The sequence below is a fragment of the Perognathus longimembris genome, chromosome 16 (assembly GCF_023159225.1).
Source record: "Perognathus longimembris pacificus isolate PPM17 chromosome 16, ASM2315922v1, whole genome shotgun sequence".
NCBI classification, from domain to species: Eukaryota; Metazoa; Chordata; class Mammalia; order Rodentia; family Heteromyidae; genus Perognathus; species Perognathus longimembris.
The window spans coordinates 13,881,192-14,025,370 of NC_063176.1; the positions used below are offsets into that span (position 1 = coordinate 13,881,192).

The window sequence follows — 144,179 nt, forward strand, 5'->3', positions numbered from 1 at the left end:
GCATAAGATAATGTCATAAAGGTCCCTGTGTGACAAGATGGTGCAATTAGTGCCCTTTTGGACACTCTATGTCCTTAATCTGTTTGGATTATGGTATCATAAGGGGAAAGCAAAGATTCACAGAAATCCCTATAACTGTGGCAGCTTGAAGTTTCGACACCATGAAAATCCCTCTAGGCTACATCAATGTTTTAACTGGAGACACTGCCATTAACATCAGAAAGTGGGAACAGGTTCTCCATGAAAGGGCTTGATAGGATCACACACTTATGAAGGTATCAGAACTCTAACACCTTGGTGGAATGGCTGTGATCCCACATAATAGAACTCCAGAGATTCGTAGAGTAAAAACAGAATTGTGAGAGGGAAGGGTAATATACTGTAAAAATCAATGAAAAATGTAATATCATCATTAAAAATCTGATGACAATAGTTTGCTTTGTTGAGGTCAGTTTTTATGGAATCAGTAATTCTTCCATATGGACTAAGTTGGCAATTTGACCACCTGAGTTTATTTTTTATTATGTAGGCCTAAAGTCCTAACTTTGTAGCCAGAGATGTTAGAAATTGCCTATTGTTCCCAACACAGATGAAAAAGAAGCAAACCGATTCACCATCTAGGGATTTTTTAATGAAATATGGAAAAGATAATTTATGTACAACATTTTAATAATGGAAATTATCCTTAAGGACTTATACAACAGCCCGCCAAATCAAATAGTATTAAAAACTGAAGTCTAAATTGAGAAAGAAATTGCTTTCTAATAATAATCCTTAACATAAAAATAGAATAATAAATGAACATAATGCTTGGCTAAAACTGTGTTAATACCTGTAATAGTTTAGCCAAATTAAATTCCTCAGAGATTAAATTTTAATTTGTGTTACAATTTCATCCATTGAACAAATGGTCATTGAGTGTAACATTGGGTGGTAATAGACAAGAAGTAGAATAATCAAGGTTAACGTATTATTTTGCCTTTGAAGAGCTCATATCCTAGTGAGAAAGACAATTGTATTGAGAGTCGAAAGTGTTCAACAGGATTACTTCTAGTCCAAAGAGATTGGGCATGATACAAAGAAATCCTCTGTTTTACAGAATTATAAAAGGACAAAACCGAAAAGATTTCAAACTCAAGGTCTTTCCCAGTTCAGGCTACAAATGGATGACATTCAATATGGGAAATCTTATATTTAACAGAGATGTTGAAAGTCTAAAAATAAATCTGTAGTTAAACGATTTTATATATTATATATTATGTACGTATTATATATGTATGTGTTTCTTACATTTTTGTTTTACTTTGTCTTTTAAGGAAACATACCTTGGCACTTGGGAAACTGAGATGGGAAGTTGAGCCAGGAGTTGTAGATAAGCCTGAGGAGAAATCCCTATCTTTAAATAAATGTTTTTAAACTAACTAATAAATAAATGATTTTAAAAGGAGCCTTGAATTTATAGACAATGCCTTATACAAGAAAATACAGAAACAAAGAAATACTGAATAGCAAAAGAATGGAGATGTAAACTACTTATTTTAAAAATGAAAGTCTAGTATTCAATGTTGTGGGATTGAAACTATCCCGAGACCAAATGTTCAATGCAACTTTGTCATAGAGGTTGAAATTTTCTCCTGTACCTGAAGAGAAAACTGCTCCAAGAAGATTCAAAGCCAGGTCACACTCTATAGGAGGCATGTTTTCAAGAAGAGGAAATCACTCTTGGGCATATATCCAAAGAATTATAAGTCAATATACAAGAGAGTTATCTACACAGCTGTGTATATCACAGCACAGTTCACATCAGCCACACTAGAAAATCATGCTGGGAATATGGCCTAGTGGTTAAGTGCTAACTTCATATACATGAAGCCCTGGGTTCGATTCCTCAGCATCACATATATAGAAAAAGCCAGAAGTGGCGCTGTGGCTCAAGTGGTAGAGAGCTAGCCTTGAGCAAAAAGAAGCCAGGGACAGTGCTCAGGCCCTGAGTCCAACCCCCAGGACTGGCAAAAAAAAAAAATCAAAAAACCCAAAAATCAGCATAGGTGTCCAATACCATGAATGGATTAAAAAAAAAGTGTGTGTGTGTCTTTGTGTATATACACATATGTGTGTGCACATGGAGCGTAGTATTATAGTATTATTTGGCCAGAAAGAAAAACTGAAATTATATGCTTTATGGGAAAATGGGACTAAAAATCAGTACTTTAAAATGAAGTTTAGAAAAACAAATATTGTACGTGCTCACTCAAATGTGGGATATAGATCTAAAAATAGTAACAATATGATGCAATTGTAAAATAGGGACTGTAAGTAGATAGGGTAGGGAGAAAAAAAGAAAGCAATGGGGATTATGATCATAGAAATACAATAACATAGTGAAAGCTACCCAAAATTATTTTTAAAAGGGAGGGGAGAAGAGAGATTAAGAACAGTAACATAGATCCAGTGAATTGGATCACAGCATTTATACAATGTTTAAAATATCACAGTCAAGCCTTTTTGTACAATTCATTTATGCTAAATTTAGTTTAATATATTTTAATATTCTAATTGCATCTATATGAAACAGAAAGCAGTAACATTTTTCTTTCTGAATAAGAGTAGGTTGATTTCTAAGTTCATGAAGCTTTGGAAAATAACAACAGAAACCCTTCGAATAGTATGAACAGGAGCCTTCAAATAGTATGGACATATAAACATATTTTTCCTTCCTTCTTTCCTTTCTTTCTTCCTTCCTTGCTTCCTTCTTTCCTTCCTTCCTTCCTTTCTTCCCTCCATCCTTCCTTCCTTTCTTTCTCCTTCCTTTCTTCCTTCCCTCCTTCCTTCCTTTCTTCCTTCCCTCCTCCCTTTCTTCTTTTCCTTCTTCCATCCTCCCTTCCTTTCTCTCTCCCTTTCTCTGTTTCTGTCTGTCTGACTTCCTTGAAAAAATTTTAATGTAAACAGTAAAGTTAATTCTATGTTCATACCAACTCAATGGGTTTTTGTTTGTTTTGTTTTGAGTGGAAAGAACTTGTGTGCAATGTTCCAGACAGATGTCCTAAAGCTGATCCTGATTGGTTCATCTATGTCACATGCTTTTAGCCAGGGGAAAGAAATGAAATGATTGTATTTGGGCACTATCAATAAAACTAAAATTACCACAAAATCATGGAAGTTTTAAAACTGAGAGGGTAAAAACAATGATAAACTAGGAAACATTCAGTAGATAGACGTAGAGAAAAGTAATTCTAACAAGGGAAACATTCTATAACTATATACAGATACACAATCTCTATTTTTAGGCGAGTTTAAATAGCTAGAATCATCAATGTGCATTTGCTTTGAACATAGCATTTAACATTCCAATGTTATTCCTTGAGTATTGTGTAAACTCCAGTAAAACTGTGAACTCTCTTGGAATAGCATCATTTGCTTCTATGTATACAACTTGAGAGAATTTCAAAGCCATAAAAGTAGTTGAGGCTCAAATAAACATTCTACAGAATGCCTCCATTTATCCAGCATTTTTATGACATCATAAATATTTTTGTGACTGATACTGCTAATGAGTTCCATAAAAGAATGTTTTGTCCACAAACTTCATTGGCCAGCATTTTCCTTTTGGAAACAACAATTTGGAATTTTAGGTGGCAATACTATGGTATTTGATGGTTACACAGTCGTGTACAAAAATTTAAAAAATATATAGTAGAAGAGACAATGGGGTTTTGTTTCCATTAAACTATTGTTCTTTGTACATGTTTATTGTTTTTCAGTATTACAATAGTAGTATACTGACTGCTATACTTCTAACAACAGAAATCTGCCACCTTGTATCAAGTATGAGGAACGCTTTAATGTGACAACTGAAAGATATTTTTCACATGGTGACCTTCAAGCCAAAATTCCAGCTAAAGTACATTTTATTCATGTGTGCATCAAAAGCTATTTATTGTAATAAAGGGGAGGAGTTCAAATAAATCTCACTAATCTCCAATGGTTAGCTGAAGTTAATTATAAACGTGCAAAGCTTAGAGGTCATTATTAATTTTAGAAAAATATTCCTAAGGCTTAGCTAAAATACTTTCTTCTAAGGAATGATACAGAAAAATGGAATTCAAAATGCCATTAACATTCTTTTGCTAGGAATGCCTCACAAATCATACTTTGGTAATGAGAGGTCCTGGTACTACTAAGGGCAAGATCATTTGTAGGTATAAATAATTTATGTTTTGCTGTTTCTCTAATAAAAGGGGAACGAGAGTCATTTTCTTTCTGCTATGCACCCTCTTTGGAATGTTAGGTTTCATTCTGAGTTCTTGAGGCAAAGGAACTACCTTGCCCTAGGGTCAGATATAAGTGGCTTCAGTTTGAATTATTATAAAGGGAAAGAGTATAGATCTGGAGTTAAGGCTGAAGGAGTATAAACTTTAAGAAACTTTTTCTGATGTAAAGGAATGAAATGAGTGTTTTGCTTGACAGTGCTTCTGAATTTAGTGTCTGTGAGAGTTATGGGTGGCCTGTGGTAGCTGAGAGGGGTTGAAGCCCCTGAACAACCATGGCCTTGGTTCTTGGGCAAGAGGAGCCTATGCCTTTGCTTAGCAAGGAAGGATAGAGTATCTCACATCTGCCTAATCATATGGCTCAGAAAATGAATACCTTGTTGCATTGCAAAATATAGCTCTTTTTCTATTTTCCTAGGCATTACTAAGCTTTCCAATTTGTTAGCTGAGGGTGGGAAGGGAAAAATTTCCCTGATATGTGACTAAATTGAAATTTAAAATCATTAAAAGTAGCTTTGTTTTGTATTTTCTTTATTTAGTTAAACAAAGTGGTTTCAGGTTGACATATCCACTTAAAAGTATATTCACCCCTCTATCATTTCCCTTCCCACCTGTCCCAGAACCAACTATCCCCTCAAGTTACCTAGTTCCATTATACAGGAACTCAACCAGGAGAAAGCTGAGAAGCCACATTTTGAGAAGTCATATTGGGAATCTTTATAGAAGAATCTGGTATCTGCCGGTAGACTTCGGTCTCAAAGATCTGCAGCCTTGACCAGAACTTGAACAATGCTTTTAGAGACAAAAGCTACATGTTTGGGTGGGGCACTCAAGCCCAACAAAAGTGCTTTATTTAGGCAGAGCAAACTAGATGAGGCTACTTATACCTAATAAAATGTTATACATAGGCAAAATCAATTACCTAGGGGAACAAGCAGGGGCCATCGGGACCCCAATTATCTAGGGGAAACATGACTTTACTGGAGCATAACAACTCATGACACATCTGCGATCCAAAGAGTGTCCTCTATCACCTCTGAGCTCTCAGAAAGCCCCCATCTTCTATTAAGATGTCAAGATGGCATTATTTAGACCCACTATCCTTATTTCAGTTCCATTTTACATTTGTATATTGATTGGTATTAAAACTGTAATCACTCACCATTCCACTCCCTATTTGTCTGCTTTCTTTCCCTTAACCTCAACCCTTCAGACAGTACATGTTTCTGAAATAGGGAGTTCGGGTCTGGCCCCCACCATCTTGGCCACATGGTGGTTTGGCATCTTGTCTTCATGGTGGGGGAAGGTAAAGCCCCCACCATTCAGATGATGGGCATGCCTGAATCTCTGGAGGCAGGGGAAGGCACTTGGCTGATAGGTTACTAAACCTGTCAGTCCAGTACTGGGACTGGGAGTTTCCTGTGATCCTGCCCTCTGACCTGACCCTAGTTAGACCTGGACCAGCTCAGGCACTATTATGCCATGCCATGGCTCTTCATGTCCGTGTCCTGTCTCCTGGTTCTTCTCTGATCACCTGGCTCTCCATTGGAGCTGAATTGGTTTGTTGGTATTGTTTTTATTCTTTCTTTCCTCTCAGGCCTTCATGGCCCAGTCTCTCAACAGTGTTAAGTGCATTTGTGGGTTGCTGGTCTTTGAAACAGGAGTCCACCATGCAGTCCCTGGCCTTTTAATAGACTCCAAGATTCGACCTTTCAAAATGTGGCTTCTCCATTTTCTCACCTTATAACATTTCAACTTCTTGATAGTCAGATACAAAATTGAATTTCTTACCATCCTGAGAATTGAGAGTATTAATTTAATTTGGGGTAATATAAGGGTACTGTGGACCTTCCTTACAATTGTGAATGGAAATTCTTTCCACATGATCTTTTATTATACACTCACTCAATATTACTGTCCAAGTGACACTCGTAGTTCAAATGAAATTCAAGTTGTGATACATCTAAATAGTAAACTGTTTTCATTCTCTTTTGTATGTTTTGCCAGTACCAGTGTGTGAACTTACTGCTTTGTAATTGTTCCACGTGGCTATCTTTGCTAGTTCTCTACCAATTGAACCAAACCTCTAACCCAGCCCTTTTGCTGGCTATTTTGAGATTGAAGTCTCATGAACTTTTCTGCCCTGCTGGCTCAGAACCTTAATCCTCCAATTCTTAGACTCTGTAGTAGCAATTACAGCTTTGAACCACATGTATACAGCTGTTTTCACTCTTCGCATTTTGCAAGATCCACCCTGGGAAGGCTCCATGCAGATGCCTCCCCCCACCTGGTTAAGGCTCCACCCAGTTACCTGGGTAACTGGCATACTTGGAGGCAGTTACTTCTCTCTTCCCTGAGGTTACATCCTAATCCACCTGGCCACATCTCCCTGCCCTGGCCCTACATAAGGCAGGGCCTAGCAGGGGTCGCCCCTTCTGTCTCATCACCTTGCTCAGCAGTTCAGGAATAAACTTTCTCTCCTACTTGAATACCATGTGGCCTTCTCCTTTATCGACTACCTACTTTAATAAACCTTACACATTTGAAGTAGTAGAGAGAAAAAAATAAACAATTACTTCCCTAAATTGTTTCTGTAAATACACTAACATTTCTGTTACTATAGAATGAAGTAAGATGATATCCTACATTATTACATTAAGAAGGAAGTCTAAGACTCAGTTAGGTGACTTTAGAATACAACTTGTAGAATTGGTCAGAGAAGGAATAAGTAGAAAGTAGTAATTAGAGGAAAATAGCAACTTCTCAAATAGTGCTTCCAAATGCATGTAACCTAAAAGAAATGAGTGAAACTTCGGACTCCATGAACCATTTAAGGAAGAGATATACTCTTTCTTTGTTTAATTCTTGGTTCTGTGTGTAACTGCTATTCATGAATATCCATTTAACTTCTTTATTTACCTTAAGTCCATCTATCTCTGGAATGTCCTCTAAACTAAAACATGCAAAATGAGCAACAATGATGCCTGATCTTCCTCCTTCCTTTCTTTTGCAAGGGTCCAGCAGCTCTAGGTCAAGCTGCTTTCCGCTTACTTGGGAGGGCTTAGCCCCTTCAGAGAGGAGTAAAGGTGAATTTCTGTGTCTGGATGTCTCAGCTTCCATCACCGGCTTCAGAGACTTCTCTTCTTTCCAGTGCATTTTCCCATTTGGTAGCTGAAAATTGGGCCACGAAACTTTCAAGCTGATTTTCTCATCCAGAAATGTTTCAAAATTACAAGGAGTCACAGGAATATGAACAGAACATATTCATTAACAGTCTTAAAGTGATCTAGGAGAATAATGGAGGGGATGATTTCCAATTGTTTACCTCATATTAGAACCAAGATTTCACAATTCAGATAAAGTTCTGTGTTCACATCATGGGTGCAATTGAATTATATATAGGAATAATGTAGCTTATTTCATTGATTCGCATGATCCATAAAAAGAAAAACAGAATGCATAATAAACATCCTGAAATTGTTTCTTTTATTGAATATTAACTATGTCTCAGACCTCATTTTATCCTCAGAGCAAACGCAGGAATTATAAAAACTGTTTTATAGAATAACAAACCGAATTAAAAATTTCAGCAACTCTACTAAGAGATAGATACAAATGTAATTGAAAATCGTATCTCATTGCTCAAACCATCTGTGTTCCACTATTCACTATGTATTTAGCATGTAAACAAATGCACAATAAAATCATAGCAATGAGGAATAAAATATGATCCATGATATCTAAATCATTAATGCAATCTAAAATAGAGGCCAACCCTGCCTTATGCATACATTTTTACCTAAAATTCCATTCATTATTTTGTTCATCACAGTTGCTGAATTCCTCTCTGGGCAATGCAGTAGACCTTGGGAGACATGACAGTAGACAAGTCAAAGGCCCCTGTCCTTATACAAAATTTCTTACATTAAATAAGAGGTATCAAGAAAAGCAAGTTCATATAAAAATCAAAGAGTATTTACAGATTGTGGCAAGGGACAAAAAGAAGTAACCAGAGGCATTGTGATGAAAGCATAGTCTTTAAAAAGAATAAGTTATCAGGAAGCCAATTTGAAGTGCTATTTGAGAGAGAAGAAAAGAACTGCCATCTTTCAATATGTTTGCTTCCAAATTCAATTTAGATGCCCATAAAATTCAAATAAGGGAAGATTCACTCCAAATTAACTGAGGAATGTTCCAGGATACCCACTTGATGACCTATTTGATGAAACATATGCTTTTACTCTGATGACATTGCTACAGAATCTCTCTAGAAGTCCCTAAGGAAAAATAGTGGGGAAAATATTAGGGTGCACTTACTTTTAGGAAGTGGGCTCTGCTGCAGAGAAGTCAATATGAAGCATCCAATTAGCTATGACAGAGTGGTGAGATTAGGAGAGTAGTGATTACAATGGTATTGTTTTCAATCTGAAGTTAAAATGTTAAAACATAGGTGGATTATCTGTGGCCTGTTGGAGCCTGTTGTGGAGAGGAACTCTGAGGCTGAGTGTTAGTGCACCACAGAAAGGACCTGGTTAGTGCCATAGGTCACTTGCTAGTGAAAGGAAGTTAAGAAGACTGAGTTCAAAAATGCTACCTCTTCCCTATAATGTAAACTTTGTGGAAAATAATGGCTGGGATTGGAGATATTTAGCTAGGTATTTTTAGTCAAATCTTCCTGGGAGTCAAAATTGAGCCCAGGATTCAAATGCAAGATAGGAATAAGAAAGTCTGCATAAAGGTGTGGACCAGGCAAGGTTGCAATTTGAGTGAAAGTTACAGACAAAACCTGCTCTCTGCATGGTGAATTCCACCTGAGAGTGAAGGTTTGGGCTTTGTCTTCGCACATGGATAGCTTCCAGTATCCTTGAGCTAGGGGAAGAAGTGAAGTGTATGTAGGCAGCTGGCATTATTTTTCCCATTCTAGTGCTCTAGGCCTTCCAGTAGTGATTGCTTTGGGCAAATACTTCCCTTCTCCTCTTCCTACTTCTTTTTCTTTCATTCCTCCTCCTTCCTTCTACTTTTCCTGTACTGAGACTTTAACTCAGGGCCTGGGCACTGTCACTTAGCTTTTTCCCTCAAGGCTGGCACTCTACTACTTGGCTCACAGATCCATTCTCAGCTTTTTGGTGACTAATTAAAGGTAAGATGCTCGTGGTCCTTTTTGCCTGGGCTGGCTTCAAACTACAATCCTCACGGTAGCTAGTGTTATAAGGTAAATTATCAGAGAAGCCACTTATGGAATGATTGAATTTTGGAATTTTTATTAGAGCACTAGCAGTCTGCAAGCAGCCAATTGTTACAAAGGCCTGCAGCCCGTAAACATACTTAACACTGTTAGGAAACAGACCAGAGAGGAAAGAAGAACATAAACAATACCAACAAACCAAATCAACTCCAATGGAGAGTTCCAATGGTGACTGGAGATGAGCCAGTACACAGGACACAGGACTTGAACATGGAGACATGTGGCATGACATAATGGCACCTGAGCTGGTCTGCTCCTAAATAGGGTCAGGTCAGGGGGCTGGGTCATAGGAAGCTCCTATTCCCAGGCACTTGACTGACAGATTCAGTAACCTATAGGCCAAGTGCCCACCTCTGTCTTCAGGGATTCAGGAATGCCCATCGTCTGGGGGTGGGACTTCCCTTACTCTAGGAATTCAGGCACACTCATGAACACAAGATGCCAGACCCTACAATGCACATGTAGCCAAGATGGTGCCCACCAGATTCGACCTCCTTACCTCATTAGGATTAAAGGAGCCAGCTATAATAATGTACAAAATGTTGCAGTCAGAAGAGTGACTAGGAGGCAGCAGAGAAAGGAATTAACAGTAAAATACAGCATCTAGCTTGAGTTCTCAGCCGTGCTCAGGCCCAGCTTTGTTTCTGGGAGCAAACATGGTGCTCTGTGAAAAGTTCTAGGTGAGGAGAGAGCACAAGGAGAGAAGTAGAGGTGATTGAAAGAGAGTTTATTGGGGTACGCTTCCTGGCACCCCTCTGGACGGGATCAGAGAGTTCGCACCTGGGCCTGGCTCAGGCAGGGTTTATATGGCTGGGGCAAAAGGAGGTTCGGTCAGTGGGGGTAGGTAGCACATAGCGTGTTCTGCAATTCTGGGTGGTTTCAGTGGGTCTCAGACTCCTGCTTCTAGGAACGGCTGATGCAGATGATGCTTACAGATAGGAAGATGGTTTATTCCCAGCACCTGGGAGCCCTCCAGCGGCCTGACATCTGGTGGTCTATTCTTGGTACCCGTGAGCCCTCCAGGAGTCTGACACTCTGACGTCCTATGACTTCTTAGATAGCGAGGCTGTAAGGATGTTTAGAAAAAGAAACTCAGGTAGTGAAATGATGTAAATGCAGATAATTGACGGAAGGATGGATTCCTGCCTTATTACCCAAGATCAAGCAAGATAACAAGCTTGACCACATGCCTGTCCTGAGGCAGTTCCAATCTGGGCCGGGCCAAGGACACCACCTGTTAGAATATACTAGACATTGCACCAATGTTAGAATATCTTAGACATTGCCAAAAACCATGCAGACATCCAGATACAAAGAACAAAGGAAAAGTTTATTGCCAGCAAAGGGACCAGCAAGACCATTTCTCACCAAGGGGGAAGTGAGAAGAAGTGCTGGCTATCGTCTGCAGTGACATATATAAAGCTAGGACGTCTCAGAGGCGGGGACATCCGTATGGACATGCAGACCAGGGGCTTCATCATGGCGGGCTAGGATTTATGGCTGCTGCCCAAATGGTAGATAAGGGGTCCTGCAACTGCCCAGGCCTGAAGGTCACTCTGATGGGAACCTTGTTGCTTTATATGGTTGTAATTGCCCTAAAGGAATGCCATCTCAAAAAAAAGGGGGTGAAGGGTGATTATTTACTGCCCTTACTAGATGGGCTTAGTGCTACTTCAGAAAGGAACACACTAAGTGTTAAGGTCCGCCCCCGGGAGGGCTCCATGCAGATGCCCCCAAACTGTTTAAGTCTGGGCCCAGCACCTGAGTTGCTTAGGTAACTGGCACCCCTGGAGGCAGTTACCGCCTTCTTCTCTGAGGTCACATCCAATCCACCTGGCCAGATCTCCCACCTTTTCCTATATAATCCGGCTCAACTTAGTCCCTGCTGTCTTTCCTTTTCTCTCTTACTCTTTTCTCTCCTTTTCCCTTCTTCCTTCCCCTGTGTCTCCCCATGCCTCCACCTTGTGTGGGCTGGCAATTTGCTTTCCCCCCAATAAACTCCTTTCTCCTGAACCTGTGGTGGGTTTCCTTTCTGGCTAACCTTACACTAAGCTATGGAAGAAGAGGCTATTGGGCTTACACCACCATGGTCCCCAAGGGACCCTAGGTGGAGCATTCCACTGGGGGGGCTGGTCAAAGGACATCGCCCTGGAACCATAACCCATTTTCTGTTTTCTATTTCCTTGTTAAGCCCTATATAAGCCCACCCCCAAACCCAGTCAGCAGCACAACCTCCAGACCTTTCCACAGGTCTGAGTCCTTCACTGTTCCTCAAGAAATAGGCCCCACTGTTCATATAAGGCCTGGGTAAAATATCAGTACTATCTAAATAACTTAGGTAGCCAGAAGTCAGTGGAGCTAGGATACTTTGGGTCATTATTTAAAACATACCCACGGCCTTGCCTAAATAATTGAACTTGAATAAAAACTTTTACTTTCCCACACATAGGGAGTTAAAATCAGTCTCTGTCAGCCACAGCCAATATTAACAATGTTAATCCCTAGCAGCTATCCTAAGAAAATGCCAAGGACTTAGAATCTAGGAAACATATCTCTAACCCCCTTTTACGGTAAACTCCCCAGCTTCAGCCAATCAGCAGGTGGAGAAGAAGGCCTCAAGGTCCAGCTGCTTCTTCAGGCAGCAAGATAACAGCTAGACAGCCCTGCAGGATGGCACATGTGTCATGAGGGCCCAGACCATCGAGCTTACGTGACCACCCCCATGAGCCAGCCAACCACCTTTTCCAGACCTGTTCCCCCACCCGCTGCACCAACCAGCTTTTGAGATTGTTTTATGATTTCCTCGTGGTACGATGTACTTTGCTGTATGATACTATGATGCATGAAACACCCCTGACAACTCTTTTTTTAAAAAACTGCTAGATAGAAGGCCGGGGCTTTCAATCCACATCCACTGCGTTGGTGAAGGTTGTGAGTCCAGGCTCGAGCTTTCAATAAAGACTCCCATGTACTTGCATCGGAATCGGCTCCTTGGTGGTCTTTGGGGACTCCTGAAATCTGGGCTTATCATTGTCAGTCTCTGTTCTCCATTTTCCTAACATTGGCCATCTACTGAAACTAGCTCTTAACAACTATGATTGGTGTTGTTTAATGTAACCTGGCCTGAACTGAACTTACTGGATTTGTTTGCCTAGCCTTACCCATACCTGTAAGCCCCCTGGGAAAGTTTAATCCTGTTTTATCACCTGATGGTCAGATGGTTTCCATAATGGTCAAGACCCCTTGACCCACTTGTGGCTGGTTTCTGGATATGTTGGAAAACAATGAGTCACTATGGTTAGGCTAAAGGGGGATGAGGGTAAATGTAATGTTTATAAAATGTGCTCTGACTGTTCTATTGAGATTTTGAAACTAAACTGTAACCCTTGCCATAAGTGTTCTGCCTTTGCCCCTGGATAAGACTTGGTTACTGACTAATCAGCGGTTTAGCTTCTGTAACTGCTTCTGCTCTTTCCTGATTAACTTAAACAATGTGCACTCTAACCAGGCTGCCCTTATCCCTGTCCTCCGGTTTCCTGCCAGTTCTGATACAATCCCCCTCCTAGCCGGAAAACCTTTAGCGGGAAGTGGGAAGTTTAAATTTAATAGCGACTTCTGGCGTAGTTATTGGCTATAACCAACAAATAGCCGTACTGTGCATACTTGTATCCTCCCCTCTCCCTACCACAGCAAAGAATGCTTAAAAGCCAATGCAGACTGGCACCTGTGACTGCATCTAGAGATCCTCCGGTGCAGTCCTGGCATGTCAGTACCTTCTTGCACAATAAAAATTCTTTTGCCATCATTTACTGGTCTTGTTGATTGTCGATTTCCAGACCCCATAACAGTAGGAGTAAAGCTACAAAGTAGGCAATGTTGCCAGTGAGGTCACAGGTACTGCTGTATTAGGCAGGAGCAGCTGCTCAAATTATTTTAGAATTACATATCTGCAAACAACCGGAGTAGACTTGAACTAGATAGATACCTTTGCAAGTTTGAATAAGGCTACCTAGAAGAGACTTCTGAGGTTTTGCATCTGATAGCGGCCTACAATGGATGCTGGTTCTAGCCTACTTGAAAGAAAATTGTTGGTAGCTTGTTATTGCTTGTTAACCAAAACCTCAACAACCACAGATGGGGTCATATAAATCAAGGCAAGAAATTCCATGGATGATTTAGATATATTAAAAAACCATTGTCCTAACAAAAAACCAGCAAGGTGTGTCTCAGAAAACATAAGCACTGTGTTGAAGAGCAACAGTTGAATTTATGGTGCTAACCACAAGCAGGAGCAGATTGCTTCTCTGCTCATCCATCTTATGAATAGATTCTAGGGAATCTATTTGTTAGATTTTCCTTCTCAGTGCTGAAATATTTGACAGCAACAACTTAAGAGAAAAAGGTTTTATTTGATCCCATAGTTTCAGAAGTTTCAGCTCATCATGTTGGGAAGGGAAGCTTGGAACAGAGTAGTTTACATAATGGCAGCCAGGAAGTAGAGAAAGAGATAGAGGAAGGGGTAAAGGCAAGATTACAGCCCCAAGGAAACACCTCTAATGATCTACTTCTTCCAGCCAGACCATTTCCCCCTAAAGTTCTCAACACCCCTCAAAATTGTGCTACCAGCTGTAGTTCTGTCAACACCTGAGCCTCTGTGAAGCACTTCATATTCAAATCATGAATGACATTCTTTCCTTGGTCTCCAAGGGATCCTGACCATCTCAAAATCAACATACATTTAATGCACCACTAGGAGTCCTCAAAATCTTAAGTCCAGGTTCAAAGTTGGGTTCAAGGCAAACTCTTAATGTGAAGATCATGTAAAACTTAAAGTTATATGCCCAACAGGCAATGGTACAGAGTAAACATTTCCATGCCATCAAGGAGAAAGGGAGCCACAGATAGGAGGAATGGGGCCAAAGGAAGACATACACTCTGCAAACATTAAGTCCACGTTTTAGTATCCAGGATATATGCAATCATGATGTTTAGCTCTAAAAGGCTTAGGAGACTTGTGAGGGCTGGAGGGGCTTTGAATATGGGAAAACACTTTCCTACTAGCCTGTGAATATTGCGTTTTCTTCTTAAGGGAAGCCTTTCAAATAAATTTAGTGGTTCATACCCTTGAATTTGTGATGAGTGGGGTCTGACTAATTTCTGAGGTGCCTTTAAAGCATGGTCCTCATGTACTTGGCTGCTGTGGAATGACACCATCTCATCAGAAACTATGTCTTCATATTTTTAGCCTCAGCTTTACATAGATGTGTGTGTGTGTGTGTGTGTGTGTGTGTGTGTGTGTGTGTGTGATGAAACTTGAACTGAGCTCTTATGCTCAAGGCTGGTCCTCTACCACTCAAGCTACACTGCCACTTTGGGCTTTCTGGTGGTTAATGGGAGATAAGGGTCTCATGGGCTTTTCTGCCCAGGTTGCCTTTGAATTGTGATCCTCAGATCTCAGCCTCCTGAGTAGCTAAGATTACAATCACCAGTGTGCAGCTTTACATACTTTTTGACAAAACTACAAGTTTTTCAAGACTTCTTTAGCTTTTTGCTCTCAATTCTCACAGTAAACCTGGGTTTCCTTGAAATGTTCTCTAAAGATTCACTTATTTATTAAACACCCCCTTCAAAGTCTCAGGACACAGACAAAGTGTAAAGAAGTTCTTTGCCACAGTGTGAAATGAATAAACACTAATCCAAACATGATAGAATTCCTTTTCCCATCTGACACCTTATGAGCACAGTCTATACTGTCAGCATTTTTATACGCATTCTGCTTTCCTGAGCTCCCATCAGAATTTCCCAGTAAGCTGAGATTACAACATCGTATGCATTCTTTAGTTAGTTAGCCAAACATTTCCAAATTCTTCCCACAAATAAATTCCAAAGACATAAGGATCAGGTAGCTAATTTTAGTTACAGAAACCAGCCCACATTTCTTTTTTTTTTTTTTCAAATTTTTATTATCAAACTGATGTACAGAGAGGTTACAGTTTCATACATTAGGCATTGGATACATTTCTTGTACTGTTTGTTACCTTGTCCCTCATACCCCCCTCCCTCCCCCCCTTTCCCTTCCCTCCCCCCCCGGAGGTGTTCAGTTCACTTTCACCAAACAGTTTTGCAAGTATTGCTTTTGTAGTTGTTTCTCTTTTTTTACCCTGTGTCTCTCAAATTTGGTATTCCCTTTGAATTTCCTACTTCCAATACCAGTAAACACGGTTTCCAATATACTCAGATAAGATTACAGAGATAGTTTCTAGTATCAATTTTCTGTGCTAGTTAACTGTTTGTAGCTATGACCCAAAATACAAGATAAAGAGAGGAATTTTTTTTTGACTCATAGTTTTGTGGATTTCCATCCACAACTGTGTGGTTGTGCAGCTCATTATTTGGGGCTGATGGAAGGCTAAACATAATGGCTGGTGGAAGGGACATATGGAAGTCCTCTTTGATAACCAGGAACAGAGTTCCCAAGCATACATCCCCAATGACTTTTTCCTTCAGCCATGTGGAACTTCCCCAAATTTTCAGCACTTTCCAAAGTAGTACCATTGGCTGGAAACTGAGACTTACACATACAATCTTATGTGGGACAATTTCCTATCTAAAGCAGGTCAAGGATGCCTGACTTTCTTTGCTCTATAAGCAGAACCTCATTCAGCTAGGAAAATGTAGACTTCCTGCTCATGGGTGGGTTTCCAAAGATAAAGGTCACATTGCTCTAGGGAAATCAACCACAATACACCTTGCAGATGGTTGAATTTTGATAAAAGAAGGCAAGGACAACTTTACACAGGTGGCAGATATGAGATGTGTTTAATTAAAATGGAAAGAGGAATTATGCTCAGCCCCTCTGAGTGTTGGAATATTTATAGACTTGGCCTGTAGCCAAAGGTTTGCTATAGTCAGGCAGGGGGCTCTAGATGAGCATACAGAAAATATCCCCTCTAGAGAGGGTTTAGATGGGCCATTTGCTAAAGGACTTCAAAGGAAGAAATACACTGGCTCACTTAGAAGCCCCAAAATAAACACGAAATGTAGTCATTTTCTGAAAGATCTCTGTTCATCTGGCACTTGAGGAAATGACAAATTAGAAAAATAATTGTCCATAATGTCAACATAAAGAACATCAATAGCTGCAAAGCTGATTACACTGGGTTCAGTCAGCAGCCCCCAGAGTTCAAGATATTAGCAAGCCTTATACTATTACCAATAAGATTTTGGAGCCAGAAAAGACCATCATGATAGCAATTAATGGGAAAAAAGGAAATAAGAACAAATAGAGTTGGATCAAGTCCAAGAAACAGATGCCATCAGTCTCCACAAGACATTTCCATCAGAGTGTAAAAGAATAAGCAAACAATACTTTTACCAAATCTTCTTGTATCTAGTACCAGCTAGGGGCTGAAATTGTAAGCATGATCTTGAATTTCTTCTCTGTAGAAGTACCATTGGCATCATGCTGATAGATGAATTTTCCCTATGAGTTCTGCCTGTAAAAGATGGGAAGCATGATCTCACAACATCTAGATACCTCAAATTGTCAGTAGTCAAATCCAGCTGATATTCAATTTATTATCTTTTAGACTATAAAAGCTTGAGTGAGTGAAAAAAAATGCACAAATGAACTCCAAAACTGCCAAAAGTAATAGCAGAAGGTTGTCTGCTTACCCAGAAAAGACTTTTGGGTGTCTTAATAATTTGATGTATTTAATATATATCTCTTAAAGTGTTGGATCACTGAGGTAACAGGTACACTTATGGAAATACAATGGCAAGTCTAAGTTAGAGTGAGCTATCTTAGGGCCATCAGCGCTGGTACACTTTTCTGACAGCTCCAGCATATGAACATAAAAGGATACTATGATTTCCATGACATAAGTTGTTAGGGTTGAAGAAATGCAGGAACATTTCAAGGATAGATGAAAAATTTTACACCAGGTCCTTTGACATAGGCTTTGTAGAAACTTCCATTATAATAAATGAGACAGGGTCCTGTCCCAGGCTAGATAGAATTCACAATTTACTGCACAAAGGCCTCTAGTCACCACCCTAGTGTATGCACTTAATGAAATATGGTTTCTATTAAGAAAGAATGCAAAATGATACTATAATTATGCTGATGTATGTATGATGTGCCAAGTATTCCTTTTATCTGTATAGCTCTATGGGTAACAAAGGATTTGTAGGTCAATATGTAGAATAAAGTAAAAATCACACTTATTATAGATAATGACCTCCAGGATGAGAAAATATTTTGAGAGGCAAATTTGAAAATACAAATGATTTCAAACTATTTCTGTAAGAGATTTTCCAACAAAAGAAAGAACAAAATTTACCCTTAAACTATCATAAATGCCTCCACTAATGCGTATTTTTTTAGAAGTTCAAATAACTACAGATGCTGGAGTTAAAAGAGCTAGTAAAAAAAAAAATCAAACAACCATAAAAAGATATGGCAACAGTTCACATGCTCTGTTAAAGTAATTCTTTTTGCACATTTCACTGTTCAGATTGTGGTGGTCAAGACACAGGACTTTTGTTGTGTAATACAAAATAAAGTAAAGCACAAAAGATAAAATTCTGTGAGATGTGTCTATCAGGTACCCGTAGCATATATTAGAAGGTAGATTAGGAAGAACATTAGTAACAGCACACAGCTGATTCTCTAGTTTTACAATGAATAGGCAGGAACGAAAAAGAACACGCCCAGGGTTTATAATACTAGCTGTTCAGGAGGCTGAGATCTGAGGATTACAATTTAAAACCAACGTAAGCAGGAAAGTGTACAAGATTAATCTCCTGATTAACCACCAAAAAGCCTGAAGTAGAAATGTGTTTCAAGTGGGAGAGCATCAGCTCTAAGTGAAAAAGCTATGGGAGCATACCTGTAGTTCAATCCCCAGCTACCAGCATGATAGGAAAAAAGAGGGGGGGGGGGAAGGAAGGAGGGAGGGAGGGAGAGAGGGAGGGAGAGGAGAAGAAATAAAGGAGGGAAGGAAGAAAGAGAGAGAGAGAAAAGGAAAAGAAGAATGAAGGAAGAAAGAAAGCTTTGTCAACATTTTACTAACAAAACACCTGGAATACACACTAGTAGCAAATGTTCTTACGAGGACATATCTGGTCTATCTAGGAAGAAGTATGACTAACAGTTCTGAAGTACGTAGAGTCCATGACTTCCAAAATATAGTGTGACATTTGCTACTATTGCAATAAAAAGGAGAACTATTTGGTGACCAAATTGCTACTATTGCCATAAAAAGGAGAACTATTTGGTGACCAAATAAACTTTGTTTTATATATATGTTGTGAAACCAAATACTTGGTTGAGAGGCCTGTTGTATAAAGGCTAGTCCAGTGTGCACAGAATCAGGAAAGGCTATGGGCAGTTCTACTCTGTGTTTGAAGTGTGTGTGTGTGTGTGTGTGTGTGTGTGTGTGTGTGTGTGTGTGTGTGTTATTGAAAGTCTTGCTATTAGCCAGGCCTGTAATTCTAAGTACTCAGAAGGATGAAATTCTGAGGATCCTGATTATAAGCCAGCCCAAACAGAAAGTCAGTGACTTCTACTTTCAATCTCCAAATAGAGTCCTAACCTTGAGTGGAAAAGCTGAGAGTAGAAGGCCCTGATTCAAGCCCCAATACTGGCAAAAAGTAAAATAAAATGAAGTAAAATAAAAATATAAATCTACACGATCCAGTAATCCCACAGCCCATTATATATCCAAGTGAAATGAAATCAATATGTTGAAGAGACATTTGCATGTCAGTGTTCATTACAGAACTATTTGTAATAGATAAGGCTATGGAATCAACCTGTGTTCATGAACAGATAACGGCTGATTTATGCATCCACAAAAAAAATGTACTCATCACCTGACTTAGGAGATGGTATACTCTCTGTGCTTCACTTTTATGTTAACAATAGAAAGGGGCAAAAGAAAAAAACATTCTACTAGTTTGCAACAACATGGAGGACACAGTGTTATGAGTAACAGAAAACAACCATTTTATTTATATTTGGGATCAGTAAAAGAAATGTTTTGGAAGTGGAGGCGTGTTTCAAATGGCAGATTTTCGACCTTGAGGGAAAAAGCTAAGGGAGAATGGAAGATCCTGAGTTCAAGCCCCAGTTTTGGCACAATATAAATAAACAAATCAAATAACATTTAAACATTTTTAAATTATTATTTTAAAAGTGATATACAGAGGGGTTACAATTACATAGGCCAGGTAATGAATACATTTCTTTTTGAACAATATCACCTCTTCCCTCATTTTCTTCCAGTTTTTCAATCCCAACCCTCTTCCCCTACAAGCTGTATAGTTCATTTTCAATATAGTGTCTACTAAGTATCACTGCTGCTTTTGTTAATCCTTTTACCTACTTTTTCTCTGCTTTCCCTTCCCCTCTCCAAGACAGATAAATACAAGAAAAAAATTGCAGAAATCAAAAACAGCAACAAAGGAGAAAAAAATCCCCAAAAGCAAAACAAAGAAAAAAAGCTTTTGTTTCTACTTCTTGGAGCTCATTTTGATAAACATCATTTTATGTGATCATGTACTCATGGTTATTGAACCTTTGTGATTCTCTCCTAAGAATATCTTCCTTTTCTCTTTGTAAATATCTAGAGTCCTGTATAATTTATCATGTCCAAGTGTATTTTTTTTTGTCTTACCATCCAGTGTGTTTACTTGTAGATTGGTAGGCATATTCTAGCTACAACAAATGATGGAAACCATGTAACCTATGTTTCACTGGGCCTGGCTTACATCACTTATACTCCCCCCCCCATAAAAAAGTCCCTAGAATATCAAAAACAATCCTTAGTAGTAGGAACAGCTTTGGAGGAATATCAATAGCAAACTGCAAACTCTGTCCCAAAGCCATAGTAATGGAATAGTCCTGAGGACCAATGCAACAGAATAGAAGACCCAGAAATCAACCCACAGACCTATAGCCACCTAATATTTGATAAGGGAGCCAAAAAAATATAAAACACTAGAAGAAAGACAACCTCTTCAACAAATGCTGCTTGCAAAATTGGCTATACACCTGCAAAACATGGAAGCTAGGCCTTCATAGATTGACCTGCATTTGGCATCAATTCTAAATGGATCAAAGACCTCAATGTAAGGCCAGATACCTTGAGAACATTACAGGAAGAGGCAAGGGAAATGTGAGTGTCAACAATTTTACAGAAAAAAAGTAATATATGGATTTCTACCTGACTGAGAGCAAACAGAATCAGGGACATAATAAAAGAAACAAGAGGAGGGGGGAGAGACATGGCAGAATATGTTCATCATACCAGTAATAGCAAAAAATTTGAGTTAAACACAATTGAAGCTTTAAAAGTTAATAGAAGTACAAACTTTGGGGCTGGGGATATGGCCCAGTGGCAAGAGTGCTTGCCTCATATACATGAAGCCTTAGGTTCAATTCCCTAGCACCACATATGCAGAAAATGGCCAGAAGTGGTGCTGTGGCTCAAGTGGCAGAGTGCTAGCAAAAAGAAGCCAGGGACAGTACTCAGGCCCTGAGTCCAAGCCTCAGGACTGGCTAAAAAAATAAAAATAAATAGAAGTACAAATTTTTCAATTTTTTTTATTTTGAAAATGCTTTTGAGTTATAGTTGCAGAGAAATACAGAATATTCTTCACTCCGATATATCAAAATGATCACATAAGCACACCATTCTTTTTTTTTTTTTCAATTTTTTATTATCAAACTGATGTACAGAGAGGTTACAGTTTCATACTTTAGGCATTGGATACATTTCTTGTAGTGTTTGTTACCTCATCCCTCATACCCCCCCTCCCCATTTCCCTTCCCCCTATGAGTTGTTCAGTTCACTTACACCAAACAGTTTTGCAAGTATTGCTTTTATAGTTGTTTGTCTTTTTTTACCCTGTGTCTCTCAATTTTGGTATTCCCTTTCAATTTCCTAGTTCTAATACCAGTATACATGGTTTCCAATATACTCAGATAAGATTACAGAGATAGTGTAGGTACAACCACAGGAAGGTGATACAAGAACATCAACAATAATAGAAGCTACAGATACACATAGGACGTTGAAAGTAGTTACAACTGTGATATCACAATCGTTTCCTTAACATGGAGTTCATTTCACTTAGCATCATCTTATGTGTTCATAAGGGCATAGCTATTGGGCTCTTGTGATGCTCTGCTGAAGCACACCATTCTTAAATGAACTGAAGACTTCATTCTGAATTCTTCAGTCTTTTCATTAATATCCTTATTAAAGTTGCAATACACTTTATTGGCTATCACATCTTTTGAGTGTCAGTAACAGTTTCCTTGTTTTTCATGAAGGTCAACCTTTCTGATTGCTGGCCATGCGATCGGTGGAATGTCACTCCAGTTCATATCTCTTGATTTATTGTGATTCAGCAAGAGCTCAAGTCATATTTACAATGCTTCATATAACAGTCCTGAGAAACTCTGGTGGATGTTCCTAATTTAAACATCAGAAAGGTGCAAGTATTAGCAATAAGTAAGTTTTTATATAATGATATTATCATATAGTGTAGAAAATATAGAATATAAAAGGGAAATACAGAACAAAAGTGAAAGGAATGAAACTGTACAAAACAGTCATATTCATATGAACATATGTATAATAATTTATCAGAGGTTAATCATGACCTCTTATATATTTTGACACTTTAAGCAAAAAGTATAAACTAACAAAAATGTGAAAGGCAGATGACGGAGTCAAAGGGCACAGGGCTTTGAACTCAGGGCTTTCCCTTCTTGATGGGCTTTTTTAGTCATAGATGGGACTCTACCCTCTACACTCTACCACTTGAGCCACAACTTCATATCCAAGTTTCTTTTTGTTGTTGTTGTTGTTGTTAATTGGTGATAAGCTTTCTCAAATTTGTCTACCTGAGTTGCCTTTAAACTATAATTCTCTGATCTCAGCCTCCAGAGTTGTTAGTAGTATAGGTAGCTGGCCAAAGTCATAGATATTTTTTTTCAAGATTTAGTGCTCTTTTTACTCAGTTGGTACCTTATCACTCAAGCCATGACATTAGCTGTGTGTGTGTGTGTGTGTGTGTGTGTGCAAGTCCTGGGACTTTTGTATTCAAGGTTAGTACTCAACCACTTGAGCCACAGTTTGATTTCTGGCTTTTTTGGGTGGTTATTGAAAATAAGAATCTCACGGGGCTTTCTTGCATGGACTGGTTTCAAATCATGATCCTCACATCTCAGCCTCCTAAGTAGCTACGTCTATAGGCATGATCTACCAATGCCTGATGCTAGCTTATTTTTTAAATTTTTACTATTTTCCCCTGGATATTTTGGGGATCCAACTTAAAAGATTTTTCTTCCCAGATTGGCTTCTATGTGAAACAATGTTTGAAAGGATAACAAGGATCCATTTCAGACAAAATCGGGCTCGTTCAGGGTGGTATGGCCGTAGAAGGATCCATTTTCAAAAGAAAAGGGTTTAACGTAGGTAGACTCTATGGGAACTCTATTAGGAACCAAAACAAAATGGTATTTCAAATCCCATAGGCCATATAGAATGGAAGAAACTAAACGTGGGATTTCTTAGTTAGGTACATTTTCACTGGTATGTTTCTCACCACTTTATATCTAATTTAAACAGTTCTTGAAGAGTTCTCAGTGAAGGCAAGTAGGGCAGGGAATGAGTAACACAAAAGTCAGGTGTGTAGGGCTTTACACAGGTATAGGCATACCAGAGAAATAAGGACAACATAGGGAAGGAGATAACTAGAGTACTTCGAAATGGGGAAAAATGGAATGAGAGAATGTAATAAGCATGACAGACATTAAGAATAAATGCCAAGATAGAATGAATGAGCTAACCAAATTTCTGATTTCCCCAAACTCTTGGAGAACAGGAACGATGCGATCCATATGGAAAGAGATACCATTGGACTGGAATTTGGTGTACGTTTAAAGGATCTAGACTAGGTGAACGGAAAGGCAGCTGGGTACATTTCTTCCCTCCACCATTTAGGCCAGAGGAAACACGGGCTGTTCTTGATGTATGGAACGAGGTGGGGTGCCCAGGGGAGGGATCGTTTTATGAGGTGGGGAAGAATGAGTCTGGGCTGTACTCAAGAATGGGAGTATTTTTAAATGAATAAACATAGGAATAAATAAATGGAACAATCTGTTGAGACTAAGCTTTTCTTTGTGAGCCATCTGGTTCATATCAATTAGCACACACTCATTTTATTTGATCTTTAAATAGGCATTCTGGCAAAAAGCTCTTAATGTAACCTTAATGTAAAACTGTTCCATATATACATAATACAGATATGCTACAGGGCTTCAAAAAGGGAAACATTTGTAATATCTTAGTTTGCAAACAGAACACCAATGAATGTTATCATACTATGTATATTATATATACACCTATATATATGTACATATATACACAAAGCACAAATATTTTTATATGTAAATATATGTGTATGCACTACCCTAAAATCAACTTGTTTTGTAGATAGGATAAAAAGTAAATCAGGGCTGGTGCTGATGCTCAGGTCTGTAATCCTAACTACTCTGAGATCTAAATAGTACAATTCAAAGCCAGTCTGGGCAGGAAAGTCTGCAACTCTTAGATTCTTACCTTCAATTAACTACCTAAAATAGCTGGAGATGGAACTGTGGTTGAAGTATAAGAGCATTTGCCTTGAGTGATAAAGATCAAGGACAGTGCTCAGGCCCTGAGTTCAAGAAATAAACCAATCAAAATACTCTATGCCTAAAAATATATAGTGACGTATCTGCATGTTTTAAAGAAGTTAATACACATTAGATTCAAATTTTAAGGATATTTCCTATAGTACAGGAAAAAGCATCTATTTTTGTTGTGTTTTATTCTTTACCTGAAGTAACTGGAATATTCTACAAAAATATATATATATATATATATGTGTGTGTGTAACAAAATGTCTCATTACTATTTCTCCCACAGTTTTGGAGGTAGTCCTATTCTTTGTTGTTTTATGCCATGCAATTTCAAACATGAATTTTCATTCAGGGTGAAAAAGGGCTTTCAAAGGCCTTTAAAAATAAATGATAATGTTAAAGTGCAGTTATCTTTTCACACTTCTCTTTTTCTGCCCATCAGTTTGTGGTATCTATGCCTTTGTCACTGGAGGATGGATGAAGCTTCCTCTGTTTTCCGGTTTCCATGACAATTCTCAGGTCCTTCACATGCAGTGCAGCAGGTCCCACAAAAAAGAAGAGTCTCCCAAGGTGAAAGGTGTACTAAGGAGTTACTCTAGCAAATTGGCTTTAAGTAGGGAGAAATGGAGAGCTGAGGAAAATATTTCCTGCTCCGTGTGTAGAGAATGGGAGATAAAGATTCCAAATGATAGTTCATCTGTAGCTTTTATACTTTCGGAGAAGGATTGATACACAAGGTCACCTCAGTCTACAGCTCCTCCTAACCTTTAAATGATGCTTTGGGAGGTAAGGTGGATGTGGCCAGCTCAAAACACAGGAGGCCTTCTGGATCTCTTTTTGTCAGATTTTCAGTCATCACCCAGCCAAGGCAGAGATTTTTACCCTTCCAAACCTGAACACATAGGTTTGAATAGCTTATCTGGTTTCTCCTAATCTTGTAATTTAATATTAAAAGAAGGTGTAGTGGGAGGAGAGTTTATCTGCTTTTTTCCTGATTTTAACATCTGAGTCATGCCCTTTTGATATTTGTTCCAAATAAGATAATCCCCAACTTATTACCTGTCTATCCTGCCTCATTTTTCTCAAGTCTCCCCTGTCTCTGGTTGTAATTCAGTAGTGCAGTGCCAAATATATTACCTTGATGTCTGATCAGTACTAAAGTTGCCATCTGTCAAGTATTTAAGGGTTTAACAAAATTTTTTTTCAGTAAATACCAAGGCATTGTGGCAAAATACATCCTCAAGGTTAGTTAACATAATTCTACTAGTTGGAAGTGAAACATTTTAAGTCATACATCTTAAAACTAACTTCCAAACACATTGTCATTAGATTCATTGGATATTCTGATTGAGAATTACCATTATATTTAGTGATTGGACTTTCAAACTTCAAAGCATTAGATTAGAATGAAATACATTAACACTACAAGTCCATTGAGCATCAATTGATACTCTGTTTCACAAAGTTGAAACCTTAGACTATTCTAGGATAATCGTTACAAGCATTAATTATCTTTTATCATCAGACATACCTAAATGATGATAAACTGAGCACAGTATGTATGCCATGTTTAAGGTATCTAGGAAATTCTTCTTTCAAAGATCTAGATATGTTCTTACATATTGAAATATATTTGTAAATGTAGCATATATGTGGCCTTTAAATATATGAACTATGCAGTTGTGCCACTAAGTTGTGCTGCATTACTTACTGGGAGCAACTCTCACTTGTTCGAGCTCAAAGAATGGGATTGGAGGCAGGAAGTACAGTGAAAGGAAGACTTTACTATTTACTTGCTATCTTGCAGGTGTCTGGTGAGAAGATACCTCCAGAGCAGCCACAGCAAGCATTTTATCTTCCTAGGGTTCTGGCTTCTCCCCTGAGATCTCAGTGCCTAAGGACCACGAGGTATACACGCTTCCTTAATGTCTCCTAAGTTCCATCATTTTCCACTGGGTAATTAAGACACATGTCTTGGGATATATTGAATTACAGAAGTTGATTTTTGATGTACCCACACCCATTTGTTCTCTTGCAGCAGGAAGATTTCCAAATCTGTGCTTTTTGGCATACACACAGAGTTTATTTATTTTCTCACTTCATCATGGCCTGTCTTTTCCTATTAGTTGGCTCCTTTCTAACATCTTGTGTATTTAGGAATTTTCTAAACATATGAATCTGACACTTGCCACTGTAAACTCATGACATGCTGAAACACCTAGAGTTGGAAATAAACACCAACAATCATCTCTTACACCTGTACCCTCACATTTTAGTATAGACTCCAAACCCTGCTATACTCATTAATTAATGTTATTTATAGTGCCTTGCTGTAGATACCCTTGAATTTTTGTATATTGTCCATTGATATCAATAACTTGGATGTTAAGATAGTTAAAGATACAAAGTTCTAAGCATCTTTGTTAAAAATGTCCAGTTGTTTTCTTTTTAAAAACCTATCACCAGTTGTTTTGATACTGCCTATAGGTGTGGATTCACTTTTTTCTCTACCAGTTAAAGAATGAAAAGGTAGGAATGTGATTAAAGTACACAGACTAAGTTTATTTAAAAGGAAAAAGCAAAAAAGGGAAAGAAAAATAGCAAATGGATTTTACGAAGAGAATGGAATCCCTAGCTAGGTGTGGTCTGTCTGGGCTCACCTTCTGTTCTACCTTCTTCCCCTCCCTCTGTCGAGTGCATCTTTGGTTTGCTCAGCTAAGCGATGGCTACCTATCACCAAGACCTTTCGAAGTGGATCCTCTGCCTCGGGCAACAGCATGGAAGAAGGTTGCCCCTGCCTTACTTTTACTAAAGCATGTGTCAGAGTCTTGGTTTCACAGGAACAGAGCAGTGTGGAGCCATAAGGGGTCAGAAAGCTAGAGCAGGGAGAGACAGAGTCCTGTCTTAGAGCATCCCGAGAAACTCTACCTGCCCAGGAGTCGAGTGAAACATCTTTCTCTCCTCCTTAGCCTTCACAGACCAATGGGGATGGGCCACATATTTACTGTGTTTACCACATACCCACTGGCTTGTCCCTGATCCTTGTCTCTATCCAAGCCCTGATCTTTATAGCCACACTTTTCAGCAAACAGATGAGTGGTGAGCCCAAAAGCTTTTTAGAATATCTGGATCCCATCTGGAAAGTGAAAGGCAGGTGGTGAGAGGTAACCCTCGCCTCATTTGCTGCTCAATCCAGAGTTTAGCTCTGGCCTAGTGGGAGGCAATTGATACAGACTCATTGCCTTCCCTGTGGGCTCCACATTCGGGTAGTGGGATTTGTCAGTGCTTACCTACAGCCAAGTCCCATGCCCCAATACTTTCTCTTGTAAAACAACAGTCGATAGCAAAGAACTATCAATTATTATGCATTTATGTGCTTCAAATTCTGCTGTACACTTTATATAAAAGAATACATTCAGGGCTGGGAATATGGCCTAGTGGCAAGAGTGCTTGCCTCGTATACATGAAGCCCTGGGTTCGATTCCCCAACACCACACATATAGCAAAACGGCCAGAAGTGGTACTGTGGCTCAAGTGGCAGAGTGAGCAAAAGGAAGCCCAGGACAATGCTCAGGCCCTGAGTTCAAGGTCCAGGACTGGCAAAAAAAATAGAAAGAAAGTCAATAAAAGAATACATTCAACTCTCAGGATAATATTGAGTCATCATTATTATCAAAGAAGGAAACTGAGGTTTTGCTATTAAACAATTCACCAAAATTTAAAAATGTATAAGTGGGACTCCAGACTAGACTCTTTCTGAAGCTTTGCTTTTTTTTTCTTTACTGAGATCAAGGAACTACTAAATTTCACAGTACATTTTATCCTTCACAATGTTGAACATCGTCATTCTAATCTGCAAATCTTATGAACTCTATGAGCATTAACAATAATGTGCTATGTACATTTCTTTCCTTTTGCTGACTATCATCTGGTCCCTCTTTCTCATTTTCTTCCTCCTATCACTGCCCATGAGTTGCTTAGTTTACTTTTATTAATGTCCATTGAAGCTATTGTGCCCCTCTGCTGTATTTTTTCACCCACTTTCCACTCATTCTCTGTCCTCTTTCCAGCTTCCTTCAGATGTGCGCATGTATACACCATATGTGAGGTAAAGAATGTAGTCATTTAAAAACAGTAAGACAATTAAGAAGAGGTCCTTTGTTTTCTTATCTTTGGAGTTCTTTTCAGTCTGTGTATTATTTTATGTACATATGAAGAGTTGCTTGGGTTATACTATTTGGTGCTTTTTCCCCAAGACTCTTTTGGTCTCACTTTATTTTGGTATCTTTGTATTGGTCCTGTTAACTTCGTCATATCTTGTTGCATTTTTAAATCTAATATCCACGTATCAGAGAGACCATGTGCCATTTGCCTCTCTGATCTTGGCTTATCTCGCTCAACACGATTTGTTCCAGTTCCATCTGTTTCCCTACATAGGATATTATTTTATCCTTTCTAAAGGCTGTATAAAATTTCATTGTATATAGGTACCACTTTTTTTTTTTAATCCATTCATCTGTAGTGGGGCATCTGGGTTGTTTCCATATCTTGGCTATTGTGACAGTGAAGCAATGAACATGGAGGTGCAGGTGTCCTTGTCGTAACCTGGATCCTCTTGCTCAGGGCAGATGCCCAGGAGCTGTATGGCTGGATCATAGAGTATGTCTATGTTTAGTTTTTTTGAGGAATCTCTGGACTGCTTTCCAGAGTGGTTGTACTAGTTTACATTCCCACCATCAGTGCAGTAGGGTTCCTCTTTCCCCGCATCCCCTCCAGCATTTGTTGTTGCCTGAGTTCAGAGTATAGGCCATTCTGACTGGGGTAAGGTGGTATCTCAGGGTTGTTTTTATTTGCATTTCCTTTACTGCCAGGGATGCTGAACATTTCCGCATGTGTTTGCCATTTTTATTTCATTTTCTGTGAAATCTCTCTTTAGCTCCCTTGATCATTTAGTGATTGGTTTACTAGCTTTGGGAGGGATTAGTTTCTTGAGCTCCCAGTATATGATGGATATTAGGCCTTTGTCTGTTGCATTGTTGGTGAAGATCTTTTCCCAATTGGTTGTCTGTCTAGTTTAGTGGCTATGTTGTTAGCTATGCAGAAACTTTTTATTTTGATGTAGTCCATTTGTCAAGTCTCTCTCCTATCTGCTGTGGCCCTGGGACTTTGTTCATGAAGTTTCTGCCTGTGCCTGTAAGTTCTAGCATCTCTCCTACTCTGTCCTGCAGTACTTTCGGACTTTGGGGTTGTATGCTGAGGTATTTAATCCATTTTGAGTTGAAGTTAGCTCATGGTGACAGGCTGGAATCCACTCTTAGCTTTCTCCATGTGGCTGCCCAGTTTTTCCAGCACCAGTAGTTGAAGAGGCTATGTTTTCTTCATTATATGTTTTTGGCTCCTTTGTCAAATATCAGCTGACTGTAAGTATGTGGTTTTACTTCTGGGTCTTTTGATCTATTCCACTGATCTTCGGGTCTATTTTTTGTGTCAATACCGAGCTGGTTTTTTGCTATTAGAGTTCTGTAATAGAGCTTGAAAATCTGTTGCTTCTTTTGTTTAGAATTGCTTTGGCGATTCCAGGTCTTTTGTTGTTCCATATGGATTTTTGGATTGTTTTCTCTATTTCAGTAAAGAGTGTCATGGGGATTTTGATGGTGGTTACATTGAATTGGTATATCCAATTCATATTGGTATGGCCATTTTCACAGTATTGATTCTCCTTATCCATGAGCACGCAAGGTCTTGAGGCTTTGCTTTTAATCACTATTCACGAAAGACCTAGACATTGTCACAGGCAATTCTTATATTATGGTTTATCACACTTTTTAAAGTATCGTGAGTAAAGAAAAATTCCGGGGCTAGGCCAGCAAGAGAAAAACAGAAATCCAGAACAATAGCCCAGGAAAAATATTTTCAATTGTACATCCTTTCTTCCATCTACTCCTGCATCTGTAAGAGGACAGCTGCACAGATGAGGAGACAGGGAATTTATATTATTTGTACCAAATATCAAAAGGACCACCAGAATCAGAAGTGAAAACCATGAAGTAAACTGGAAAATAATACTAAATAAACTCCCCTTCCTCGAGAGCCCATTTTATATTTAATATTATATTTCAAGAGTCAGAGAGTTACAGAGGAACTGTCTAAGTCTTCTTTCTCCTTTGAAGTAGTTAACAAAAAATAAGAGTAGTCTTTCTGAATATGAAAAGACAGGAAATACGAAAGGCATTTCTTACTAAACAAGTCCTGAATGTCAGGTAGGCCTCACTCACCTTACCCCCCAAAAACTTTTGCCTAAAGTCTAGGACTGGGTTTACCTAGCTCAGAAAGTATCAGAACTAAACATTAGAGCCACCATTTTTAGCCTTTAATTCCCTCTCCCAGTCCTATAAGCAGAAAATAGACCTCTTTTTTTCTCCCTTTCTCCTTACGTTACCTGACTCTATATATAGGAGTTAGTGGAAAAGCAGGTACTTGGGGAACTCAGTTTTCATACAATTTGTAGGCAGCAGGTTAAGTTAGTAATTTCAAACCACAGAGCAATGAAACTGAAACAGGACAGACAAGGGGAAAATGTGGTATGGTCAATGTACCGCAAATACAGGAAATACTCATGCATGAATAAGGGAGCAAAGTCGTTTAGGAGAAAGAGGATAATTTGAGGAAACTGAGGCTTGGTGAAAGCAACTCAGAAATATAGTATGTAGAAACACAGGAGTGCCATATTTGCTTCAAAGAGAGACAACAGGATGTATTTCTTCCTGAGGGATGCTTTTCTCACCCCAAGAATTAACAATTGTCTGAAAGGATGTATCCCCTCGTGAGAAAAATGCTTCCCCCAAAGTAAGCAACCTCCTACCAAAATGCAGAAAACTGGGATCCTTCCTTGTCTCGAAGATAAAGATCTGTTTTATGGAAGAATGCATTCTCACCTGGAAAGAGTGCCTGAAACATCCAGTCAAGGGCCCTAAGTGAGGAGTCTACATTTAAATGGAAACGCCACTAACCTTCACCTGTGTCCCGTGACAGAATGAGGACAGAGGGCTCAAGGGAAACCCAGAAATAGAAAAATATGCTGGAATAATATGTAAAAAACCTTAGACAATGTCATCACCATGGTTCAGTCTTCCTGAGTATCTCTGGTGGGATAATTCTGTCTTTCAATAAAATTTTCTGCTTACTGCTCACCTGCTGTCCAAGGCTTTCATTATCTCAGGGTCTGCAGACACAAATTCCAGTTCACACCACTCCGTATCAATATTAAAATAAACATATGCTAAACCTTTTGCTTTGTGGGACTCTCCCCCCATAATTGTGACACGCCTTGAAACATGAATCTTAAGGACCTGTGATGTCACCTAATGGCTGAGGGCCTCCTTTGCCCATCCTTTGGCGACACCCCTGTGTTTGGATGTGATATTGGACATTAAAAGTAATGGTCATAAAAATAAACAGGAAAAGTGCAGCTATGTTTAGAAAGAGGCTGCATAATAGACTAAATCAGAACTTAGTAGTTATTCCCTCTTAATGAGTTCCATATTATATGCTCTAGGTTAATAAGCTAATGAGCATCTTTGTAGCTGAAAAGTGGGCAGGTTATAACTAAAGAAAAATGCCCGCAGACTGAATGCTGCTGCAGCATGCGAGACTCTGTTGAGGAACTTCCCCAAGCTCTGTGGTAGGAGGCTGGAGAGTGAAAGGAGATCCAACTGACATGGACTAATACTGAATGTCATTTTCAACCATTTACAACTCCAGGACTTGAAGGACTGACCCATGACAACAGGTAATAAACTGAGCTGGGCTTTTCAAAATAAAAAATGATTTGCCTCTTTGTTGTCTTTACCACTTCATAGGCAAGTGTTTCTGTTCCAGTCATCAGTGGCATAGGGTGAAGCAGTGCTAATTGACTAATAAAATCTCCACCCTGTGCAAGTCATTGGCAAAAGACCTATAGCTCCACAATTCCCGCTAAACTGCGGGAGAACGAAGAGAGGGAGATCTGCTTTCCTTCAGCCACCTTTTAGTCAATGATTTTATTTTGATCTGCAGTTGCCTCAGGCTCCAACTAGTGCTTTACTGAAAAAAAAAAGAAAGGCATTTCAAGTTACAGGATTAAGATCACATGCAGGCTTTAGTTAAGAAACATATAGTTGCTAGCATCATATCATTACCTGCTCCTTAGTTCCTCAATCAAGTCAACTAGAAAGATTTTCAACTAGCACTTGGAGATTTTGTTGTTGTTGCTATGTTTTTAAATTTTGCAATTCTGCAATTACTTTTAATAAATTTTAGTGTCAAACATTGACACATTGTAGTATTGTGGTTAAGATAAAAATGTCTTGTGTTCAGGAAATATCCTATTCTATTTTATTATAAAATGAACTTTACTGAGCTAGATTAAATTATTTTTCTTCACGACAGCTCTTATTTTAATTTTAAACAAGCAACTATGTTCCTTCTTTATGCTTTAAAAATATCCTCTACATTTTGATTTGTAGCATAGTAATTTGTATACTGACATAGTTTTCCTCCTTACATTATTGACTATATATTATTTAATATTGGTAGCTATATTTTATTTATCTTTACAATTTAAAAAATTGTGTACTGGGCCTTGAACTCAAGGCCTCACACTTATTTAGCTTGCTTGATAGACTAGCACTCTACAACTTGAACCGTGCCTCCAGATGTAGTTTTTGCTGGTTCTTACCGACTTCTGTGGCTGGCTAGCCTCCAGATCTCAGCCTTCTGAGAGGCTAGGAACAACCATGAGAAATAGATGCCCAGTAATATAGAGTTTTTGATTAACATGATTCTTAACATATCACATACCTAATGTATTATTCTAATCTGGGAGGGTGATAAATGATTATTTTGAGGTAGGATGTAATGGAAGTTTAATAGTATTTATAGAAGTAAACTGTCATTATTATTTGAAGTACAGAAAATCTAAGTAGAACAGAATTAACAAACTTTCCTGCTTTTGTTGTTTGTTTACCCAATATATATGTATGATATCTGTAGAGAAAATGTTAAATATGCTTTAATACAAAATCCAGTTTTAACACACAGCATGACTAACCTTAAAAATTTTCTATTAATATTAATCCCATTAAAGTCTGTGATCTCTCTGGTGATACATTTAAAAAATGACAAATCCTTAGAAGGCTAAGTCTAGCTTTTTTTAAAAAAGAAAGCAACAGCATGACTAACCTTAAATATTTTCTATTAATATTAATCCCATTAAAGTCTGTGATCTCTCTGGTGATACATTTAAAAAATGACAAATCCTTAGAAGGCTAAGTCTAGCTTTCTTTTAAAAAAGAAAACAAATGAATGTTAAATTGTTGTTATGTTGAATTACTATCCAATAATTTCAAATTACTATGTTGAATTAGTATCCAATAATTTCAGAATGTAATTTGAATTTGAAAAATTAAAAACTTTTTTCCTTGTGTCAGTACTGAGGCTTGAACTCAGAAACTCATGCTATTTTTTTTTGTTTTTTTTTTTTTTTTACTCAAGGCTGGTGATCTCTCATTTGAGCCATAGTTCTGGTTCCACCTTTTTTTTTTTTTTTTCAAATTTTTATTATCAAACTGATGTACAGAGAGGTTACAGTTTCATATGTTAGGCATTGGATACATTTCTTGTGCTGTTTGTTGTTTGTTACCTTGTCCTTCATAGCCCCTCCCTTCTCCCCTTTTCCCTCCCCCCCCCCCCCAGGTGTTCAGTTCACTTACACCAAACAGTTTTGCAAGTATTGCTTTTGTAGTTGTTTGTCTTTTTTTACCCTGTGTCTCTCAAATTTGGTATTCCCTTTCAATTTCCAACTTCCAATACCAGTATACACGGTTTCCAATATACTCAGATAAGATTACAGAGATAGTGTAGGTACAACCACAGGAAGGTAATACAAGAACATCATCAATAATAGAAGCTACAGATACAGATGGGACGTTGAAAGTAGTTACAACTGTGATATAACAATTGTTTCCATAACATGGAGTTCATTTCACTTAGCATCATCTTATATGTTCATAAGGGTATAGCTATTGGGCCTTGTGATGCTCTGCTATGACTTGCCTAAACCTTTACTAATTATTCCCAATAAGGGAGACCATAGAGTCCATGTTTCTTTGGGTCTGGCTCACTTCACTTAGTATAATTTTTTCCAAGTCCTTCCATTTCCTTACAAATGGGACAATGTCATTCTTTCTGATAGAGGCATAAAATTCCATTGTGTATATGTACCACATTTTCCTGATCCATTCGTCTACTGAGGGGCATCTGGGTTGGTTCCAGATTCTAGCTATGACAAATTGTGCTGCGATGAACATTGTTGTGCTGGTGGCATTACTGTGATTTTGTTTGTGGTCTTTTGGACAGATACCCAAAAGTGGGGCTGCTGGGTCATAGGGGAGTTCTATATTTAGCCTTCTGAGGAATCTCCATACTGCCTGCCAGAGTGGCTGGACCAGTTTACATTCCCACCAACAAACTGCAGAGCTTCTGCATGGCAAAGGACATAGCTTGCAAGATAAACAGAAAGCCCACAGACTGGGAGAAGATCTTTACCAGACATTCAACAGACAAAGGCCTTATCTCTAAAATATATGCAGAACTAAAAAAATTACCTTCTTCCAAAACAAAACCGCAAAGAACCAATAGCCCCCTCATCAAGTGGGCTAAAGACTTACAAAGAGACTTCTCTGATGAGGAAACGAGAATGGCCAAGAGACATATGAAAAAATGCTCTACATCACTGGCCATAAAAGAAATGCAAATCAAAACAACATCGAGATTCCATCTCACCCCAGTAAGAATGTCATATATCAAGAAAACTAACAATAACAATTGCTGGAGGGGATGTGGCCAAAAGGGAACCCTACTTCATTGTTGGTGGGAATGTAAACTGGTTCCACCTTTTTTTGCTGGGAGCCTCACAGACTTTTCTGCCTAGAAGATGGCTTTGAATTGTGATCCTCATTTCTGTTTTCTGAGTAGCTTGAACAAGTGTGAACTACCAGCACTCGATAAGTCTATTCTTCCAAAGCAGAATAATGATACTTATGAAATTATCAAGTAAAAAACAACAAAAGGTTTTTTTAAAAAAACTATTTATCTTTTATGCATCTAAACTCAAATTGTCCTCATATAAATGATAAATTTGGTGTGTTTAGAGCAGCTTAATTTCAGTACTTCACATGTAATGGAAAATATTTTAACTTCATTGCTCACTGGAGATGAACGCATATGACTAAAGCACTTAATAGTGAATAAAATATGTATTACTTAAAAGAAGTACTTGCAAACTTGACATTCAATATCATTCCACTGAAAATAAATGAAATATTAATCACTTAATGGAATGGAAAAGGAACATTCCATCGTTCTGATCACTGTTCAACATGGTAGAGGACAATGGAAGGGGTGATATTGATAATATTGATCAAGATGCATTAAATTGAACAATTGAATTGTTAAATTGAAACCTTTTCACAACTAATTTTTTAAAAGAAATTAGAAACAAAACAAGAACATGGTAGTAGGAAATTGAAAGGGAATACCAAAATTGAGAGACACAGGGTAAAAAAAGACAAACAACTACAAAAGCAATACTTGCAAAACTGTTTGGTGAAAGTGAACTGAACACCTCAGGGGGGGAAAGGGAAAGGAGGAGGAGGGAGGGGAGTATGAGGGACAAGGTAACAAACAGTACAAGAAATGTATCCAAAGCCTAACTTATGAAACTGTAACCTCTCTGTACATCAGTTTGATAATAAAAATTTGAAGAAAAAAAAAAAAGAAAATGTATGGTCAAAATCAATTCAGTTAAAGTTTAGAATGAGCAGAGAATTGGTATATGAAATGATTGCAAAGATAATATAAAGATTTATAGCAATAATTTTATAGAAATTTTACTTGACAAGTTTTTTTTAGATTATTGGGTAATGCAACAGTAAAGATAGCTGAGCAGAATGTCATAATTATAGCTCTCTTTTAAAGAAATTAATGTCACAATTAAATTTAGTATATGTCCATGGAATGTATCCTGAATAACAACAGAACATAGAGAAGTAATAGCCTAATTTGATTTAAATCATTAGATCGTGAAATTTTATCAATGTTAACCTCTTGTTGGTACATTTTACTATAGTAGTTATGGGAGGAAATGTCTTGTGTTAGAGAGGAACAATGAAGTTGTACATGCAAAAGGTCATCGTATCTGTCATTTACCATAAAAGATTCAGAAATTTTTTTCCTGTACACATAGTGGAAACCAAGTAAAACTAATATGAGAAAATATGAAAATTTACAGAGCTTGGATGAAAAGTAATTCTTTGTGATAGGAACAGGAATTGTTTGTAATATTTTCTTCAACTATTTTGGAGGTCTGAGCAATGTTAAAATATTTTCTTTTCCTTTTTTTGTAAATAGAAGAGTAATTTGCCTACAATATAAAATGGAGCAAGAGAAGTGATTAGGAAAAAAAACATGAGTGTTTTTTGTTGGAGGGAAATTTGAGAGAATTTACTACATTTTAAATGTTGACATCTTTCAATCCAGCACCTCCACTGTGACATCTGTCTTCTGTAAATATTCACATTCATGCACAAAGGTACTTATTGTGATTTGGGGGGGAGTTGTTGTTTGTTTTGGGGTGCTGGAGATGGACCCCATGGACCTTACTCCAGCTAGGCAAACACTCTATTACCATCTGTTGCCAGTTCTTGTCACACAGTTGGCTTTGTATTAGAAATAAAACCCTTCAAAAAACCAAAACCAAAAAAGACCCTATTGTTTCCATTTGAAAAGAAGTCAAATCAGGCAAAAGTTAGTTCTTCCCTTTTGGAAGAACTCCAATACACAACAAATGGTTAAAAAGTAAGAATTTAGCGTAAGACTCAGCAAAGGGAGGTGCCACGTGATTGAGGCAAAAAAAAAAAAAAAAGAGTTTACTGGTGGAGAGAGCATACTTCCAGACTGCATAAGGTAGGGGTACAGGGGGATCAAGAGATGCAGGGGAAGGGGAGAAGGAAAAGGGGCAAAGGAAAAGTAGGGAAGGCTGCAAGGCAGAAGTAATGATGGAGATGGACCATCTAGGGAGCTTGCAGAAAGGAGGGATGGCGACAGAGAAGGACTGGAAGGCCTCAGCCAAAGTGAGGACGTCAGAGCCTGGGGGACCTCCCACTGGGGCCTTCCCACTGCCCTCGGGTACCTGGTAGGGGGTGAGGCCTTCTAGGGAAGCAGCCACCTGTGCACCAAGGGAGAATGGGGACCAGCCATTTTCCCCCAGTAGACCTAACACTCAGAAAAGCCTACATGAGTCACCTCACTCACTAAATTATCTCCTGTGTTTAAGAATTAGCTAGAGGTTGGGAATGTAAGGTATTGATACAGGTTAGATTCCCTTGAAGTTACTAACTCTTGGAGAGAAGGGTTATGAACCATCAGCAAGATGGGGAAGAATGAGGGAAAGGGTGACATTGATTGAGAGGCATTGGACTCATAAACTGACATGTTGAATGAAAACTCCTTGTACAACTAAAGATAATTTAAAAATAAAATTAATTAATAAATCATTAGCAGACAGGAATAATAATCTTCCATATATACTTGGTCATGGAATAGCTATTTATATCTATTCGAGTATGAGAATCAATCGTTACAGGCTGTCAGTATATTACAGAAAAGAAATCATTCACATGATTTACAGCAAATATATTCCTATGTAGTGAGAACTGTCTTCAGTATGGTATATTTTCTACCTAAAACTCTAGAATGTGAATGCAATTTGCAATAAATTAAGGAAACGTACTACAAGCAAATATCACAATAAAATATAAATTATTAAATCATATATATATTATTTATATTTATTTGTGTTATATATATATATATACATTAATATACTATTGTCCTGGGTCATGTTGGAATGTTGAAGTTCAACAGGGTTACCTGTTTCATTTCAAAATTATTCAGATATGTATAGAATATGTTTTTGCAACTAAGAGTACTGTAAGAAACTTAATGAGTGGTGAGAACCTTGAAAGTTAAAATCTTCAATGAAATGCCTAGCATTGAATTATATGTGGTATTTTGCATAAGCAATATATGTAAGTATTATACTAATTAATTGGTCATTTGACCTATTGGCTATTTCCAGTTTTGCTCAAAACTCTCTAAATAATGAGATTATATACTACTTTGGTCTATGTTTTTATGTAAATTAATGAAATCTCTAATTTTAGTAGTGGCAGCAATAAAGAGTTATTTTAGATATGATATTGGTAGGAAATGAGGGGCCTCAAAAATAAAACTTTCATGTTGGAACAACATCAAAGTAAGTAATCTCAGTCATCTACACTTTTTGCAGATAATAGAAAGCAACAAGTAGAAGTGAAATCTAAAGTAAGAAAAGACACTATTTACTCAGTCCTCAACTGTTTTGTAACATTTCACAAAATATTCATATAAGCAAAAGAAGTTAACTCATAATACATTTTAAATTTTACTTAAAATATATCAGCATTTAAATAAAATAAAGGTGTTAAATACTTCAAATCCTTATATATTTTTTCTAACTCAAGTTGCTCCTATAAGTAGGGTATTTATTTCATCTTAGATTCCTAAAAATGACACGAAATCACATATTTATTACTGCATGCCAATTCAAAATACATGATGCTGCTATTAAGGCACAATGCTCTTTTGTACTCTGTATCAACATATGAAATGCATGAAAATAAATTTGTTTTAAGGTGCATTAAATACAGTGCTTTTATCCTAAGTATATAATTGAGGCGTTTATCCTTTATTTGCTTTTATTTTATCAGAAGCCAGAATCCTTTAAGACATTATGTAAGCCCAGATTTCCTTTTCTTTCAAAAATACTTACTGTGTTTTATATATGGCATCTTGAAAACACAGGCACAACTGAAATGGAATTGATTTTACACATTAATAGTTTCTGAACTTTATTTTTTTCCACAGAACCTGCATAAGTATAATAGATATACTCCTACTTACAAAAATTAAACAATACATAATATAACTTTGCTTCATCTGCAGTAATACCATTTAAAATCATACAAGGATAAGATGGCTCTTTTTGAAACCTACCAGGAAGGGAATTGGAAATGCTGTATATATCAGAATGGTGACACTGATGGGGTTAACGTGCAGACTAGTGTGTCCCAGGATTATCAGAATTATTTGCAGGTTGTATGAACGTAAGGTTATTATTTGAGTTTATACTATATAGTAGGCAGATTTGTTATTCATTAGTAAAGCAGCAGGTTTGCTATACATATATACATCACCATTAGAGCACAGACATCACAGAATCATGCTGCCATTCAAAAGTAAGGTGCTGCATTTGATTGCAATCAAATGGCATTCAAAGTGCAATATTTTTTGCTATGAAAATGCAAAAGTTTTCACAGATCAGCATTTATGAATTGAGTTGGTCACAATGAAATGGGCTTTCATTTTATACAAGTGGAAAAGATTTATCATAAATATATAGACCAATAGATAACATTGAAGAACAAGAAGCAGAAAGGAAATAGTGCTCTTGCATACAGATCGATTCGCTTTGCTGCTGTTGGGATCACGGGCTTGGCAGGGGGAGGCTTCTTATTGTTCTTTGCCTGGGATTTCCCAAGTCCATTGTTGACTTCAATAGGTTTTCCATAGCAGTCATAATTGGATAATTCAAAATCTCTTGGTAAGCTTCCCACTATGCTGAAGTCATTAGATCTCAAATCAGACTTAGAAGTACAAACCTTTTTGCATCTTGTCTCACCAACCTGAGGATTAAAATTAAAAACAGAACAAACTTAGAATCTTTTTATTCCTAACACACATCTCTACAAATAAATACTTTTAAATCTCTAACTTCACAAGAGAGCATTTATGTTTTTCCCAGAAAGAACTAACAAGATAACAGTCATGTATTTAAACTATCAGAGTGCCTAGTCATTTAGGGCTTTAAAATACTGCCTACATAAGCTTTATGCAATAGAATAAACTTTGGATTGCTTATTTCATGTTGAAGATTCAAAATACAAAGCGACATTTACTTTAGATATTACCATGCTTGTGATGTTTTCAGAATGTCTTTTCTTTTGTGCATGTACTGGGGCTTGAACTCAGGACACCCCTCTGCTCCTTGCTTGGCTTTTTTCCATCAAGGCTATTGCTCTCTCACTTGTACCACAGTTCCACTTCTGGTTTTTTGCTGGTTAATTGGAACTAAGGGTTTACAAATTTGGCTTTCTAGGCTTGCTTCAAACCTCAGTCTTCAGAACTGAGCCTCCTGAGTAGTTAGGAATACAGGCATGAGCCACAGACATCCAGCTGTCTTTTCTGCTTCAACACCAACAAAATGAGAGTCCATTCTTCTTCTAGTATGGAACAATGACACATACAATATTTATAGAATGTATGTATTGCAGAAATCTTGAACAGTGAAGTTTTGATTTCCCTCTTGATCCTATTACAAAATGGAATTGCTTATAAACAACTGAGATACGTAACCCTCCAATAAGATAGAATGTATTTCTTAACAAGACCCACAAAGAAAACCTAAAGAATGATCACAGAAGCAGGCACTGGCTAGGGTCAGGCATTTCTAACTTGCTCAATTAAACAACCACACTCAAAAAGCACAAAGAAATTATGTTCACTACTTCAGCTAGACTATATGGTACAGAGATCTGTCAGTTCCTAATCTCTAATTTGTTAATTGAATCAATTCCTTACCTAGTCAATACCTCCTATGGAACTCTCACAAGAAATAAAAGGTGCTCAGAAAGAATCAGATGTGTATAGCTTAACCTGCAATGCCTTAGAATGGCATTGTAACAAAAGGACATAGAGACATAATACAGATTCTTATTCTTTTGCCAGTCTTGGGTCTTGAACTCAGGGCCTGGGCACTGTCCCTGAGCCTCTTTGTGCTCAACGATAGTGTTCTACCATTTGAGGCATAGTGCCACTTTCAGTTTTCTGAGTAGTTTATTGGAGATAGAGTCTCATAGACTTTCCTGCCCAGGCTGGCTTTGAACTGCAATCCTTAGATCTCAGCCTCCTGAGTACCTAGGATTAAGAAATAATCTTTCTTACCAAAAAAAAAAAAAAAGAAGATGAAAGAAAAAACAGAAATAATTTTTCTTGAATTGAAGACGTAGGCATGGCTTAATGGGAATAAGGTTCTTGTATATGAAAAAAATGTTCAGAGGTAATAATCTGATATATTTTTACCAAATTTAAATCAATGCTTACTTTTAAAAACATAATTACCATGAAGAAACAAGCAACAATCTTATTTGTAGATGAACAGCAACTTATTTTTAATGCATTCAAAATGGTAGGCATGGCTATTGTTTTCTTTGTTTTTGGTTTAACAAACCACTATATGTAGTGTGCATTCAGTGTTGAAAATAGGTTGATGGGCTGGGCGCTGGTGGCTCATGCCTGTAATCCTAGCTACTCAGGGGGATGAGACTCGAGGATTGTGATTCAAAACTTGCCTGGGCAGGAAAGTCCGTGAAACTCCTACCTCTGACTAACCACCAGAAAACAAGGAGTGGAGCTGTGGGTCAAAGTGGTGTAGCACTAGCTTTGAGCAAAAGAATTCGGGGACAGAGCCCAGGCCTGTGTTCAAGCCCCATGACCAACATAAAAAAACAAAACAATAACAAAAAATAGCATTATAGTAACAACTCAGAATCCTAAACATTTTTATTGAATGAAAAGAGAAATATTTGGGAGAATAAACTAGTGACCACAGTAATGACATGGCTAAGAAAGTACCACCTTTTGAGTAGGGAATAACTCAAGGCAATTATACATATATGATATATTTTTGTATTACAAGCACAGTTATCAAAATTTTCATACCAAAGCTAGATTTTTAAGTCTTCTTTTGTTTATTACTATTTCTTAGTAAGTACAATCTTAATTTTAAATTAGCTCCTAATGTTTTCTGCATTTTAAATTCCATTATGCTTTCATGAATTTCTATTGTTTTTCTGTCTAAAGAAGGAATATCATCTTATTAAAAAATTGTGTTTTGTAAATCAAAATCCACTAGAACAAATACATATTGAACCCTAAATGATAATTATATTTATCATTGCAAAACAATTTAAAAACTAGATCATAACTAAAGGATTTCGATTTTTATGTTTTTTTCATTTACAGATATGTAATAAGCTTATAATTCTATCAAGTTATGGATTTAATGTACAAAAACTCATTTGGAGGCTCATAATTTTGAGTCCAATTTCAAGATATAGAATGTCTCTGTAAAGAAAAGCAAACTCCCAGCAAAATACACACACACACACACACACACACACACACACCCGGATGGAAAGTAGAATTGAATAATACAATAATTCAATTATAAACTTGTTTTGGGATCAAAAGGAAAATGGTGTTGCAAAGCAACAACCAGGCAAATGAGAGATACAACAGAAAGTGATACTCAACCTTAGTGAGAAAGAGAAAATTGAGTAGGAAAAGTGAACAGAGCCCCAGGAGTTTTGGGAAGAGAGAAAGAGAGCAAGTCTGAGAAAGAACTCAAAGAAAAAATAAGTGCAAATTTCCATATTTACAGCAAGATATAAATCTACATTTCATACTAGTTGAACAAATTTCTAACAAAACTAATCCAAAGAGATCCACACAAAGATTCCTTAAAATTAAACTTCTAATACTTAAAATTTGAGATCAATCTTGTCAGAATTCAGAGATAAGTGACACTCTTCTTAGAGGGAACAGACATTTAGAATGTGTAGTTGTCCTGAGAAGCCAAGGAGACCAGAAGGTAGAAGCACAAGTTAGGTGTTTGAACTGCCATCCCACAATCTTATACCCAAGGAAAATATTTTCCAGGAATGAGGGAGAAATCAAACCAAATCAAACCTCCTCAGATGGAGGAAAACAGAGTTAGTACCAGAGTTTACTGCCCCCCAATATATATATATATATATATATATTTATTTATTTATTTATATTTATATTTATATATTTATATATTTAATATTATATATATAATATTTATATATATATTTATATATTGGGGGGGCAGTCCTGGGGCTTGAACTCAGGGCCTGGTCACTGTCCTTGAGCTTTTTTTTTTGTTCTCAAGGCTAACACTCTACCACTTGAGCCACAGCACCTCTTCTGGCTTTTTCTGTGTATGGGGTACTGAATAATCAAACCTGGGACTTTGTGCATGCTAGGCAAGCACTCTACAACTAGGCCACTCTCCCAGCCCGACAAAGGAATTCTTTAGACAGAAGTAAAACAATGAAACATAACCTTGGAATATCAGGATTTATTTTCTAAACTGTTTTTGATAAGAAAATAAAACCCACAACACTCTCCAGTGTGATCCTAAATATTTGTAGGAGAAATATTTAAGACAATTATAAGTAGAAGCAAATAAAAAGAAACAATGGGAGGCACTGTCATCTTACACAAAACTAGTAAAATGGTGATAGATGATGGCTATGATAATTACATACGCATAACAATATCTAGAGGAACCATTTAAGCACTAATATGAGAAGAGGTCCTTAAAACAACACACAGAGCTCAAACTGGAATTCTAACAAACTTCAAGCTCCCTCAAAGTTAGGAAAAAGAAAACAAACAAACAAAATTAGAAAAAAAAATCAGATCAAAGCCTCCATGTACCAATAACTATACTAAATTTAAATGATCTAAATATAAGAATTAAAACCTAATACCAGGTGCTGGGGACTCAGGCTTGTAATCCTAGCTACTCAGAAGGCTGAGATTTGAGGACAGAAGTGAGAGATCAGATAGGACAGAAAAGTCAGTGAGATTCTGATCTCCAAATAAACAAAACAAAACAAAAAGCTGGAAATGGAGCTGCGGCTCCAGTGCTAGAGTGCTCGCCTTGAGCACTAAAGTTCAGGAACAGCACCCAGGCCTTGAGTTCAAGTCCCAGGATGAGCGTCAAAAATAAAATAAAAAGTCTACGAGAGTGCTAGAGTAAAAGCAGCAATCAATATGCATTGTCGTTAAGAAACTAAATCAAATAAATGACATAGATAAGCTGAGTGAAAAAGAGGATAAGTGATACATCGAAGTCATGACTTCTGGAAATTAGGGTAGTTCTACCCAATGAAAAGTGTTTTCCCCTGTGCTTCCTGAGGAGTATTTGGCATTAAAAAAGCTACATGACCCTTAACACCGTGGCTAATGATTTGCAGAAGGCTTGGTTGTGAGGCACAGAAAATGAGCGTCACGACTTAAGAAGGAGAACCCTTCTCACCTGCAAGGTGCTGATGTGGACGGGCGTCCCCGTGCCATTGACAGTGTTCTTCTTCACCGCATTTCCACCCTTCCCCTCGGCCTGCTCCGCCTTAGCGATCCTGGCCTTTTCGGCCTCCACTCTTTTGGGGTTGTTCAGCATCACTTGGACCACGGCATACTCCACCAGGGAGGCAAAGCCGAAGAGAAGGCAGGCGATGAGCCACACGTCGAGAGCCTTGACGTAGGACACTTTGGGAAGCTCCGCAGCCAGCGTGGTGCACTCGGAGGCCAAGCTGAGCACGGAGAAGATGCCTGGAGGCAGACAAAGAAGCAGAGCTGCTTTGAGCCTGGAGACTTGAGCCGTGTTGTTCTTCAGCAGAGTCCTTTCTAGTCACTTTACCTGGACCCCAAGCGATTCACTCCTTTCCTGCCAAACTCAGAGACTACAAGAAATACAGTAATAGGAACAGGCTATCTATGCAAGGATTATTGACTGTGATTCGGGAATATAATAATACACGTAAAGAATCTTTATTTCTAAAATAAATAGGAATTACAAAAAAACTTATTGCCCATACTGAGGCTTGATCTCAGGGTTCATGCTCCCCTTTTTACTCAAGGCCTCTCATGCTCTATTTGAGCTAGGCCTCCACTTGGGGCTTTTTTTCTGGCTAGTTGGAGATCAGTGTCTTTCAGATGTTTCTGCCTGGGCTGGTTTTGAATCAGGATCCTCAGATCTCAGCCTCCTGAGTAGCTAAGATTAAAGTTTGAGCTACGCACAGTGCCCTATTTAAAAAGAAATAGAAATTGAGCCAGGCACTGGTGGCTCATACCTATAATCCTAGTCACTCAGAAAGCTGAGACCTAAGGATCAAGACTCAAAGCTAACCCAGGCAGGAAACTCTGAGACACTTACCTTCAATTAATCACCACAAATCTGGAAGTGGAACTGTGCCTTGAGCAAAAGAACTCAGGAATAACATCCAGGCCCTGAGTTCAAGCCCCATGACCAATAATTTAAAAAAAAGAAGAAGAAATTAAGAGCAAAACTTAAAAACACAACATGTATGAGGTTTAAATGGTAAAAATATCTAAAAGTATCTCTCAGCATCTCTGAGGAGGGAGTGTTACTTCCCTATTCTCTGATTAGTTTTCTACTTTGTTTTAGGGAGATTTCAGTTGTATGGACAACCAAAACAGAGCAAGAATAGAGCCTACAAGGCAATGTTCTGAGACAATTTTTTTCCACAATAAATAACACAGCAGAGAAAACAAGAATATTCCTTCTTGTTTCTAATAAAATCTAGATGATTTAAATGATTCAAAGAAAGGGATAAAATTCTTTTCTAAAAAATATTAACTATATATGGAAAGCAAACATGATACACATCAATTTAGGTAAGATAATTAAGGGTAAAATAATAAAACACCAAATAACTGTAATAATGCAATGTTTTCCGTTCTTCCCATTTGCTACCCTCCTCCCTTCCTCTTCTCCCTCCCTTCTTCTCTCCCTCCCACTATGCTTTCTCTCTTTCCCTCTTCTTTCACAGTTTCAGGAGGGGCATGAGGAGACATGACCTTTTGGCACTGGCTACCCCGAACACACTGGGAGCCTTGGGCAGGGTCAGAGGAGACTCACCTTAAGTCAAGAAGGTAAAAAGTTTAACTTGGCTTCATGAGTCCCTCTCACTTACTGGGATCTGTAGTTTTCTCTGCCTAAATCTGAATATCTCTCAGAATTACTGAATATAGTATTCTAATAATTAAGGGCTTCCTGAGTAGGTTTACTTTTTCTTTCATTTGTTATGGTAGACATCACACTGGTAGTAACCAGATAAAACACTAAAGATAATATTTTTTAATTATAATATTTCAATAGCTTCTGACAGATGTATAGTTTTAAGGAAAATTACTTAAGAGACTAAGGTTACTAATAAAAAGAATTTCAGAAAAATGTAATCTTATCACAAGTGGAATCAATATTAGGTATATAAAGATTTGGCAAGCATTTAAGTTACTATCATCCTCAGCCCTGAGGATGAACTAGCAATAGATTAATATAAGTATATTTTAAAAGTTTGCAGGGGCAGTGGCTCACATCTGCAGTCTGACCTATTCAGGAGTCTGAGATTAGGAGAACTGCAGTTCAAGGATCAACAGGGCAGGAAGTTAGAGAGAAACTATCTCACTGGAAAGGCGAGATATGCTGGTGTGTGTGTTCTCAGCTACCTGACAGGCACAGTCCAGGGTAGCCTAGGAAATAAAGCAAGACCTTAACCCCCCAAAATAACTAAAACAAACATACTGGGAGCATGACTCAAGAGATAGAGAATCTGACTAGATTCTGAGTTCTAGCCCAGTGTTGCCAAACTCACTCCGGCTAATATGATAAATCTCAAGATTTCCTAACCTGGAACTGGAAAGGAAGACAAAATTCCATGATACCCATAGATCTTTACTTCTGAGTTAATTTTTCTATTATTTTTCAAATTTCATGAATCAATCTATCAGTCAAAATCAAGTCTTACTTAATTCCTTGAGATAGACTACAAAGATGGCTTTGGCTCTGTTCCTATAATACTTTTCCCTTTTTCTTTTCCCTCCTCCTCCCTTCTCACCCTCCCTCCTTCCCTCCCTCCCTTCCCCCTCTCCTTCATTCTCCTCCGTTTTCCCCCTCCCATATCTACACTCAAGATAAATAGTTCATTTTATATATATTATACATTGAATATAATGACTGCATTTGTTGGCCCTCCCTCTATTCCTGTGCCCCCCCCCCACAACCTTTGCTGAAAACATGTTTCCACTTCCTGGTGTTTGTTTTGATAAGCACAACTTCAGATGTTCAGAGGCATTGGCCTTTGGATTCCTCCCTGAAATACACCCTCCTTTAGTTAGTTTGGTTTTGTGTAAATCTATTGGATCTTTTTTTTTTTTTTTTTTTGGCCAGTCCTGGGCCTTGGACTCAGGGCCTGAGCACTGTCCCTGGCTTCTTTTTGCTCAAGGCTAGGACTCTGCCACTTGAGCCACAGCACCACTTCTGGCCGTTTTCTATATATGTGGTGCTGGGGAATCAAACCCAGGGCTTCATGTATACAAGGCGAGCACTCTTGCCACTAGGCCATATCCCCAGCCCAATATATTGGATCTTGTATATGTTATCATGAATAGTTGTATTTTCAGCTTACCAATAAAACTAAAATTGGTAGGCTTGAATATTTATCGTAACATATTAGGGAATTTATTATAGAGAACAGAGGCCAGAAGGTTTTAAAAGCGTTATAATGGATTTTATATCACAATTGATAGAGAATACTAAAAATTATATTAATTTGGGAGATCAATTATATCAAAGCAAGTAGAAAGAAAATAAATATGAGTGAACAATCAATGAAAAAGAAAGCAAACAGAAAATTAATGAAATCAAAGTTAGAGTGTTGAAACTATCAATAGAATTAATCAGCTTAGCTAGAGTAATTAAGATAAAAGAAAATTGGTCATTTTGCAGTATTGGGAATGAAAGCTGAGCATTGCTGTAGTAAGACATTAAAAGGTAAACAGAGGGGCTGGGGATATAGCCTAGTGGCAAGAGTGCCTGCCTCGGATACACGAGGCCCTAGGTTCGATTCCCCAGCACCACATATACAGAAAACGGCCAGAAGCAGCGCTGTGGCTCAAATGGCGGAGTGCTAGCCTTGAGCAAAAAGAAGCCAGGGACAGTGCTCAGGCCCTGAGTCCAAGGCCCAGGACTGGCAAAAAAAAAAAAAAAAAAAAAAAAAGGTAAACAGAATATTATGAAGGTACCTGTGCTAAGCATTGCATCTCAGAGCATCCAGAAATCAGTTGGGGTATGCTTCATCATCAATCGAAGGTCACTACTACAGGAACGCTAATTAAAAGATCAACTATTCATTGTGAAAACCAAGGAGGAATACATAAGAAAAGCCTGCAGTGAACTACCTTATTAAGGCATCACAGAAAGAAAATTCCCACCCACCCTCAAAGTAACCTAAATGTATCAAATCAATAGTGTGTGGTTCAAGTCTTTCTAGATTCAGAATCAGGCATCATTCCGTCATTCTATTAATAATTGCACCGGAGGCTATGGTAGTCTCTAGTAGGCTCTGTAGTAAGGCAAGAAAATTAAGCGTTGTGAGGATGGGAGACTAGTGTCACGAGGAAACCCCCAAATTTCATGATCACGTATTCATCCAGGAGAAATGAAAGCCCAGAGGCTTCTAGAAAACAATCAACAGTACAACTGGTCATAATCCCAAACTAGAAACAACTCAAATGTCCATGGCTTGTTGAGTGGGAGGACAAAGCGTGATACAGTCTACTGGGGAACATCACTTAGAAATGAGTGGCTAAACTGGCAACACTGATGTCGCTTGAGATGGCCAGCTTCTGTTCCTACCCTAACTTAGCCTTACAAAGTCTGAAATCTGGACACACAATTAAACAGCCACAACCTGCCGCACCAACTCCATGGGCTTCAACAGGACATTGCCAGACCCGACTCCTTGTGTTTCCAGCATCTCATCCTGGTTTCCTCACACTTTCTCTTCATTTTTTTCCTTCATTCACCACTAAAAAGCATTCTTTTATTTTGTCTACCTTAATGTGTAGACAAGTGAAATGAAAATACTTGTTACTCATAAACATGTACAAATTGTATGTATCAAGTGAAAACATTCTTATTCCCATTATTTTTCCCTCTTTGTTTGATCAATCACAAATAATTTGTTTTCAGGCTGCCTTGGCGCCTGTCTCCTGCGCTCTTCAGGCTCTTCCAAAGAGACTGTCCTCTGTACTCTCCTCAAACCAGGGAAGATGTATGCATCTTGTTTAATCCACTGGCAACGCTGAGCTCTAAGGTTACTTGATCTACAACCTTCACACACCCCATCACCATGTTCCTCCACCCTCTTCTTCCCTCTCTACCTTCATTCTCTGTGACTTCACTCAGTCCCATCACCTGGAAAACCACCTGCCTGCTGGCAAATTGAAAACACTTGTTCAAGCTCTCGCATCTCCCAGGAGCAGAAGACCAGGGGATACCTCCACCTCGCAGCCATCTGAAGTGCTAATTGTAGGGAAGGAAACGACAGGTCTGCGCTTGAGCCCACAGGCACTGTGCTTGTAGCTTTCCCCACCTCCACAAGTGGTTAATATTATCTTTCAGCTTTTAAGCAAAAAATCTCAAGAAACCTTTAAGTTAGTTTGACTCTTTTTTCCCACACACCTAGACATAGTGGTCATCACAACCTTAGTTGTCACCTGCCCTAGTGCATCACATCATTATTTACCTGGATTACTGCCCCAAGCCCCTTTCTTCCTTCTTTGCCCTGCAGCTTGTTTTCAACAAGTACACAAGGATTACAATTAAACGTGGCCCAATTTGGTGGCTGCTCACACTTTAAAGCCTTTTGGGGTCTCATCTTCTGCATCAGGTCACTTGGTACAGTCTTAACTCCAACTTGTGCCCACCGGCTGGCTCCACGGGCCATGCTAAGCTCCTTGCTGAGGATCCCAGGCAAGAGCTCCTGCCTCAGAACCATTCCCTGAGGCTTCCTGTCCCAGCCACACCCCTCTCCCAACTAGCCTGGCTTCTGCTTCACTCTGCCATTTCTGCATCCGAGATCCCCTCTCCTGAGACTTTTCCACTATCTTACCTGTTACCTTCTATACCTATTTTTAAAAAGGTAAGGAGGATTTTTAAAACCTATTTTATTAACTATTAGCTAATTATTTTCTCAACTGTACTCCACCATCTTGATTAGCACCTAGCAGGTAGTCCCAAATAAATGTTTTCTGAATGAATAAAAACATGTTAACATGCTTGTAAATTATAAAGCACTATATAAATGTAGTATATTTTTAAGTCCTGTGTACATAATATGGGATTCATGGTAGTTTTCTTAATCTTCTCAGTCGTTTTTTGTAGACTTTCCCAACTCACATTAAGGGTGATGGTATCTTCCCATGTTTTCATCTGTAAAAAGAATTTTGAAGTCATCCTTCATTCCAACTCATTCTCCTCCTCTTCCTCTTCCTCCTGCTCCTGCTCCTGCTCTTCCCCCCTCCTCCCCCTCCTCCTCCTCTTTCTCTTCTTCCTTCTCTATTTTGGTGGTACTGGAGTTTTACACTCAGGGCCTCCTGCTTCAGAGTAATTATCCCACCTATGCCTCCCTGAGATTATAGGCCTGCATTTCCAGATCCGGCATGTTTTGGAGTTGGAGTCTCAGTAAAGTTTTGGAAGGACTAACTTCGAATTATGTCCTCCTGTCTCTGTGATTCCATTTTCTTAAACTTTACACACTCCATATTTTTCATCATCCCTGCACTAAAATTCAGGAACTGAACTGAAATATATATATATATATTCAATTATATATAATTATATAATATATTATAGTAGGAATATAGTTATATTATATATTATAGTAGGGATATGTATGTACATACACACACACACACACACACACACACGCAGTAGGGCTTAAACTCAGGGCCTGAATGCTATCCCTCAGCTCAATGCTAGCAGTCTACCACTTTGAGCCACAGTTCTATTTCTGTGGTAGTTAACTGGAGATAAGGATCATGGATTTTCCTGCCTGGGTTGGCTTTGAATTGCAATCATCAGATCTCAGCCTCCTGAGAGGAAAAGTTATATTTAAAGAGGTAGATCTGCTGATAGAAATATAATAGTAAGTATAGAGCTGAAATTAAAAGTCAGAAAATTTGCACCTTGTATGACAGATCTCCTGGATTAACATATCAGCCAGAGACTGTTTATCAGATTTTTTTCTGTGAGCCTTTTCAGAGAAAAACCTTCTAAGGTGACAGGAGAGTGACTTTTGGATTTACAACACTGTACCATCATGAGACTTTTGTTGTTGTTGTTTTTAATCAGTCATGGGGCTTGAACTCAGGGCCTAGGCTCTGTCCCTGAGCTTTTTTGCTCAAGGCTAGTGCCTATATAACTTTGAGCCACAGCTCCACTTTTGTTTTTTTATTGGTTAACTGGAGATAGGAGTTGCAGGCAGACTCTTCCGCCTGGGCTGGCTTTGAACCTCGAGGGTCTCAGCACTGTCAATAGCTAGGATTACAGGCATGAGCCACCAGCGCCTGGCCCATCATGAGATATTTTTAATAGAAAAATAATTAGTTGGGAGAAATACATATTTTTGACAAGCCAAGGAATTCAAGTATAATTTTTTTGGATTATTGCCAATACAGTGTATTATATAGGTAATATTTGTCACCTCAAGGAAGTAATTAGTCATTTTTCAGTATCTTCATTATAGATACATATCCTGTAGGAGAAAATTTTCCATGCATTTGATCATCCACTTGGTCTTGATGGTTCTTATCAAGTATAAATCAACATATTTCAGTATTTTTCTGGACTCTCTCCTCCCCCTCATGGTTTTCATAACAGATAATGGGATTTTTTTCTCTCTCTCTTTCTCTCTCTCTCCCCTATCTCCCTCTCTGTCTCTCTTTTGTTTTGAGACAGGGTCTTGCTCTATAGTTTAGGCTGTCTTTTTTTTTTTTTTTGTTTGTTTTTTTTTTGGCCAGTCCTGGGCCTTGGACTCAGGGCCTGAGCACTGTCCCTGGCTTCTTCCCACTCAAGGCTAGCACTCTGCCACTTGAGCCACAGCGCCGCTTCTGGCCATTTTCTGTATATGTGGTGCTGGGGAATCGAACCTAGGGCCTCATGTATCCGAGGCAGGCACTCTTGCCACTAGGCTATATCCCCAGCCCAGTTTAGGCTGTCTTGAACTTTTGATTCTCCTGTCTTACCCTCTGGAGTATTAGAATTATAGGCGTATGACATCCAACTCCCAGTACCACCAACTTTATCTTATATCCTTTTCACTGCTACTTTCCTGGTTTCTTACTTTTCATAGCCTGCATTTCATTTAATTCCTCCAATAGGTCAGGAGTAAGAGGTGCACAGGCCTTTCTGGTAGAAGAATTAAATGCAATTTAGCAACCAAACACTGAGAGGTTAATGTGTCCCATACGAGGCCAGAGGACATGCAGGAAGTACACAGTGAAACAGACATTTAAACCACTCCAAAGCAGTGATGATGTAGTGCTGCAACATCTTTGACATTCACGCACTGTATGCACAGGAAGGGCTCCCGCTTAAGCCAAGTAAAGATACACAGACACACAGACACATACACAGACAGATAGACAGACACACACACAGACAGACAGACAGACAGACAGACACACACACACACACACACACACACACACACACCACCAGGGGCTGAGAAAGCAAACCCAAGGCTTCACAAAGGCTAGGCAAGTGCTCTAACACAGCTCCATCTGCAGCCTGAGCAAAGACTTTTGAATTCCATACAGACATAATCTTAAGACTAGTTACTTGTGCTTCACAGAAAGTTACAAACATAAAAGTGAGAAGTGTCATTAGAAAAAGCAACAACCTTGTTACCCCCTCGCTCATTTTTCTCCCACTTTCCCTCCCCTCCCCAATTCTCCTTCCCAAGTTGTACCACTTTGACAATAAAAATAAATTTAAAAAATCAACGTCCATTCATATGAAGCTTTCAGCAAAATAGGAATGAATGGGAAGTCCCTAAATAATAAAGAACATCTACAAAATTCTATAGCTCACATCGCAGAATGAATGGTAATAAAACTAAATTCTTTTTCTTTTTTTAAAAAAAATTCTTTTTCTTTAAAGAAAAAAAAAGAGAATTAACCAACCCTCAAATGATTATAAAATAATGTTTTAAAAAGTAAATGTTGTAACTCTAGTCATGTGACTTATTAATGGATTTGTTAATGAGACGTTCATTGTTGTATGGCTTCATTATTATGTACATATTGCAGAGTTAAGCTTACACAAATGTCTGACAAATATCTACCTAAGCTCTATGATACATATCTTCTCAAGTGAACACTACCACTGGTGGAAATATGTATGACTACCTTCCTTCTGAGTATTGGAGGCATAAAACACTAGAAAGATTTCTATCCTAATAGTTATTTGCTTTTTTTTTTCAAATTTTTATTATCAAACTGATGTACAGAGAGGTTACAGTTTCATACGTTAGGCATTGGATACATTTCTTGTACTGTTCGTTACCTTGTCCCTCATACCCCCTCCCACCTCCCCCTTACCCTTTCCCCCCCCCCCCCCGAGGTGTTCAGTTCACTTACACCAAACAGTTTTGCAAGTATTGCTTTTGTAGTTGTTTGTCTTTTTTTACCCGGTGTCTCTCAATTTTGGTATTCGCTTTCAATTTCCTAGTTCCCAAACCAGTATACACGGTTTCCAATATACTCAGATAAGATTACAGAGATACTGTAGGTACAACCACAGGAAGGTGGTACTATTAGAGCTTTTAGACTTCATTAATCCGTTTCAGTGATTTTACTTAATGATAGTTATTTAATGATAGAAAAAGTATAAGTGATTAACTGTGGGCAATACCCTGAATACATGAAAATGAAAAGACAAACTTGGCTGAATAATTAAGCTTATAAACACTGGGAAAATCCAGTGTAGAATAAAGTATTGAAGGAAGCACCACCTCCAAATGATAGCCTACCATCAACTCCAAAACTTGTTATTTCAGAATACCAGATCACATTTTCCGTTGTGTAAAGATTCAGCTAGAATACCCCTTATCTGAAATGCTGATGATCAGAAGCATTCCTGATTGCAGAATTTTTGCATGCATATTATATGTATATTATTATATAACCTAGAGAAGGAACTAAAGACTAAATCCAAAATTTATTTCTATTTCATATGGTATGGCCTGATGGATGTTGTACACATCTTTTACACCTTTGGACTGTGACTTGTTATATAAGGCCAGTGATGGGATTTTCCACTGTGACTGAAGATGTTTTTGGATTTTGGGTTTCAAGAGGTGAAAGAAAGGTAGAGACACTCTTACCCAGGGGCACTCTGGCAGCACTGGCATCTGGATTGATCCAGAAGGACAGCCAGGACAGAACCACGATCAGCAAAGTTGGGGCATAGACACCCATCATGTAGAAGCCGACCTGTCTTCTCAGGGTGAAGATGACCTCTACGCATGTGTAGTAGCCTTGTAGAAACACACAGAGTATAGGAGTGAATTCTGAGACACGTTCAACTGCCGAAGTCATTCCTATATTTGGAAACCATAAGGTATTCCTACCAGGAGCTTCAACATGTCAACACCACTAAAGAGTTTCTTTTTATTTAAGTGTACATAATTGATGTGCTCCAAAAGTGTGATATTCTAGAACTTTCTCCACCTGATTGTTTGTAATGTCTTTACAATTGAAAAATAAATCACACATACTGAGCCCCCACAGGCTGTGCTGTCTGTGCAGAGAATTCAAAACTAAGCCATCCTCTGACCAGACTGTGTCCTCTAGGCCAAATGCTTTATGAGAATCACACAGGGAGCAAGGAATGAAAACAGAGCAAATCTAAAAGAGAAGTCTTTGAATACACAATACACTTTCAGTCACATGTGAAATTTCTTGTGAGGGTACAGTCTACAACATCTTCCCCATATAGTTTAATCTAAAAGAAACCTCAGGGAGTATTGGAAGGAAACATTAGCAAAGGCCAGGGTTGGCACTATCAGTTGATGTACACAAGAGTGCAATGTGTTAACTCGGCATATTCTTGCTCAGACTTCACTCCTGCACACCTGGCCTCTGATGTTCGCTAGTGGAGGAAAGAACTTGGATTTCCACAAGCTGAGACAGATGCAGAAACTTCATTGCAACTCTTATGATATCGAGTGGCTCCCAAATCATGAATCACTGGCAGCCTTGTGAGAGCCTTTGCTGCCCTAAGAAAGTAAACAAGCAATAAGGATATCCTAGGAGCTATGCACCTTACACAAGAGTTACTTCCAGATGTTCTAGATTATTTTAACTAAGCATTAAACTAGACATAAGAATAGCATTTACCATTTAACAACAGTAAAATTATATATATGCACATATATATCCTAAAGTTAAAATAGCTTCAATTGTTTTTAGTTTAAACTGTGTATAATTATTTTTTTAAATGCAACAAAGAAATAAGCAGAAAGTAAACAAAGCAGTTATGCCAGAAAAGATAAAGCTACTTTCTTATAATAATAAAGAGGAGTATTTGCTTAGTGTTTGTAATTAGAAAAAATATCTATAAGTGTGGCATGGAAATCACCTTCATATTTATTTATTACAGCAGCATTTGTACTCAATAGGCCCTTAACAAATGTTAGCTAAAAGAAAGGCTACTTGTATCCTGATACCAGGAAAGCTAGATGGGAAAACTCTCCTTTTCCCAGGTTGCATTATAACTATTGCTGCCTCTGAGAAAGTAGAAAGCAAATAAAGCTAAAAGCACACAAAAATAATTAGTTGATTGGAACAGAAGTAAATCCTAATTATGCCTAATGCATTCATATTGTATCAAAAACAAAGAGAAATGACTTTTGATTAAATTTTAATTTCATGAAAACTAGGTAATATATCAAATCTTTCATAGATTTTGCAAGATAGAAAAACAAAACAATAAAAAAACTTTTCTCTATTCTCTTGATGCCCCAAAACAAGACCATATGCTTCAAACTAACCATCACCTGCAATATTCAGAAACATAATCTTCAATATGCTTCAATTAAGGATCACCGTATTTCTTAAAATGTGACTCCCAGTCATCTTGCTTTATAAGAGTATCACTTTTCATGTATATTTTATATATACCTAATGCTTACATACCTACTGAATGTGAACTGGAGAGGGATACATTTGTGTTCATATATACATATTTATATTTATATATGTACACACATATATATTTTTTCAGTGTTGTTTCAGTTGTGACAAAGATCCTATCAATTTACTGTAAAGTAGCATGCTTTAACATTTTCCATTCCACTCCACCATATTGAAACAACAGCCTAGGTGACATCCCTCCTATGCTGTATAACAAGTTTCCACCATATTCCTTTTTCCCAGGTACCACTTGGGGAGTTTCAGGAGACATGGATGTATTCATCATGAAAATATGTTCTATATTATGGTGATTTGCTCCATAAACTTTTATGAGAAACATTTGATCTTTTTTGATCTTTCCCTAGTACTGTTACATTTATGAGAGGCAGGTGGGCAGCTAATTGACATAAATGTTTGCTGGGAAAATTCAATTTACTTTCTATTTCCTGTGAGATTTTATTTCATTATTCACTCAGGATTCTAATTTCAGTCTTTTTTGTGTACTTTCTTCCCATATTTCACCCCCACCTTTGATTTTTAGCTACTAGAAAGCTGTAATTGTAAAGTTAACTGAGTCATTACTTCTATACAGATTACATATTAGTATTTTACATATATATTGCTCTATTATAAGTATCTACTAACGATCTTACTTAATTTTCTACACACTTTCAATGATACATTTTAAATTAGGTTCTAAATATTATCCAAATATAAGCACATTTTACTTATAGTCAGATAATGGTTTATATCAATGTTAATAAAACCCAAAATAGGAAGCACTGAGAATTATAATTGTTAGAGTTTCTCTCTCTCTCTCTCTTTCTCTAGCACACTCTTTTCTGTAGCTAATGAGATTTTGAGGTGGCTTATTTATTATGAATCAAAAATGCCATACAATTTTTTTTCTCTTATAATTCTTGAGCCATCATTAAAGTTCTTTCTACTATGGCACACCCTTTAATTTCTTCCTAAGAACTAAAATATATATAGTTTGTTTACTTATTTATTTTATTAGAATGTGGATCTGTAAAGAGCAAGGTGCTTAAATGTGAAGAAACCAGTTTGAAACCAAACAAGGCAGGCAAAACAACAAGACTCTTACTTCCAATTAGTCAGCAAAAAGCTGGACATGGACACATGGCTGGAGCAGTGGACTTGCAGCCGTTAGTGAAAATGCTGAGAGGGCAGACCTTGAGTTCAAGCTCCAGTATAGGCAAAAAGATTCCCCAAACAGCATAGCCTGTATTCACTTTGAAATGTTAAATTCATGATCTGGATAAGGATAAGTATTTTCAGACTATAACAGGACCCCACAGGTGGCGTGACACTGTCAAGTTCAGTATTCTAGTAATTCACTTAAAAACAGTATCACCTTTCTCAAGTGACCTTGCTTAATTAACCTAATGTGTCAGAGAAGAAATAATGAAATATTTAAATCAGAGGATTTATTGTCTTTGTAAACAAGAATTCAACAAACCATCTACTTAACTATGTATTCCTGTGGGGAAAAAACCCCACAAAATCTTCCAGAAGATGTAAGTCCCTAACAAGTATAATCCCCACTTGCAGTTACTTGGCTGGCTTGCTCATGGCTGGCACTGTTTGACTTAAGCCAAATCTCCAGTCTGGCATTTTACTACTTAATTGGAAATGGAATCTGGGAGATGTTTTGACCTGAGCTGGCCTTGAACCCTGTTCCTCTTGGTCTGAGCTTCTTGAATAAGCAGAATTACAGATATGAGTTACCAGGTCCTGTATTAAAACTTGACAATTATTTAATAGCATAGTTAGTTGATTGCTATTTCTCTTGTCCTGGTGAATATAAACTCTATAAGAGGAAGGATTGCTTATATAAATTGTCATATAATCTGTCAATGCATTTGAAAGTCAACAACAAATACTAACATAAGTTCCCTAGTGCTTGCAATGTTGCATAAATACAAGTATAAATTGTACTCAATAATGTAATGATATAGCCTTTATACTACATAATAAGAAGTTACAGTATTGCAAATCAATATAAACATTGTCATAAAGGTAACTTCTTTACTCATGATTTCATTCTTGATATAGACTTACTATTGAGTGGCAACTGAAGAGACAAACTGATTACTTTACTATTAAATAACACTATAAACAACATCTAACATCCTCAATGACTAATAAACACTCATACATATTCTAGGTTAAACAGTAATCATATTATGATAGCAGTGAATACTGTATTTCCTGCAAAACACAAGGCAATGTAATGAAGGAGATTAGTCTCTTATGCTTTTCATGATCAGCTGTTCTAGGAGCTGGTCAAAATACCGCAAGGGGGGCTGGGGATATAGCCTAGTGGCAAGAGTGCCTGCCTCGAATACACGAGGCCCTAGGTTCGATTCCCCAGCACCGCATATACAGAAAACGGCCAGAAGCGGCGCTGTGGCTCAAGTGGCAGAGTGCTAGCCTTGAGCAGGAAGAAGCCAGGGACAGTGCTCAGGCCCTGAGTCCAAGGCCCAGGACTGGCCAAAAAAAAAAAAAAAAAAAAAAAAAAAAACCGCAAGGGCAATAGTCACTGGCGTCCAGTTATCTCACACTCTCATTGATTTCAGCAGAGCATGAAGATCAATACTTTGTATAGCTGACAAAATGGGCCCCACACTGTTTACAAAGACAATAAATAAACACAGATGGATTACATGGTTCATATCCAAAATGTTTAGCCTGGAATAAAATTTTCCTAGAAGCAGAATTTATTGGTTACATCTGAGAAACCACTGCTTGGGGGAGTTTGCATGGCAAGGATTAAAAATTAAAAACCTCTCACTAGTAGACTTAGATACAGAAAATCACATCTATCTTGTAATTAAAGTATCAAAATGGCTCCGTGAATGTAATTCTTTGAAAGATTTAACATACAATTTTGAGGATAATAGGGTTAGAGGAAACTTTACCAAGCTTCCAATCATTCCTCTTAGCTTATATGAATATTTAAATGCATCTTCAGAATATATCCCAGTTTTGTTTGATTAAAAGAAATCACTTACCAGTTCCTTTGTAGTACTTAGTACAGTTGCCATATTCAATATCCTCCTTTTTGATATCAAATTGAGGCAAGGCAATTTTTTCTAACTGAACAGGATCTCCGGACTGCCAGATAAATCGTAAATCATCAGTTGTATAACCAACTATAAACAAAAATAAGTAAATAAAAATATTAGATATAAAATTAGTTATTAATACTTGTTATTAATTGTCTTAAGAAAATAGAGCATTGTTATATGACATTTTAATTTAATATTTTCAGAAGTAAAATTCATGCTACTCATAAGAATATTATCTCGAGTTACAAATAATCACCTTAAAGACAGAATAAGTTTAAGTATCAGTGTCTACTGAATGTTAAATTCTTAGAGCATTCTATCAATACATAATTTACCTCTCTCTGTCAGAATTCTTAACACCTATCAGTAAAACTTGTAGTACACCTTTTCTGAAAGTATATGTTTACAATCATGCGTTATGTGATCTAGGACTTCTTAGAGGAATTAAAGCATCTTGTATTGTGAGGAAATTACTGCACCGTTTCTTTTAGGAAGCACAGTGAGCAATACAAAGACATTCTTCATATGGGAATCATGATACCACCATTCAGTCTCCTGCATCATAGGTTCTGGCCTTAGGTACTATGCCTATGAGTCTACTACTGGGTCATCTAGATAATCTGTTCTTAAAAAATATTATCACAGCCAGACAGCAGTGGTTTATTATGCCTGTAATCCACACTTCTCAGGAGGCTGACATCAGAGGACAGTGATTCAAAGCCAAACTGGGCAGGAAAGTCTGTGAATCCCTTAGTTCCAATAAACTATTTAGAAAGTCAGAAGTGGAGCTGTGGGCCAAGTGGTAGAGAGCTAGCTTTGAGCACAACATAGCTCAAGGACAGTCCCCAGGCTCAGGACCAGAACCAAATAATGATAATGATAACGATATTTCATTACATCTAGTAAATGTGCCTGTAGTAAACACACATTTCTTAAATAAAAAGTACACATTGGTGCCTGTAAAACATACAGCATTAAATATATATACAAATCTTGTACTTTAGTTAGAAAACAATAAACGTTGTTAAAAGTATAGTATAATTCAGCATAATTTTAAAAACCAATAGATAACTCAAAATAAGCAATCATATAGTTCATGAACTAAATGCAGACTAGAAAGGATTTGCCTATCTCAGCATGGCTTGATAAAGTAAAAGAATAATTAGAATTCTCTGAAGTGATTGAGTGGCTCTAATGACTATTTATGATAAAAAGTTTTAGGTTTTGTGTCATAGTTAAGTAAAATATTAATAGACTATCTTATCTAGACATAAGCATTGTGTTCCCACAACCACTATAGAGTCATTTACATACAGCTCTCCAGTTGCATCTTACAACGCTGTGTATCCATGGGGAACAAAGTCAAGTCCAGAGGGCACGAAAGAGTGATGGACAGCCTGAAAGCAGGAACAGGGAGATTAGAAATGCTGTCCACACAGCTCTGTGATCTGCTCATTTGAAAAGAACTAGAAATGTAGACACTGGAAATATCAAATCCCACCTCATGCTGACAAGGACATCTCCATCCCGAAAAATAAAGAGAAGGATATTTTCCTGGGTTACATCATGAAAATTGGCACTTTTTTCATTTGCAAAGAATAAATCGGGTTTCCATAAGCACTTGTACATGGTGGGATCAACGGTCAGCGCGTCGGAGCCTCTGAAATCACTAGGGAGCTTCAGCCTGGGGTCATTCCATTTTTGTCTCAAGAAGATGTTAACTCTGTAGTCCTAGGAAAAAGAAAGAGTGGGTGCATGTGTCTACTTATGGTTATTTTAAGTTACTTAAAAATAATGTGGCCATGTTTTATGGTTTGTTGCTAATTTTGAGAACAGGTTAACACACTAGAATGAAAAGTGTTTTATGATTAGCAACAAAAAATTTTTTCTCGGGGCTGGGGATATGGCCTAGTGGCAAGAGAGCTTGCCTCCTATACATGAAGCCCTGGGTTCAATTCCCCAGCACCACATATACAGGAAATGGCCAGAAGTGGCGCTGCGGCTCAAGTGGCAGAGTGCTAGCCTTGAGCAAAGAGAAGCCAGGGACAGTGCTCAGACCCATCTCCATTCCTCTGTCCTACTCTCTTTCACCCACCCCTGCCCTGGTATTTGTGTTTTTAAATTGTCTTTAAGTAGTTGTACAAAGAAATTAAAAATGATTTATGAATGCTATATATCTTGATCAATGTCACCCCTTTCCACATTCTCACCCCTCCCTCCCCTATCCCTCATTCTTCTTAATTTTGTAGGATATATGTTGGATTTTGATGCATTCTCCCTATCACTTCTGGCCTTTCAGTGGTTAGAGTCTCACAGACTTTCCTGCCCAGGCTACCTTCCAACTATCATCTTCAGGTCTCAGGCTGCTGAGTAGCTAGGATTACAGGTGTAAACCACTGGCACCTGGCTTATTATTACTGTACTCTTCAAATCATTTCAAGAAATAAGGATAACTAAAGAATAAATGAATTGACATTTTAGAGATTGTTGTATTCTTTAGGATAAAGACGACCTAATTTAGCCTAATAGGTTTTCTTATTTTAACAGGATGTTATATTCATGTAGAGAGATAGAAATATTAGACCTCGTTAGTGTGCTGGCTTCTGCAGCATATGCACTAACATTGGAAAAATAGACTAGCATGACCCCTCTGTAGGAAGCGGAAATCCTTCTTCTCATTAGTGTGAAGGGGAAGACAAACGGCGAAGAGGGAAAAAAGTGAATATGGAGAAAATATATACAGGTATGAACACTTTAAAAAGGCAACATGACGAGACTGGCTTGAGTTGGGGAGTGTTGAGAAGGAGGAATGGTAAAGGAGTAATTGTTATGATCAAGAACATATAAATGGACTTATTAAAATGAAGCCTCTTAGCCAGGTGCTAATGGCTCCCATGTGTAATCCCAGCAGCTCAGGAGGCTGAGGTGTGCAGATGATGGTTTGAAGCCAGCTTGAGCAGGAACGTCCGTGAAACTCTTATCTCCAATTAACCACCCAAAAGCCAGAAATAGAGCTGTGGCTCAGTTGGTAGAGTAAAAAAACGTGAGAGACAGCACCAGGCCCTGAGTTCAAGCCCTATTAACAGCACACGAAAGAAAATGCCTTTGCATAACTACTAAAGTCAACTAATTTTTTTCTTTTTTCTTTTTTTTTTTTTTTGCCAGTCCTGGGCCTTGGACTCAGGGCCTGAGCACTGTGCCTGGCTTCTTTTTTCTCAAGGCTAGCACTCTGCCACTTGCGCCACAGCGCCATTTTAGGCCGTTTTCTATATATGTGGTGCTAGGGAATCGAACCCAGGGCTTCATGTATATGAGGCAAGCACTCTTGCCACTAGGCCATATTCCCAGCAACTAAAATTTTGTTTTAAATAGAAGAAAGCAAAAAAACTAACATTCTTGAAACAAAACAATTTGTAGAATATATGGTGATTTGTTATCAGCAGTGAAATTTTTAAGGACATATCAGTATTTTATATGAATATCAAAGACCTCCTCCACAACAGTTAATGTGAACCTTTAATTAACTCCAGTATATTTTGCATAATTAAAAATAATTCATCTATAGCATCTGAGTTGAAGTAAAGAAATTGAGTCTTTGTTATACTGAAGACTCCTTGAACAATCTATACACGCACATCGACTTTGGTAACACACTTCTATGTTCCCCCAGTTTCTAAGATTGTATGTTGCTTCATCTAAAAATGATATAGCAAAATTAGTTTTCTTTTCAAAGAATCATTAGAGTATTTTGCCTCACAGCAGTGCTGAGGTTTGAAGTCAGGCCTCCCGACTATGTGTGGTTTTAGTCATTTTTCAGATAGGGTCTCATGCTTTGGCTGGGGCCAGCTTCAGAGCCTCAACCTGCTTGGTTCATAGATGGGATTAAAGATATAAACCTTAAACATTTAATTTATTGCGATGGGATCTTGTTAACTTTTTGTCCCACTGACCTCAAACATGAATCCTCTGCTTTCAAATAGCTTAGATTGCAAGTGTGAACCACAGCATGCAGCTAATTATAGCCATTTTGATAGTGCTTTATTTCCTCAAATCTTCCCAGAAGTCTAATTAAAGTTCTTACGCAACTCAAAACTATGTTTATGTCATTTATTAGCCTACTAAGTTCACAGTGTTTTCATGGACAGGAGACTCTGCAGTACAGAGAAAAGCCCTGTCGTGCATCATGTGTTGTGACCAAGGAAGCCCATTGATGGGAAAGTCAGGGTGGATATCACACTTTGACGCATGGGCAACCCTCCTTTTTATTTCACATATCAATACAAATGACTCTCTAAAACTTACATTTGTCTAATTTCGAAATCCAAGCACTCGGGAATGAGCACCGGATTAGAAACCTAAGGTTCTGATCCAAATCTTCACATGGCAGCTTTCACTCTGAGCTACTTGCTTAACCCTTCTAAGCTGTTTCTTGATGTAAAGTCAATCAGAAGCCAAACACAAACAAAACCAGAACATTCTAATGTGAATATCTGTAGACATTTCAAATGTTTAACATAAAACTTACTATACAAATAATCTCGTTTTATTCCCATTTTTCAACATGGGAAACTAGTCACAGACTGCATCTATGCATTTAGAAAAGCATTTGTTTAAATTGTTCCTCATTCCCAGGTGACTGACTGCTTAGCCATTCATTCATTCAAAACTGATTCATTAGCCATATGTTCCTTTTCATGCTCTGAGCACTAAGAGTACATCTGTCAGTACTTCCGTATTTACAGAAATAACTAGAAGGACACTGATCATCAGTAAAAAAGGTCCATCTAAAAGGCAGTGTAAAGAAAAGAGTTTGCTATGAGATATAGAATGTAGACTTGCTATTGGTTAAAAAATAACCAAATGAATTGATACCCACATTCAGACCTAAGGTTAGACAAGTGTGAGTCTGAAATAGAGACTAAGCAATTTTTATGTTGGGAAAGGCAAGTTCTTTAGCATCTCTGAACCTTAAGTTATTTATTGCTAAAATCAGTCCTCAGATACCCATAGCATCAAATGAGACACTACCTAAACCTTGAAAGGTGAAAGGAGGTAAACACTCAGAGAATCTAATTTTATTATATTTGATATTAATGTTGTTATAATATTTGTTTTCCTTCTTAAATGTTGATAATCACTGTTGAAAATATTCCATTCCAATCACTATGCAGAAACTTGCATTTTTTATGAAATACTCTCAAAATTATAATTAATATTGTTACATCCAAAAACTTTTTAAAAATACATTTTTATGTGCACTAGACATCAGGCACTAACTATATAGAGCTGAATAAAATACAGTATGAGAAAAACACATCTGACATTTCTGGAAAGATACATCAATATAAACCTTTCTGTGGACTAACAGAACAAAATATTGCCTATGTTCCAAACTAAATTTATTGATTGAAGAAATTCAGCTAGTAGCTGGTTCTGCTGTGCTAAGTTGAGCAATCCTTCCTTCTTCATTGGAGAATCACTCTCTGGAACAAAGAAAATCAATGATAAAGCCTACTAGGATGTAAGAACAAACTCCTTTTATGAGAAGATTGTACAATTACTTCCATGGCCTGGAAGCAGAAAGGCTCCGTGAGTCTCAGGAGCTCTTCTTGGAACAAGAGGTGGAATTTTGGCAGATAGTGACTTGGGGGAACAGCAGGATTGAAAGGGGAAGCAGAGTTGATGCTGCTTAATCTGTTTTGACAACACAAGGGAATCACTGAAAACAGTGTGGAGGATGCTACTGCGATGTGAGCAAAACCATTTGGTACACTGGTACACCAAAGCAAGGTAAGGCAGGAATGACAACAAAGTACTTAGAACCTAGGGCTTTAAGAAGGAGTGAATGAGGCGATCTGTGTAAAGTACCTGAAATGAGCTGGGACACTTGTTATTTTGTGTGGTGGTTATTCCTTTAAGCCACCCGTGGCAGTGCTAATATGCTGCTTTCATTTGAGTCAGTACTGCAGAGTGTAACTAATTTAGTTTGTGCTACACAGTGCTCACTGACCTACAATCATTACAGTGGTTTACTTCCAAAAAACAAAGATCAGCACAGGACACCCAGTTTTCAGCATCTCTTAATGCTCTACATTTTGCTTCAAGATGCACCATTGTAAGCTCAATATATCATGCAAACTTTAAATCTCTTCTCTAATCCTTTAAAACTTTATTTTTACTGGATATTCATTACTCATATTCTTATTACCATCACCTGGCAATTCTTACCTTACCATCTTATGCAATTAATTATTCTTGGTTATTATATTTTATTATTTTATTTTGAAATACCTTCAGGTGTGTTTCTATTATTTATGTAGCTACTTACTATTGTATTTCAATACAAGTTTCAGCAAGCTTATGCAACTTTAAGGATGTTTTAAAATTTTGAGTTGAATTAATAATTGGAGTTTGACACTAATTAAAAGATAAGGGGCTCATTAGTTAGTAAGCTTTGCTTAATGTTTAATGAGAATTTACAAAGGATTGCTAGTTATTGGCCTTTCAAATGGGCTATATTAAGATAACTTTCTTTGAAACCTATTTATTTTCATTTTCAATTATTCTATCACAATAATTGTAGCACTCTCATTTATTTTGCAATGAACAAATTCCCATTAGAAACAGACTGCTTTGATCAGTGGGAAATTACTTAATTGTTTTTAAAGTACTGGTGACAAGTATTACTCATTGTTAATTCCAAATAGCATGCTATTACTCATTATCTGGATAATGGATGTTCTCCAAAATTTTCAAGATCAATTAACAACCAAATTAAGCTGCTTCTTTAAGGCAATAAAACATTTTGTAACAAGGCATTAAAGTGGTTAGGTTTCATTAATGATATTTTGCTACTAAGAACTATTTATCTACATTTTGTAATGCTAGGCTAGCTCTGTTGAGTGTCATTTTTACTTCTCACAAATTCAATATGTAACTCATCTATTACTTTAATATATTCAAGAAAAGTGATCACTCTTATAGCACATGGCAGAATTATAACTAAAGTACTACGAAGCTGCTAGAATCCCAATCTGAATGGAAGTTAGGAAGTTAGGAGTTACACATAAGAATTTATAAATTAACAAAATGTCAACAAATGTGCTTAGTTTATATTCTAGTGCTTTTTTCAAAAAGAATTAATTTAAAAAGTTTTAGTTAAATGTTATTTAGTATCACCTATGGATATTTAGTTTTCCAAATCTACTATAGCCTATTTTAATAGCAGTGCCTTTTCAGTAGGGTCTTAATAATTCCATGTGATAATAATCCAATATGCTGGGTAATTTTTGAACAATATAAGTTTGTTGATGACAGTTCTAGAGGCTGAGAAGCTCAAGATCAAGTTTGCCCTGGGCAGGGTCCTCAGACACCCACCATCCATATGTACTATCTTCACCTGGCAAAAGATGAAAACAGGCCACCTTTTTCTTTTTGATCAGTCATGGGGCTTGAACTAAGGGCCTGGACATGGTCCCTGAGCTCTTTTGCTCAAGGCTAGTGCTCTACCACTTTGAGCCACAGCACCACTTCCAGTTTTTGAGTGGTTAATTGCAGATAAGTGTCTCATAGGGACTTTTCTGTCCCAGTTGGCTTTGAACCTCACTCCTCAGATCTCAGCTTCCCAAGTAGCTAGGATTACAAGCATGAGCCATTGGTACCTGGCTGAAAATAAGCAGTCTTTACTAGGGCATTAATCTGACTCAAGAGGGCTCCATCCACACTTTATCATCCCACAACACCATTGCATTGTTAAGTAGGTTTTTCAGATGAGTTTTGGAAAGACACAGTCAGAACACATCTAGTAGCCACCTGCAACGGATGGTGTGCATAGAAAATGACCACTACCTTTCTATTATCAAGAAGGAAAGAATAGCTGGTGTTATGTTATGAAGCCTAGGCAGTTGAAGATTCTTTATGTTGCTGGTTTATTTTTTGCATCCACTGATAACAATGGTCATGTTGCTGGAATGAGAAAATAATACTTGAATATTTTCCTTGTTGGTTAACATAACACTCTAACTTATAAATTTTAAACACCAATGCTGAATAATACTGGTAGCAAGCACAAAGCAACGTGCTTTGTGTAAACATAGCTTCTATTATTGATGATCTTCTTGTATCCCCTTCCTGTGGTATACCTGTACTATCTCTGTATCTTATCTGAGTACATTGGAAACCGTGTATACTGGTATTAGAACTAGGAAACTGAAAGGGAATACCAAAATCAAGAGACACAGGGTTAAAAATGACAAATGACTCCAAAAGCAATACTTGCAAAACTGTTTGGTGTAAGTGAACTGAACAACTCATGGGGGGGGGGGGGAGGGGAAGGGGGAGGGGGGAGCGGGGAATGAAGGAGGAGGTAACAAACAGTACAAGAAATGTAATCCAATGCCTAATGTATGAAACTGTAACCTCTCTGTACATCAATTTGACAATAAAAATTAAAAAAAAAGAACTGGAACACAATTTTCTTTTTCTGAATGGTTGTAAGCAAACAGATTCTAAGTTGTGGGACAATCACTTACTGTCTATAATTTACTGTATCAATCAATCAAAAAATAAAAACAATGATAAAGCATGAAAAAAGAAGAAATTTATCAGTGAAAATTGTATTGTTTTCTCTTCCAGGTACAGTATTTTCTAACTACTAAATAGATCCCTTTTCAAAACTTTAGTAGAATTTAGTAAGTTTTATTAATTACTCAATAATAAAAACAAACAAAAATACCTTGGTAAAGTTGTCATTTCTGTATATGGTAACTGCTATAATGAAATAACAATCCAGTAAATCCAGGAATAATATATATGTACATATATATACACATACATACATACATACATACATACATACATACATACATACATACATTACTCCAGCAGGAATTAGAAGAAAAAGATCTGATCATATAGTTTAGTGTCCTACTGTTACTGTAAGAAAATTGCCAAACGTTTAGTAATCTACAACACCACAATTTTTTCTTCAGGTCTATATTTCAGAAGCCCCCAATCAGTTTTATTAGGCTGAATTCAAAGTGTCTATCCCTGGGGCTGATTCCTTATTAGGCTTTGGAGGAGACAGCCATTTTCTTATGTTTTGCAGCTTCTCTTAGTCGCTTGCATTTTTTATCCCATGATCCTTCCTTTCACCATTACCATTGTGTATTTCCTTCACTAGAACTGTTCCCATTGCCTAAGACCTTCCTGTCTGTCTTGTAAGACTCTTGTGATTACAACTAAGGCACTTGAAAAATTTCCCTTAATTATACATAGAAAGTTGTTTTGTCATGAAAACCAACAAATCCATGACTGGTGAAAAGAACATATATGGGGACCATTATTCAACCTACAAAATGAATGTCAGTTACATTAAGGTGTATGATTTTACATTTAAGACGTAGAACAAAACTTACTGAGATGAAAAATAGAAAAAAGGAACAATTTTGTCTAGTAATATTCTCTAACAAATGAAATCATGTAGGAAAAACTATCACAATTTAAAAAAAACAAGGAAACATAAAAAGATGAGTTGAAAAGAAAGGACTTTAAGTCTACATATACAATGAAACAGAAAATAAAACTGCTCTCAAACAACAAAGAAGATCAACTGCAAGAAACTCAAAATAAGTGCCCAAAACTGATTGGAAATATTATTTTCTTTCTCATACCAGGTACAGCTGTTGTTTAGTCCATTACTAACACATATAAACATACATGCAGTAGAAAGTTTTGGAAGTATAACAGCATTATGGTGATATTTCAACATAATTATAAAGCATGCCTAAACTAAAGAAATAAAATGGACTGCATAAAAATGTTCTAGTTCCATGAAAGAACTTCTGTATTTTCAAGAAGACAAAGTATTTATGTCCTGATTATTACAATAAACCATCATGCCTATCCTTTCCCCCATGAGTGCAATAGTTCACATTTTCATCCCTGAAAATCCCACTGCTTAATCCAAAGGTAGGAAATGAGTGGAGAAATCAACAAATATTATCAGTGAAACTGGACCAGATGCCACCTAGACAGGAACAAATCTTTTCTCAATGCCCTAATGCGCTTATTTCAGTTATCAGGAATACAAGCACAAAAGATGATAAAATTAGAAGTGACCTTCTAAGGAATGATTTTGGTGATGCCACTGTTAGTATACAGTACTGATAATAGTTCCTTACAAAAATATAAATTAATCCAATGTAAATGAACATACACAGGAGTAACAGAAACTATCAGGATATAGAGTAAGACCACGAAACTACCTCAAGGCCTATATAACAGGTGAGGAAAAGGAGGAATATTAGGATGCTGTCATTTTTTTGCACTACAATTATGTGAATTATGAGAGATTATTTCTAGTTTGACCAACAACACTGAAAATCCAAATCAGAAAAGAAAAGGTAAAGAAGCATAGCAGGTACTGTTGGCTCGTGCTTATCCTAGCTACTCAAGAAGGCTGAGATCTGAGAGTCCCGGTTTAAACTCAGACTGGTCAAGAAAGTCTACAAGATTCTTATCTCCAATCAACCATTCAGAAACCATAAGTGGAGCTGTGGCTCAAAGTGGTAGAGCAACAGCCTTGAGCACAAAATCTCAGGAACAGCACCCATGCCCTGAGTTCAAGTCCTATTACCAACATTAAAAAAAAAAAAAGTAAAGAATCAGGAAGGAAATTTTCCCACGTAAAGTGTCAGGGGTTAATAGTCCTTAACAAAGATCTTGATGCTAATTACCTTGATTACCTCAATGTCAGATAATCTATGTTGTCATACACTGGATAAATGAGTTACCTCTTTCCCCTCAGAAATTGTAATCTGATTAGCAGCTATGCATATCAGGTTCTTCTTTCTGCTTTTTTGAAAGAATAACTGCTTTTTTGAGGAAGAGAAGTCTAAGCTGGGGGAAAAATGTGGAGCTGTTAAAGTTACCAAAACGTTAGGACTTAACTTCATTTTTTTTTTTAATTTTTTACTTTCTTTGCTGGTCCTGGGGCTTGAACACAAGGCCTGAGCACTGTCCCTGAGCCTCTCTGTGCCCAAGGCTAGGACTCTACCATTTAAGCCATGCCCCACTTCTGGCTTTTTCTGTTTATGTGGTACTGAAGAATTGAACCCAGGGTTCTATGCATGCTACTCAAGCACTCTACCACTAAGCCACATTCCAAGTTCAGGACTTAACTTTATTTCAGCAGATCCTTGTAGAAAGGATTTCCATATAAATAAAGCCACAATTGCACAAGGAGAATATTGTATGTGTGTGTATGCATGTTTTGTTTTACTTTTGCCAGACCTTGAACTTGGACTCAGGGTCTGAGCACTGTCCCTGGCTTCTTTTTACTCAAAGCTAGCACTCTACCACTTGAGCCACAGCACCACTTCTGGCTTTTTCTATATATGTGGTGCTGAGGAATTGAACCCAGGGCTTTCTGTATGGGAGGCAAGCACTCTACTACTAGACCATATTCCCAGCCCACAAGGGGACTATTGTTAATGTATTCTTTTCTTCGGCACTTCCTTTAGGATGATATTTTGTTGTGAAATCTCTCATTTGTTTTCAAATGTCTAGAAAGCAAAAAGTTACCTTCACTGGACAGTTGCTTTAGATCTGCAGCTTTTTGTCCATTTGAGTGTAGCACAGCCAGTGTATAATCCCTCTGACAACTCTGCACTGTGTAGTATGCAGAGCTAACCTGTGTTTAGAGAAATCCAATCTCTCTGCTTTTCCCAACTTCCTGCTTGGGGAGGCTTTTGTTTGTGAGTGTCTTCTCATAATACACATTCCTATTCACACATACAAATGCTTTTAAGTTTCTCCCTAGTCTTTATTTCTGTTCCGTGTGTAACAAGAAATGGAGAAAAAAAAGTATCTAGAATTTTTTTTCTTAGAAGACATTCTATTGTTATTTCTATAATTTGAGCCCTCATTGAAAAAATCAGGCTGAACCAATCAATGTATAGAGCGATCTATAATGTATGACATCCTCAAAAGACATATCTATAAGGATTCATAGGGACATATGAAATAAATATTGATGAAAGCAAAAACTATGACAAAGCAGAATATTTAAATCTATTTGGTGAGTATGGTTTTGATTTTGAACATTTAGGCTATGTCAATCCAGTTCAAGATGAAGAATAGTCTGGTTTTCATCCAGGTTATCTGATCAAAAGAAACAACAAATATAAATAACTTGACACCTCTGGATAAAAGCCTCCAAAATTTCCAAGTTGGCACTCTACAATAATGGCATTATTCATTTTGTTACTTAACCAAACAAATGTTCAGCTTTAATCTAGAGTTTAAGTTTGTTCTGCCAATCCTTTCATGTAAGCAAGCAAAAAATGAAATTTATTCATTTATTCATTCAATATTAGGTAATAAAAGAAATTATTGATGTGTTCACTCTTGTGTGTTATTATTTTTGGTATCTTAGGAAAATGAAAAAGTAGAATGAATATGTTATTCCTAGCTTTAAGAAGTTTATAATCCACTGGAGAATAAAAAGAATACATATACCAACAATTCAACATAGGATAGAAGCTGTACGATTTAAGAAACAAATGATAGAGATGAGAAGATTAAGGGCTCAAACAGACTGAAGACCCATGAATGAGGTCTTAGAAGATAAGAAATGTTGCAACATGGGAACATAGTAGGGGCAAAGACTACAAGGAGGTTCAGGAGTAGTTTGTCATCTAGTTACTGTGATGAATTCACAGATAAAGAGATAATGATCAAATGATAAAAGCTCTTCCATTTTTAATATCCCATTACCCACATATTTTCAACTAAACACACGCAAGTGATTACTGGTGGGGCCTAGAAAAGTTCAGGTATCTCATGTTTGGAATTAATTTTCATAAATAATGCAACTGGATTCCCTTGAGAAAAATATGTATGAATGAATAATGGGCAGCCTGGGGTCTTCCAAAGCCCTCTGTGTAGATTTCCTGAGTGGCATGTCCTCACTTCATTATAAAACACTCAAAGCAACTGGGTGTTGGTGGCTTTTGCCTCATGCTAGCTACTCAGGAGGCTGAGATCTGAGGATCATAATTTGAAGTCAACCCATGTAGGAAAGTCCTTGAGATTCTTATCTCCAAATAATCACAAAAAAGCCAGAAATAGAGGTATGGCAGAGCACTAGCTTTGAACACAAAAGCTTTGGTTCAATGCCCAGGCCCTGAGTTCAAGCTCCTCCAACAGTAGCACAAAACAAAAACAACAACACAAGTCATTAAAGTCGATTTTCATGGTTTTACTATATTAGACGTGTTCCCTTTTGACAAACCACATACAAATGATGCTTCTCTTTAGAGAAAAATGATTTATGAGCAGGTAATATAAGTTTGTTTGCCTCTTTTTTTAGTAGTACTAGGACTGATATTGGGGCCTAGGACTTGTTAGATAGGCACTTTACCACTTGGGCCAGCCCTCCAGGCCTGTGTTGCTAGCTAGCTTGAGCACACTACTGAGAATGATCCACCTACTTTTTTTGTTTTTTAGTTTTTATTTTATTGTCAAATTGATGTACAGAGAGGTTATAGTTTCATACATTTAGGCCTTGGTTACATTTCTTATACTGTTTGAACGATCCACCTACTTTTAAGCTTCCAAAGTTGCTGGTGACAGGAGCCTACCACCACACGCAGCTACCTTCTGTGGAGTCTCAGACTGTTCTGCCCTAACTGGCTTCAAACTGTGATCCGCTATCTCTCAACCTTCTGAGTAACTAACGCGTGGGCCAACGGTTCCCAGCTGCACATGCAGTGGTTTTTACATCCAAAGTCATTCAGGAAATAAGTCAGGCTGTGGTTATGTTCAGAGTCTCCTGCTTTGACCCAGTCCCCAGACTGGCTGTAGCCCCTCCCAGTTTTTCATCTTTTCCTTTCTCTTCTTTTACTATTTTCTCAAAGAATCTGGTTGCTTCATTCATAAAAATCAGTTCTTCTCTTTGCGGCTTCCAATACTCTGCTCCACAAATTACAAGATTAGCATAATAGAGAAAACAAAGTTTCCCTTCAGAAAATTGGAAAAACTGAACATTGCAAATACTTTTAAAAGTTTCATTTATTTGGTGGTACTGAAGTTTGAAGTTAGGCTTTTACACTTGCTAGGTAAGCACTCTACAACTAGAGCCATACCTTTAGCTCCCTGAGCCAGTTGATTGTGTTTTGTAAACCAAAATCCATTTAATAAGCTCTCTTCCAAATTCCAGGTAAAATTCAGCACCAAGAAAACAAGTTGCAAGCAAAAATCCTGAAGTCCCCTTATGGACAAATAACTGGGCCCAATAGATAAAGAAATAAGTATCACAGAATAACAACTCAGACAGAACACGTGTTTGTCATAATGTATATATAAATCTGAGATATGAGCATCTGGGAAGGTATAAAATAGCTGGTAACAGTAGCTTAATAAATACAGCATTAGTACCACCACCACCATCAACAACAACCACCCCCACCCCGTCATCGCCACCATCATCACCACTTCCTGAAGTCGATTTTTCACACATATATCTCACTCCTTTTTGCCTGGGCTGGCTTTGGATCATGACTCTTTCAAGTTTACCTCTTCTTCAGCTGTGACTACAGGGCTGTACCACAATGTCCAACTTGTGTTTTGAATTAGGGTCTTGCTAACTCTAGCTTTGGCTGGCCTCAAACTATGGCCCTCCCATTTCTGCCACCTGCAGAGTACAAACATTCCTGAAAGCTCAGACATACATACAATGGGGTAGGGGGTGGATGGGGGGATTCACAAGAGTTTTTATTGCATGAATCCTTTTCCCAGGAGGTAGCCAGTTATTTCTCAGGAGAACATGTATATATTTTTTTCCAAGCCTGAAAACGTCCATGAAGAATTAAAGCATTAAACTTAAATTGCAGAGTTAAATAGGTACCAAAATCAATGGTACAACACAATCTAGGATTTGGGATATTTTATGCTAGTAGAGAACATATACTTTATTTAGAATCATTCCTTATTCTTCAGTTTTAATGATATTGATACTATTCTGTAGCGGAAACATTGACAAATAAGAACATTAAGCCACCATCTTACCATTGTTGTCTCTTGAATGGATCCAAAACTGTTAATAAAAATGTTGACTACAACATCAACAGGAATGCCTATGATATAAACAAAGGATATATTCAGTAAATGTAAAAATCTTGGTCAGGTTTTGCATAATCCAGTTTATATATTCAATATTTATCCCTTTTCAGAAATTCACAATGAGGCAAGAAATCTTTGGTCTTAATGTAATATATTTATAATCTTTCTAGGTAGGAATCATAATAAAAAGCAAAAGCAAGTTAAATTATATTTCATGTGTTTAGTATTCAAAAATAACTTTCCTCTTAAATTGCAGACACTTGAGAAAATAGGTTTTCATTTCAAAAATGTTATAATTGGCCTATTAAAGAGTCGTCAAGAAAGTGTAAATGGTTTCTTAATTAATCACTAAACAACTATAGCTTTCTTATATTTTTTAAATCATTTCTAGCTCTTAAACTAATTGGTTTAACTGTAAAAGAAGATTGACTTGTAATTACTATATTTTCATTTTTAATCAGATATAGTGGGGACATTAAAAGGATTTCTGTCTGACTTGCTGGAAAATAATTTTAAAGTTCATGGACTGTACGCTAAGGTATGTTCAAATGTTACAAATATCTTTCTTTTTAACTCCTTGTGGCTTCTGGTTGGGCTATGAAAGGGAAAATGTGACTGTAGCCTTTAAGCCATCTAGCCTCTGACTGATGGAAAACAGGTGGCCAATCATTCCAAGGAAGGCATGTGACAGGCCAGACTAGGGCTGCTGTTGAAAGTAACTGAATAGGCCTGGTCATGAACAGAAATCCTGTTTTTACAACATACTTGTATAGTCATTTGACTGGAAGCAGCTGCAGACCTTTTCTTTGCAAAGGAGAGACAAAAAAAATTAAGCCTTAAAATGTTAATCTGATCTACATCAAAACCTGTCCTCAACCATCAATACACATTACAGCTTTCCCTTATGTGAAAAATTTTTATACAATCTTTCCTAACTCATCAAGAAGATTTAAACAACAACAACCAGAAAGATGAGAACAGAACAAAAACTGTGGTTTATACAAATATGCAATCTGCTCATGATTTTTAAGTACTGTTTTCATTCTTGAAAGGTGTAATAAATGGCAATATTTTGTTGGGATAAAAATCACCTCTGTTGTAGACCACATAGTCACTTTTGTTCATACAGTTCACATTTTTTAAAAACCACATGGCCATTCTCTATTTCAGCAAAAGAGTAGAAGGAATGCATTTTCAAAGTGAATAGCAACAAAAGTAGAATTTAAGTACATGTCACAACTGCTCTCCCAAAAAAGTACTTTTACAATCACAATGGTGATTGTACAAATTCTAAAGTCTTTGTTTATAAATGAATGCAGGTGTGTCAGAGTCTAAGTTTTAAATCACTATATAGAACACAGCACTGGGGAAACCTATTACAGAGCTTAGCCTATTTGTTACAGTGTGTGTACACTCTTGTTTTTATTCTCTACTTGTAGCCATATAAAATTATTAGGATCAATATTTTGCTTATTAATAAATATTTGGGCACTAAATTGTTCTGAACTGAAGCAGACTTGAGAACAGTAACATGCCAATTTGAAATCGTATTGTTTTGACTCTCACAAAGATTTTATACAGATAAAATTACTTTCTAAAGTGTAAAGAATGAACAGGGTTGGGGGGTGTGGGGTAGAGCAACAAACCTTTGAAATTTGGTCTTATCCGGGGGTCATAACTGACTAACAGCCTGTTCAGGATGTTGCTGGTGGAGTTAGCAGGGACTCTCGCGAGGTCTTCTGGTGACTGCTGACTATGAGAAAGAAGAAAAAACTGGTAAGGATTAAGAAAGAGTAAAAAGATATTTTTAACAAATCCATAACTATTATATGGATTTTCTAAGAAGAATTCAAGAGTAGAAAACACTGTCAGAAGCACAAGAGATATTTGAATGAGAAATAACAACAAAAAATATTTTAACATTTAGTTTTACTAAATCCTTAAAAAAGTGTTCTAAACTCTAGGTTACTTTCTATTAAGTGTACCTAAGGACATATCTTACTGTTCTGAGAGAAGCTGTGATCAAAGTCTAAGCAAGCACAAAATGAGACATACTAACAAAATGCTTTTGTATGTGTGTGGGTTCAACTCGGAGCCCTGAATCTTCTTCACTCAGCCTTTTCTCTCACTGCTGACCCCCTAACACTTGAGACAAATAACTAGGTTTTTTTTGCCAGTTAATTGGAGATAAAAGTCTCAAAGGTTTGTTTTCTAGGGCTGGCTTTAAAATTTAATTCTCCATTCTCAGCCTCTACAGTTGTTAGGATTACAAATATGAGCTACCAGCACCCAAGTCAAAGAATGTTTTAAAATGATGCTTATTGCTCACTCTCTATTTAAGTAAAGGTTTGTGTAAATAATATAATGTGGCCAGAGAGGCACTCCAAAATGTCATTAAAAAAAATCACACAGATACTAGAAAAATGGTATTTTCCCAAGAAGCCCAGTGGATGACCTTCCCATTGAATTAAACATTAAAGTTTATAAAAAAAACATTTGATAAAACTGAATTGATACATATAATTCTCTGAAATAGAAAGCATTGGGGGTAGGAACCATTAAAATAGAAAATGAAAAAATCAACTAAATTTCCCAAAGGTAAAAGCGCTTATATAGTTTGTTTAAAAAAAAAAAACAATTTCTTCTTATGGTGGTATCAAATCAAATATCACACCTTCAGAAATTTGAGCTTGGGTAATGAGATTTTCTATTTCATTGCAGGTGAAATTGTAACCTCTTTAGAGTGGGTTGTTGTCTAGTCAAACACCCAGAACGCTGGAAAAGAAATGAAGGGCCAGGGGAAAATTGGGTATTAACATGCAAATTAGTGTTCAAACCCATCTCCAAGTCTTCTAATTCAATGGAGGAAAATTGAATTATGAAATACACTTATATTGGATGAGTTAAGGACAGCTATTACTATATTTCTTGATATAAATTCTTTCAAAGTGCATTTCCTCTGAGCAATGAAAAGACAACACTACTTTCTGCAGTTTAAAACTCTCAGGCCTCTTTTTTTGTCTTTCATCTGTAACCTGGGTCGATTCCACTCAAATTCTAGCTATCTATCTACAGCTATCTATCTATATCTGTCTAAATCTGTACAGAATCAGTACCTCTTTCTACACATATGGATTTCCCTAAACCCAGACTTCAAACTCATATTTTCTCTAAACTTTTATCGACATCATGTCACCAGAGTACAAAAACACAGAAATTGAAATAATACATTATTTGGCAATTATTTCATAGCTCTTTCCCCTGTATCTCTGTGCAGATACCAACTAAACAAATCAAGTTATTTCAGACTATCCTATTTTTGTGAGAGATTAAGGTAGAGAGGAATTCTTATCATGTGAATTAGAACTGGCACATTCAGGAAATTGTCAGTGACTCCTTAATCCTGACTGCTTGGGTGCAAAAGCAAGCACTTTAGTTTCAGTTGGGCAGTGTGATTCTATTTTAATGTTTACTCTAGTCTCTCCATTTCCCAGTGAAGCAGCTTGTCCCACATCAAGAGCCTCCTCTAATTTCTTTTTGTAAGAGCAACACTGCAGTTTGAACTTGGAGCCTCATGCTTGGCTGTGAGTGCTTTACCACTTGAATCACACCTTCAGCCTTGCTTTTTGTTACTTTGGAGAAAGTGTCTCTAAGCCTTTCTGCATAAGCTGGTTTGAAATCCTCCAGATCACAGCCTCCTCAGGAGCTGTGACAATAGAAATGAGCCACTAGCACTTCTGCAGCTCATATATAACATATATCATATAGGTGTGTATATTATATATGTACATGTATGTATATATCACATATATGTATATACATATATGTATACATGTATATATGTATATGTATAAGTATGTATATATCAATGTATATATTGTATACTAGTATAGTATATGTACTAACATATTATATATAATATTATATATTACACCTTGGGTTCTGCGATAACTAAAATAATGAAATCAGTACTGATAGTAGTTGGCTTGTAATACAATTTATTTCTTGGTTATCCATCTTCTATTTCTCCTCATAGTTTCATGCTTAGCTACAGAAACTCAATGTAAATTGATAAAATCATTTGAAACATTAAACTAAACCTAAGCTTACCAGGGAATTTTTCAAATATCAGACAGTCCCTTTTCTTTTTATTCGTTTTAATATGTATTTTCACAACTGTCACAGAAAACCAACCCGATACAAATATTGTAATTATCGGTTCACCTTTCTTTATAGTAGTAACTCAAGGATACGTTAAAATTTAAGTAAAGCCCCATGTAATTTATATTCATATGCATGAATTCAGGTTTTTTTCTCACCTAAAAGTATTATTTTTGTCTAGTTTACAAATAATAGAACCACATTAAAATAATCTCCACTGATAAAAACACACAATACTTAAAATTGTGGAAGCTAGTAATATATTTTCAAAATAAACAGATCAAAAAGAATTAAATGATTTTAACTACACTATAGATTTCAGGCCTGCTTCAGTATTTAAGTTTCCATCTCCTGAATTTCAATCCAATGTTTTATTCATTTGACTACACTATTTGTTTTATTTCAACAAATCTATCAACAATTCCAATATATTTCAAAGCAGGATATTTCATTTCTTGGAAATATGATATTAATTTAAAAAAATAACTAAACCTACTCAGTCAAAGTTATCAAATGACTAGAGAAAATGTTTTATATCAAAACCTTTCTCCAACCAGTTCTCTCTTTTGTTCCCTTGCCTAAACTTGAACCAAAGTCATTACTAATATGTAAAGTTATGCAAGGAATGTGTCAGGATACAGAGTTATATGATGTCATGTCTCCTAGCACTGAAAGAAAAATCCACAACTGCTTTCTAAATGGAGAACCTCAATTTTCCACTAGCAGTAGAATGTTCTTATTTATACATGATCCCACAGTGAGCAGTTCAAAACAAGTTTGTTTGAGCATACTGTCTTAAATCTTCTCCCTCAACCCAATATTCTGAGCCTAAAAGAATTATTACCTTATTATTTTATAGGGTTACAAGTTCGATATGGTCAAAAGGCCTCTCAGATCTGAACCATGGTATCTGTCACTGTATGTAACTGGTATGGGAGTTTTGGGGGATATGACCTAGAGTAAGTTCAAGGCCACAGACATAAGGGGAGAATGAGGTGTGTAGAACTTAGAGGCCACGGTAGTTCTTGTCACAGTGATCCTGTAGCCCTTCAAGTTGAATACACCACAGGGAATCCAGTGAGAGATATGTTCTTTCCCAAAAACTGTACACAAAATTTTCAGTTCTGTGAACCACAGAGTAAGAAAGCCTCCTTCACAGAAACAAATATAATCATTCATCCTTACACAGAAGGAGTTCTGACTCTGAGGGATGCTAATTTTCTTCCTGAGACAGGAAAAGATACAAGAAAAATAAACAAAGGATCCTTGTTGGGTTACATATTAGGTAACAGATGCCTTTCTTTCTGAATGCCACTCTAAGAGGACTTACCAAAGAAAACAATACAACTACAAATGGTGGCCCCATTGTTTTATTGGCCATTATATTTTAAAAGCCAGTATCTTCCTGCAGAAGAGGAGAAAACATGTTAAAATAGGGACAGGCAGTTAACAGACAGGAATCTCACTGGTCAATACTAGAAAATTGCAGCAACAAAGTAAATTAGAGCTGTCTTACAATCCAAAACATGAGATAAAAACTCTTGAGTCCATACACAAATAAATAAGAACTTGAGTAAGCCAATATACAGGCGAAACAGATGCAGCTCCTTTTCCCGATTCCCATAATGGGTGCAGATCCTCTGTTTTCAAGTTGATGGATATACATCCCCTACATGTGAGCTGGGCATGGTGATTGCCTTCCCAACAGTTGGACAGTGCATCTGAGGGAAAGGGTAATCTTACAGTGGAGAGGCTTGACAACTCCCTCAGCAAAAGCCGGAAGTCACCCTCAGCTGTGATGAGTTATGTTCATTATATGGTCCCCTGAACATGAAATGTTCCTAAGGTTTTCCTCCCCTAAACTGAATCAGGGCTATTGATAAAAACACCATCAGACAAACCTAAATTGGGAGATAATCTGTAAAATGAGCAAGTAGTAATCTCCAAACTGTGAAACAGATTAAAACATGTGAAGTGAGCAATTAGCACAAGGAAACATTCAGACTAATGTAACATAGATTCTGACAGCACCCAGGGATAGGTAAAGGACATCAAACAGAAAGTGGGGATATCTAAATAAAATACAGACATAAGTTAGGAACAGGCTGTCAATATTGGTTCCTAAATGAAGCTGTCATGAAAAACTAACAGCAGAAAAATTAGATACAAGGTACTGGGAACACTGTGGACTAGCTTGACAATTTTCTTTGAATCCCAAACTGTTTCAAAACAAAATGTTAATTTTAAGGGAATAAAAAAGGAGCTGAAATTTTCAGAGTGGCTAGTTATATTCAATTATATTCAATTATATTCAATTCCAAATCCCAGTACGTTCCAATTCTAAATCTTAGATGGAAGCAGCAGAATCTGTTAGGGGATTGGACACACGTCCAAACCAAGACAATAGTCACAGGTCTGATCAATAGCACCTGCTAGTGTAACATAGTTACAGGGCCTGGCCACCGGCTTCGTGCATAAGGTTTGCTAATCTTGGACTTTCCACCTCCAAAGCTAGAAACGTAAATAAATATCTTTTATAAAGTACCTAGGTTTCAGGTATATTTTATAGCAGCAGAAATAGACTAATATACTAAGATTCTTTGAAGAATTAACAAAAAAAAACCCTTCATCAATAATGCAGTTGCTAACATGCTGATGTTTTTCTTTTACTTTAGTTTTTCCTTATTTTGCTAAATTCTGTCAGTTTTTGCTATGTACCATTCATACTTCAGTCTTTTATTCTGAAATAATAATAGTATTTAAGGTAAGAATCAAGCTTTTAATCTTAGATACTCAGGAAGCCAAGACTCAGAAGATGTTGGTTTGAAGCCAGCCCAGCAGGAAAGTCAAGGAGCCTCCACCTCCAATTAACAAGCAAAATCTGAGCTTAAGAGGCATGGCTCAGTGGTAGAGTGTCAGCCAGGAGCAAGAAATCCAAGTTATGTGAAAGACCCTGAGTTCAAATCCCAGTATAGCAACAACCAAAAGCATCACAGTATTTAAAAACATGAGTTTACACAACAGAACAAGTGATCCTCAATCTGGAATGTACAAAAAGATTCAGGTGAGGATTTCCACAAGTTACCAATGCCTGTACTCTGCCTACTGTCCCAAGAAATCCCAGCTGACAGAGACAGGTCAGACCAGGATGGACAGAGAAGCACTAAAGAAACAGAATGAGTAGGATATAACAAATACATAAGGAAAGATATATGAGCAAACTGACTCAGGCAACTTAAGATTTAACTGTGTGCTGCCCACAAGCTAGAAGCCAAAAAAAGTAGCATTATAGTTCCAGTTCAAACCTGTAGTCGATGAACAGAAGTACCAATGATATGTTTGGTACCTAGTCTCATCTGTGAGAACCAACAGCACCAATAATAGTATCTTCATAAGACAAAAGCACCATAATACCTCTTCTAAATATATTTGCTATTTTTTGTATATTTGAATAAGTTACTTTTAAATGCTTATTTTTTCAAATACTTAATTTAGAATAAAGAGCGTTCATGATTTTATAAAAAGAAACAAAATGAGGCAGATATCTGTCTCCAGTGCAATATCATATCATATCTCACCAATATAGTGAGATAAGATTTTGTTTGGTTTTCTGTTGTTTTTGAGGCAGGGTCTTGCTAAGTAGCCAAGGCTGTTCTTGAACTCACAATCCTCTGGCCTCAGCCTCCCAAGTTAATGAGTTAACAGGGAAGCACCACCTGCTAAAATGGTGAACTAGGAAAACCTAGACTCTCCATCCAAACATGCATATTCAAAATCATTGGCAGCGCATGGATCAGTTTCGTTCATGAAAACTCTGAAAAAGTAGTTGAATATCCTCTACCCTCCTAAGTAAGCGAAAGATCAGCCATTATTGCAAACCAGTAGGACAAACAGGGAACTGTCAGTGAAATCTGCACCCCATCATACCCCAACATGATGGGGAGGAAATCCCCCGAAAACAATTTCTCCCTGAAAAGCAAAGTTCTGATTTCCATGGACAGGAGGAGAATGCCACAGCTGTAATGAGAGATGGAGACAGAGATAGAGAGAATGAGTGATCCTTTTCCCTGCTTTTCTGCTCGCTATGCACTCACCTCCCACACACAGAGTGCCAAACTTCCCTTCAGATGCAACTTTCTCACAGACATAATCAGAAACAATGCTTTACAACCCACTAAGGATTCCTGAGCCCAGCCATGCTGACACCTAAAATTAAAGTCTGATGGTCAAAAGTCAAGGCAAAGGGAGAACAGTGGAAGCAATGATTAAAGCAGCCCGTTACGGAGAAATGATCATGCAAAGGGCCATTAGTTAGACCTTCAATAGAAACCCTGAAGGCAGGAAGGTGATGGAAAAATAAATAGAAAGTACTGAAAAAATAAAATGATGAACAACATTGTCCATCCCACATAAAGGAGATAAACGCTTTTCCAGACAAAGAAAAGTAAGAGGGTTGTCACACTAAACATGACTTTAAAAATACACAAAAAAAAATCACTTCAAGTAGAAGTGAAAGGTTACTGGATATCTCCACAATGGGCCAGTGTGAAATTGTTATTGAGGACAGATAACAGACTAACACATATGCTGCATCACTGCTGGTGCTGGCAAGTTTTCATTTTAATGTAACAGTTGAGAGAAAAGTATCATAACAACTAATTGCTTAAAATAGAGTACAATAGACTGGGAATATGGCCTACTGGTAGAGTGCTTGCCTTCTACACATGAAGCCCAGGGTTCAATTCCTCAGCACCACATAATAGAAAAAGCCAGAAGTGGCGCTGTGGCTCAAATGGTAGAGTGCTAGCTTTGAGCAAAAAGAATCTAGGGACAGTGTTCAGACCCTGAGTTCAAGCCCCAGGACTGATAAAAGCAAAAACCAAAACAAAAAAAAGTACAGTACAATAATTGCCATAAATAATGTGAGGTAGAAGGGGAAAATGTCAATGATTTATTTGGTAAACATGAAGCTGTAATTAGCTTCAGATAGGCTATGATAATTATAAAATATTTTGTAAGCCTCATAAAACCCAAAAAGAAAATACCTTTCTAAGTCATACAAAAAAGAAAAAGCAAACAATGCACATAAATGGACATATAACTCATGAACAAAGAAAAACAAATAGCATGAAAGGAAGTGACGAGAAGAAAGACAATGCAATAGCAATGGTGACTTCTGCGCTGTTTAGGATTTCCTTACCTTTACATATACTTATTAAATTTCTTGGTGGAAAAAGTAGAAGCTAAATGAATTTAAAAAATTATATTACACTACATTTAACCAAACTTCATTCTAAGTACATTTTATTCAAGAAGACTTTCATAGTTAAGAACACACATAGACTGAAGGTGGTAAGATAGAAAAGGTTAAATGGCAAGCAAACTAGAGTGGTAGAGAGGAGTGACCATATTGATAAGACAAAATAGACTTGGAGTAAAAAATGTCACCTGACAGGACTGGCTCATACACATGCACATGTGCGCATGCACGCACACACATACACACACACACACACACACATTGTCACAAGAGTTTCAGAAGGGCATTATACAATGAGAAAAGGGCCAATCCTCTATAAAGATATTACAGTAAGTATGTACTCACTCAATTTAGAAATGTAGACATACAGTGAAAATAATTACAGAGGGTAATTGCAATAGTTATAGTAATAGAAGTGTTTAAAACTCTACCAACAAAGAAACTGGGAGCTTAATCTCTAGACTAGACCAAATGTACTCAATATATACAGAAGAGGTCATCCAAGGGCAACAGAGTACCTTCCAAAGCACATACAAACATTCTACAGGTTGATCACAAGTCAAGGCAAAACCTTTCAACAAACTTAAGATGGACCAAGTGTTTTTTCTAATGGTATCAGACCAAATGTCTGTTCTAATGCCCATGGAATAAAATTAGAATTCAAGAGCCAAAGGAAAACTGGTAATCTCACAAATATGTGAGTTTTCAACACAGTTTTAAATGATCAAAATGACGAAAAAAAAACAAAATTAAAATTAGACAATATCTTGAGACAAAAACATAATACACCCAGATGTAGGCTAAAGATATAAAAGCACTATATAAAATAAATTTATAGTGTTAAATGGCTACATTAAAATGTCAAATATACAGTCCATATTTGGAAAGTACTATAATAAGAATAAAACAAACCTCAGAAAGCAGAATGTAGGAAATAAAAAGATATGCAGACACCATAAGATAGAAAATAGAAAAAATCAATAGTAAACTTCATATCTTGAGTTTGAAAAACATAAGTGAGATAGAAAACTTCTAGCAAGAAAAACAAAGGAAAATGAGAGAATGTTCAAAATTAAAATCAACAATGAAACTGTGCCCCAAAGTGCAAAGCATTATAAGAGAATAACATAAGTTACTTTATGCCAACAAGCTAGAAAATTCAGAAGTAATGGTAAAATTCCAAATATAAGTATCACATTAAGTCTCAATCATGAAGAATAAAATATCTGAATTTTTTATGGGTGGTAAGGAAAATGACTCAGTAGCCAAATTTCCCAATAAAGAAGAGCTCAGAAAGCGATCATTTCATTGGAAAATTATACCAAGTATTGAAAGATGAAGTAATGCTTATCTTTCTCAAAATCTTCCAAAATATTGAGAATAATGGAATGCTTTGAATATGTTTATGAGGACACAATGATTCTGATTCCAAAGCCAAAGACATCACAAGAAACAAATGAAAAAAAAAAAGCTACAGAATGATATTCCCAGAAACACAAACAAAAAGACTTAGTGAAATACTTGGAAGCTAAATTCAATACAACATTGAAGGATCTTATGCCATGACTGGTCAAGAAGCATCCCTGGGATGATTAAAATGACACGATTAACATGGCCCTACGATGAGTAAAATAACAAGATCATACCAATGGACACATGGATGGCATCTGGTAAGAGTTAATATACTTACATGATTAACAAAAAAGCTCAACAAATTAGGAATGGGAAATGACTTCAATTTTACAGGAAAGGCCACTTTTTACAATAGCATAACTAATATCATACTCAACAGGGAAAGACTGAAAGCTGTTTATGACCAAGCACTGTCATCAAGTCCCAGCAAGAATAATCAGATAAGGAGGCTGGAGCAAACAGAAGCACATCCACATTAGAAAAGAAGTAAATGTCTCTGTTGCAGACATGATCTTGTCTATAAACTACCTGAGACAGCAGATGCTCATGCTACGCAGCGTGTGGGCATGAACACAATCTCACACACACAGTGCACATACTCGAGATTGACAGTAAATTCCACAAAGTTAAGAGATACAATATCAAAAGGTTTATTTTTATACACCTATTAGGAACTCTATGAAATTGAAATTTGATAAGAAACCTATTTATAAAACCAACAAAAAGAAAAATATTTAACAGTAAACTTAACTAGGGTTATGAAAAATTTGTGCACACAAAATATAAACATTTGATGAAAGAAAAGAAACAGAAGACTGGAGATGTGGCCCAAGTGACATACTTGAAGCTCTAAGTTAAATCCCCAGTTCTGCAAAGAAGAAGGATGCGGAAAAGAAATAAGAAGAAGAGAGGGAGAAGGAGGAGGAAGAGGAGGAGAAAAATGTAAAGACACTACAAGTCGGAAAACATTCCATATTTGTAGGCTGGAACATTTAATATTATTTAATATTGTCAAATATGCTACCCAGAGGAACTTTAAGATGCAATGCAATGTAACATCTATCAAAGTGCCAATGGAAATCAACAGAGAAATGAAAAGAATTCTAGAAGTGATATGACCCTGTGTTGGACTTTTTGACACTGTAACAAGTACCTGAGAGAATCAGTGAAGGGTCAGATTGACTTTGGCTCACAGCTTCAGAAGGTCGGGTCCGTCATGGAGAGAGCGGGGAAGGGGATAGCATAGCAGAGGACTTCACGTGACAGCAGCCAGAAATAGAAAGACTTAGTGGACTTTCTCATTTTTTCACTCTTTAAGATTAGTTTTTCACAAACAATGCAGGGGGAACTGGACGTTTGCTTCAACGACATACAGAAATAAACATGAAATGGATAAAAGGCTTAAAAGCAAAGTCCTGAAAATTTCTAGGAGAAAAAACCTTTATGACATTGAGCTTGGCAATGAATCCACTGAAACAACAGAAGTCAGCGCAGACACATAGGTCTGTACTAACCAGAACAGCTTCCAGACAGTGAGGGAAACAATCAATGCATTAAAAGGGAATCTGTGGAATGGAAGTAAGCACTTCTAAAATGTACATCTAATAAGAGATTAATTTGAAAATACCTAAGAAACTCCTGCAAGTTAAGAGCTAACAATTAACAACCTATTTTTGGTGAGTGAAAGATCAGCATAGCTATTCTCCAAAGAGATGAGGACACACATCTGTGAAAGGGCCCTCAGGACTGTTTGAAGCAAGAAAATGCAAGTCAAACCACAATGTGATGTCTGTCCTAGCTATTAAGGTGGCTGTTGTTAAAAACAATTTTTAGAAGATAGCTTTGTGCATGAATATGGAGAAATAAGGTCTCATGAATAGCAAATGGTGCAGCCATTATGGAAAACAGTACAGGGCTTTGTTGAGGAATTAAAAATCCAGCTGAGTGCCAGCAGCTTAAGCTTGTCACTTGGAAGGCTGAGATTGGGAGAACTGATGCTTGAGGCCAGCCCAGGAAGAAAAAGTTCCCAGACTTTCTCTTAGTAGAAGAATCTGGGCATAGTGACATACACCTGTCATCTCAGCGAAAACAGAAAGCTTAACAGTAGTGAGAACCACACTTCAGTGGCTCACATATGTAATCCTAGCTACTCAGTAGGCTAAGAGTCAATGATCACGTTTGAAGCCAGCCAGAGTAGGAGTCTATGAGACTCATATCTCCAATAAACGCAGAGATTACAGTCCAGGCACAAAACCAGACAGAAATGGATTCCTTATCACAAAAATAAGCAATGTAAAGGGTACAAGAACAAAAGTTAGAGGCTTGGCTCAGGTAGATTACCTACTTAACAAGTGCAAGGCCTTGAATTCAGATCCAACTACAGCTAAAAGAAAAGAAAAATGCAGATACCAATACATCAATAATCTTATTTCAGAGTATTGATCCTATTATAACTGAAATTATTAACTTAAAGAGATATAAGCATTTTCATGTTCATTGTAATAGGCAATAAGGGCAAACACTCAAATATTTTTTTCATGGAAAGGTGTGTGAATAAAGAAAATGTAATACACTCACACTATGAAGTATTACTTAAGCTTAGAAAAAAGAGGAAATTCTTGTCATATATAAAGATGGATGAACTTTCCTAAAAGAAATAAGAAAACTGCAGGACAGACATAATACATTTCCAATCTTATGAAGTAACTACACAGTCATACTCATATAAGCACAGGGTAAAAGTTAGGAAAAGGTAATTGTAGAACTGCTGCTGAAGGGGTCCAAAAACTCATTTGTTTAAGATAAAATATTATGCAAGGTGTGTAAATTCTATACATCTGTCTATAGTTAACAACAATGCACTGTGTGTAGTATCCTTTTAAAATCCATTTTCTATAAATAAAGCATCTTTAATATCTCAATACTATCATAAAGCTGTATTTTTAGCTATATACAGGTATGAATTTTAATAGTATGCAACACAGGCTATAACAAAGAGTAGACAAAGCAACTGCCCTCAGCCAACTTGCAGGGCAAAAGGAAGAACTGATAACCACAATTACGACACATGTTATCAACATATTGTGTGATGGATTTTTCCCTATACTCATCTATCCTTTTACCATCATCTATAATTATCCACATATATAAAGAGCTCCGTTTCTACTTTTTCTTTTGTTTTATTTGTATTTGGGAGGGCACATACAAGGTGGACCGAGGATGAACTAATATAACAGTGATACTCACTGGATACTATGTGGATAATGAACCAGTTATCTTATGGTTGGCAATGGGAGGGAAGACTTGAAGGGAAAACCTGGTTCAAAAATCGAGAGACACAGGGTAAAAAAAAAAAAGACAAACAACTACAAAAGCAATACTTGCAAAACTGTTTGGTGTAAGTGAACTTAACACCTCATGGGGGGAAAAGGAAAGGGGGAGGAGGGGGGGGAATGAGGGACGATTTAACAAATAGTACAAGAAATGTATCCAATGTCTAACATGAAACTGTAACCTCTCTGTACATCAGTTTGATAATAAAAATTTGAAAAAAAAAGCACTGTACTGATTGAACCTGATTCATGTAACTGCAATACCAGTTCACATTCCTTAAAAATGTTGTTAAATTTATGCTTTCTGTCAATATCCTTATCCTAATAAAAATATTTGAAAACAAAACATATTGGAAAATTCTGCCTCAGAACAATCATGTTTTATTTATAGAATATGATGGATTTTTAAAACTGAGTTAAGTACAGCAAAAAAGAGCATCAGCCCCAAATAAGCTGTCTGTTTTGTTTTTTGTTCTGATTTCTGAAACATTTGGCTTATTATTTGAACTATTTAGAAAGCTACTACTTAGAAACTAAATTTTAAATTCTTGGCTTTCTTTTAAGGAGAATCTGGCACATATAAATAATAAACTCCACCAGAATGAAACATCATTGCATATTTTGCCTAACAAAGTCAACTGTGAAAACTGGAAATTTAAATCTCCTTTCCAACACTTCTCCTAAGTAAAATTTGGCTATACAGACCGTAGAAAAATTTAAAAAGTAGAATAATAACTACAAATGGATACTGGAATATGCAGTCATTTTCCCTTTTCTTAGTCTATAATCCAAACTCTGAGTATATTGCAAGAGTTCCAGTTGAGGAAGGAGAATTTGAAACGTGAATCACAATGTCAAGTCTTCCCACAAATCAAGAACCAAAAATATCTAAATCTTCTTGACATGAATGTAACCTTTCCTTGGAGGAAAGTGAATTCCGTCAAGGTGAGGAGGGGGGTAGATATAAGGACTTATAAGCAAGGAACTATGCCTCCTAGTGGGAGACTGAGCCATATAGATTCAGTTCCTTCCTTAAAATCTAAAAGCTGAAAATTTTCTTTATTCATCTGACTCATTAGGAAACTAAAAGATAAAAACTAGCATATACTGTATTGTATTTTGAAACAAGTCAGAATTCCAAGATAACCAAAATAAGAGTGCTTTTGAAATGTTTAATTGGGCAACATTAAGTTTGTTCCTCATTATTTGTGGAGAATTGGCTCTCAGACCCCATTTGATACCCAAAGTCCCTTACCTAAAACTGTATAGTATTTGTATAGAAACTTCCTTATCCATAAATACTTAATCACATCTAATACAACATAAATGCTTTGTAAATAACCATGCCATTGAACTTTGTAGGAAATAATGGCAGGAACATGTCTATACATGTTCAGTACAGACACAATTTTTAAGAGTATTTTCCAACTAGTTTGGTTGAGTCCACATATGTGAAATCCAGAGAAAGACATTTTCTGCATTCAGTGCTGCCATCAGTTGCTTCTTTTTTTTTTTTTTTTTTGGCCAGTCCTGGGGCTTGGACTCTGGGCCTGAGCACTGTCCCTGGCTTCTTTTTGCTCAAGGCTAGCACTCTGCCACTTGAGCCACAGCGCCACTTCTGGCCATTTTCTGTATATGTGGTTCTGGGGAATCGAACCCAGGGCCTCATGTATATGAGGCAGGCACTCATCAGTTGCTTCTTAACAAGATTAACATAATCTATCATGCATAACTATCTGGATTTTGCTCAGAATCCCTTTGAGGAAAAATATTCCTTGACTCTCAAATGTAAGGAGCTAGAACATTTTGTCCCAGATAGAACCCATGCTTACATAAAGTTACACAGGAATATACTACTGTATAGATCCACCCAGTCCACTGGCAAAAGTTTCCTTGGTATCTGCTGTGGCCAGTCACTTGCCTAGGTCTCAGAAAACTACCAGCAATAAACCAAAAACAAACCCTCTCCAAAGCATAAAACCATACATCCTCTTAAAACTCAGCCCCTAGCTCTTAAGAAAATTTACCATAAATGGATCAAAAAGTTCCAAGTTCCCATTCCATAGAATGACATTTATTTAATTTGGGTCAAAGAACTACTATCTCAGGTACAGCTATATTTATGGAACGGGTGGCTATTCTGTTGTTAAGATAAATGTTTTCTGTTTATGTTTGATTTGCCTTTTTCCACTGGCACATTTTTCATTACTTTTTAATTTGCTATGTGAACACAACCCGAAAATGAAATTGAGTCTATATTATGTAAGTTAAAACCCAAGCATTCTGCCAGGTGTCAATAGCTTATACCTAGCTACTCAGAAGACTGAGATTGCAGTTCAAAGACTTCCTGGGCAGGAAAGTCCAAGAGACTCCAGTTAACCACCGAAAGGATGGAAGTGGAACTGGGGCTGGAGTGGTAGGTTGCTGGCCTTGAGCACAAAATCTAAGAGATAGCACCCACGTTCTATATTCAAGCTCTAGTACTGGCACAAATATAGACAGATAGATGGATAGATAGATGGATAGATAGATAGATAGATAGATAGATAGATAGATGCATTCTTTGATTCTGTGTCTCTGTATATGAAAATTAAAAAGCTAACTTTAAAGAATAACAAATAACTACATTAAATCAAGTTCCTCAGTGGATACTATAAAAAGTCAAGAAAAATAAATGTTTAGGAGATGTTGCAGAAAGCAGACATATATACACTATTCCTGGGAATGTAAATTAGCATAACCATTATGGAAAACAGTATTGAATCACCTTTAAAAATGCAACACAGCCCGGTGCCAGGGGCTCCCGCCACTCCTAGAAACTCAGGAGCCTGACATCTGAAGATCAAAGTTTGAAGCCAGCCTGGGATAGGAAAGTCCATGAGACTCTTATCTCCAATAAAGCATCTAGAAAATTAAAGCCAGAAGGGAGTTTTGGCTCAAGAGGTAGAGTGCTATCCTTGAGCAAAAAAAGCTCAGGGACAGCATCCAGCCCCTAAGTTCAAGTCTCAAGACTGGAACCAAAAATAAATAAACACAGATCAACCAACCCCAGGATATGTATTCAAAAGAAATAAAATTATTCTTTCAAAGAGACACCCAAACTCACTTTATATAGTACCATCACAATAGCCAGGATGCAGAACTGACCGAGGTATTCATCTTCATAAATTTACAAATGGCTAAAGAAATTTCATACACACACACACACACACACACACACACACACACACACACACATACTCATATATATAGGCTTCCTCCCCAACAAACACCACAGTTTTCTCCTGCCCCTGATATTGAAAAATCATTGGAAAATTAACTAAATGCTCACGAAGGAGCTCTCCTAAGATAGAAGCAAAGAAACCTGGCTCACCCTTCTTCCTCATACCTGGGTTGTAAACAGAAAGAGAAGCCTTCTACTTGAACGTGGAGCAATGGAAAGAACTTTCACTTGGAACATTCTCCCTTTTACAGCTATCTTTTTCAAATCGAGTGTCTTTTAACTATGGTTGCATCCATACATTTATAACCCACACTACGACATTAAAGAAAGTGCTACCTCTGTGCCCAAAGCACAGATAAAAATCTCACAGGTCTGATGATCAGCAAATGAAGGTAAAAATGAGTGCATCCGTGGTTCTGCACATGAATTCGAGGGTTCAGAAGAGGCAGTCCCACTCCAAGGTGTTAGAATCAGACGTGATGGATGGGCCTCTGGAAGGGGGCCCTGTCTGGAGAAGAGCATGTGGGAATGTCTGGAGTAGAAGTGGTCCATGTATTTGTCTGAGTGACAGATTCATGAGGTTCATGTCAAGACTTGGATGTTACAACCTCACTTTAAAGGTGAAAGAAGATCAGATGGAAACATTTTGGCACCACATTGCATAGGCAAGAACTAAGCAAGATCTAAGCAAGAACTCTATCACTTAAATAGCCCTTTCATTCTTACTTTGTTATTAAGACAGAATCTCCCTAGGATAACCTTAAATTCATGAATTTCCTGTTCCTGATTCCAAGTAGCTGGGATTACAGATAGATACCATCACCTAGGATTTCTATGTGGCATCATGTATTTGCACCATGTACAGGACACCCAAAACTTTTCCAAGAATTTCTGGCTATCTATTCACTGCTTATTGATATTTCCTCATTGACAGATATTTCAGACACAACATGTCCCAAACCAAATCCCTGGATTCCTCTCATCTCTTACCTACTCTTACTTGAAGGCATGTTATGCTTCGCTTCCTCATTACATATATGCATGCTGTGTGCTGAGGGAATAAATCATATACTCATTCCCCACAGCAACAGCTCAGAATGAATTCTTGCACACAAAACTCCCATTGCTGGCTGCCATCTAAAGTGAACACTACTAATCAGAATAATGACTGGATGTTATGTGGTAGAACATGTATCTATGAAGAAACAGCTTATAAGACTATGCTAAGATGCACAAAGCCCTGGGTTCGATTCCTCAGCACCACAGACAGAAAAAGCTGGAAGTGGTGCTGTGGCTCAAGTGGTAGAGTGCTAGCCTTGAACAAAAAGAAGACAGGGACAGTGCTTAAGCCCCAAGTACAACCCCCAGGACTGGCAAAATAAAGAAAAAAAGAAAAAAAAGACTATGTTAAGAATATTCTGTTGTTTAAAAATAACTTGAAGAAACTAAATTTCACTAAAACTCTGAAAGTAACCATAATACATTCCATGAGAGTGATAAAAATAAATAAAGGCTACATAGCAATAATGGCAAAAAATGTGTTTCCATTATGAAGGTAATATCAACAAGCATAAAAGTATTGGCAGGAACATCAGTGAAGCCAGGTAGTACAATGCTTGTAATCCCAGCTACTCAGGAGGCAGGTATAGGAGGATTATACTCTGAGGTCCCTTGGTCAGTGTTAGAAAGATACGCTATCTGACAAACAAATGTAAAGCAAAAAGAATTAGGCTGTGGCACAAGGTCAAGCACAATACCTTGAGTTTAATCTCCACTTCTAAAGCAAAAACCTTTAGGCTGGGAACTGGAACTACATTTAACTTTCAACAAGTTGTAGAGAGCCTTAAGAATGAGGTGTACCTTGCTTCTCATGATTTCTAACCTTCCAAATAAACAGGGTGGACTCTGCTGTAGACAGTATCATCAAACAGCTAGCCCTAAACACCTGCTCCTGACTGACACGGTGAGCTTAAGAAAGCTGCACGGGCCATTTGTGCACCCTAAGTTCTTACCTGAAGGATTGTGGGAAGCTGCTGCTGTCCAGACTTATCCTGAAAGCTCACTGGAGGACTGGTGTTCACTGGATGACCACCCTTACATCAAATGACTTGCCACTACAGATAGTGTGTGCGAGTCATAAGGTAACCTGGGTTTTCTCCTCATAGTCCATCTTTAGAATTGTGCTTAAGTAGTAGGAGAGCAAGACCAAGAATGATGTTTCAAATGAAAAATGCCTTTAAGCTCTTTCAAAAGAAGCTTTGATATTACAAACACAGCTTCATCCAGTTGGTGGGACTTCAGAAAATACTCTCTCATATAATTAGCAATTCTACCAGTAGAGAAGCTCTGTGAAACTGATTGTTTAACCTTTATCAATGAGAAAGTCGAGAGAAGTGAAGTGACTACTTGCTCAAGATCCCAAACATATGAGATGCTCCATGCACAAACAGAAACCAGATCAGTTCCTTCATTTACAGCTCTTTCATTTACATAAATCAACACCTATTTAACCTGCTGCCTGACATGTTGCCCACAGAGCACTCCAGCTATGTACTCCACTTCGATAACTGCTTCAGAAGGAAAAGGCATCTGAGAGATTACTTAACTTAACCAGCTGCCCCCGTCCCTTTCATTGGCAACCACAGGAAAAACTATGCTCATTCAGATGTGAGTACTCGGAAAAAGTTGTTTTTGCCAAAGTGAAAGACTCTAATAACTTGAAGAAAAATGACTTGAGTATTTGTTGCCAATGAAAAACCTGTGACCTTTCAAACAGAATCATAGAAAAAATATTATCCATCATGAACCTGAGAACTTCTCAGTGTTTACTCTCTCCAATGAGATAAGAAGTCAGATCAAATGGAGCTGACTTTTTGATGTTATATAATGAAAAATGTCAACATTTGGAGGATTTGCAAAAACGAGCAAACCAATATTTTCCAAATGTCTCATGCATGATGTTATTAAATCTCTTTTGAACAAAAGAGTCCCTTCAATGTCTAAGATAGAGCAGTGAATTTTAATGACAGAGAACAAAATGTTCACTGATCTGCTTTCAGATTTCACAGTGAAACTATCTTTTAAGAAACTATCACTTGTTAACTTTTGGAACAACATTAGAGAATATTCATAACTATGAAAAGACTATTGAAGCACTCTCCCTCTTTTCCGTTGTATATCTTCATGAGGTCATATTTTGTTCACCTATTTCAGCCAGAGATAAGATCACAATGAGTATAATACAGAAGCAGATAGGAGAATCTCATTGTCTTCCATGAATACATTCAATAAACTTAACAATGTAAACTTAACAATGTAAAACAATTCTTTCTCATTCATTTTTTGAAAATATAGCTAATTTTATTTTTAAAGTTATTATTTGTGTTAACATGTAATGGCTACAGTTTTTTGTCTCTCAGTATTTGAGTTGGATCTGAGAGTGTCAGGAAAAGCATATACTTTACTACCCAGCTACACCTGTCCATCAACACCACTAATTTTAAGATCTAGTAGGGAATTGAAAATGATTCTTTTTTTTTTTTTTTTTTTTTTTGGCCAGTCCTGGGGCTTGGACTCAGGGCCTGAGCACTGTCCCTGGCTTCTTTATGCTCAAGGCTAGCACTCTGCCACTTGAGCCACAGCGCCACTTCTGGCCATTTTCTGTATATGTGGTGCTGGGGAATCGAACCCAGGGCCTCATGTATATGAGGCAGGCACTCTTGCCACTAGGCCATATCCCCAGCCCCTGAAAATAATTCTTAGAAACTACGAAAGTGTGTACAGCTAGAGATAAAGATGAATGGAAATTAGAAGGAAATACCTATGAATAACTGAAATAATCAAAGTATCATACCCAGAAAACCCAATATTTAAGAACAAAATCAAAATAAAAGACATCCTCGAACAAATCCCCAAAGAAACAACTGCTCCATTAATAAGTGGGCTAAAGACTTACAGAGAGACTTTTCTGAAGAAGAAATGAGAAATGGCCAAGAGGCACATGAGGAAGTGTTCAACATCACTGGCCATAAAAGAAACGCAAATCAAAACAACATTGAGATTCCACCTCACCCTAGTTAGAATGGCCAAAAGGGAACCCTACTACACTGTTGGTGGGAGTGTAAACTTGTTCAACCACTCTGGAAAGCAGTGTGGAGGTTACTGAAAAGGCTAAACATAGAGCTCCCCTATGACCCAGCAACCCGCTTTGGGGCATCTACCCAAAGTATTACAAACAAGATCACACTAAAACTACCAGCACAACTATGTTCATTGCAGCACAATTTACCATGGCTAAAATATGGAACCAACCCAGATGCCCTCAGTAGATGAATGGATCAAGAGAATGTGGTACACATATACAATGAAATTCTATGCTTCCATCAGAATGACATTGCCCATTGGTAAGGAAATGGAAAGACTTGGAAAAAAATCATACTAAGTTTGAAGTGAGCCAGAACCAAAGAAACATAGACTCTGTGGTTTCCCTCATAGGTAATAATTAGTACACGCCTAGGATAGTCCTAGCAGAGGAGCACAATAGCTCAGTAGCTACATAGGAACACATAAGATGATGCTAAGCAAAATGAGCTCCAAGTTATGGAAATAAGTGGTTTATCATTGTTATTGTTATTTTCAACATACCATGTGAAATTATGCCTTTTTCTTCTGTCCTTCTTCCTTAGGGTTTTACCCCTGATGTCACTGTAACTTATTTTGGTACCCTGGGTATTGTATGTATGTATGTCTATCCTAACCAAGGAAAGGAAGGGGAACATCAAAATGGAGAGACACAGGTAAAAACGGAACTACAACAGCAATACTTACAAGAGAATATGCTATAAACCAACTGTACAACTTGGGGTGAGGGAATTGAGGAAGGGGGAAGGCAGGAGAAAAATGAGAGAGGAGGTGACAAGATTGATAAAAATGTACTGCCTTACATATGAAACTGTAACGCCTCTGTAAATGACTTTGACAATAAATAAATAAATAAAAATTTTAAAAGAAAATAAAAATTAAATAAAAGACGAATCAGTCGGCTGGGCAGAAGAAAAGGCTCAAGGTGAGTAGACTCAAGGAAGCAAAGGAGGGATGCTAATGAATGTAGAATCATTTCAGTCTGTAAAAGATGGTGAATAGTCCTTACTGTCATAATGAGGACTTGGGGTAACATCAGCAGATTTATTTGAAAGGAATAAAAATCTTTATCAAAAAGTGGAACAGGGGCTGGGAATATGGCCTAGTGGCAAGAGTGCTTGCCTTGTATACATGAAGCCCCGGGTTCGATTTCCCAGCACCACGTATACAGAAAAGAGCCAGAAGTGGCACTGTGGCTCAAGAGGTAGAGTGCTAGCATTGAGCAAAAAAAAAAAAGAAGCCAGGGACAGTGCTCAGGCCCTGAGTCCAAGGTCCAGGACTGGCAAAAAAAAAAAAAAAAATCGGAACAGTGTCAAGTATCAATAGTCTCATTTGTTACAGTCAGTCATATATAATTTAAGTAAAGAAAAAAGTAGTGAAGTAAAGCTCAAAAACATAGCCATTTTAGTTCAAGAATTATAGCAGCATAGGGAAAAATCAAATATATATATATATTTATTTATATCCAGGCAAGAGCTATCCAAAATATATAAATATATAATATATTCAGGCAAGAGCTTTCCAAAATGTGTGTAATGTCTCAGGGAAAAAAAGAACTGAAAAAGAGAAGAGACAAAATTAGAAATGAGAAATGAGAAAAGAGAGAATGCCAGAGAGAATGCAGGAGAGGAGATCCACACATTCCAGGGAAGCCGGTCCTTCACTTCTAAGACAGGAGCAGATGAAGGAAGCAAGGGGTAGGAAAGGGGAAACACAGAGACACCAAGTTTCTGCCTAGTAATGTTTCTTCTTGTTTTGAAGCAAAAGAATATTATGCTAAGACTGAAATGAGTAGGAAAAAGGGCTGAGATGACATGGAAAAAGGGAAACAGAGCTGCTAGGGGACAAGTCAGTCCTAGCTAAATCCAGATTCAAACCCAAGATCAATAAACGTAGTCTGACAAGATGAAAATATCTACATTTGTAGAATTAAACCAAACAAGTAGAAACAGAAATTAAAGATGATCTCAGAGGGGGTTGGCAGTAAGATATTCAGACTGCCTTGCTAGCCATGTCCGTGGTATCCGTAAAAGTTAATTACTAACACAGAATTCCACACATCCCCTTCCTCCCAGGTCAGCATTTCCTGCTTCTTCTCTGGCATCTTAAGTCTCTTTGAATAAGCATGGTTTCCTACTATTGTTTCCTTGCATGAGGACTAAAAATGGTCAGATGTTTCAAGTCATCCAACACATTTTAATAGCAATTTATTAAGTGTTTCACTGTTATTCCAATCAGGGCTCTAGAATTATTATTTCACACTGACATCATTTCTCAGAAGAGCTATTTGTATGTACATACATTTGAATAATTTGCCTCATGAATTCTGAGTATAAATTTCCATAAAATACCTATGGTAAGAGAAGTTATTTATAAAGGGTTCTCAGCTGTCTGTAGAGAAGCAATGATATGTGTCTTTAAGGTAGCAACACCAGGAGAACAAGGAAGAATTTCATAAGCATGCCCTATTCTTTCCCATATTCCATAAAGTTATTTATCACCAAAAGGAAACAAAGACAGATGTCTCTAAGTCAAATCTTTCGGTAAACTAAGAGGCTGAGGTTGTACACCATTCAACTTCTGCATTTATTTTTTGCAGCACTTTAAATCACTCTAATTTGATAATAAGTCAACTGTAAAATTGGATCTCTTTTGTAAACTACTTGGCTAAGAAATAGAATTTTCTGTATTCTTCTACAAGATTGACTGGTCAAATTAGTAAGTGAAAAATACCGACAAACAAACCTCTGCATTAAGGTTCCAAAAGAGGGTGAGGTGGCATCAATGGGATTGGGATAGGAGGATGAAAAGAAGAAAAGGTGGAAAATGCAGTAAAAAAATTTTTAACACATATCTTACAAAATTAAGAAAAGTGAAGGAAGGTGGGTTTGGGAGGGAGGCAGTAAGAATGCTCAAAAAGGTAGTACTGACCAAGACTCATTGTATTCACAAAAATGCTTTGCAACCCTTTTGCACAACTATTTAAAGTTAAGAATGAAAAAGAATGAAATCTGATCAAGTGTCAGAGTAGGAACAATAGAGATCCTGGGGTAAGAAAGACTTCAACGTTAGCTTTAATCATAAACTCCAGTAAAAGAGAATTAAATATACATGTGCTTAGTTTGGGTTGTGTCAAGTATACTTGTTCATTAACTGGTGACAAGGAATCTTCTAAAATAATCCATCATCCTATTTGGACAACTGTTTAATATATTCTAATTTGAACTTTGTTTTAATTTCTTAGTATTGATTGTATAACTTAGGAAAGCAAAAAAAAAGAGTCTGTATTCTTTAAACAACAACACCTTAAATAGTTGATTAGTCTTATATACTTCAAAGAAAACAACTCACAGTACAATCAATTCAGTGACTTGTGATACATGTTTATGGTCAAGCAAATGCCAATCAAGGCTCTTTGAAAAAGTTCCACATAATTCTAACCATTGTAAATTACAACAATGAGAATTTAACAGTGTTTCGAGTAAAATACTCACAATGACATCAATATTTTTTCTTTCTAAATATTCTATCTCTTTCATCAAAGGATAAACCTTCTACAGCAGGCTATTAATTCACATTACTCTTAGTCCCAATTAAAACTTATAATTATTTAAGACTCTAGTAAGAGAAGATAATATTTAAGATAAGCTCAAAAGATCTGATAAAATTTGGATAGACCAATTATGAAGTTGTCATATCAAACATAAGTAACTATTTTCAGGAGGTTAGTCAAAGGGGTATATCTGTCTTTCTAAAAGAGTAGTTTCACACAAGATGAAAATAAATTAGATCCATGGAAATCAAGTTAACAGTATATACTGGGTTATTGGGCAATGAAAGATATTGTGAACTATCAAATGTGAGGCTAAAGAACAAGAAGCAAATGAAAACAGCATGCTCAGGTGGATAATAATGAGCAGAAAAGTATGGGGTGAATGGCTGAAACCAATAGGAAAACATTGTAACTGATATGTTGAAAATGATGGTTAGGGGAAAAGCACTAAAAAAAAAAAAAAAACCAAAACTTGAACACAGTGACACTGGGGGTCATTTTAAGAATAAGAAAAGCAGGTTCTATTCAAGTTTCATGCCTCAGTAACTGTAATAATAAGGATGCCAATTTTAAAGACTCAGGAATTATTTGGAAAGGGAAGGCTATTAATTCAAGCAATCACAAAATAATAGTATACCATTTGCATGGAATCGTGAACAAAATGTAGTAAAAAGATACATATCTGGACATTCTTAAAGATCTGTTTTGACTTAGATATAAAGCAATTACAGGGCAGGCAATTTTCAAATGTATCCATTTTATAATTTACTCAAGTCCTTTCCTAATCAACCTTTCTCCCATTTACCAGTCTGTTTTGTCTAGACAGTTTCCACAAGGAAGCAAGAAACTGGAACTAAACTATAATCAATCTAGTCTGTGAGCTAATATTATGTAGAAGAATCACAACGGGAAAAATAACCAATATAATACTTTAGCAACACATAATGACTGTGATTCTTCCCAGCAATCTAACCCTTCTCATCTCATACTAAACTGACATGCACATAGGCCAGCATTACATAGTGTATCTGTGAGGAGACAGAAACCTTCCAGCAATGGATATAAAACACATTACATTCACACATACACAATATTTTTGGCTTATGAACAAATAAATAGAAACAACCAATACTTTCCAATATGCATACAGAACTAGAATAAACATTAAGGTCCTTAAAGCTAGAGTTTCAATAGTTTGGAGGAAAGCGAATTTAATGTGACCACAGATTAATATAGTTAACCATAAGCCTTTATATGTAAGGGATTATTATTAAGCTTCTCAGAGCTAAGACAGGGTGCACACCAAACGTGGGAGAAAGGAGGACGTTTCAATGCAACTGGCAAACAGACACACTTACCTCTGGCTAGCAGGCATTTGAAATTTAGATAGTCTCCAACAGAAGGAGCTTCTAAAGCTCAAGAAAGATAAAGTTGCCTGTATGTGGCCAGTATCACACAGACCTGGAAAGTGTCACATCTGTTATGAGTGAAATGGCAAACAATGTCTTGTTGTTTTATTTTTAAAATATTGTTGTTGAAATAAATTTGTGGTGTTTTCATTACAGTGATCTAGCCAAATATTTTAGTTTGTTCTAATTTGCAATATAATACACACAATAAATACAAATCCATATGGCGATGGCTTCTCACAAACTGTGGTAGGCATTGAATAGATCATTTCTGTTTATTACCCTGCAATCATTTCTTAGGAGGTAGAATAGCCCAGCATACATTTCCCAATAGGTTTTGTTCAAAAAAGAATTTTTTTGTGTTCATTTGTTTGAAAGTTATAATTTTAAGAATGTGATTATTAATGAAATTTCAGAATAATTCTGTCATTCAAGGTTCTTAACCTCTTATTAGTAGTGAGCAAGAAAGTAATTTCCCAAGTCAATGTACCAAATACAAAGGCAGAGCGGATCTCTTTATAGAAATGTTTCAAGATAAATTGGAATCAAGATGATTATCTCCATGCCATTTTGCTATTAGATAATCATAGGCTATAATCAAACTCACTATCATAAAATATTTCACAAAATGAAATAACCTTACATATCAACACTGGGTCTAACCACCTATCCAATGTTTAAACTTTCTTGGAAATATGCCTGCCAAGTAATTATCTTGCATGCCTGAATGCCTTCACTAACAGAAACTTCCCACATCCTCGCCAGACAATTATATCTCTGCAAAACTCTATTAGAAAATTCTTCTTAATTTGGAGCCAAACATATCACTCCCTACAGCTTCTACTCATTAGTCTTGGTATAAGCTGTTGTTGCCAAGACACTATCTACTTTGTCATGTACATCACAGTTCTTTTAAACATTTGAAAACAACTTTTAATTATCTGAGCTCCTTCAGCTCTACCTACTATGACATGAGTTAATTGTTTCTGCTATGATTCCTCTCTACCAAAAATATTAACTAGAACCTTAAGTAATTCTATGAATCCAAGTTATATACTTAAGAATGAATTAGTAAAACAAAAACAATTTTAATACCATACACATTATAATTTATATCATCATTATATTAGCTAATAATTTTCCAAAATAATTCCTGCCAAACTGTTTTCACCCAAACCCAAAGCAATCTGTAATTGATAGTCAGTGTGGTCAGACATGGCCCAGCATTTTCCTCCTTTAGGACATGATTCACCACAGGTCTCAATGCCTTGTGCCCTCAGTTTGAATAAATGTTTCCTCTTTAGAGTTTTGTCTTAACTATTGATAAAATACTGAAACTGATAAGACCAAATTTCCAACAGAACCCATAATCCAACATGAAACTACTCCACTAATTTTCCAGTGATATATGAATTTTCTTTAAATGGTTAAAGAAAATCCGGGTATTAATGATGCAATAAGAAGTAGCCAAAGATGCTTATGTTTAGGTTCTCATTCACTCTTTAAATCAGTGTTTAGTTGACAGATATTTTGTGCAACTCTCTTGTTCTCTGGCCACTAAGCGAAATAAGACAGTTCCTAAGAGTTTACAATTTAGGAAGAAAACACACAATTAAAACAGATGAATACCCCAAAGTATTGTGAACCTGAAAGGCAAGTTGAGAACTGTGCTGTGCAGAATGTGATTATCTAATTCAGACCAGCAAACTTAGGAAAGGGTGCTAAGGGTGTACCTCAGTGGTAGAGCACAGCCCTGAAGAAACAGTGGTGAATAAATGAGAGCTATAGATACAGTTATGGCTTTGGGCAAACCACTGAGGCAGGAGTTAACTAAGAAAGAAGGGAAGTCGAGGTATGTTAAGTAAAGGAATGAACACTAGCAGAGAAGAAGAAGGTCAAGAATAGATGAGACACAATTCAGTCATGCAATGGAGTAGGGCCGGTGCCAGGATGAAGAAGATACTGCTAGGGAAGTCTAAGAAAAGTGAGGGGAAAGGAGGATTGGAAAGGATGGGTGAGAATGATGAAAGGGGTGATACTGACTAAAATGTACTCTGTACATAAACTGCTTTGTTCAATGGCAAATCCTTTGTACAACTTCTTACAGACAATACATATTTTTTTAAAAATAGACAATGTGTGACACCAAGAAACTGGACTCTTATACAAAAAGATATGGAGCGTCTTAAAAGGGTTCTTAATACTGAAATGACCTAATGACTTGACAATTAGAAAATAGACTCTAGAGTCACCGTGGAATATGAATTCATGAGGAAGACGAGAAGCAGGGGAACAAAAACAGAATCCATCTACGAATGCAGAGATGAGTAATCGCGGCAATGTCCACATGAGAATGAAAAGCAAGCATAGAATCGGTTTAAACACCCTGAGCGTAAGTTCTATGACTGCTGACATTGAGAAGCTGAGGTAGAAAGAGAAGGTCTACTGCTACCCTCTGGATTTGTTCTGGGTGGTAAAGAAGGTGTGGTGTCTTTTGCTGGGAAAGGCAAAGGGAAAGAATGAGGAGTCCTGAGTTCAGACTGTATCATTCTGAGGCGAGTCTAAGGTCATGATGGAAGAGGAAGGGTGTGGTGCTTTCTAGAGAGGTCTGAGCTGGACTTGGGAGTTAACTGAATGGTGGCATTCATAGTCACGAACCTGCACAACATCACTCAGGCGGAATGGAAAGTTGGAACTAATATCATTGCCAAATGCAACAAACCTTGAGACTTTCAAATGGGTCCTTGAGTTACATACAAAACAAGTAGGACTCTTAGCATCATGTAATTTTCTAGTATTTCAAAACAATGTGGGTTAATGAAAATAAAAAGGCCAGGAGAACTCAACATCCAAATTATATCCTATAATATTAAAGAATGGAAATAATTTATTTCTCTGTATTTTAAAGCAAGAACTTTCAGGCACTTATCAACATTGGGAAAAAGAACTGTAATAACCATAAACCGGGTAAATTTTGGTCTTATTGGCAACACATCAACTATATATATTTATGTATTCCGTTGCTTCATCAATGATATTCAAAACAGTTTAAATACATCAAAATATCATGTATTCTCATAATATGTATATAATGTCCAGGATTTATCATGTCAAATATTCCCTTATTTAAGATGCGTAATAGCTAATTCATGTACACAAAATGAGCAACTAGATTATTTTCTAACGAACAAGTAACTTGTATATTCTTGCACAGCCTATCATTATAGCTCAAATACTTAACCTGAGTGTCTGCAGAAACTTCTATGATAGATCGAACGGTAACCAAGGAAAACCTGATCTTCTACAGTTCACAAACCAGTGCTAATTCAGTCAGATGGATTTTTCTTACTTTTTGATTTTGTTCTTTTTTTTCCCCCTTCTTTCTTTTTTCCACGTCCTCAGGCTGGAACTTGGGGCCTGGGTGCTGTCGCTAAGCTTCTTTTGGTCACTTGCACCCCAACCCTTCTTCCACTTTTTCTGAGTAGTTTATTAAAATTAGAGTCTCACAACTTTCCTGCTCAGGCTGGCTTCAAACCACAATCCTCAGATCTCAGCCTCCTAAGTAGCTAGGATTACAGGTGTGGGCACCAGCACCCAGCGTTTTCATTCTTTTGAGATGGGTTTTCATCATGTTCTCACTTTGATTGCCTTGTTCTCCCAAGTGTTGGGTGCACAAGAGTATACCACAAGGCCCAGTGAGATTTCTTAACCAAAGCAATGAAACCAAAAAATAAACAACTCTGCTGCTCCATCGCACACTGATGTTTTAAACAGCCAGATTGAGGGCTGCATCACCACTGTAACTACTGATTAACATTTAATTTAATAAACATAAAAGAAAATGTTAGCTTTAAGATTATGGTAGACATTTTTAGAGATAAAATTTCAATAATTACCAATCCATCTAAAGTATTATGACATGAGCACAATCGGCTCTTCCACTGAATGATTTGATATTTTAATGTTTCACTCTTTATCTACTAAACTCTGTCTTAAATACCTACACATAATACCTACATTTTAGTGAGGCAATTTAAAAGCATCGCTGTGAAGAAAACAGAACTTTCTGTAAGATGCTCATGTATGATATGTGGAAGTATCTGGGCTTGCTGATGTGGTCTGCACATCAATTGCATTATGATACGTTGCGCATGCCAGTACTGAGGCTTGTTCTCAGGGCCTGGATGCTGTGCTTTAGCTTTTTCACTCAAGGATAGAGTTCTACAATTTGAGCCACACAGCCAAATCTGGCTTTTTGATAGCTAATTGGAGATAAGAGTATCAAGGACTTTCCAGACTGGGCTTACTTCAAACTGCTCTCCTCAGATCTCAGCCTCCAAAGTAGCTAGGATTACAGTCAGAGGCCATGAGTGCAGGCAACATTATGACTTTTGGTGGGGGCTTTGGAATGGGTAAGAAGAGAGAACAAACCCTATTTGCTTCCTCATCTAGGGACACTTGACTTCCCCAAGACAGCTTGACCCCACAGAGAACCACCATGACTACATGACATATGCCATAGGATATCAACATGTTCACCCTTGTCAAATAAAAGCGCAATATAGGCAACATCGAAATCTTGGCATTGTTCCTTCTCCTTGAAGAACAAAGTCTAACAATGTCTCATTCCCTCCAGTGTAAATGTGCTGTTTATGCCACAAAGCCTGGCAGTGGAGTGATGATGGTGATTCCAGAATCAGAATCTGCTCCCAGGCCCCCAGCTTGATACGCAACTGGCCATATGGGCTATGTGTAATTGAGGGCCACCATGTAAAGCACCCCGGAGTCCGGCTGAGTAAGTGCTACCGTGAGAGACACAGTCAGGACACTCTTTCTGTCCATGACTCCGTTTCTCACATCCATTCAAGTAACAATTGCAAAATGCCAATTTCAGTATCCTCGTTTCATACAATAAAGTTTTGTGTTTCTTACAGAGCATCGGTAAGATTAAGAAATGATAGTGCTGTGGAGCTGGGGATATGGCCTAGTGGCAAGAGTGCTTGCCCCATATACATGAGGTCCTGGGTTCAATTCCCTGGCACTACATATATAGAAAATGGCCAGAAGTGGCACTGTGACTCAAGTGGCAGAGTGCTAGCCTTGAGCAAAAAGAAGCCAGGGACAGTGCTCAGGCCCTGAGTCCAAGCCCCAGGACTGGCCAAAAAAAAGAAAAAAGAAAAAAAAATGATAGTGCTGGAATAAAATGTTGTTAAAAATCAATATGATATTTCAGAACTCTTCAATGAAAAAACAATAACTTGTAGCAGAAAATACTTATTACAGATTTCTGTATATATTGTATGAGTTCCTCCAGCACGTGATATTTTAGCAAGGTTATTTATGTATATACTATTCAACTGTTCTACTGAACATTACCTGCTACTATTAGCCAGTAGCATTAACTCTTCCTATAAAAATCAGAGGGAAAGATATTAAAGTTTATCTTTTGGAGGCAATAGAACTGGGCTTAGTGTACCTCAAGTTACTTCATATTTACTGACATGCTTCTTTGAGGAGTATTTAATTTCCTAATATAAGTCTTTTACAAGAAATATTGAAATAGGAATTTTACATAACAATAGATTTTCTTCTGTCATGTAAAATATAAACTAAATAAACAGCCAGCTCATAGTTTAGATGACTTTTTAAATGCATATTCATTTTGGGTTGTTTTTTAATCAGAGCTTGAACTGATATTGCTGAAAATATGGAATCTCAAGGTCAATTAAAGATATATTTAGCATAAGAAAACAAAGTGATTACTTTCTGTTTTTGTAAATTGTGTAGAAAATTAGATAAACCCAGAGCACAAATAAAACTTTATAAGACATTAGCACAAGAAAACAACTATCACATCCTCAACCTCCTTCCAAGCTGTAATTTTCTACATATGGAATAAATACATTTATAATTTGGTATGAAAAGTTTTGTGAATATGTATTTTAATAAGCCATCTTGCTTTTATAACAAAAATGCAGTAACACTTCTCTCTATAAGGATATAAGACATGAAGAACATACGAAGGGCACAGGTACTGCTTCTTTTTCCCTTTCCCTTTCTTTGAAGACTTCTCCTTAGAATAGGCTTCTTCAACCCACAAGGAAATTAAAATAAAAAAGGTGATTGTCAATAAGAACTTCATCTTGAAAAGATAAATTCAAGAAGATCAATCTGCAAGAGAGAACACGAAAATGTTTACAGTTATCAAGCAAGTGATAACTATATGAGTCATTCTACGAAGAGTCAGCCTTGGTAACCATAGAGTAACTCAATTTTACATGGTACTAACTACATCACTATATATTCACATGTAGTACAAATATATATATATATTATATATATATCACATAGTCTTTTATATTGTAGTAATGAAATCTTCTAAAATTAACTGGAAAAGTCAGTTTAACTAATGGTACATAAAAAACAAGGCTCCAATGAGGACTAATAGATAAAATTTCTGACTCTAGGGTAATATAAAATTACAAAATGATAATGAATTTGACAGAGATTCCTTATGTTTAAATGGTTGTTTTTCATTAGTACAGTTGAAGTAATTTTTGTTTTCTTCGAAATATCTTCTTTGAATTATATATATGCAAAAACAATAAAAATCATTTAATTCTTAGCATTAACTGGCAGATGAAATTTTAGTACCAAAGTTTCACACTCTAAGTCTATTGCGTTTTTATTTATACATATTAAATTTCCAGGCGCCTTTTTTACCCAAAAGGCATATATACATATTCCCTTAAGTTAGCTTCTTGGCTTTCCTAGTCATGTGATACCAACATTGATCATCCACAAGATTACTCCAGAAATTCCAAGTGCTATTAAGGTAAGGGAAACCAGACCGCAAGTGTGGTCACACTCTTTCAAATAATCTTCGCTACACATTGCTTAAAAAAATAAAAATAAAAATAAAAATGTGTAAGCTCAGAAGAGCATGACAATCCTTGCCAGAGTCTGATGCATCACAAGCAAAACCCCGCCCGGTCTGGAAGGAAGCTTCGGAGCACACTGGGGGTGTCGGCTCCTGGGGCGATCTCAGTTTCCGAAGCTGGCATTGCTTCCCTTCGCCCGGTGCACCGCGTGAAGCCCGGTCGCCCCCCACCCCCACCCCGCTCCCCACGCCCCTCGCCCCCCAGCCCCTCACGCAGCAGCTGCGAGTCCACTGTGGCGCTCGCGTCCCCGCCTCCCGGGCTGTCTCCCCGGCATTGATCTTCGCATCCCCAAGGCCATCAGGGGGCATCTCCCCCAGAGCCCCGGGGAAGCCCGCCCGGGAGGGGGGGTGGGGGGTCTCGAGGACCGCAACCAGCCCGGGGAAGTTGTCCCTGACTCCACTTGCCATCTGAGACGCTCCCTCCCCCACCCCGCGGCACCTGCTTCCCGCAGATCCCCGTGGACCCCCGCGGCGGCGGGTACCGGGCACAACCCGTGCCCCGAGGCGCCGCGGGGCCTTGCCCACTGCCACCCAGCCCACCCCACCCCGCGTGGCTCCCACCCCGCCGATGCCCTCCGCTCCGCCCCGGGGAGCCCGGGCGCCTTCCCGCCAGCCAGCGTCTCCCCGGACGCGCTCCCCGCAGGGATGACGCGCTGCGGGGCCCGGCGCCGCCAGCCCGCTCCCCCGGGGCGCAGGGCCAGCCGCCCGGCCTCCCCGCACGCCGCAGTGCTCCCGCGGCCCGCCACGCCGGCCACGACCCACGAGCGGCGCGCGCGCCGCGCCTTTCCCGTCCCCTCCAGCCCCGGCCCCGCCAGCGCCGCGCCCGCGCTTACCCCGCACGCGCTCCGCTCCGTCCCAGCCGCCAGGCCGGACCGCGGCTCGGGCCCCCGAGGTGCGGCGCTGCGCGGGTGCCGGGGTGCCGCGGGCGCAGCGCGGGGGCAGCTCGGTCCCCGCCGCCCGCCCGCCGAGCGCCTGACGCGCCTGCTCCGAGTGCGGAGCCTGCGCCGTGGCGCGCGGGGCTCGGGCTGCGGCGGGGACCGGCGGGCCGCGCGGGGCGGGACGGCGGCGGGGACACGCAAGAGGTGTCCCGGCCGAGCCAGGAAGGACGTCAGCACACCGTCCCTCCGCGCGTGGAGGAGGTGCGGGGCGAAGCCCCAGAGGGCCCCCACCCCCCGGGTGGACCCCAGGGGGTGTAAGAGGGGACACCTACACCCAGGGTACAGGCGGGGGACACAGAGATCGTGGGGTACAGGGCTGCGATTCCTTGGGGTTGGCCTTCAGCCTTGACGCAACCTCAGACAGCAAGCCACCGACCTTCCTCCCGCACCGCGGCTGGGAGGACGCGGTGATCTCATCCTTTGCTTGTCAGGCTGGCATCTGAGGCTCTGGGCCCGGGGGGCCCGGGGCCTGAACTCGGGCACCCCGCAGCTAAGGCCTTCTTCCCCCTCACACATGGGGAGCCCGGCTCCCCGCACCCTTCCTCTGCCAGGCGTCTCCTTACACTCCACCTGGGCAACTTTCTTGCCACCCTTTCCATCTGATAGATGGGAAACTGAGGCGGAGATGTAAGGTTGACACACTGCAGAAAGGACGAGATTTGTCTGCATGAAACTATGCAGGTTGCGTGGCCGAAGCACATTGTTTTCAAGGAATCGGGGAATTCGTTTATGTGTTTGAAATGATAGGCTCATCAGACTCCTGTAACGATAGAAACTTATTTTTTGTTTCTAAAGCCATATGGACACAGTTGGAAGAACTTCTACCTGGTAATTGGCTTCTTTCTTCTTCTATGGTCTCTATAACTGTGCTACCTCCATAGATATTATGGGGGGAGAATGAGGTTATTCAGAGAAATAAAAATACATCCAAGTGTTTGGATGGATTTGTGGTTTGTTTTGCCCAATGTGTAGGGCACGTTTTTGATGTCCTCAAAAGCACTCTTGCAGGCCTGTGAATCAGTCCTTAATATTAATATTTTTGCTATGAAAATAATGTGCTGCGTTCCTATTTTTATGTTATAACGGGAACAGTGACACTTCTAAAATTATGGATTGATCAAACATTTTCTTTCAATCGTGTCCATGGTTGACCTTCCTTTTTGTATTTTTCTTTATCTCTTAGTAATGAGTATATCTACTCAAATGCTGATGATTCTTAAGTTTACTCCTCCTGAAGACAGTGCTCTAGAGTTCTGGCTCTCCACTCTGCATATCCAAATGCTTCCTCTACATCTCAACGTTGATATTTAATGAATATGGCAAGGTAACATGTCCAGAATGGAATTATCATTCTCCATGAACTTGTTCCACCCTCAGTGTTCTTTCCGTTGCTCAAGTCAAAAGTTGTGACTCTGCTCACAATTTCTTTTTGTTCTCTCTTGCCCTTATAGCCAATGGTGAGGAAACCCAATTTGCTCTCTAATTATATCTGCAACCTAGCTACTTCTGCTTTTATTGCAACTGACCTGTACTGAACCAAGTTAGATTATTGCGTAGCATCCTAGTTGCTCTTCCTGCCTCTCCTGCTGCCCTTCCCTTCTCTGTGCTTTCTCAACCTGATAGCCTGAGACGTGCCTTCACAACATGCCATGTGCCATAACACAGCACTCCTGAGTGGTAAACCCAGGAGTGACTCCCCCACCCCCACCCCAGCATATAAATCCAGTGCATTGGGTGGTCATCACGACCCCATTGATATTTACCTCCGCGGAAGCTCTGACATTTCCACAAGTCCCCTCACTCTCTGCTTTTGCTACTCTGACCTCTGCAGGTGTGCTCTGTATCTGGGGTTACTGGCTCCAGCTTTTCCTAGGCCTAAAATGTTTTCCCCCCTCCCTTAGGCAGTCACACGCCCAACTCTCTAAGGGCTGTGACTTTTCTTTCTGGTTTAGACTGTCACTCTCTCACAAAGATACAGTGAATATTCTTTAAAAGACAAGTTCCTCAGTCCAGGAATTCCCCATCCATTTATACCTGCTTTGCCTTTTTCTTTTCATGGTACTTATCTTCCAATATATTATACTAGTTGTTTATTTTATATTTGTTACAATTCTTTCCTTGCAAAACTAGAGGCTCAATAAAGGCAGCATTTTTGTCTCCACATCACTAATATCACCCAATAGCCTAAAACAACATTGAATGAATAAGCAATTATTGGTCTAGTTACTTAAGGTTTTCAAATTTCAGGTTTCCTTATAATAAAAATGTACTATTTAAAGAATTGTTCTAGGAATTGGAGAAGTTTTCTGATATTAGATATCTGATATGAAGAGGAGCTACAAGCAATTGCTTTGCCTGCCATTTTTCTTTCCATTTGCTTCACATGGAATATGACGTATACAACCTATTATATATTTACTTCAAAGGTTTGGTCATTTCCTTTAAATTTGTACTAGGAATATTTTGTAGGTTTCCTTCAGAACACACAGTAGGAACTCTATTTGTTGTGTGCACACATCTGTCCCAAAATAAATTCATTATATTTTACTTAAATCAGCCCTTAATATTTTCTAACAGATTAAGAAGTAAATGGTGAGCAAGGCACTGGTGACTCACGCCTGTAATCCTACCTACTGAGGCTGAGATTTGAAGATTGCAGTTCAAAGCCAGCCTGGGCAGAGAAGTCCCGTGAGACTCTTATCTCAACTTAACCATTCAAAAGCCAGAAGTGGAGGTCTGACTCAAAGTGATAGAGCACTAGCCTTGGGCAAAAGAGCTCAGAGACAGTACTCAGTCCCTGAGTTCAAGCCTCATGACAAAGAAAAAAATTAAATATTGAAAGAGAGATTATTCTTACCAAACCGTTTACTCATGTGGCATAAGTGCTTATTACTACTTAAACAGTTTTTTTGGTTTTTGGGGGGCCTGTCCTGGGCCGTGAACTCAGGGCCTGAGCACTGTCCCTGGCTTCTTTTTTGCTCAAGGCTAGCACTCTGCCACTTGAGCCACAGCGCCACTTCTGGCCATTTTCTGTATATGTGGTGCTGAGGAATCGAACCCAGGGCCTCATGTTCACGAGGCAAGCACTCTTGCCACTAGGCCATATCCCCAGCCCTTAAACAGTTTTTTTAACATGTGTATTGAATATAGTCTTTCTTATTTTCTATTTTTATGAGTCACAGTATTCAACCATAGCAAATTGGAAGTCACTTGAGACATTTTTTACTTTAAAAAATTCAGCCCATTTGACATTATAGCCATCATATTTTTAAAGTCCTCTCTAGCGCCTCTTGATGTGTATTCCCCCCACCCCCAAAATCATAATCTTCAAAGTTTTCTCAAAATAGAAAATAGAAATAGATAGGGTTTCAACAGAAGATGATGATATCCTCCAATCCTCTTTATGAATTTTGAGCACTCTTCATCAATGTTAAAAGATGCAAAACTCACATTAAGAAATAATAAGTAGTCAGTATTTTTAAACATAATGAAAATAACATTTGATAATCCAAGTCACTTTTATGTTTTTCTGGCATGGCATATAATATTAAAATACTCTCCAGTCTCTTAATTGTTTCTTAATCTGACCTGTTAATGATAATAGGTATTGTCTACTAGCTCTTTACTCATTACAAGACGTGCCTTTCTTATTATGCTTTGAAAAATTCAAGAGCTGAGGATGTGGCCCAAGTGCTAGAGCCCTCATCTAGCTTGTACAAGGTCCTGGGTTCAAGCTCCACAGAGGCTCTGGAAGGCAGATCAGCTTATCCAAGGTAACTGAATTAGAGGGAAGGCATAGGATTCTTTCATTTGTGAATGTTGTATTAAGACTTTATGTTGCTTTAAGACTTATTCTGGGTCTGAGGATATAGCTCAGTGGTAAAGAATGAGCTCACATATGTGAAGCTCTGCGTCTCATCTCCAGCACCTCCGAGACGATCTCTGGCTCCATTTGTTTATAGGTGATGAGAAGCAGCTTGGGCTGAACATAGATGTGCTTGTACCAATTTGTGGCTGCAGAACAGAAAACTAAAGCCAAGGGGGCTCTTCTAGATCAGACTGAGATCTCACTTCTGACTCCAGGTTGTCTTAACATGTGGATTTATTTGGTTTTTTTTTTCCTTTTACTTAAATGTTTCCTGTTCAACATGGGATTAACAATTATAACAAAAATGATGGTTATAGTCATTGATTGAGGGTGTATGCAAAGTAATATGCAAAGTCCTTTATGATTATTATATCCTAAACAATAGGGGTTAAATACCATTCTTATATTTTACAGATGAAAAACTAGAAGACTCATATGGCTTTTCCAAAATCACTTTGGTACATAGATACGTATCTAAGTATGCCTGACTCCAGACACCAGGTTTATAAAATATTTTGGAGGGGTTGTGGATTTTTAAAAGTTTATTTATTGTCAAAGTGATGCACAGAAGGGTGACAGTGTCATATGTAAGGCAGCAAGTACATTTCTTATCCAACTTGTTAACCTCTCTCCTTTTTCTCCCAGCTTCCCCCTCTCCAGTTCCCTCCCCCCACCTGAGTTTTACAGTTGATTTACAGAATATTGTGTTGCAAGTATTGCTGTTGCATTGCTTCACCTTTCACCCTTTGTTTCACCATTTTGATGTTCCCCTTCCCTTCCCTAGTTCCAATGAACATATATACAATACCCGGGGGACCCAAATCAGTTACTGTGATATCAGGGGTAAAACCATGGGGAAGAAAGACAAAAGAAAAGGCATAATTTCACATGGTATGGTGAGAATAAGAACAACAATGCTAAACTACTTGTTTCCGTAACTTGGCATTCATTTCACTTAGCATCATATGTTCATATGTACCTAGCTACTGACCTATCGTGATCTTCTTCTAGGACTAGCCTACACATGTACGAATTATTCCCTGAAAACATTGCAGGAAGGAATAAGAGAAACACTTGGGTTCTTTGGCACAGGTTGAAACTTTCTTAATAAAGGCCAGAAACACACAAAAAATCAAAGAAAGATTGGACAAATATAACTGCATCAAACTGCAGAGCATGGCAAAGGACATACCTTGCAAGATAAATAGAAAGCCCTCATATTGGGAGAAGATCTTTACCAGCCATGCAACAGACAAGGGCCTCATACCAAACATATACTTAGAATTCAAAGAATTAAATTTCCCCCAAAGAAATCCTCAAGGAAACAACTGCCTCATTAATAAATGGCTAAAGACTTACAGAGAGACTTTTCTGAAGAGGACATGAGATGGCCAAGAGGCACATGAAGAAGTGCTCAACATCCCTGGCCATAAAAGAAATGCAAATCAAAACAACATTGAGATTCCACCTCACCCCAGTAAGATTGGCCATTATCAAGAAAACTAACAACAACCAATGCTGGCAGGGATGTGGCCAAAAGGGAAGCCTACCACACTGTTAGTGGGAGTGTAAATTTGTTCAACCACTCTGGAAAGCAGTATGGAGATTCCTCAAAAGGCTAAACAGAGATCCCCTATAACCCAGCAACCCCGCTTTTGGGCATTTACCCAAAGGATCACAAGCAAGACCACACACTAAAACTACCACCATGACTCTGTTTATCATAACACAATTTACCATTGCTAAGAAATGGAACCAACCCAGATGCCCCTCAGTAGATGAATGGATCAAGAAGATGCTGTATATATACACAATGGAATTCTATGCTTCCATCAGAAAGAATGGCATTGGCCTATTCATAAGGAAATGGAAAAACTTGGAAAAATTGTATTAAGTGAAGTGAGCCAGACCCAAAGTAACATAGACACTATGGTTTAAAATATTTTAATGTGGTAGCAAATTACATTTTCAATAATATTCCATGATATCTAGAATACAAATAGTATTTAACCAAAATACCAAATTCATTATAATGACATGATTAAATCAAGACACAGGAAGTAGGAACAAGATTGTCCTATTTGTGAATCACTGAATTGAGGCAGTTCAACCTGTCATAGGACTAACATCTCCTGGCCTGTGATCTTGGTCTGCTCCTCCTGTGGAGGGTGGTAGAGTCTTGGAGGTATCCAAACATAAAACAATATCAACATTAGAATACCCTCAGACTTTTCACTGTGGTAGCACTAATGTGAAATGATATCTCATTACAGCTTTGAAATCGTGTAAGCATGTATCTGAAGTCCTCAACAAAAGAGAATTTTCAAGGGAGGCAAGAGAGACAGAGAAAAAGAGAGAGAGATAGAGAAAAGGGGAGAGGAAAGAGAGACAGAGAGGATACATTATTCTCCTTATCTCCTATATAAAGATCATGATATTATTACTGATATTTGTGTGTGTGTGTGTGTGTGTGCATGCGTGTGTGCGTGTTCCAGTATGGCTTTGAAAAATCAAACAAAAGTACTTGAGGTATAACTCAAGTAATATAGAGTGCTTGCCTCTTAAGTTTTGAGGTGATAAATAAGGTGCCAGGACATTACTATTTGTGTGTGTGCATGCACACATGCTCACATGCACGCACCAGTTCTGGGGCTTGAAGCCATGGCCAAGTGCTGTCCTTGAGGGTTTTGTGGTGGTCGTTGTTGTGTTTTGGATTCTTGAATTTTTTTCTCTCAAATCCAGCTCTCTTCTACTTGAGATAGAGCTCCACTTCCAGCTTTTTGTTGATTAGTTGGAGATAAGAATTTCATTGACTTAATGTCCAGACTGACTTCACATCGTGATCCTCGTATCCTGGCCTCTTGAGTTGCTAGGGTCACAGGCATAAGCCACTGGCACTTGGCACTATTTGTTTTATCAGAATAAGTAAATGTTTAGACAGTAGTCCTTCATTTTGTGTGTGTGTGCGTGTACGTGTGCATGCACGCACACACACGTATGCACGTGTGCCTTATTGAATCTTGAACTCAGGGCCTGTGATCTTTTATGCTCAAGACTAACATTACACAACTCGAGACCCAGCTCCATTTCTGGCCTTTGGAGATGAGTTTCTCATGGGCTTGCCTGACTGAGCTGGTTGTGAATCGACATCTTCAGATCCCAGCTTCCTGAGTAGTTAGGATCATAGGCAGGAGCCGCTGCCACTAGTGCCCCAGTCAAATGTTTTCTGTTTGTTTGTTATGCTTTTGATTTTATTTTATAATCAAAATAGACTACAAAAAGGAAACTATGCTATTCATCAAATTATTCGGATTTTAAAATAAGACTTTAAAATTGGGCACACTGGGCATGGTCTCATTATGTCATCCTTATGAAGTAAGCTTTGAGGAGATGCTAAAGATTGCACTAGTGACTAATTTGAAGGCTTTCACTACACAGAGACTTATACTGCAGTCCAGGGGCAGTAGCAAGAATGCCTGTCCTAGGGCAGTGCCAGCAGTGGACAGAATGAGAACAGAGGTGAGTCTCAATTCGGGCACAGGTGGGCCCAAGAGAAATGTTAATAACTCAGGAGTGGGTTAGAAAAATGGGGCTGGAATATAGCAGTCAAGTAAAACTCAATAGTTTTTAATTTCCTAAAATACATTAACCCCCATATCTTCCATGGAAAAAACAATAAGAAAAAAAAAGTGAAAGCAAATGTTATCATATTTTTAAGACAGTGTATTTCATCATATCAATTTTCATGCCATAAATGCAAAATCTTGCCAACACTATGTAGCCCAGCTCAATGAATAGACTATTTGTGTCTCCATAGTCTGTTTGTTGAAATTTTAACCCCTGTGGAACATTAATTTTCATATACATATATACATACATATTTATGTATATATATAAATTTATATATAAATACATATATTTATATATATTCCGAGAGTTTGTGCACTGGATTCCATCATGCAAATGCACAACAAACATAGCAAGAAATGGCTGGAGAGACATTATTATCTTGAAATGTTTGTTATTTAAAACCTTTCCATGGTATCTTTGTTATAGCAGCTGAGGCAGATTGAGACATGAGACATCTAATGATTTGAAAATAGGTGTGACCATGAAATTGTTTTTAAGTTGCTAGCATTGGAAGTAGATATCATAGCTTATTTTTTCTATGCTTTAGGGCCGTGATTGCTATTATTTTCATATCTTAAAGGCTTAGTTAAATTAGGTATACTAAGTTATATGTCTAGAAAAATGTCTTAAAGAGAAATACATGGAAGCCAAACTTAGCATTGAGGAAAAGGTAGAACTGGAAACTAGAATTAGATATAGAGACAGATGGACTGATAGATAATAAGTAGATGCCAGACAGATAGATAGATCTACCCATTCTAATACCATTAGTGAAAAGCAAGTTCTAATATTTTTCAGCATTATTTATAGGTCAGTCAAAAGGAGATCTCTGTAAATATTCATAAACATTCATGGAATTTATTGTATAACCTCTTCATCACAAAACAAATAGTTCATTTCACTTTTGATAACTGTCCATCTCTGTTTCTAGAGTTCTATTTATCTTTTTTTAATTAATTCCAAATTATTAAATACAAGTAATTTCCCTTTCTCTTCATAAGTTAATAAAACCTAGGACCCAGATATTGAAACCAATAAGACTAGAACAATTTGTCAAATACTAATATTTTGCAGGTACTAGTTAGCAGAATATGTTTAAGCAAGGAAATTACTCTTTAAGTAAGATTGAAAAATGTCAGGAGTAGGCATGGTAGTTCATACCTGTAATCCCAGATACTCAGGAGGAAGATGTGAAAAGATCATAATCCAAAGCCAATCCAGGGAACAGCACATGACTCTGTCTAAAACATAAGTTAAATCAAAAAGGCTTTGAGTGGAAACCAAAATTAATTGAAAAGGTACCATATATCTCACTTACATTGTATTTTAACAAAACATTTTTACTATTACAGGCCAAGTGTTATGTAGGCAAGTTGGCAACTGTAATGTAAAAATTAGTGAAAAATGGATCTACAACAAAATGATGAAAAGTAGGAGAGAGGAAAAACACACTGTTTTGGCAAATCAATGTGAGTCACAATTTTTAATGTACATAATGAAAATGGAGCTAGAAAACTTGAATGAGGAGAATCAAGATAAACGGGAGGGAAGGGAGGGTAATTGAAGGTGTGACAGTAATTGAGATGCATTGTACACATAAATGGCTATACTGAATTGAAATGCCCATGTGCAATATTTAAAGATAATAAAAAAAAAACTTTTACAAAAAATGATGGATGGGGCTGGGAATACGGCCTAGTGGTAGAGTGCTTACCTTGTATACATGAAGCCCTGGGTTTGATTCCTCAGCACCACAAATACATAGAGAAAGCCGGGAGTGTCCCTGTGGCTCAAGTGATAGAGTGCTAGCCTTGAGCAAAAAGAAGCCAGGGACAGTGCTCAGGCCCTGAGTTCAAGCCCCAGGACTGGCAAAAAAAAAATGACAGACTAGTACAATAAGAAATGTCACATGAGTCTGTGCAAACACTCTGGGAGTACACAGCCCATCCTGAAAGGCTCAGAAAGTTTTTTTTCAATTTATTTTATTTTATTTTATTTTTGCATGTGTATGCTGGTCTTGAAGCTTGAACTTGAAGCCTGGACTTTTTCTTCATGGTTAGAACTCTACCATTTGAGCCACAGGTCCACTTCTGGCTTTTTAAATGTATGTGTTAATTGGAGATTAGAATCTTAAGGACTTTTTACCTTGACTAGTTTTGAACCACAATCCTCCAATCTGTTTCCTGAGCAGCTAGGATTATAGACATGAGGCAATTGGCACCTCCCTTTTTATGACTTTTCAGTACATAGGCAAAGAGGTGTTGAGTCAGCATGTTTATGCTGTACAAGGCATCTTGATCAGTGTTGCCCCTTTCAGGAAGGTTTCTCAAAGGAGATCACTCAAATGAACATCAGACATGATTAACTTGAGGTGGACCAAATCTGTTTTTGTTTTGTTTTGTTTTGTTTTTTGCCAGTCCTGGGGCTTGAACTCAGGACCTAAGCACTAACTCTGCCTTCTTTTGGCTCAAGGCTAGCACTCTACCACTTGAGCCACAGCGCCACTTCCGGCTTTTTCTGTATATGTGGTTCTGAGGAATCAAACCCAAGGCTTCATGCATGCCAGGCACACTAAGCCACATTCCCAGTCCCCCAAATCTGTTTTGGTTCAGAGATTTTTATTCTTATTCTGGAAGAGCAGATGATGATGTCTGTGGACTCTTAAACAGGGGGTCAGTCAGGCCTAAATATAATAGGAAAGAAAATGAGAAGAGATAAGACCAGACTGGAAACATTAAGTAGTGAGAAACATGAACACTTAAAGCTGTGCTTGGGCGTTTATTTCTACTTCAATCTGAAGTTTGTGAGAGCCACTGATGGATTCTAAGGAGATAAAACAAAAGGAGATTTACCTTGACAAAGGGAAATTAACAAAGAGCATACTGACTTTCAATAGTTACATTGCAATAGATTGACCAAATAATGTAATGACAGTAAATCTCAAAATAACACTGTGATTTAAAAATAACAAGACATTGTCATTTCAAGTTATGATATAATATTCCCTTTTTGTCATGGCTCCTATAACAGCTACATACTAATAAATTTAAAAGTTAAATAGAACTCTAGAAACAGAGGTGGATAATTATCAAAAGTACAATAAACTATTTTGTTTTGTGATGAAGTTTATCTAATAAGCTCCATGAATGTTTATGGAGATCAGCTCTTGGCTGACCTACAAATACTGATGAAAAATGTTACACTGTGCTTTCCACTAATGTTTTTAGGTCTGTGGGTATGATTACTGTGTGTCATTGTAGCTCAGTATTTTGTGCTTCTCCTTTTATATGATCCAGGTAGTGGGCTTCTCCTTTTATATGATCCAGGTAGTGGGCTACATTATTCCTTGGTTTAGTACGTTTGATAAGATCAAAGCCCTAGTTTTTCTAATATTTCTATGATACCCTCATGTGTTCATGTGCTCCTAAGTTTTGTGAGTTCAAAGTGATAATCATTTATGTAAATAACTTATTTGTTAGTATGTTCCCTAGATTGGAGGGATTTTTCAGATCGAAATTTTATCATTGTAACCTGAATCCTTGGGATATCATAAAAACAATGGCAAAACAGATGTTAGCAAAGGAAATTTAGAGATTTACTTACATACAGTAGACAGGATTGCATTAGAAATATTAAAGAGGGAAAAAATCACATCAATACTTAACCTTTTCCACTTCATTATCAAATCAAAATGAATTTTTCTACCTAACTTTACAAGATTGTAAAGTCACAAATCTCAGCTATTTCACACATGTAAGAATTTTAGACAATTCCCAGATGAATCATATATCTAAGTATATTTAGGAAAGTAATTATATCAAGAGACTTAATTAGACATGGGTGTCTCAGACCTATTATCCTACTGACACTCAGGTTTGAGACCAGTCTGGGATGAATAGTTTGCCATATTACATCTCCAAACAACCAGCAGAAAGCAGTGCTGTAACTATAACTCAAATGTTATAGCATCAGTCTATTAAGCAAAAGGCCTTTACTTCAAACTTCAGTACTCCCAAGAAGAAAAAAAAAGAGACAGAGAGATTTGAAAGTTGGTCTTTTATTTTTGTATTTGTTTTGGCATATTACCAAAAGAAATACAGTATTTTCCAGAAAAAGTCTTCATTGATGTCCATTCCTTTTTGTTTGGAATAATTCCTAGAGACAAGATATGCACTTAATTGAGTGGATTGTTTCCATTTGAAAAAAAAGACAATATGTCTTATTCACATGCCAAGTCAGGTATAGTAACTCCTCAAATGACTAAAAACAATACTGGCTTTATTAACCTAGTGAAAGACGATGGCTGAAATTTCATTGGTTTCATCATGCATGCTGAAATGTTGCCTTTAATGAATTTTTAATTCAAAACAAGAATAGAGATAGAAGAAAATTAGGAAAGCCAAGAAAGGAAAAGGCAAATTTTAAGTAGGTCAAAAGAAATTTGAATATAAGCATATAAATAAAAAGCAAAGTTAATATTACATCCATTGCTTTTGCTGCAGTATATTCCATTTATCGCCATGCTAACAAATAGAAATATATTTCAATAAATAAGCCCCTTCCTTGTCACTTATCAGAACATTATTATTTTGTGAGTAAATAGAGCATTGTTAACTGATACAATATAATAATTAAACATTTAATGCATTCTTATAAAATGTATTTCATCACTTTGGTTCATGCAAAAATGAGAATCTCAATTATTAATAAATAGTAAAATATGGAAAGTTTTCCAGACATTGCAAATTATTCTGCTGCAAATGCATGGAATTGTCTCTAGCTAAAGCAACTGCATTTTAGAAAAAGTGATCAATTAAACAATAAAGAAGGTATAGAAATAGTTTTGTGTATATGAAATAAAATTTACTTTATATTGTTGAAGATTAGAATTTACATGGAAAATAGATTGATCGATCAATGAACTTGGAATAATCAAATCCACATCTGAAAAAAACTAAGTTATTTTTCAATCTGGCACCAAAATAAATGGCACATAGTTTAGAACCTAATTGTTAAGGGATAAGGCTATTGACCCTCATACTTGCAGAAGAACTAACTGTTGGAGCCAAAGGTTTCACTTCTTAAACTGTAGAGGAGAGACTCTCAGTTTTCCACAAGTAACTATGAAGAATAATAAACAAGGAATAAACTTCAGCAACGTCTATAGCAAACACAAATTACAAAGAACAACACTGCCTGTTTGATAAGCAGAGTCAAAGGGTCATGGTCACAGTTCCCAGTACCAGGAGGTATGGCTATTGTTGAGGAAGGAATGTGGCAAATGAAAGAGAGATTTAGCAATTTAGATAATAAAAAAGTTACTGGAGATTGAGTAGTAGATTACAGTAACCAAAAACAATAATATCAAATGGCTATGATTTGATGTGTTCCCAGAGAGCCGTGTGTTAAGGCTTGGACCTGGGTCCTTAGTTATTGGGAGGGAGCAGAACTTTCAGCAAGTAGAGCTGAGTGGTAGGGCGTGGGGTACAGGAGGCATGGCTTCGAAGGGGAAACTGAGAACCTGGCTCCTCTCTCTTTGCTTCCCAGCTACTCTAAGGTAAGGCTTTGTTCTACCACATATACTCTGATAAGATTTGCAAACATCAATAGGTTCACAAAAACAACAGAACCAAGTAATCACAGACAGAAACTCTGAAAGCAGGAGCCCAAACAAAGTTTTCTTCCTCATAAGCTACAAATCTCTGGCATATTGTGACAGTGACCAAAATATGTCAAACATACAAATATCCCAGAAATGATAATGTCTTCTAGACATTGGGTATTTTCTACATATTAGTAAAACTCAATGTTCAAGTATGCTGTTGCAATTTTTAAATATCTTAATTGTGTGATTAACATATAATAGTAAATTTCTGGGACATAGTATGATGTCTCCAATACATGTGTGGAGCATATTATCTTGGTTTTATGAATGAAGAAACAGAAGCAGAGAAAGATTGAGTACATGGATCAAAATAATGTTTTCAATAAATTAGTCAATATTACCAGAACATCTAGTACTAGAAAACTATAAATTTTGGCATATGAGTTTCTTATAGACTATTATCTATGAACTGATTTTATTCACTTTGTGCACAAAGGAATTATAAGGCCCAAGAAAATCAAGTAATGATTGTATACACAATGAGGGATAAATTAAGCTTTAGTGCAAAAAAGTACAAGTTAACTGATTTTATTTTATACTACTATGTATATGTGTATGTATACTTATATACTCATATATATATACGTATATATGAATATTTTATACATTCTTTTATGGAAAACCCAACCTGTAATACAGATGGGAATGTGAGTAAGAGGAAATAATGTGACAGACATCTAAAGTAAACTTAGGCGTTGAGGATGTGGTTCTTTTAATTATCAACATGATTGCTAAAGGATGCAGAATGGTCGATAAGCTGTTTCCTAAAGAACTGCCGTTGCAAGCATAGGTCAATCAAACACGACTGTTCTCATCAACCCAGGAGGATATTGTTGAATGTTGTAAGGGTTTAGATAGAAGAAAAGAATAGAGAGGAGAACTTGCCCTGAGCAGGGACCTCCACCTTCTGTCCTCTTGTCATATGACAGCCCCAGCATTCCTTGAGCCAGCAGCTTGGAGATGGCAGGTGGTGTGCCCTGTGAGCTAGTCCTTTCAGAAATCACATTCACAGCAGAAGCTGTGGCCCAAGTGGTAGAAAGCTAGCCTTGAGCAAAGAAAGCTCAGGGACAGTGCCCAAGCACTGAGTTCAAGTATTAGGACTAGAAACAATTTTTAAAAAGAATGAAAGAAATCATATTTATGTTGATTGTTTCTGCAAAGACTCCTGACCAATGAAAGGAATATGCTCCCCAAACATTGACACATTTACTTAGATGTAGTAGTTTTGAAATGTAGGTGATGATTACAGATCTTGTGTTGAGAGCTTTTAATTTGTTTTACAGTAAGCTGTGGAGTGTGTTTACGCTCATAATTAATGTCTAACAATGGTTTGGGTAGGCATTATTTTTATTCTCATCTGTGGGTCTTAGAAAGGCCTCAATCCACTAGTCTGTTCAGGCTCATCCATTCCAACCACAATAAAGGCTCGGTTGTAATGGAGTGTGGGACATTTAGTGGGAGACCCAGAGATCGCATCTCCTTGGACTGTGTTATAACACAGTACAAGGCAATTGAAATACTCAGGGGACAAACTATGGATGCCTTATCTTTTCCCAGTAAATACGGGGTGTATGATCTCCTTTTCTGATCAGAATAGAAAAGAACACATTGATCAAATCAGTGGCCACATGTCATGTATCTGTTGTTTTCCTCGTCGAGCTGTTGCTGCCAGGGTCCACTTCAGCCGAACCGCATGACCCAGCTGCAGAACACAGGCTAGCCTTGCTGTTTGAAAACTCCTGGCGACGACTACTGCTTCCGTAGAGCAGACTCTGGGATGAGGATGATTTTACCAGAAATTGATTAGGTGTGTCCTGGGGGGTTCCACACTATAGAACAGATAGAAAGAAAGCAGTAGGAAGAAAGAAATTGAGCAGCAATGCTGTCTCCATAAAAGCCTCTGTGGGTTCCTTGGAGACATCAGGAGCCTTTCAGAACTGTCCTGAGTTGATGAGGGAGATGGGATCTTTATCTTCCAATGCTGGACAGCTCACTCAGAGGCAAATGTGAACCTTCAAAGAGCCAGGTTTCTTCAGACAACACCATCTCCAGAAGGGGAAGAGAGTTGACAATCCTATTCCAGCAGCATTTGGGGCAGCTGGAAAAATTCTTTCTATTTTAAGGGAGAAATAGATTGCACACATTTCAGAGCGTTTGCCAGCCACAATCAGAAAGATGACAGAGAATTTTTAGGTCCTGTGGCACACGCAGCACATTGATATTTGGTACAGGCTAGCATTGATTTTCTTCATTAATATCACTGGTGTTTTTTGTATACATTTGAAGTTAGGTTTATCAATTTTTATTTAAAGATTGAAAGTTTCTGGGATTTTGGTTTTGATTGTATTGGATCCATGCATACTGTGGATAAAACTGAATCTTTTTGCATTACAATATATATATATATATTTTTTTGGCCAGTCCTGGGCCTTGGACTCAGGGCCTGAGCACTGTCCCTGGCTTCTTCCCGCTCAAGGCTAGCACTCTGCCACTTGAGCCACAGCGCCGCTCCTGGCCGTTTTCTGTATATGTGGTGCTGGGGAATCGAACCTAGGGCCTCGTGTATATGAGGCAGGCACTCTTGCCACTAGGCTATATCCCCAGCCCGCATTACAATATTTTTAAACATTATGATTCTTGGTAGATTTATAGCATCTCTGCATTTAACTTTAATAAGATTTCTAGTTTCTAGTGTTCAACAGATTTAGTCCTTGATATTTGTTGGTATTAATATAATCATATTTTTTCCAGTTTGCTTTTGCTGTTGTTTTATTGCTGGAATGAAAATGATTTTTGCAGGCTAAATATGTATCTAATAAACTGCTAACCTCCCCTAGTGAATCTAATAATTTGAACATTGCTTATATTTTGAGACGTATATTGATGATGGGCATGATCAGTAGTTTTAGTTACTTCCTTTATTAAAATTACTATGTCTTTTTTATCCTTGTTTTATCCTACTGGCTAAATTTCCAGTGGTAAATAAAGTAGTTAAAAAAAATCAACTGTTTTTAGGGTAAATTTTGTCATTATTTTATAACAGTGTAGAGTGTTTGTTCTAGGATATTTTTTCAATAATTATTATTCATTGTCGAAATGATGTACAGAGGGGTTACAGTTTCATAATCTAGGATATTTTTATATTATTATGTCTATGGATTTTGTAGGCTAATTGTGGATTCATATACTTCATTATAGATCAATATAATTCCCCCTTTTTCTATTTTGTATTACCATATATTATTTGTACAGTGAAATTAGGGGTTTATTGTGATATTTCCATATACACATGCAACATAGACTGACCAAGTCCCCCTCTTCTATCACTCCCGCTCATTCCAACTGCTTCCTGAAACGCTGCAATAAGTTTCATCATTTACTTTTCATATACGCGCATAAAGTACTTGCGGTATTTGTCTCTGTCATACTCCCTCACTGGTGCTCATTCCCCAGGAGAATCTGTTTTACATTCCTGTCATTCATTTTTAAGGACCAAATTTTGCATTAAAGAGAACATGCTATATTTGTCTTTCTTAGTCTGGGTTATTTTTCTTAGCATAATTATCCTTAGTTACACTAATTTTTAAATGACATCATTTTGTTCATTTTATGTCTGAGTAATACTCAGTTAGATACATTCTTTTTTAAATTTCTTTATCCCTTCATTGGCTGATGAGCACCTCAGTTGATTTCATGGCTTGGCTATCATGAATACTTGGCTGTACAGAAATCTCTACTGACTGTGTACTCTTCAGATATATGCCAGCACCATACGGTAGGTCTATAGTTTCATGAAGAGCCTCCACACTGATTTCCATAATTTACATGTCCCTCTTATAGAATCCTTAGCAACATTTGTTGTTCTTTTTGATATAGCCATTCTGATGAAGAGAGTGGTAAGCTCAGTGGTTTTGATTTACATTTCCTTTATGGCTAATAATGTTAGACATATATTTATGTATTTACTAACTTTTTGCACTTCTATCACTCAGTTAATTTATCTATGTATTAATTGAATTATTTTGGTCAGCTTAATTTTTAGAGGTCCATACATGGAGAGATATAGATATATTCCATATATTAATCCCTTACCTTATGAATAACTGGCAAAAATAATTTTCCCCATTCTGGTTTGATTCTGGTAATTGTTTCCTTTGCTGTGCAGAATCTTTTTAACTTGATACAATCCATTTGTTAATACTTGTTCTTATTTTTTGACTCATTGGAGTTCTATTCCAGAAAGTCTTGCATATGACTGTAGAATCATGGATTTTTCCTGTTTTCCTCTAATAGATTCATTTTCTCATCATACATTAAGATCTTTGATTTCAAGTTGACTTTTGTATAAAAAAAAGTGGGTGTCAGGTTTCAGTCTTATGCATGTGGCTACCCAATTTTTCCAATTTTCTGATAGTGACTTTTTGAATCACTTTTTTTAAATCAGGTAGCTTAGCTGTTTTAATATATTTCCTTGCTATTTCAATATGCTTCCTTTTCTATCATGGAAAAAGTACATTTTGCCATGTGTCCAGAAGAGTTGAAAACGGGACACTGATCTCATCTAGGCATATTAAGTATGAATAATTTGGGAATACAGTAATGATGTGTTTTTTACTTATTGCTTTTTAGCTTTCAATTATCTCTTTTTTCTTTCACATTTTCTCCTAGTATAGCCGCTCCTTTCCATAGCTCTTCTTCCTCCTCAGGCTAGAAGTGCAATCATATCGCTAGTACAGCGCCAGATGTCCCTGTGACAAAGCAATCCCACCCTGGGAGGCCCTCCCCCTTCTCCCTTCCACTGGGACAGCCCAGGGTTCCTGCTGTCATTGCTTCTTCCTGCCACATGGTGTCTCTGTTGACAGCTGGAGCTCCACTGTCCAGAGGTGACAGTCATGGATCACCCAAGGGCTGTGGGAATGACTAGAACTTTCTACAACTACTTAAAGATAACACAGAAATATAAAAGTAAGAAAAATCTCCACTGCTCTGATTCACACCATCCTGCTTCTTATGCTCATCCATCTGCCATTGGCAACCATCGCCCAGACTCCAGGAGCCCTGCTTCTGTTCGGCTTTCAATAGTTGTCTTCAAGGCTCTGAGCCATCGTCTACATTCCTGGGAGTCTGGTTGTCCAGCTTTCTCTCAAAACTAAGAAGACCCAATAGATCTCTTGTGTCCACTTTGTCCACCTACTCTGCACTACATACCCAGAGTCAAACCTTATCCCAAACAGAGCATGTCTGGATTGCCCTTTGCTAGACCTAGGGAGCTTCACTGGCTTCACAGAAAGAGAGGGAATCTGTTGTCAAATATCATGGGAGATTTATCCTCCTAAGGATTATCTGAGTGCCTTTCTAGCCTTCCATTGTGTAACAAGATTGGGAAAACAAACACAAATTTATTTGGGACATGTATACTAAACACTAAAGTGATTTTTTTTATCAATCTCTCTTTTGTTGCAGATGCTATTGGCAAGCTTTTTAATCAAGACCTTGTGAAACACTTCATATATTCAACAATCAGAGCACTTCCTGGGCTTTTCTTTTCTGGGATAACACCAGGGTTTTTCAAACTTTCCCCTCAAATGATTATTTTCTAGCATTTATTCATTTTCCTTCTGCTTCTCCCATCATTTCCAGTTTATCCGTGTCTTTTCAAAAGTACAGTGACCAAAAGTGGCCACAATATCTGAATAAATAGTTCATGAATGCATAATAGAGAGGTAAGATCGGTTCCAAATACTCCACAAGTTGTTCCTTTTAATAAATTCTAGAATCACAGAGTCAGGGTGATCATCAGATGCTAGGTTTTCTTTTCTGTGATTGGTACAATGTTTTTATTCTTCTACTAAATGTTGTTTCAGAAGCTAGTACTTTTGTTGAAGTCAATTTGTGAGTAGTCGTTACATTTCAAAATGTTAAGTTATCCCATATCTCAGTCCCTAGTATGTATGTGTGAGGTTGATCATTCAATAGTTTAGGTTATTGAATTTTAAAATGAGTATTTCGTATTTTTCCTTCCATAACATTTATGAGGAAAATCACTATTAAAATAGTAACTCACAATTCTAGGGAAAATGAACTGCATTATCTACTTCTCCAGCAACATTTTTGTATAAAACAATAGCCTCATTCTACTATAATTAAGCATTTTCTAAACAAAGTGCTTTTACTAAAGAGAGTCTTTTAGTTTTATACAGGAAAGTGGCTTACATATCTAACAGCAAATAAGTTGATCAATGATTCATTCAGACTGTTTTTTATGTTAAAATTTGAAGAAATGTCCTCATGATTGCAAGGCTCTACCACTTGAGCCATGCCTGACTCCAGCTCCTCTGACACTAGTGATATTCAAGATAGGGTCTCCCTTCATGCCCAGACTGTCTAGACTCCTCCTTGTATTGCCTTATGGAAGTGGGAATGGCAGCCATTGTGCTTTCCCTCTGGCTGAGATAATAGGCAAGTGCCACCATGTCCAGTCACTGACATACAGAATCCATCAAACTCCTTTTGGGTTGGGCTGGATGCCTCTCTTCAGATCTCTGGCTCCCAGGTAGCCAGGGTTAAAAGCTTGAGCCACCTGGCCCAGCTTGTTGCTATTATTGGTAAAAGCAATAATCAATTTAAGGGCATATATGTAAACTGATTCTTTTAAATAATAGATTTAAAAGCTACTTATTCAGATACAAGACTGAAACTTCTTTCTTCTACACAATACCATACCTGTTTTCCATTGCAAAGAACTTACTGATGGAAAGAGTTGAATATCAATAACACATAGAGATTTTAAGTCTACAAACATAAATATCAAAAGGTTGTAGCTTCAGAGCCCAAATCATTTTATGAGTATTAGAGAGCTTGTTGCAAATATTATTTCTACTGAAACCTAAGCGATGGGTATATTCAAATGATCAATAAGTAATCATTCTCAGTTACTGCTTCGTGGTGGCCTGGGCCTCCTCTTTTGTTACCCAGCCCTTTATGCTTTCCAGTAGCGTGCTCTGTGAAGCGGGAACTGGAACTCTACATGCTAAACTGCTCAGATTTCTTCACCAGCAATTCCCATCTGCTGCTGCCAATGGGAAGAAGTGCAGGGAGACAAAGGGGTAAGAGGTCCAGGTCTGTCATCATCAAGCCAGCATTGTGGTGGTTCCAGCATCTGAATTTTCCACTTCCTGTTCCTGCTGGGAGATAGCAGATGTACTCAGGCAGGACCAACACTCTGAGGTTTGTTCTTGGGGTTTCACTACCCAAATTTCTTCCCTTTATACCCAGACCTAGCTTTAGTAGCTACTTTCTTTTTTTTAATCTCATGTAGTTTGTTTTTTAGTTTCGCTTTGCTTCAACACCTGGTTAGCAAATTTCCCATAGTAAGTCTCCATTGTTTAAATCCTTTTGATCCCTGACCTAGAAGATGACTCATCTCAGGGGGATGATTATTTGATGTCTATTTTTCAGAAATTTGTACAACTATATTCAGAATTCTTTTCAACTTGAGAAAACAAAGCTTGTAGGATACAATGTCAACCTTCCTTGGAATAAAGTTATCTAAAAATAATGGGACATGATAAATAACACATCTGTTCCTTGAACTAGGTCCTAAAGTCAGTGTGTACTTCCAGTTGTATGAAGGAAGAAAGGAGGAGAGAGAGATGATAAAATGCAAGATTTAACAAATTATACCAAAAGCTCATTCTGTAAAATATAAACTAATAGTGTGCAAAATACAAGTCTAGTCCCGTTAACTCATCTTTTGCTCATAATTTTGGATAAAATACTCTTTAAATTATTCAGGAAGCTGGAAACCACTGTCTCACAACTGTGTTCCTAGCTACTCAGGAACAAAACCAGCCAAAGAAGAAAACATTCTTGAGAATCTGTCTCTAACAGTAACCAACAAAAAACTAGGCTGGAGGTGTGGCTCATGATGTAGAACACCAGCTGTCAGCAAGCAAGGTAAAGTGAGTGAGATGCCTTTAGAATAAGTCCCAATACTGAGATAACTAGGACACACACACACACACACACACACACACACACACACACACACACACAATGTTTATACAGAAAAAAGGCATGAAGATGGGTTGATTAATGAGTATGAAGTCATGGAAAGAAAAGAGAAAGGACTGAGTATTTTCACTATGAAAAAGCTGGTAACTGAGGAGGTAGATGTTTTCCTTGATTTGAACATTACACTCTAGATACTGATATTGAAAATATCACATGATATGTTATAGGGTCATCTTTTGTCTATCCCTTAAAATGAAATTTAAAAGAAAAAAATTTACAAAAAGTATATAAAATTGGCAGTGTAATTTTAATATTATCTGTGCAAAATGTTCTTGAAAATAATCCTTCTTGGATTATTTCTCCATTTTCTTTGAACGCTTATAATCAAAATATCATAATTTACATTTAAAAGAGAATTTATGCAATCTGTTTCATTAAGAGGTGCAGGTCAGATGTTCGTGGAGTTGTAGAGAATGTAGAACTTATTATGTCATTATGTTCCCTAGAATGGAGTTTTGGAATCCAAGAAACATTATGTTAGCTAGCCAATTTTAGTTGACTAGAAGTTTAAGGCCTTTAAAAGTGCTGGTATAAGCACATAAGTACTGTGCTAATTAGGAATGATTTAGTGCACTTCCTAGGACACATTCATCTTATAAGAATTTCTGCAGGATTTAGTAACTAAAATGAAATTGAGTACAAAATAAATGCTCACAGGTTTTTATTCACTTACATACAAACAGTATAAAATACTATTCAAGAAATGCTTACAAAAGACTTGTTTTCATCATGGCTGTTATTAACCTTTTATGAAATTTAATAATTATCTTATTAATGCATTATATCATGAAGACACCAAAGGACAGTTGTCTTTATTAAAGGCAAGCTTTTAAAAGCAAAAAGTTTTCTATAGAATCATGTTCATCTTTTGTTGTTAAGTTTTACCCGGGTGAATTACGGTGAGTCTTATAAATGTTCCTTTATTAACATCTTATTTTATATATAATAGATTTTATGTACTGTCAGTATTTACATTGAGATCGCTTCTTCTTTCCATGGTCATCCAATTATGCTATGTGCACTTATCCTTTATGACTCCAGAAAAGCATATTTCCCAGAACCAACAGCATAAACAAATTGAGGCAAGTGATGAATGTGTTTAATTATACAAGAATACTTGTGCAATTAAAATTGCATAAATATTGTAAATATTTGAATTATAATCCAACTATTACCCTATACTTGAGCTGTGTGAGTGAAGGGGTTTTTGAGAAAATTGCCACCAGATAATTTAGAACACAATTATTTTCTCATGAACATAAAAAATACTAAAAATGAAAAAAAGAGTGGTTACTTGAGTCTCTTCCTTTATCTAAGGGAACTTTTTGTTGCTTTGTACACTTTCAAATTAGTATATCATCCATTTATTCTGCTGATTGGGAATTATCCTTTAAAATTAGGGACTTTCCAGAAGGGATATAGCATAACTTAAGGGCAGGGCACTTGCCAACTATGTTTGGGAAGAGAATTTGGGTTTGATCCACTACCACCAAATAGATAGATGATAGATAGATAGGTAGATCTAGATAGATACATAGACATACAGACATACAGATGATAGATAGATAATGTAGAAAGCCATACTGGAACTAATGGTCTTTCATGTTTACAGTCCTGGGCAAGTTAGTAATAGATACAATTTGAGTCTGCTTCATTTCCTTCTGTGGTAATTTGCTTTTCACCTTGCTCCTCTTCCAGCTCCAGTCAGCACAGACTACCTTCCATCACCCTGTCCATCCATTTGCAATGCTACAGGTTGTAGTGCTATTTACTCCCTTCCGTTCCCAGTGACAGTTTCAGTGCTCATGAAACCTGTCATCGCTGAAAAAGCAGACCTGAAAACGATCTCAGCACTTTGCCACCTATGTGCCTGTGTGTGGAGATGAGATGATTTATAATACTGAATTTTGAATGGTAAAATGTTGGTTTGCACAGACTGATTGAGGAGCCATCTGAAGGGCTGGGGCATTCCTCTCCTTGTTACTAATCTAACGTTGAACTTGGAAAAGTGCTGTCAGATACAATGAACAGGGGAAGACCCCACGGAAAGTGAAGGAATGTAGAAAATAACCTTTGAGAGGACAGGGTCTTTGAATTAAAAAGTTGGAAATTTTTATTTCGTTTTAAAGGTTTCTTCAGTAAATAAGCTTGCAAATTATAATTCTCCAACCAAAGAAGCTGAATGAGAAGAAAAATAGAATCAATCTCACTTCAAAGAATGACAAGGACCACTGTCTTTATCAGAAAAGAATGTGATTATTATCTCTGGTCACCCCAAGGTATATTGTTTTCTTTAACCAGTTAAAGATGGAATTTTGGCATGATTTTGTAAAACTTGAGCCAGATGATTTTATTTTATTTGGATCCCTGGTTTATGTCAAGAGTCAGAACTCAAGGACAGCCCATTTCTGGAACTTTCTAATTATCTTCAGAGACTAAACTAAAAATTGTTCATCTTTACAAGAACTTCTTATCTTAGAATCTGGGGGGGGGGTGTAAAGAAGTGAGCATTTTACTTCAAGAAAAAATATGTACAGAATAATTGCACTCAAATGGTCTACATAAGAAAACTCAGTAATAATTTGGTATTTGACATACTAATAATTTTCATTGTCATCAAACAGTTTATTATTAGGTCATGAGCTACCATTCAATATATGGGAAACAAGATTTTCTTAATTACAAATGTTCCCACAGGGAGTGGCTTTGACATTCTGGGAACAGCTTGGTTTTATATGATTTTATGCCAATACTGACTAGCTCTTGAACTCAAGATCTTATATTCTTGCTTTGCTTTTTCACTCAAGGATGGTATTCTACTGCTTGAGCCATACCTCCACTTGTTCTATAGAATTTTATTATTTGATAAAATATCTCTGAATTGGTATTGAAAAGGATGGGCATAGTTATCTTTGGTTCAAAATTGAATTACTTCTCTATAGTTTGATACAATTCCATGGACATGCAGTTTAACTCACTCACAAAAATGGCTTTGCCAGTTGCCCATGTTTTTCTGCTGAGCGAAGTATTTTCACAATTCAAAACAGTGAAAAGTAGCACTTTGCCTAAGATTGTGCTTTTATACTTTCTGTTATTGTCCCCCCCCCCCCTTTGAGGGTGCAACAGGAGCACTGTCGCAGATGTTTATGCCCACACAATTGCATAAGATGATTCATTTATATAATTAATTACACTCAAATTGGGGAAAGGAAATATATAATCATCAACATTAAAATAAAATTTCAAGAACTTAATGGTTTTAGCAGTGAATATAAGACCCATTTTAATATTCTGCTTGTAGAAGGAAGTTATTATTGAAGAACAGTTTCCAAACTCAAAACGATCCCCTCTGCCACACTGTGTCCTCTCAGGGAGAAGATCAACGCAGGATGTGCTCCACCTTAGCTGTCTTGGGAAAAGTACAGACCATGATGTGGAAGGTCTGGGGTACAGTTGATTCACCTCGATCTCTAATAAACTTTCCTACCAAGCTGAACCCTAATGGCTCAAATAAGCAATGAACTCATAAAATAGCTCGCATAACTTAGCAATCAGCTCTCTTGAGCAAGGGACCTTGAACTCTAAGCCACCTGGTTCTTTGGCAGTGAGATTCAAGTGCATGTATACTGTGATACCTGTAGGACCTTGGTGTATCTGGGACTTTATTTTTTCAATAATAAAAAAGGCTACTAATGAAATTCAGAAATTGGGACTTTACTGACCAATAAATGTTGGATTTATAAACATGACCCAATTCTTTTAATATTTTATTTTTACCAGCAGAAAAAAATGTTCTATCATATGCTTTCACTTATTTACATACTATATTTGTTTCTTCCAAAGTGGCCTAGAACTCCAAGGCTCAAATGACCCTCCTCCCTCAGCCTCATTAATAGTTGAAACGACGGGCTGGGGATATGGCCTAGTGGCAAGAGAGCTTGCCTCGTATACATGAGGCCCTGGGTTCGATTCCCCAGAACCACATATACAGAAAACAGCCAGAAGTGGCGCTGTGGCTCAAGTGGCAGAGTGTTAGCCTTGAGCAAAAGGAAGCCAGGGACAGTGCTCAAGCCCTGAGTCCAAGGCCCTGGACTGGCCAAAAAAAAAAAAAAAAAAAAAAAAATAGTTGAAACGAGAGACACAACACTGTACCTATTTCTGATCTCATTTGTTTTGCCTCATATTGCAGAATTCACTTCAATGCCTGTTTATTCACTCTTTACCATATATGAGGAAATGTTTTATATTAATTTTTAAATGATGAGTACAAAATATTTTGTCATTTTAATCAAATAGGATTCTAAACCCCCAATTTGATCTACTCTTTAAGAGCTTCCAGGGCTGAAAATTTTAGACCAATAAAATTTTACTTATACATTGAAGTAAAATGAAAATAATTGCCTAGACTTTTTTTTCTAATCCCCTCAACATCAACTACTACTCTATTGTCATTCAAAAATGGGTTATTTTTATTTGTTTGCCAGGTATGAAAATCTAGGTTAAAGTCTAAGAAGGATTATCTCTGTTCACAGAATTAAGAGTTAGTTTGCTAATACAGCAGAAAATAGCAAGATAAGAGCTTTGCTTATTGAGAAGAGTAGGGAAGAGTTCTCCATGAATTTTCAGAACTCTGAAGCTCTGAACGGAAAGATGGATGGATTCAAATAAGTTTAGGAAGCTTTCCTGGTCTTACATATTTACCAATAAAATTAAACTTTGAAAGTGTTTTTTAAGGGGGGTGTGTGTGTGTTTATACTGGGCCTTGCATTCGGGGCCTGGATACTGTTTTAGCATTGTTCACTCAAGGTATATGCTCTACAACTTGAACCACAAATCCATTTCCAATTTTCTACTAGTTAACTGAAGATAAGACTCTAACAGACTTTTCTACCCAGAGTGACTTGGAACTACAGTCCTCACATCTCAGCCTCTTTAGTAGCTGGGATTATAAGTAAGAATCATTGGTTCTGGTTTAGACTTGTTTATGGAGAGGGTTGTTGTGTTGGCTCTGGGCCATGCCTTGCTTGGAACCTCAGGAAAATTGCTAGCCATGTGCAAGCTCATGATTATTTCTCTCCTCCCCACTTCCTATCATTCATATCAGTCAAACCCAACAATTCACTCTCCACTTGGATACTTGCAATCTGTAAAATATTTTGACTTAAATAATCATAATTAAATCATTATAAAGGAAAAACAGTTTTATTAAAAAAGATTACTATTGTACTGAAACATTAAATCTGTATTACATTGAAACACTAAAAATACCCTAAATATTTCTAGTCTCACAAATCTCACGTGCTTAATATTTTTTAAAAAAATCTTTAAAAAGCTCAATCTTCTGATCTCTCTCCTTTCCTTCTCCATGCAGAAATGGATCCAAAGTCACCTGGGAGAACAGTGTTTAGCAATGACTAATGGCCTAGTGACAAGAGTGCTTGCCTCATGTACATGAGGCCCTGGGTTCGATTCCTCAGCACCACATATACAGAAAATTGCCAGAAGTGGCACTGTGGCTCAAGTGGCAGAGTGCTAGCTTTGAGCAAAAAAGAAGCCAGGGACAGTGCTCAGGCCCTGAGTCCAAGCCCCAGGACTGGCCAAAATAAATAAATAAATAAATCATTTAGTATTTTCAAGTGCATTTCAGCAGTTTTATATTGTCTTTTGACATACACATTTCTTTATAACTTTTTGTAATGATTATCTCAAATTTCCTGCCTACCTGAAAGAGATTCCTGTAACCTATTTTTCATCATATTCCATTCATTTGTTGAGCTCACCAAATTCCTGCTTAAAATAGGGCATTGGTGAAAGCTATGAAGAAAACAGCTATTGTTCACACTGGAAATGTTCGTGGCCAAGAAAAGCAATGATTTCTCTGGTGCCATTTCTATCACTAAGGTTCTTATTCCTGGCAATTCAAAATCAGCATTTGGAGATTTTATTGAACAAAGGAAAATTCAGTTAATGAGCCAACAAAAATGATTAGCCTCAAAGATTCAATGTAGATGGGAAAATAAGCAAAAGAACAAATGTGTTCAACCATGTTAATGCATTGCATGACTATTCTAAAGGATGTCACCTATTAACCTTTGGAATAAGCAAAACATAGGATAAGAACTAATAATAAAACCTCTTCTTCTGAGGGCTGATTTAGACAGTATCCTAGGAAATATGTGACTAAAGCATAATAGAAATACATAATCTAACACTGTAAACCCAAAGCCTTTCAACTGAATATTCTAGTCTCTTAATATGTATTTAATTCATTGATACTATTTATTGTGATTATGCACATAAAGCATACATTTTTAACAGGAACCTAACGAAGCATGGTAGAAAATAAATATTTATAAATTGGCATCGGTCTCTGTGCTTGGATTATAACACTAATTTGAAAAGTGCTCTACAGAGATGTCAGGTATTTTTCAAGATTCTAACAATAACTTGTGCAGGAGTGAACTCCAGGAAATATGGTCACCAGCCAGGGGAAATAATATTACAAAAGACAGACCTAAGAAAGTTCCGACTGACTTCAATTCATTATCTAGGATAAACTTGGTTTATCTTGGTTGGATCATTCATATAAGTACACTCTTGAGTCTTTGATCTAGTTTATAGTTGAATTTTAAAAGTTTAGAGTGTGGTCTCATATCCTCTTGAAATGTTATAACTGGGTTGATAGGTATAATAAAATTGAGCCTTGAGACAATTTGAGGTTATAGCCTAAATTGGCCTGATAAATACTTGCCCCAATTCTGCACCTCACTGCAGAACCTTGATATAATGGTGTTACAGAGGAAGCAAGCAAAGGGAATCTAAGTAGTGTAGAGTTAAATATGCTACACCACAGGAAAGGTAGGAACATTAGATTCCAGTCCTAATCTTGGAGCCTCTTTTATTTGGAAGCATTCGGGGTACTTCATAGTTGCTATTTCTTTTTCTCTGTTAGAGGTGTGAATGTTGTCATTCTAAGCCTAGCTATAAAATTGTATGCTAAAGTATGAAAAACAAAACCCGAAAGTGTGAGAGTGTCAAATATGATGTAAGCAATTGAAGAGATTTTTTATTCATTTATTTTAATTTTGAGAGCTAAGATTTCCCTGAGACAAAATTTACCTCACGCTCTTCAATTTTGACCAGTATTGACCTTACATTCGTCTACAGAGGGGATAGCAGCAATGAGCACCCCAGGCGCCTGCTGGATATTGACCTGGGAGAGTTAGCTGTGTCCTCTGGTGGGCTCACATGAGAGCCACAGCCCACACAGCAAATGCTGCACACTGGTCTGCTTTGTCATGGGATGCACAGAACTCATTAGTAGTATAGCTGTTGCTCTCCTAATGTTGAAAATTAATCTATAATGGATGTGTTAAATGAATCAAATTGGGTACGTAATTAAATATGCTCTGATATTGGATAAGCATTTGAAAAATTATGAGAAAATTTCCATATTGGCCTTACCACTTCAGTCATTACGTTGATCTTCACTATCAAGCACTGTGCCTAAAATATTTTCTTAAAAAGTGAGAAACATTGGATGAATGCTGAAATACTCTATAATATGTTCTAGTTGAAAAACATAAGGTCTGCAGTCTTTGGGGAAGAAAAGATCAGGAGAGTCAAAATAAGCAGCATAAAGTCAGGCTGAGGGCATGACTCAAATGGTAGAACACCAGCTGAGCAAGCAAGCTGAGAAAATTTGAGACCCTGTGATCAAATCCTGGAATCAACCTGTAAAGTATAGAGACCGTATTAAATTAAATTTAAATTATTATTAAGATATTTAAACTAAAATATTTTAAATTAGTATATTAAATCAATATCAGATACTGTTTTCCTCTCATCAGATCTGTGGGTGTTTGTATGTGTGTGAGAGGCAAAGCATAAGTAGTAGGGTAAAGACCCCATCTACAAAGTAACCAATACAAAAAGTAGATGAAAGTGTTCAAATTCAAGTGATAGATTGCCTGCCTATTAAGCACCAGGCTCTGAATTCAATCCTCATTTATTTCAAAAGATGAAAGACAAAGTGCTATGGCTCAAGCTTAGAGTTGTAACTACTTGTGAGGCAGTGATTGGAGGGTGGTTGTTAGAGACTACCTAAGGCAAACTCCATCTCAATCTGGCAGACCCTTTCATGCACCTGTCAACGCAGAAACAAAGAGATGCACAGATAAGACGCTCAGAGTCTAGGCCACTCAGGCATAAAGTAAAACTTTTTCTTGAAAATACCCAACATAAAAGTGAGCTGACAGAGTTGCAGAAGTGCTAGATTGCTAAGAACAGGAAGCCCGGATACCAAACCATGCTAAAAGTAAAAAACAAAACAAACAAAAAAAAACATAATAGCTACTCCATCAGGAACAAATTCCTACATCAGGATTATTTTTAATTTAATTTTATTGTCAAGGTGATGTACAGAGGGGTTACAGTTACATAACGTGAGGTAGTGAGTACATTTCTTGTCATACTTGTTACACTGTCCCTCATTTTTCTCCACCTTCCCTCCCCCAAGCCCTCCAACTGAGTTGTACAGTTCATTTCCAACATATTGTGTTTTATTGCTGTTGCATTGCTTCACCATTTAGGCTTTGCCTCACCATTTTGATTCCCTTCCCTAATTCAGATAAACATATATACCATACCCAGGGTACCGATATCAAATAGAGTGCAAACAGGGGATAAACCACAGGAAAGAAAAAAGAAACAATTTCACATGATACATTAAAAATAATAAAAATGAGAAATCTCTTGTTTCCATATCTTGGAGTTCATTTTGCTTAGCATCATCTTATATGATCATATGTACATAGTAATTGAGCTATTGTGATCATCTGCTAGAACTATCCTAGACATATACTAATTATTACCAACGAGGGAATCCATGTTTCTTTGGGTCTGGCTCACTTCACTTAATATGATTTTTTTCCAAGTCTTCCATTTCCTTATGAATGGGATAATGCCATTCTTTCTGATGGAAGCATAGAATTCCATTGTGTATATATAACACATTTTCTTGATCCATTCATCTACTGAGAGTCATCTGGGTTGGTTCCATATTTTATCTATGGTAAATAATGCTACAATGAAAATGGTTGTGCTGGTAGCTTTAGTATGGCCTTAATCATGATCCTTTGGGCAAATACCCAGAAGTGGGGTTGCTGGATCATAGCGGATCTCTATGTTTAGTCTTTTGAGGAACCTCCATACCGCTTTCCAGAGGGGTGGAACAAGTTTATACTCCCACCAACAGTGTGATTGTGTTCCCTTTTGGCCACATCCTCACCATCACCTGTTGTTACTAGTTTTCTTGATAATGGCCATTCTATCTGGGGTGAGGTGGAATTTCAATGTTGTTTTGATTTGCATTTCTTTTATGGACAGAGATGTTGGACATTTCTCCATGTGTCTATTGGCCATTCATATTTCCTCTTCAGAAAGCCTCTCCTTAAGTCTTTAGCTCACTTTTTAATGTAGTAGTTGTCTTTGGGGGTTTGTTTTGGGGGAATTTAATTTCTTGAGCTGTAGGTATATTTTAGGTATGGAGCCCTTATTTGTTGAATTGCTAGTGAAGATCTCCCAATCTGTGGGCTTTCTATTTATCGTGCCATATATATATATACATATATATACATATGTATATGTATATGTATATGTATATATATGTATATATATATATATTTCATATATATTTCATTAAAGAATGATGTTGGGATATTGATGGGTAGTTCATTGAATTAGTTGATTGCCAGTTTCACAATGTTAATCCTCCCAATCCAGGATTGTGGGAGGCTTTTCTATTTCCTTAGTTCTACTTTAATTAACTTTTTCAGGTTTTAAACTTTAACTTTTTCATCATAGAGGTCCTTCACCTCTTTGGTTAAGTTTATTCCTAGGTTGGTTTTTTATTTTTATTTTACTTTATTTGCGGTTATTACAAAAGGAGTTGTTTTTCTGTTTTCAGCCTATCTCTTCATTGTTGGCATACAGAAAGGACCTTGACTTTTGAGGGTTAAATTTACACTATGCTACTTTGCCAAAGTTTTGGATCAGCTCTAGTAACTTGGGGATAGGGTCTATAGGGTTATTTAAATACAGTATCATGTCATCTGCAAAAAGAGAGAGTTTTATTTCATTTTTCTCTATTTGGATTCCATTTATATTTGCACCCTGCCTTATTGCTCTGGCTAGGAATTCTAGTACCATATTGAAGAGAAGTGGAGAGAGAAGACATCCTTGTTTCATTCTTGATTTTAGAGGAAATGGCTATAACCTTTTGCCATTAAGTAAAAATGCTAGCTGTAGGTTTATTTTACACAGCATTTATAATGTTCAGGAATGTTCCATAGATTCCAAGTTTCTCCAGAGCTTTCATCACAAATGAGTGTTGTCAAATGTTCTTTTTGCATCTATGGAGATGATTGTGTGGTTCTTGCCCTAGCTCGTATTGATGTGATGAATTACATTAATTGACTTGTGTATATTGAACCAGCTTTGCATCCCTTGAATGAATCCTGTTTGATTATAGTTGATAATTTTTTGATGAGTCCTTGAAAAGTCGATTTGCTTTTGAATTTTGTTGAGAAGTTTTGCATTGATATTCATCAAAGAAATTTCTCTTTCTTTGATGAATCCCTATCTGTTTTTGTAATGAGGGTTATACTGACTTCATAGAATGTATTTGATAGCCCAGCAAGCTTTTGCTTTCAATTTCATTGAAGAGTTTGAGGAGTATTTGGTGTGAGTTCTTTTTTGAAGGCCTTATAAAATTCAGCTGAGAATCCATCTGGCCCTGGGCTTTTCTTAGATGGGAGATCTCATATCACCATTTCTATTTCATTACTTGTTATGGATCTATTAGTTGTTTTAAACCTTGCTTTTTCAAGACGTTTAAGGTGCATCATTAAAATGTTGATTTGAGATTTCTCCAATTTGTTGATGTAGGCACTCAGAGCTATAAACTTTTCTCTCAGTACTGCCTTTTCTATGTCCTAGAGCAGCTGGTATTTAGTATGCTCCTTTTTGTTGAATTCTACAAATGTTTGAATGTCAAATCTGATTTCTTCAATGACCCACAGGTGATTCAATAGTGTGTTGTTCAGTTTCCATGAGTTACAGGATTTTCTATGGTGGTTTTTGATGTTGATCTCTAATTTTATTCCATTGTGGTCGAAGAGAAAACAGGGAATAATTTCAGGATTTCTGAATAAGCACAGATTTGCTTTGTGACCTAAAATGTTACGTGACTTGTAGAATAATCCCTCTGCTGCCGAGGAGATATGCTCATGTTGAAGGATGGAATCATCTGTAGAAGTCGGTTAAGTAGTTGATTTATACAATTGTTTAGTTCTGAGGTTTCTCTGTTGAGTTTTTGCCATGTTGATCTATCTAGAGATGACAGTGATGTGTTCAAATCACCAACGATCAATATGTTTGGATCTATGTGTGTGGGGCACACCTGGAAGTCAACTAGCTGGCCCCGCCTGTTTCTCAGTCTTGGGGCCACGGGAGGCTAAGATGGCAGCACAACATGCAGCTGCTACAAGTGTCTTTGATTATAACTTGGAGGTGGTTCTGTGGGCTGTGATGCCCCGGCTCTTCCAACCTTGATGGACAGCTCATCCCTCCCCTTCCTGCCGATCTTAGAACTGATTGGCTCCTGTGGCTTACATTAGTGGCCCGTACTTCCCCAATAAACAAGATCTTGCGCTGACTTGACTCCCAGGCTGTCTGATTGTCCTCCGGTGAGGGAGGGCTGGGTGAGGGTGGTCTGCCGACCCTTTCCTTGCTAGGCTCATCCAGTCAGGGCATGCCTTCCCCGTCTCTCTCGCGGGTCCGGGGAGTGTGGGGGGCTAAAGACCTCAACATATGTGTGGTTTTAGTGTCTGTAGTGCTTGTTTGATCAAGTTGGGTGCTCCAGCATTTGGGGTATAGATGTTTAGGATGGTTATATCCTCCTGTAGGAGGAATCCTTTTATTAGTATGTAATAACCTTGTCTCCTCTCATTAATTTTTATTTGATATCTATTTCATCTGCTATTAGGATTATAACTCCAGCTTATTTATGGGAGCCATTTGCTTGATAGATTTTATTCCAGCCTTTCACTTTCAGAATGTTTGCTTTTGTAGGCAACATGTGTCTCTTGAAGACAACAGAAAGATGAATCTTGCATTTTGATCCAACTTGTTGGTCTGTATCCTTTAATTGATTGGAGAGTTAAGTCCATTAATATTGAGAGTTAGGATTAAGAGGTGTTTGTTAGTTCTTGCCATCATATCTATCTTTTTAGGGGCGGTGCCTTGTCAATTCTTGCTGTAATTATCTGGTTTTCTATTTAGGGACTGTTTCTCTGTTAGTATAATATTCTTATGTTTTCAATGTGTAGAACAACTTTCAGGATTTTCTGTAATGCTGGCTTGGTAGGGATATACCTACTTGTTTCAGTTTTTCCTTGCTGTGGAAGGTTTTTATTTGTCAGATACATTATTCTTGGTAGTTATTTCTCTTTGGGGTGTGGCATACCTAACCAGGCTCTCCTTGCTTTCATGGTCTCTGCTAAGAAATCTGTAGTTATTCTGATTAGTTTTCCTTTATAGGTTATTGTCTTCTCCCTGGTGGCTGTAAGGATCATTTCCTTGGTCTCCATTGATCCCATACAGATTACAATTTGTCAGTGGGATATAATACAATGGTCTGGTTTGTTTGGAGTTCTAAAAATGTCTTGTATCTGATGGGCCTATCCTTTTGGATATTTGGGAAGCTCTCTGCTAGGATTCTGTTAAATATATTTCCTATTCCATTAGCTTTCTTCTCTAGGCCCTCCTCAATATCTATTTGTCTTAAATTAGGTTGTCTGATTGTAACATGGAGCTCCTAAAGTATTCTGTCTTGATTCTTGGATTTGTTTTGAACAGTTTTTGGTTCTTCATGAAGTGTAGACTATGTTCAATTTCAGAGATTCAATCTTCTGCATTGTCTAGACTGCTATTAAGACTTGCTACTTTGTGGGTTTTTTTAATCTCCCTCCCTTCTTGTTGGTTATTTTTGATGAATTTATGAATTTAATTTGGCAGTACCAAGACTGAACTGAGAGTTCTTCATTTGCTCAAGTGATACACTACCACATAAGACGTATCTTCAGCATTGATTATTGCTAGCTATTTATTGAGACTCTCAAACTTTTCTGTCATTGCCAGATTCAAAGTCAATACTCAGCTCTTCTCTTTATTAATTTAAAATAAATTGTATCAGTCATCTACAAGCATGCCATCTACAATGATCACTAAAAAACTGAAAGTGAATTACACACCAGAAGACCTTGCCTGCAGGCCTTCCCACCAATTCGAGAAATTGCTACCTCCCCACAACACAGTTCTTCCATGTACACACACCCATATCCCATAGAGAACTAAAACTACCTGCTACCATCTTATACATTACCTTCATTGTGATTTTAGTTGTTGCTTTTATATTAGTAAAGATAAACAATGATCCTATGATGTATTTGTTAGTTGTTCAATGTGATTTACTCTCTTTTTATGTCTAAGCATTTGATATCATTATTACTTTTACAGCTAGGACTCTTAAGACACATTAAAATATCTCTCCTATTTAACATTTTGAAAGTATTTTTGTGGTTTGTAGGTAGATATGATTCTGCAATTTTATACCTTACAGAAGAAAATATTTCAATTCATTTGCTAGCAGCAAAGTTTTACCTTGTACCAGAAATGTCTCTCTCCTCCTCCTCCTCCTCCTCCTCCTCCTCCTCCTCCTCCTCCTCCTCCTCCTCTTCCTCCTCCTTTCCTTCTTCTTCTCCTGGATGGAAACTTTAAATTATAGTTGTAATTGACTCTTCAAAGCCTATTTTCACTGATCAGTACCAAAAGAAAATATAATTCCTTTCAATTACAATAAATTTAAATTCTAACAAGTAGTCAATTTTTTATTAAAGTTGGAACTTTTTTACTTAAAATTTAAACTTAAAAGACTTGCAGAAGTAATTACACAAGAGAAAACCATAACAATAATAAATGGGGAGTAAAATACCTAATCAAGTAGATGTAGATCATGT

At 37.4% G+C, this 144,179-nt stretch overlaps 1 protein-coding gene across 1 annotated transcript; it reads right to left on the bottom strand.

Annotated features, from left to right (window-relative positions):
• Positions 1-38,822: 38,822 nt before the first annotated feature.
• Positions 38,823-107,158, bottom strand: Glrb (glycine receptor beta). Its single transcript, XM_048364524.1, has 9 exons — positions 107,008-107,158; positions 76,143-76,249; positions 74,443-74,510; positions 60,875-61,104; positions 60,688-60,770; positions 59,317-59,457; positions 54,472-54,624; positions 44,538-44,830; positions 38,823-40,032 (listed from the first exon to the last, which is right to left on the bottom strand). The coding sequence occupies exons 1-9, from the start codon at positions 107,127-107,129 to the stop codon at positions 39,736-39,738; spliced, it is 1,494 nt and encodes a 497-aa protein (XP_048220481.1). The 5' UTR covers positions 107,130-107,158; the 3' UTR covers positions 38,823-39,735.
• Between the last annotated feature and the right edge of the window lie 37,021 nt (positions 107,159-144,179).

Coding starts and splice junctions, on each gene's coding strand:
- Glrb (XM_048364524.1), bottom strand. CDS start 107,129: ATGAAGTTCTTATTGACAATCACCTTTTTTATTTTAATTTCCTTGTGG. Junction 54,625..59,316: donor TAAGTACTACAAAGGAACTG/GTAAGTGATTTC, acceptor TGTTTCTACAAG/GCTACTACACATGCGTAGAG. Junction 44,831..54,471: donor TGCTGCCAGAGTGCCCCTGG/GTAAGAGTGTCT, acceptor GTCTGCCTCCAG/GCATCTTCTCCGTGCTCAGC.